The 125,652-nt window shown below is 40.2% G+C and overlaps 8 protein-coding genes and 1 long non-coding RNA gene across 16 annotated transcripts; 7 read left to right on the forward strand and 2 right to left on the reverse strand.

Annotated features, from left to right (window-relative positions):
* Nucleotides 1–18,367: 18,367 nt before the first annotated feature.
* LOC122836665 lies at nucleotides 18,368–26,513 on the reverse strand. The gene is made up of 3 exons (XR_006371593.1): nucleotides 26,085–26,513; nucleotides 25,707–25,850; nucleotides 18,368–18,471 (listed from the first exon to the last, which is right to left on the reverse strand). It is a non-coding gene; the product is annotated as an uncharacterized LOC122836665 (long non-coding RNA).
* Nucleotides 26,514–30,222: 3,709 nt separating this feature from the next.
* On the forward strand, nucleotides 30,223–51,091 carry LOC122836672 (TBC1 domain family member 22B-like). 2 transcript variants are annotated; one of them, XM_044126413.1, is made up of 14 exons: nucleotides 30,223–30,534; nucleotides 39,996–40,052; nucleotides 41,620–41,809; nucleotides 41,914–42,079; nucleotides 43,184–43,351; nucleotides 44,370–44,440; nucleotides 44,667–44,795; nucleotides 44,895–44,960; nucleotides 46,271–46,385; nucleotides 47,749–47,855; nucleotides 47,933–48,008; nucleotides 48,089–48,216; nucleotides 49,956–50,051; nucleotides 50,590–51,091. In XM_044126413.1, exons 1-14 carry the CDS (start codon nucleotides 30,479–30,481, stop codon nucleotides 50,716–50,718), a joined length of 1,554 nt encoding a protein of 517 aa, XP_043982348.1. In that variant the 5' UTR covers nucleotides 30,223–30,478; the 3' UTR covers nucleotides 50,719–51,091. The 2 variants fall into 2 exon arrangements, with proteins under 2 accessions (XP_043982348.1, XP_043982357.1); XM_044126422.1 differs by lacking the exon at nucleotides 39,996–40,052 and having other exon boundaries at nucleotides 30,224–30,534.
* A 4,925-nt stretch (nucleotides 51,092–56,016) lies between these two features.
* Nucleotides 56,017–61,476, forward strand: si:ch211-148l7.4 (uncharacterized protein LOC563603 homolog). 2 transcript variants are annotated; one of them, XM_044126436.1, is made up of 4 exons: nucleotides 56,017–56,191; nucleotides 56,636–56,696; nucleotides 56,836–57,287; nucleotides 58,851–61,476. In XM_044126436.1, the coding sequence occupies exons 3-4, from the start codon at nucleotides 57,012–57,014 to the stop codon at nucleotides 60,282–60,284; spliced, it is 1,710 nt and encodes a 569-aa protein (XP_043982371.1). In that variant the 5' UTR covers nucleotides 56,017–56,191; nucleotides 56,636–56,696; nucleotides 56,836–57,011; the 3' UTR covers nucleotides 60,285–61,476. The 2 variants fall into 2 exon arrangements, with proteins under 2 accessions (XP_043982371.1, XP_043982379.1); XM_044126444.1 differs by having other exon boundaries at nucleotides 58,854–61,476.
* Nucleotides 61,477–62,547: 1,071 nt separating this feature from the next.
* Nucleotides 62,548–65,079, forward strand: snrpg (small nuclear ribonucleoprotein polypeptide G). The gene is made up of 4 exons (XM_044126457.1): nucleotides 62,548–62,724; nucleotides 62,910–62,932; nucleotides 64,512–64,636; nucleotides 64,877–65,079. The coding sequence occupies exons 1-4, from the start codon at nucleotides 62,693–62,695 to the stop codon at nucleotides 64,925–64,927; spliced, it is 231 nt and encodes a 76-aa protein (XP_043982392.1). The 5' UTR covers nucleotides 62,548–62,692; the 3' UTR covers nucleotides 64,928–65,079.
* Nucleotides 65,080–65,879: 800 nt separating this feature from the next.
* LOC122836726 (pyridoxal phosphate binding protein) lies at nucleotides 65,880–70,606 on the forward strand. Its single transcript, XM_044126528.1, has 8 exons — nucleotides 65,880–66,031; nucleotides 67,073–67,180; nucleotides 67,252–67,287; nucleotides 67,366–67,441; nucleotides 67,521–67,661; nucleotides 67,738–67,880; nucleotides 68,804–68,902; nucleotides 69,346–70,606. The coding sequence occupies exons 1-8, from the start codon at nucleotides 65,942–65,944 to the stop codon at nucleotides 69,547–69,549; spliced, it is 897 nt and encodes a 298-aa protein (XP_043982463.1). The 5' UTR covers nucleotides 65,880–65,941; the 3' UTR covers nucleotides 69,550–70,606.
* Nucleotides 70,607–72,817: 2,211 nt separating this feature from the next.
* Nucleotides 72,818–76,399, reverse strand: tmed4 (transmembrane p24 trafficking protein 4). The gene is made up of 5 exons (XM_044126541.1): nucleotides 76,162–76,399; nucleotides 74,568–74,668; nucleotides 74,356–74,481; nucleotides 73,642–73,788; nucleotides 72,818–73,549 (listed from the first exon to the last, which is right to left on the reverse strand). The coding sequence occupies exons 1-5, from the start codon at nucleotides 76,298–76,300 to the stop codon at nucleotides 73,400–73,402; spliced, it is 663 nt and encodes a 220-aa protein (XP_043982476.1). The 5' UTR covers nucleotides 76,301–76,399; the 3' UTR covers nucleotides 72,818–73,399.
* Nucleotides 76,400–77,918: 1,519 nt separating this feature from the next.
* ikbkg (inhibitor of nuclear factor kappa B kinase regulatory subunit gamma) lies at nucleotides 77,919–91,595 on the forward strand. Of its 5 annotated transcripts, none has more exons than XM_044126474.1 (16): nucleotides 78,068–78,499; nucleotides 80,508–80,648; nucleotides 81,447–81,712; nucleotides 83,690–83,764; nucleotides 84,120–84,305; nucleotides 84,687–84,745; nucleotides 84,991–85,038; nucleotides 85,457–85,559; nucleotides 86,820–86,935; nucleotides 87,011–87,163; nucleotides 87,259–87,331; nucleotides 87,406–87,540; nucleotides 88,039–88,175; nucleotides 88,963–89,039; nucleotides 89,693–89,925; nucleotides 89,958–91,595. In XM_044126474.1, exons 2-15 carry the CDS (start codon nucleotides 80,510–80,512, stop codon nucleotides 89,875–89,877), a joined length of 1,752 nt encoding a protein of 583 aa, XP_043982409.1. In that variant the 5' UTR covers nucleotides 78,068–78,499; nucleotides 80,508–80,509; the 3' UTR covers nucleotides 89,878–89,925; nucleotides 89,958–91,595. The 5 variants fall into 5 exon arrangements, with proteins under 5 accessions (XP_043982437.1, XP_043982427.1, XP_043982409.1 ...); XM_044126484.1 differs by having other exon boundaries at nucleotides 89,693–89,915; nucleotides 89,948–91,595; XM_044126492.1 differs by having other exon boundaries at nucleotides 78,053–78,169; nucleotides 89,693–91,595.
* Nucleotides 91,596–92,096: 501 nt separating this feature from the next.
* sephs3 (selenophosphate synthetase 3) lies at nucleotides 92,097–99,206 on the forward strand. Its single transcript, XM_044126514.1, has 8 exons — nucleotides 92,097–92,477; nucleotides 92,935–93,038; nucleotides 95,189–95,296; nucleotides 95,445–95,599; nucleotides 96,156–96,246; nucleotides 97,301–97,400; nucleotides 97,548–97,760; nucleotides 98,390–99,206. Exons 1-8 carry the CDS (start codon nucleotides 92,129–92,131, stop codon nucleotides 98,629–98,631), a joined length of 1,362 nt encoding a protein of 453 aa, XP_043982449.1. The 5' UTR covers nucleotides 92,097–92,128; the 3' UTR covers nucleotides 98,632–99,206.
* A 1,000-nt stretch (nucleotides 99,207–100,206) lies between these two features.
* On the forward strand, nucleotides 100,207–121,669 carry ap4b1 (adaptor related protein complex 4 subunit beta 1). 2 transcript variants are annotated; one of them, XM_044126555.1, is made up of 14 exons: nucleotides 100,220–100,319; nucleotides 100,405–100,534; nucleotides 101,512–101,736; nucleotides 101,822–101,952; nucleotides 102,868–103,015; nucleotides 106,198–106,483; nucleotides 106,740–106,838; nucleotides 107,479–107,590; nucleotides 108,929–109,012; nucleotides 109,134–109,237; nucleotides 110,988–111,195; nucleotides 111,273–111,587; nucleotides 114,930–115,082; nucleotides 120,985–121,669. In XM_044126555.1, the coding sequence occupies exons 2-14, from the start codon at nucleotides 100,422–100,424 to the stop codon at nucleotides 121,410–121,412; spliced, it is 2,406 nt and encodes an 801-aa protein (XP_043982490.1). In that variant the 5' UTR covers nucleotides 100,220–100,319; nucleotides 100,405–100,421; the 3' UTR covers nucleotides 121,413–121,669. The 2 variants fall into 2 exon arrangements, with proteins under 2 accessions (XP_043982498.1, XP_043982490.1); XM_044126563.1 differs by having other exon boundaries at nucleotides 100,207–100,534; nucleotides 120,988–121,669.
* Nucleotides 121,670–125,652: the final 3,983 nt, after the last annotated feature.

Below are 125,652 nucleotides of genomic sequence, written 5' to 3' on the forward strand. Positions count from 1 at the left end.
ATGCTGCCATAATACTGCCCAGAGGGAGAAGGCTTCACTTCCTCCTGCTGACTTGCATGATTCAACAGGGATGAGCAATTCTAATGGAAATCACACATGCTCTCACACACACCATCTCTAAATGCACATATCATCATGTATTTGTACGTTTATTCTTCTTGCGCACAAAGACGTCGGACCTCAGGTGGCAACACTTTGCGCTGGTTCGTCGAGCACAAGGAGAGAAATGCAAGTGAGAAATAATTTGCTGTTAAAAAAAAAAATGTAGTGCAGAACCAGAGCACACATAAAACATGAAGTGCCGGTCATGGGGGGGGGGGGGGGGGCTTATGTAAATGCAGTTTCTTTTTCAACCACAGCATTCGATTCATAATTCATAAAGATTAAAGATGAATTTCAGATGAGGCAGAGGCCCCGTTCGATTGCCCCTTTTTTCACCGGCACGAACGCCGCAGCCCAAAGAGCTTCTCATTTCTCAATGATTAGAGAGAAAGCAGATCTCTGTCTCCACTGACCAAATCAATACATCTGCTGATTTGATCCTTCATGTTCGGCTCCAGCTGCTCTTAAAAAATATATATTAAAAAAATCACACCAGCCAGTGTCAGATATCACCTTCAACAAAAGTAACAACTAGCGAGTTTTAGGGTCAGAGAGAGATTTTTATTATTATTATTATTATTATTATTACCGCATTATTACTATTATTATTATTATTATTATTATTATTATTATTATATGGGTAGTATTTCATGCACTGTAGCATGTTTTACACTTTGGAAGCAGTGACTGAATGTCCGGTTGGATGTAGTTAAAGAAAATGAATAACCTGGTTGGTAAGAAAATAAAAACAGGCGATTCGTAAAAGAAGAAAAACGTGCAAAAATAAAATGAAATGAATGCTTGTCAAAATCGATTCCAGCCATCTTTTACAATATAGACTCAGAATTAGAATCAAGTATCATGGGGCATCACAACATACTCTTATTCGTTTAGTTCTTTATTTTTTCTAGGACCTTTTCAACAGTAATGCTTTACAGCATTTTACAGAGAAAAATTACAGAAAGAAAGCAAACAAAACATGTAGGCCAAGGATGATAACAACTATGACTAAAAAGTGCAACTACAATATTTATGAAGTACAGGGCAAAGGCTTCATTGTAAAAAAAAAAAAAAAAAAAAGTCACTTACCTTTTTCAAAAGTGCTTGAAAAGATATTTGGAGACTAGATGATTGTGTTGCTTTAAATGAATAATTGAAACCAGAGTTAAAACCAGTACAGTGAAATATGTTAACAGAGATTATATTAACATTTATGAGTGTATTAGCAAGCAGCACAGCACTGACTTTTTCATTTCCAGTTCACCCCTGAAAAAAAAAAAAAAAAAATCCTTTCATCCATCCTGACTGCAAAAGCAGCTCAGATGCGTTACTGTAGCGTGTTCTTAGAGTGAACTAACATGATTACACACATATATAAAGTTACCCTGATGTGAATACTGAAGACTTTTTAATAGGTTGGTCAGTCGTTTATCTGTCCAGACATTGAGTGGGAAATAAATTGTGACTGAATGACAGAAATGGTATAGATAATAACCAAGTTAGAATACAGTAAATGACCAGCCACTAGCCACAAACAGTGGCCTTATCCGGTGATAAGGTCTTAAATCCAAAGACTGAAAATCTTACATGTGCCTCATTTAAGACACTCGGTAGAAAAACAGAAACTTCGACAGGGTGAGACCAAATGTGAACAGTTCGGAAAACTGTAAGAATATCCAACGTGACAACAAGGATGTTATACGTTTCTTGCGCTAAGCTAAGGGGCTACTTTACTGCTTTCTTACAGAGGATAATCTCGTTTCAAATTGAAAATACTTGTAGCGCTAACCTTAAAAGTATGACTCTGACATTATTTTATGCTAAGCTAATTTACCTGAAAAGTTGTTTCAGGTAAGTTAAAGATGAATTTCGGGTTATTCTCTGAAATAACTTCTGCTTCACTTCAACTTCCAAGAGCTCCAATTTAATCTGAAAGGATTATAGGCTGCTGCATGTAATATATGAATATGATGTATTTAATCCTTGTACAGAAACCGACTTGGATTGATCATATTCGTTTTAATATGGTTTTTCTTCACATCTGCATATAACAAGTCCTCTTCTCTACAAGGCTGATTCAGTCTTTTGTTGACTGGAAATTCATTAATGACTTTTCCGCTAAACTTTAACAGGGGAGGGAGGTGGGGGGCTAAAAGGCCACAAAAAAAGCTCTGTGTTCCCAGAAAGATGCAGCAGCCCACTCCAGACTTTATCACTGACTCCATGATGTAATTAGCCAACATGGTGGTGCAGCTGTGGTTCTGCTGATTGTATTAGTGAATCAGAGATGTCTTTCTGGGCAAAACCCCAGAGATTGGAAGAGGGACGCTCAGACAGCACGAAAACACAATAAACAGGAGCACCAGAGCCCACAGACCTCCGAGGGCCGACTCCTGCTAGAGCCGACTCTGAAATCTGAGGAGGAAAGTTTCTCTTTTCTCACTTTTGTGGTGGTTCGTTGTTTGGGATTGTGTTGCTATGCGTTTATATCGCTCATGAGTTGTTATCTCTCAAACACAGAACAGAAGCAAAGACCTAGCTCCCGACAATGAAAATGCAAACGCACCACCGCACATGAAAAAAAAAAAAAAAAAACTCCTAGAAGGACACTGGGGACGGCTGGGGGGAAGCCCTCCTGGAATGAAGTGACTTTTGACACGAATGGCAACATATCATGGCCCTGAACTCACACACAGATCGAACATCACAATCAGCGGCCTTATCCGCCCCCGAGGGGCAAAGAGAAGGAGGCCGGCGAGGGAGATAAGCTCTGCTTTTACCCCACCACCTTTCTCCTCTCATTTCTAAAGCCATTCACCCCTCCATTTCCTCTTTTCCTTGCACACCTGCCCTGAATACACATGCTCTGCCAAGCAGCCTGTGTGTGTGTGTGCGTGTGTGTGTGTGTGTGTGTGGGAGGGGGACTATCTGATCAATCTTTGGCGGGGGACACACAGAGGCCCCTGAAGCCACTCCATCCAGGGACAACAGACCTCCCTCAGAGAAGCTGTGGGTGAAGATTTTACAAGAATAGAGTAATTAGAGAGGCACTCGCCTTCTGGAGGAAATGAAGGAGAGGAGAGGGGGATGGGACGGGGATCCAGGAAGGACGGCTCAATGCAGAAAATCCTGCCGGATATTTTTTGTTTTGTAAACTACTTTTGATCATTGATTCTTTGGACTTTCTCTAAGACTTCTAAAGTTTTTTTTTTGTTTTGTTTTTCTGATTCTGTGTACTTTTGGCACTCAACTTCAGTTTAATACTCATAATGTATCTTATTCATGGGAATGCTTTACTATAGTTAAAGGTTAAAGGGTCGCTACTATGCAAAACTGACTTTTTTGATCTTTACATCATGTTACATCCTCATCACACACCTGGAGTGTTGCCTCAATCCTTTCATGCATGTTTGAGGAATCCTTTGATCAGGATACCATATGAACACAACGGCAAAGTGACTGAGACACAGAATGGGGATTTGAACCAGCAACCCACCAGTTACAGGGTGGACCAAAGATATTCCGACCGCTGCCGCCCCTGACCTTAATAATCAGTTTGATTTTTGAGCTGCATGACAGCATTTTGATTTAGCATCAACCGATATGCATATAACTAGCATCTTTAGTTTTTATAAGCACTGTTTTGAAAAGGTAATGCAATGTTCCAAATTAATAAATAAGGAGTCTCTTATTTAAAAAATTCAGTCTTAAACTTAATTTCCTCAGTCCAAATCCATTTTGTTGTCCAATAAAGTTTGAATACCAAAAAGCTTCAAAGTGCCCCAGAGATTTTAAACTAGAATGCTTCGTCATTCCATTCCTAAAGTTTCAGCTCTTTTTATACAGTTTCTTTTTGTCTTGCGTAGCATTGAGTAGCACTTCCTTTCTCGTAGCTTGTTGCTGCACGATGTCAGTCAGGAAATCCCCCAAAGGAGGACATTTCCTATAACTTTTTATTCTGTTACGTAAAAGAAAAAGCGGGTCTTTCATCAGAAAATCAAGACCATGGTGAAAGATTAACCCAAAATGCTGAATTCAGGTCAGATTAAGACATCAGGAAGTATAGAAAGAGGGAAAGAAAACCAGATTAGACATAAGAGGCATCAAGAGTCAAACTAAAATCCTGCAACCACTGCAGACCACCAAGGAACAATCCAAGTGGAGATACAATGAAGAAATGGCCAGAGGGCAAACAGAGATCACACCGCGGTCATGGCACGCGAGAGGAAAGGTTTACGGCTTCAGAGCAGTCCGGCATTAGAATATTAAATCAGAGTGAGCGCTCTCAAGCCTCCACAAAGAGCCTCATCCATCAATATCCTCTTTTGAGTGAAGCCTTAAAAGAAGATGCTGAAACAAAGGACTTCTCTGGCCTGACAAAAAAAATATATATATATAGCTGAATTTCAAATGTGTCTTTACTTTTCCCCATCGGTGATTCCAAAATGCTCCTGAGCCTGAATTTAGCTTCATCTCAGTTTGTTTTCTCTCAGTGCGACCAAGAGAAGATTATCAGATCTAATTACAGAAGTCAATCTCAGTGCTGTCAGCAGGAAAAGGCTCAGATTAGGATGCAACCATATGGCTTGTTGGGACGACTGTGGCTATGGGGTGAAGTTAAGCACACGCACACAGACGCATATGTACAAACAGGAAGTTTGGCTTACTCATACCACATAAGGAGAAGTGAGTTAAGCCATGCTGTCAGTCCAATATGTCTTCACCATCAGGAGTCATTTTAAACTAACGTACTTTTAAATTTGAGTTTATGTTCACATGAGGAGGTCAGAGATGCCTTGTTCTGATGATTTGACAAAAGGGACTTTTAAGCTGGATTTCATACAAACTTTTACCCACAGAAGCAGATTCATAAGACAGTCAGGACAAGAATCAGTCTTGATGGATTTGTCTTGTTGTCAAAGGTGCACTGTTTCATAACCAATGGATGGACTGACTAATGCTTCTTCTAACTGTCATTTTAAGTTGTATCCTCCTGTCTGGCATTTTTGGCCAGTTGTTCACCATAAAAATCCTCACTTGCCCTGGAATGACATGGCACATTTTGTAATTTTATGATTATCTCCTGAGCAAACAAGCGTCAGTTATCCAAGTAAATTTTCTCTGAAACCTTCTGGATGGTTTGCTAGCACATTCAAGATCCCAGCATTAAAATATGAATATATTAGCAATTACTCAGCATGCTCCTCTTAAAAGGCCAGATATGTCCCATTAAAGCATATCTGGCATATCTAAGATGATCATCTCTCATCTATGCAAAGCTAGTAGTGCTTTGCACTACTAATGTGTTAGATGTGCCTTTATTCCAGAACAGCTGATTCAAATGATTGCATGACCATCAAGTGCTGCAGAAGCCTGTTAATCACCCAAAGATTCAATCCAGGTGTGTGGCAGAAGGGAAACACCTAAAACAGGGGTGTTTCCTTCTGCCACACACCTGGATTGAATCTTTGGGTGATTAACAGGCTTCTGCAGCACTTGATGGTCATGCAATCATTTGAATCAGCTGTTCTGGTGTAGAGGTACATCTAACACGTGCAGAGCAGGGGGGCCTGAGGACTGGAATTGAGAAGCGCTGATTTAGACTCAGATCACCTGCTGGAGACCTCACCAGAAATCATAGCATTGATGTGGGATCATTCCTGGTGAATTTCTGCAAACCCACATTAATGAGCCTCACAGAGTTGGTTTTATTTATTGCAAATATGTTCATGTTTTGCATTTTGATAAAACCCAGGGTGATCTACCTACCATCCACATCTACTTCCGCGTTTTAGTGCTTTTTAAACTTTCTGATAAGAGCTGACATAGTTTGAGGGGTCACAAAACACAACCAGGGTTCCGACCTCAGGGTCATGCTTTACCACCAGAAGGTACTAAACAAGCACTGCCCTCTGTTGTGAGCTAAGCTGTCTAGCTACTTTTTGATTGAAATGCACCTTCAATTGAGAACACAAGAAAAACTCCCAGACAAATGCAATGAAGTCATGTGTCTCTTAAACCCCAGGATGCATATCTTTGTTGATTGCCAGGTGTTAGGTGTGATCTACTCACCAGCCCAGGATTTAGAGTCTGCAGGGAAACTGGAAATGTGTCCTTGGATGCTGTCAAATGAGGCGCACATGCAACAACTCCCAGGAAGACCTTTAACATCTTGTTATCCTGGGCTTTCACTCTGCTAAATGATGAAATGAATGAGAAAGTGTACAAGTGGATTAACTTTGAAGACAAGGCCATGATTTACTTGTTCTCACGAAGGTCATTAATTAACGCTTCAGCCACAAAATCAGATTTGAAAACCACCACTGGCAGTCCATGAAAGGAGTGAAAACATTCGTTTTCATTCACATCAATACTTTTCTTCACACCAGGTGGCAAATGTCTTTTTCCATGAAGTCGCTAAGATGCCATGAATTAACAGAGTCGCACTGAACAGCCTGATTATTAACAGTATATTAACTTCTAAAGACTCAAATGTCAAATTCTGCCTTCATTAGAAGACAGAGAATCTACGTCTTATTATTGATTTACAGACATGAAAAAATTTGCTGACCCCCCTGGAAAATCAGTGAAAAAGCTTTTAATGCAAAAGTTAAAATTCACACGGAACATTTTTTTGAATAATACAGCCTTTTAATTTGAGTAAATTTATTCAGAGGGTACAAATGTTGAATGTTAAGAAATAATTGTTTTGTCTAAATCAGTGGTGGCCCCTCTGAGATCAATGCTTTGAACAGCCCTATTTTGTCAAAAAGGACAGCACTTAGTCTGCTGCAACATTTTCACAACGTTAGAGTCTATGAGGGGAAAAATCTTTAAACATTCTACGTTATACAAGATTATCAAAAGCCTACAACCTGAAACTAGGAGGATTTGTTGCTAAAAACCATAATTTTTAGTCAGTACTAGCTTTGCAGTAGTGCCAAATGGTTTCCATTCTGTGTATTAATGAATATTAAGCTATATTTCTAGTTTGAATTATTAAAATTGGCAGTTATAAACTTTTTTACAGCGGGTTTCAAGTATTTGTGGATTTTAGCTAATCACGGGTGGCTGTGGTCTCTAACCACCATGAACACCAGTCCACTGTATTTGGGTTTATCCAGAGTTCATAAGACCCACTGTGGAAGTTCCAACAAACCATTTGTTGGCTCCATTAGGAGAACTGGGTCTCTGGGTCATATTTATACTGTCAGGTAAACCAAAAGTCATCGATTACCAAGTTTATGAAGAGCAAAGCTTAATTATAAAAATGCTTTTAAAGGGGCAATATAAAGTAAAATCATCTTTTTGAGATTTAGATAATATTATGTTATTCGCTCATCAAAGACATACCTGGAGTGTTGCTTTGATTCGTCCATGCATGTTTAAGAAACCCTTTAATCTCCACGGATTAAAGGGTTTAATCCATGGATAATCCACCCTTTAATCTCCCATTCGGCTGTGCATAAGGCACAGCTGAATGGGGTGGACCTAGCCCCGCCTTTGAGGATGAAGCTCCTCCTCAGAGCTACATTTTCCAAGCTTTCACCTCAAAGAGCAGCCCTCCCTTCCGACTCCCCCACTCAGCTCCTTCAGACTAGTCAGCAGCAATTAGCAAACACCTGGTTTAACTGTCCATCTGCTGAGTTCATTATTCGAACAACTTCTCAGTGCAAAGCTGGTAAAAACATTGTTAAAGGGTTAACAGAGGATGATTTCCTGCAGGCGGAGTTTCAGAAAGAGTACAGGTTTTTAAAGAGACAGAGGCCCAATTTCAAAGTGTTAATTTACAAAGTCAAATTTCTTTTAAGTCATATTTGACATATATAGCATTTTATAACATCAGATGGTAACACAGTTACTTTTTTGATACTATAAAATAGCACTATATGTCTGGAAACACATAATACTGCCCCTTTAAAGAAATCAGTTTTTGGACAACTGGTAGTACCATTAGATAATAATTCTTAATGTTTCTAAATGTGGGATTTCTCCCCCAAGTGAATAAAGGCATGAAAAACAAAAGCTGGCTTTTCTAAACGGTTCAACATGAGATAAATGCATGCATTTTTACATATCTTGACCAGAATGACAGTGACTCAGGAGATGTAGATCTTATTCTCCTTGCAGGTTTAACTCGTTTTGATGTAATTTACATCAGTTATTTTTAGATCCGAGGTTTATGTAGCTGGACTCCAAAGAGTTAATCATCTCTTTTGGCGAAAAGATATAGCGAGGCAGAAAAAATGCTTTGCAGCAAAGGTTAGTGGCATAAATAATGAGCGAACAAAAACTGCGCCTCTTTGGCCCTGCAGTTGCAACAAGGCTAATTAGTCCTTAAGGGAGAAAAAACACATTTTGAGAAGAAAATGAATGATTCGGAACTAATACAATGCAGTGATAACAAGAAGGTAGCGGAAAATAATCAAAACAAGAGAAAATGAATGTGGAGGTCTCTAATGCACTTCAGAGAGTGAAAACAAAAGAAAGCAGAAGCCTGGTTTAAAAAAAAAAAACTACAAACTTAACCTTATTTGCTATTGTGTGTTATTGATTGGCAGCATTTATGTCAAAGAGGAAACAGGCACAGAGAGAAACAGATGCAGGAAGGCTAGAAACAGAATCCTGGTCAATACTGAGAGAGCAGTGATTGATTTACACACATAAACACAAGCATAGATAAGGACTTTAAGACCAGGAAGCTTTAAGACATTGAACTGTGCTGTAATTCAACATTTCACCCGCCCAAATGTGAGAGACTTTTGCTTATTTCTTCATTTTGCTTCTTCTTTCTTCTTTGATGTTCCTCTGACGCCATAATGAGGGGCCGCACCGACTGCAGTTTTTAGGCCAATCCCCGATTACCAATCCTTAAAAAGCCTGACCTGCCAATTTTGATTTTGGCTGATGCCATCTTTTTTGTCGGAAATGTCGCTAAATATTGCAAGAAAGTCGCTGAATTGGCAAAAGTGGGGAGACTATTGTTAACTGCGAATGGGCAGACATGACCTGGTGGGCCAGTCTATCAGTCAAAGCTCTCTCATGGGAAAGCTATAGAGGACTTTGGCTGATTTTTAGATCTTTGCAGAGGTAGAAAAGGCTGGGGGATAAAATCAACCAATTACCAATCTCCCAAAGTTAAGAAAATTGGCACTGATAAATGGGCTGGCCGATAAATCGGTGCACCTCTGGCCATAACCGCAACATTGGTGACTGGAAATGCTCTTAGGAAAATCAAAGTGATTCACACAACTTGCATGTTTTGTGAAGTTTAACTGTTGGGATTTAACGGCAGAAGGGAAGTTGTCTGCTGCCATCTTTATGTTTCGCTCTCCTGTGAAATGTGTGGAGGGTTACAGGATGTAACCCCGAGAGCACTCAGAGGAAAGTACAAGACATGAAAAGAATTAGCTCCCTGCAAATTTCTTCTGTTTTGGCTTTTTTTTTTTTTTTTTTTTTTTTTTTTTAGAAATGAATAAGGTGCTTCTGAGCATAAAACAAATTTTAACAGCCAATAAAAAATAACTTGAGTAAAAACAAAAGGTTTTCAAATAATGATTTCATTTACAGTACAAAGGCACACAAGTCAAACTGTCTGTATGAATACATACTCCCTCTATTGTTAAATGGGGAACTAACATTGTTAAAAAATAAATAAATAAACATTTGGTACAATTTTACCTCACATCTGATTGAGATTCAGTGTTTCATTCTCAAAAATCCTCTGCTGTGGCAGAACTGAAAACTGTATTTTGTACTTACAGAGATTATCTTTGTCTGATCTACAAGAGCTAGAAGACATCACCAACACAAAGCAATTGTCAAAACACGGTGATCATAAATATTATTTTGTCAATCTGCTTCCCATATGCAAATAACAGTCGCTGTCATATGAAAACATCTGAACCTCATTGGTGAGTCAGTATCAATCAAAATCACACAAATGTGAACATGTTGTTAAAATATGAGATTTGTTTCAGTAAAGAAAGTGCAGTTTTATTATCTTATTTAAGGATCCACTGTCATAGTACAGTATTATTGGTCTACTCAAATATTTGTTAAAAGGTAAGATAAAACTTTAACACAACTTTTCTTTTGAGAATCTGAATGTGTGCAGTGAAAGATGCGCTGCCAGACAGCGATGAATCTTAATAGACATGAAGACACAATGAGTGCTTTACATGTCAATTAAACAAAGAAAAGTCAAATTTGAAGTATTTTCGTCTTCTCAAAACTCCAATAAATTCCTTCAAAAACATTCAAAGAATTTTTTTGCTAATTAATTAAGGCCTTTGCACCAATCTTCATTACAAACGAGTCCGCGTTCCTGAACGGATTCCACAATGAAAAGACTTAAAGCTCAGAAGCCAAATATTTTGCAACAGAAATCACGATGTCGTGACTTTTTCTCCGGCTTTTGTGTCTTTTGTTCTGCATCAAATAAGCTTCTGATATATTCATCCAGTCATCTGCGACGACCCCTCTATTATAAGCAGGTGAGTAAGAACGAGGGGTCAGTTATAAGAGAAGGTCAAGGTAAGCCATTACTATCACATTACCATTTTAACACAAAAACCTGCATGCATTCCACAGGCCCCCATTTTTAAACACATGCCCACATTAATGAAATGGAAACAAAGTTTGTTGTTTTTTTTTCAACCAAATATGAAAATGAAAATGCAGAGGGTCGAACAAGATGATGCATGTCAGCTTATTTTGTTTGTTGAGGCCTCTGCAGACAGAGCCGGAGTCATAAGCCTTTTTCGATATGTGTGATAATGAAATTCATTTCTCCCCCCTCCCCTGTTCTCTTCATTCTCCTCTTCCTCCCCCTGTCCTACACACCATCCATTTAAAAAGGGAAAGCACTGCATTTGAATTACGTTGGCAGCTTACTGTAAGAGTCCACCGGGGAAATCGAAGAGGAGACAGATAGAGAAAGCGGGGCGGGAGGGGGCGGGGTGGAAAACAGAGTTATGGGAAACAGCGCAGGGCGAAAGTGCATCTTTAGATGGGGAAGATAGTGATGGGGATGTTGGGAAGAGGCTGGCAGGGGAAGTGGAGTGTGTAAGTGGATGAAGTGAGTAAAGAAAAGCAAAAGGTCAGGGAAAGAGGGAAACTCTGAATTAGGAGTTTGAAGGAAAGATGGCGCCGTGAAGTGACAGTGTTTGTCCTGCGTCCTTGATCTGTGTTGCACCTTCTGTCTTTCGTCTTCCTTTCTCTCATGTTGCGTCGGCTCTCTCTGGTGATGGATGGCAAGCAGACTGGCAATCCCAGAATGCTTTTTGTCATCCGCGTAGCAGAGAACTGCTGCGTTTGGCTATTTACATGCAAATGGGGGTCCCCCTCCACCCGACTACCCCCCACTACCACATATACACCTTCCATCAGTCCCATCTAAGCTCTCATTCATTCTGTCCAGGACTGCTTTACTTCATTAGATAGGTGTCTTCAGGGAGTGTTGGGACAGAAATTCACTTTTTAAAAAAATACAAATGCTTCACCATCAGACTGACAAAAAAAGGAACAGAGAGTTTTTATTCAGGAACTAAGCCAAACTTCAAAAGCTATGTGCTAAAAAAATGGAGTCAATCTTATGATTTAGCAGCTCATACAAACACCTTCAGCAGTGACAATGTGAAGTTGTTGGTAAACATGACTTTAATAGACTGTCCGATTAATGTTATTTCCACAAAACACAGTTAATTGTCTGGTATGACAGTCTGAAGGCTCAACGTTGCTTCCATGTTTTCTATTGTTGTGTTTTTGTCACATGCAGATCACACCATGTTAGTTTTCCAGACTCAAAAGTAGTAGTTTCCAATGGAAAACCACCCAAAATGCTCAAGAGTCAGACTCAGAGTCGATGCCTGACTAGGTTCTAGTACCGTAGAAAAGGGTCCAACGGTTCTGCTAATCCAAACAATGTCACTGCATTGTTGATTTTGTGTTAACCTGCATATGGGGGTGATAATGTACCAGTTTATACACTTCCCACTCAAAGGAGGAGAAGACGAGAACTGATAAGGTAAAACAGTGATTTCTGAACAAAATATCAATCCTGTTTTTGTATCTTTGATGTCTGTAAGAGATAAAGTTTCCACACTGGGAAATGAGCCGACGTCCCCTATCTGTTCTTCTTACAAACAAGCCATTTTAAAACACAAATGATGAAATTTACATCGCACGGGTTCTGACGTCAAGTGGGCTGACAGTAGAGTAGACCGCCCCACCTTGGGCCACCTTGACTACTTTCCTTTTCAGATATTCAGCTGTATATTTGCTGCTGTGTTTGGGGTTGTTATTCTTTTGATGACTTGATTTAGGTCAATTTTCAGTTTGGATAACCGCACATTGAGCTGAAGAATGAACTGTAGCTTCCTTAAAGAGGACTTAATGATGGACTCAGTGAATGCACAGAGCCTAGATAAGAGCTGCGATTCTGTTACAAATGTGTGAAAAGCTGAGATGATATGCCGTTAGTCAAAAAAACACAATTTCACAATTGTGGTTTTTCTGTTTACGTAAAAAGAAATGCAACTAAAATCTCACATTAGCTTGTTCGCATCATTTTATTTAATTTATTTTAATTTTTTTCAAAGAGTTTTTGTGGCGCTAGCGGCTTGTATTTTTGCGACAGTAGGCAGACAGGAAGGAGGGTGAGAAGAGGGGGGGAGACATGCGGCAAGGGTTGTCGGGACCGGGAGTCGAGCCCGTGACGTCCGTGTCGAGGTGAAGGGCTTCCAAATGTGGGGCATGCTAACCCCCTGCGCCACCACAGCACGCCCCAGCTTGTTCACATCATTAACAAACACGGAGTGCCATCATCCTCCTACCACTTCCTGTTATCTTCTTTGTTGTTTCTGCTAGTACGGTAATAACATCCGGTTGTTGATCATGTGACTTGTGTGATTCTAAAGAAGTGTTTCCACTGCACTTTTTTCAAAATACACTAATTCTGATATGACCAAAACAAAAAACAAAAAAAAACACCTTGTTCTTGTCCTTGCATCAAAAATTTACATCCAAAAACATTAGGGTTTTCCTTCAAAATTGACATATTTCCACTAAATGAATTTATTTTCAAAATGTCATATTGACCAAGTTTAGAGATAATGCAAACACAGCTAGTAAGGCTGAAAATCAAGCCCTGCTACCAGGCTGCTGATCGCTGGTCTCAGGTGTCTGTGCTGATATGTTCCTGAGGAAAAGGTTGCATCTGTAATTCAATCAATGGTTTTCCGGTTCAATCCCTGCCATCTGTCATTGAGTCCTTGGGCAAGACACTTCACCAGCCTTGCCTGATGGTAATGGTCAGAGGCCCCGGAGGCACCTCACTTCTGACAGTCTGCCCCTGGGCAGATGTGGCTACAGTCAAGTAGCTTGCCCACTATCAGTGTTTGAATGACTGAATGTAGAGTGTGGGGTTGATAAAGTACAGGACATTGGCCATTTACTGTATTTGGTTTATTACAAACATGGTACAAGACCTTTTCTTACATGGTGCAGTTTATTGGAGCAGCAGCTCATCTCATCCTAGGTAAGAAACCTTGGGATGACGTCCGATTCATGTCTGACTCTGTAAAATCAAGTCAAGTCTCTGGTTCGCTCCGGTTTCTACCGTCAGCAAAATACAGCCAAACCTAGACCTGTTGTCTCTTGTTCAGAAAAGGAAATCGTAATTCCTGTTTGTGATTCATCTTGTCTAGATTGTTGCAATGAGCTGTGCATATGTTTAAACTAAACCTCTATAGTGCGGTTGCAGTCTGTGCAGAATGCTGCCGCTTGACTCCTGACTGGATCTTCAGAGTTGAGTCATGCAGCTCCACTTCTAATGTAAATCCACTCGGCTCAATATCGAGTGGATTTGGAGATATTGGTTTTGACTTGGTGAACTCTGCATGGACAGACACCAACATTCACATCCCTATACCTGCTGAGGAGACCTCCTCCAAGATCCTGGATCTCCCGTTCTCTGACTCTCAGATCAGCAGACTAAGCAGCTTCCTTTAAAGGCCAGCTAAAAACTTATCTTTTGAAATGTGCTTTTGCTTAAATTTCTTTTGTTCATTTGTTATTTTGTTTGTCGAAGCACGTTGTGATTTTTATTTTGAAAGGTGTTTTAAAAATAAAGCTTTACTTACCATCTATACATGAGAAATCCATAAAATGGTTTACAGGCTGGTTAAGTAGAAGTCAAGAAAAATTAACTTTGCTTTAGTCTGTGTCATATTTTTATCCTTAGTGGAGTTGGTCTGCTAAAAGCTGGTTATTTTTCTGTTTGCACGTCTGCCGAGCTTCATAACTTTTTTTCAGACATTTGAAGTGTCATCGGTTTTTTTTACATTTAAACTTCTTTTGAGAAATACACAACATACATTTAGTCAATATGTGAGATTTTTCTTTCAAAGAGAGAGGGAGAGAGAGAAAAAAGAGCCCATGAAGCAACAGAGTCTTCCTCACTGTGTCGCTCTTTTCTCGTCATTTTCCTGTCCTTTCGTCAAACCCTTACAGCAGCACAAACAGACCATTACGCTCGACAGGCAGGCACGGATTCCTCTCTATCTGCCTCCGTCTCTCGCTTGCAGACTCAAATGCGCAATACACAACCCCGACACTTCCTCTCTGTGTAAATGAAAGAGGAAGTACGGAGGAGACTGAAGTGTAAAGAATCCTCTGTCTCCTCCGTCTCTCTCCCTCAGACAGGAGTGACACTGCAGCGACAACAACAACAAGGACAGTGACGAGTCACACAGGCGAATTATTCATGAGCCCCAAAAGCAACACCAAAGGAGCTCAGTGTCTCCAAAAAACTCACTCACTCAGCAGCCGGCTGAGCGTTTTCAAAGCCGTCCCGTTCATGAGTTACAGCCCGAAACTTTCACCCTGCGAGAAGACATTTCCCTCTCAATGGCGCCCACCTGGTCTGAGGAAGGAGCGCTTCCATGCTGAGGATTTGGGAATCAAAGAGCCTATTCTCCAACTTGTTTGAAAAGTTTGCAGTTTGTCACAAGCGGCGCTCTGTTGCCGAACAAGATAACTTTGTGTGCCACCTGAAATGGTACAAAGCACCGGTTACAGCAGCAAGCTGCTGGAGGATACGCTCCTCATCCGTAATGAGGACGTAAACAAACTTTGTCTGGAAGCACTTTTGACTCAGGGAGACTTTGAGAAACACAAAATCAATACTTTTCCACAGAAGGAGACCTCTGTTTCTACTAGAAAAAGTAGCGATTGTCTCTCATCTTTAAAAGGAGCTCTGAATCCCACACTTCAATGACTTGTTATTGCTGCTTAATGTTTATTTTATGCAAGAAACGATTATGTGTTTTGCTGGGCTTTTCCTCTATCTGTGGTGTCAATGAGACAGACTCTTTAATGTTGGAAATCATTTCAGTTCTCTTTAGTTCAGCCCAATAATGTTCTGAACATGTAAACTTAAAGGCCTCTAGTGTTAATCTCCATCCATTCATTATTTATTATCCTTGCAAGAGTGGCAGTGGGGGTGGTGTGTTTTCAGCAGTGATTGGGCAATAAGCAGAGGCTACCCTGGAACAGGTCACCAGGGTAACACAAACACACACACAGGACAAACAATTATGTACTGTGCACTTTCACAACTGAGGGTAATTGAGAAAGAGACCAATTAACCCAACAGTTGGGTTTTTGGACATTAGTTGTGTTTCAATTGGCCATATAATTGCAGAAATTGGAATTACAAAAATAAATTTGCTTGACGGAAGCATGCTGATTTAAAAAAAACAAAAAAAAACTTATGTTAGTCAATAAGTAGTTTTTTGCTACGATCAGGTGGATTTTCAGCTGCAAATAAATGAGTATTTTGCAAAACTGCAACAGAAACTGTTTTTTCGCATCACATGAGTCACGTGATTAACAGCCGGGTGTTACTAATGGCGATAAAGACAAAGGAGACGACAGGAAGTGGTAGGAGGATGATGTCTTTTAATGGATGGTCGTGTGAACAAACCTTTTGACGTATGATTTTGATATTGTGTTTCTTATTTAATTGAAACATCAAAATTGGGAATATTTTGTGTTTAACAGAATACCAACAAAGTTGTTGTCATGGAAAAGCAGCTTGTGAGAGGAAGCCTAGAGTACCTGGAGTGAACCCACACATGCACAGGGAGCAGAAATGTTCACAAGTCATTTTTCCAGAAACAAGTCAAATCTCAGGCCCTTTGAGGGAAAAGTGCAAGCCAAGTCTGAATTCTTCCACCCAAAATCACATTATTCTCACCTTTTGCATCTCTAAAGGGGCCAGCATGGTCAGACAGAGGTTGAGCTGTCAACGCACAGTGATGTTTCAGGATCTTGGTTTTCGCGTAGACCCTTCAAGGTCTACAAGACACCTTAAAGTTGAGCTCCAGCGAAGCCCCTCCCACTGCAGTAAACATGTTGGTGTTTTGTTGCACCAAAACGTAACATTGCTGTGTCATCACACAGCAATCATGACAGAGACAAGGATGGAGGAGAAAATAATGATTGATGAGTCGCAACATCTCCGTGTCCTTGTAGAGTCGCCGCTAGCTTAGCAGGACGAAAATGTCAGCGATAGGTTAGTTTGCTTCCTAAATGATCCAACGTCATTTAATACAACATTTATTTGGTGAGACATTCATGTGGTCATTGTTATGAAAAGACTGCTATGAGCCATTAGCATCCCATGAGCCACATACCTTTCACTCTACATTACACAAGATAAAAACTAGCAGCAAGACTCAAGTCCCAAGTCTTTTATTTTTATTTTTGCTTCTCAACTGTGACTTGGGTCAGACTTTCAAACTGAAGTCTTTGTCTCTGACAGGAAGACCATGCAGACCAAATGCAGACCGACCCAAATCTTGGACTGGAACCCGGGAACTTTGTTCTACCAGCAGCTTCACTGTGCAGCCCAATTTTAATTTCAATAACATAAAAATATCTGCTCTAACTCATTTGATAGTCATAACATTACCTTTGGTGCAGCAAAAAATTTATTTAAGGATACTAGCGATTCTAGTAAAAACAGTAAAATTAATACTAAGCAAAACTAATTTGAATTTGTTTCCAATCATGTTCAATTTTATAGAAATCCACCATTAGTGGCAAAAATATACTTTTTATGGGAAACATTTATTTCAGTTCTAAAAACAATAACGTAAAAACATTGTAGGCCGTTTAGCTTTCATAAATTTAAATAATACATTTTATGTTTAGCTGTAATGCGTCCTGTGGAAATAACGTATACTAGTTTCTACGTTCATAGCTCCGTCAGCTCCTTCAGTTTGAATTGGAGGGCGTTGAAATTGAATTGAATGCAGAAATGAGAAAAGGAAATTAAAATGAGAAGAACCACGTGGATGAACAGGAGAGATTCGGCTGGTTATGGTCAGCATCGGGTTCAAAATATTTTCTCAAATATATTAGAATGGTTTGTTAAAAAGACTTAAAGATGCTTCACTAACAAATCCATTCATAATCTTGTCTTGATGTTCTGTTAGCTCTTGCTATTGGTGTTAGATCTAGCTAATACGGTAAACAGTGGATTAAAGCCTTTTTTTTCTGTTTGTTTCAACGGATCTCTTGCGTATTTGACACATGAAAACTTTATGAGATAGTTTGCCCCAATCCAGATGTTTTGTGGGCTGTTTTGTTTAAAGGCTCAAATCCACTACAACCTACTTGCTTCATCGGTCCAGTAATCATTCCGCAGGTTAAAATATCGCGAAGAATTGTAATAAATATATAAACAATGTTGAAGTAATTATGTGGGTTTTTTTACGCATCACAAACCACAGCTTTTACATTAAAAGGAAAATTACAAGATATTCATCCCAACATGTTCAACAAGACGTGGATCCCTTTAAGCTCATCAGTTATTAAAAACATGGTGAAAAAAATCTGACTTTCTCCCTCAGCTAAACAAATAGTTTCATTCAATTCAGATCATTTACATAGTGCCAATTAACAAATAAAAGTTATCTCAGGGACAGAGAAGTGGGTCAGAGATGAAGGAAGAGTGAAATACAGGACAATCCTACAAAACAATCACTTCTAGAGCGTTCAAAAGATTCACCATATTGCTGAATAATGACCCCACAAGGGTAAGTGGGTATAGATGGACGGACGGGTAACAACAAGCAGACACCAGTCTTCACTAACTGTAGTCTCTTTGGACATAAAGGAAGCTTCGACGTTCATGAGCTGCAAAATTCAGAGTCTCTGCCTCACCATAGCGCCCCACACAGAGGGCACGGCCGCCCTGAAGCTCTCCTGAGGCCCCACAGGGTTGGGTCATATGAATGTGGGTCACAAACAGCTCCTTCTCAATGTGCTCGCACTCGGGACGCCCACCTCACAGACTGCCTTTGGGGTGAAAAGGAAGAACGGGACGGTCTCTCAAAGCGGGTAGTAGGGCGGAAAGACAACATGCAAACACAAGAGACGCGGAAACACGATCAGACCAATGTAAAGCAGACGCGTACAAGATCAAATGAAACTTAAGCCCTGTAAGGTGAAAATGTTTCACAGCAAACAGAAGCTGACAGCGGATCCCTGTACCCTGCATATTGTGTAACATCATCTGAGCCCTGCTGAGCCGCCTGCAGTGCACTTCCAGAGACTCTACCGTTTCCGCCATCCCTGCCTCACAGATCCCGTGACTAAGCCATGAATACTTCATGGCTTTCCTGAAAGCACAGGCCCCAGTGGAAGTAGCAGGCGAAGTGTACGAGTTCCTCTGCAGGTCACTGTGCCACACTGTCTCTGCTCTATATTTACTCCACACCGAGGGGATGTGTGAGCAAGCGTGTGAACGTGGGAGGATGTGTGGGTGGGGGGTGAGAAAAGGAGCGATGATAGCCGACACATTTTTTGCACTTTCAGATGTAGTATAGCTGCTTGATGAAGCCGGAAGATAAATAAATCTGTGCTTGTGTTGCAGGTGAAATAATCCCCGGTAACATCTTGCATTTGCCTGCTAGGAACCTCGGTGCTCAGACTTGCGTGGAGAACATATTCATCAGAGCAGAAGAATCATGTCTTGCACCGGCCGTTGGATGGGGGAAGGGTGTGTGTGCGTGTGTGTGTGAGAGAGCTAACATGTGAGACAGACAAAGATGACCAAACACTAAGCTACAGACAATCTGTGCAGCACATTTCCTGTAGCTCTGTCACTGATAATAGCAGGGAACACAGACAATGGTGAAGGTGATTCAATAAACAATCCAGATGGTTCATTTTGCAACAGAAAAAACACACGCACACACACAAGGTGTGCCATGAAAACCTCCTTTGCAGAACTTGACATATGGCGCACACAATTTCCCTCTCAATTTCAACTCCCACAGACGTTCCTCGTGCGCCACAAATGACCCCCCCACGCCTCCCTCCTGCAGCCCCTCTTCCCTCATCTCCCCATCTCGTCATCCCCTTCCTCTAAATTCACTCTTCTTTCTAAAAGTCATCTGCTCGCTAAGCAGTAAGCAACATCACGGGCCGCTTGCAGAAATGAGAGTATACAAATGATTTGTGGCACAGCCGTCCCACTGGCGCCAGGCTGCGAGGACGACAGGGTTGGAGGGGGGTGAAGGAGTGAGGGTGGTGGGGCGGGATAATGGCACTTTCACCTTGTGTTTCCCTAGCAGGCCCATGATGATCATTTTTACCCATTTTCATTGCAAATTTGTTTTGGGTAAAAGCTAGCGAGGGAGGAAAGCAAGTATGAGGTGATGCCTTTTGCTGAGTGGAGTCAAAAAGGCGAAGATGGGGGTAAACACGGTGGAGGAGGGTGGATGTACATATATAAAAGGTGGGTGGGGTGTAACAAAGAGGAAAGAAGTAGTGCATCTGCACGGTGACCTTTTTCTGATCCAATCTCACTGATGAATCCTAATGAAGGATTTAATAAAAGCACAGTTTTACAATCTGTCTCTGCATCAAAGCGTGCAATTCAATTCAACAACACAGGCCTCGCATCTACATCTCCCAATATTGCAGAAAAACCCATCAAGCTATTCTCCGAAAACAAGCAGGCGCATGTTTGCATATGCTTGGTAAGAAATTGGAGAGTGGGGGGTGGTAGAGGGCGGGTGGGGGGGGGGGGGTGCGGGGGTTGAAGGGGCAGGAATTGGCTGGGCTGAAAAGCGAGCGGCTGGCACATTTGTTCCAGCTGTAGCCTAATGTCAAAACTCGTCATATTCATTTGGCCTCCTAATGAGCCTAAAGTCAACAAGGTGCAGCACACATGAGTGGAATCGCCGCTGCAGCCCCACCGCTTAATGAAGGGGGTGGAGGAGGTGGGGGGGACACAGAGGAGCAGGCGGTAGTAGAGACGGAGAGCAGAACATGGGAAATAATTCCAAACTTGATAAGACAAACACTCCTCACACACGCCGTCATCTGACATTTCGGTGAAATCAAAAGGGCACACCTGCTACACTGTCAGCGAGCTCAGAGTCTGTAAACAAGACAGATGGACAGATCAACACAACTGTCTGAACAGCTGCAAGTTGATGCAATAAAGCGATGAAGAAGAGGAGCAAGTGCTGGCAGACAAAACTAAAAATAAAACTATTGCTGGAGTTTAAAACTCCAGCAGTAACACTCTACAACAGTGACATCTGCTGGTGGTGTGCTGGGATTACAGCAGACTATCCCAAACTTAGTACAAAAAAGAAGCTCTACATAACTAAAGCAATAAAATACTGAGGAAGACTTATCAAACCGGCATAAGGTTGCCTCTGCTGCACCAGAAACAACCTCCATGATGAGATCAACAGGAAACGTTTCAGAATGTTCTCAATTCCCCATGAGAACATTGGCGTCCCAGTCTAACCCGGTTCTTTTGGTAGCTTATAAGTTCAATTAGAGAATTGACCCAAAGCTTTCTAGCAACAACTAGAATATCAAGTTAAAAACTTGTGTTTTGTTAACTTATGTGTTGACACAACTTTGGTTAATTTCTTGACTTTGGAAGTCCTTTTAATTGCTACGGGACTCTTAGATAAAATGATATATTGTCATGTGAAAAAGTATTTTGCTTCTGTTTTATTTTTGTTTTTTCCTCTCATTTTTAAACATTTGATGTCCTTAAGCAATTTGTAATATTAAACTACAATGACTTGAGGGATTACAAAAAGTCTTTGCTTGCCACCCAGTTTTTGGTTCTCTTTCCCAGAAGAATAATTTTATGTAGTGGACACCTCACTGGCAGGAAGGAGCCAGAGCTGGTTCAGAGGAACTATCTGGGACAAGTTGATCTGACCTCCAGCAGCTTACAGCTTAAGCTTTGGGGACCCCAACATCTTGTGTTCCTCAGATGTCTTATATCTGTCTGTCCTGTTCTATCGATCCACAGCTGGTTGGATCAGGTGGTTGTTCACACTGTGGAGAATTTTTCCGTTCTCCATAATAAGTTCTTGATGTATGAGGTTGAAAAAGAATCGGCAAGTTGAATTCATAAATTCTATTTCTTAATACCAAAATACAGCTGGTCCATTCTGACATGTTACCTCTAGGGCTTAGCGGGACAAAATGACCCTGCCTCTCGCCTGAAATGTAGCTGTAGATAGACACCAGCACTAGGGACAATTTTGGATTTTTAAGACAGCATTTCCCCAATCAACTTTTTAAGGTTAGGCCGGCCACTATGCATGTCTTATAGAGCACAAATAAACCAATTAAATATGCTTACACTCTGAATAAAACAGAAACACAATATATTTGAAACCCAGCAGATTGCTTCAGTCTTCCAAAATTGCTAATCTAAGTCATACAATAAATTAATACTATTAATTTATTTATAATAAACATCTATTCATTTATAGATGTTTTCCAATAGCAAATTGGAAAACATTTATGCTGAGTGAGCAGTTGAAAATGCAGCTTTTTACTGAATAAAATAAAAAATATGCTATATGGAACCACAAAACATACCATAGGAACTACATCAGATGGTTTTATAGGTCAATAAATTCCTCAGTAGAAGAGATGAGTTACTTAAAGGGGCAGTACTATGTTTTTTTCAAGCACATTGTGCCAATTTATAACATAATCAAGTAACTATGTTAACTTAGGTTGTTAATAAAATGATATTTATATCAAATATGTCTTAAAATAAATAAAAATTACTTCCTAATTTAACACCTTGAAATTGGGCCTCTGTCTCTTTAAAAACTCTTGTTTTCTTCCTGAAACTCTGTCTTTGGGAAGTCATCACAACATTGCTCCTGTATCAACCCTTTTACAATGTTTTTGCCAGTGTTGCACTGAGAAGTAGCTCCTATAAAGAGCTCAGCAGACGGGCAGTTCCACCAGGTGTTTGCTAATTGCTGCCGGCTAGTCTGGAGGAACTGACTGGAGGAGTCGAGGGGAGGGATGCTCCGTGAGGTGGAAGTTCTGAGCAGGAGGTGGCGCTAAGTCCACCCAGCCGCTTTGTACAGATGAATGGTTGCCATGGAAAGAAAAGGATTTCTCAAACATGCATGAAAGAATCAAGGCAACACTGCTGGTACGTTTTTGATGAGAGAATAACATTATAACATAAAGCTAAAAAAAAATTCTATTTTACATTATATACCTTTAAATATCAGATTTTAAGTAGAACTGCTGCCTGGATCTGAGAACATGCAATGTTTTCCTGATTAGACTGTACACTTCATTTACTTTATGTTGCCACAAAATGCATCTATGAGACAGTTTGTGCCAAAAATCCGCGTGAGACGTCACATCTCAGTATAACATTTTCCACATATATGGTAAATGTGGACGTTTAGGTGTGGCCTCAGTTCAGATGCAGATTGGTTGTGTGTCTAAATGTGTGATGGGAGAGTGTGGAGCGACAGCTGTGCCACAAATCAGCACCCATTTACTGGTGACAGAGTCATTAAAGCTTGCTCATCTCATAAAACACAATGCACATGGTCAAACACCGTGCACTCCATTCACGCTCATAACTCAGCCTGCTGCACACACACTCACACATGCAAATGCAAACACACAATCCCACAAAGCTAAACTGAGTGTGTCAACCAAAGCGAGCGTTTGGGGGGCGTTTTGTGCGCGTGTGTTGTTTTTGAATCTATAATAAGGAGGGTGATAACGACTCCGAAGCAGAGACGGATCTTTACTAAAAGCAGTGCAGCAGTTAACGGTGTCACACTTTGTTTTACGATAAGTGCAAACCTCCCTTTCCGCTCCTCTCCCTCTCTCGATTTAGCAAAATTGCACAAACTATATGAACATTATGCAAATAGGCAGTAAAGTCCTCTCTTTCCGCAGTGCTCCACAGTTTAATTAATCTTTAAGACTAACTGAGCAATCCGGGGAGGCTTTGTTGAAGTCAAGAACTGTTTTTCATTGCTAATGCCGACTTCTACCTGCTGCCTTCAACTCCACAGATTTATACACCCTATTATGAAGTCCCATCCAAGGGTTAATGTGCCATACGAAGGCACTGAGGTGTAAAATGTCACCAACCTCAATCTGATCCGGGGTCAGCTGCTCGACACCCAGAAGGTCACAGCAATACCTCAGCCGACACATTGAATCAGATCAGTTTGGAGAGAACTGCGAAATGCGTGCTTCACCGCAAAGTAAAGGTTATATATACACAGATGTTTTCACAGATTTAAAAAAAAAACATATCAAAGTGCTTTGAGATTACCAAAGGAATATAAATACAACATCAGCTTCTGGCCGACAGCTACTAGTTGACAGGGCAGATGAATACGTGAGATCTGTCATAGAAAAAGCTCATTGGGTTCTGAAGGTCTGAAGCAGGGATGCACTGATCCACTTTTTTCACATCCAATACCAATACGGCTATCAGAGGTTTATTATTGGTTGATACAGAAAATCAGAGCTGAATTGACTTTAAGTCTTTTTTTAAACAAACAAAAGATACAGACATAAAAGTACTGAATTAAAATTGATTTGATAATTCTGCACGGGTACAGTACAAGTAAATACACCAATAGCTTCACAAGCTCGGTAAAACATCTAAAAACAACACAACTTTAGTTTGGTCAGTCAGTGCAATTAGGAATACAGCCGATGTAAAATAAATAATAAAGAAACTGGAACTAACAAAAGCCATAGGTTGACTATTTTGGTCAAACGTGTACAATAAAAATAAATAATAAACCACGACATCGCTCAGAAAACCAAACATAGAATTAGACTGAATAAATTTGCCCTTATGGATTGGGCACATTGTTACTGTTACCCAAACTAGAAATGTTTTCAATATCAAGACCGACACAGATATTAATAACGGATCGATGCATCTCTAGTCTGACCCGCCTACGTCTGATCATCAAAGAACAAGTGGATATGGATATGAGTTTTAAAACAGAGCCACAATCAGTCACCTCCACAACATGGATGAAATCAAGCTGTATATTAAGAAAGAGATAGGCATCCACCAAACCAAGATATGCAGCAAGGACATTGGGGTATAATTCAGACTAGATAAGGGTAACCAAACTGTGCACAAGAGGGGGAAGGTGATCGCTACCAGAAAGCAGCATTACAGATATTAAAGATGGCTATGAATGCCTTTTGATTCCACAGGCAATTGGTACCTTGGTGAGACCAAAGGAAACCAGCCCCAAACAAATGCAAAGTAGAAGGTTTTGAGAAGCAAGTGGTACAGTAAAAGAAACAAAATCCTAACAATCAATGGCCACACCTTGGCAGTTGTGAAATACACTGCAGGAACAGCAACATGGCAGAAGAATGAGGTAGAAACCTCAGATATGAAGACAAGGAATCTCTTCACAACGCCCAGAGGGTTTCAACCAAAGTCCTGAACCCTGACACTCTACGCTGAGTGGACTAGTGAGGGCTAAAAGCAGGAAAACATCACAAAGAAATTATAAACATCATTAACAGGAATCAGTACAGAGAAGCCCAAACTGGAGTGAGTAAAGCTATTCTGTTTGTAGCAGCAAATATTCTCGTAGCAAAGTTCTGCAGAATCTGATGCTGATCCAGCATGGGTAACATTGGAGATAAGCAAAAGCAAACACATGCCAGACTTATCATCTCCGGTTTAGTGTTTGATGTGAGCTTCCAAATATTATTTTAAATATAAAAGTAAGCCACCTATTTGAAATTATGCTTAGGAACACATTTCTGAGACTCAATTAAGCAGAAGGGCTTGAAGAACAAATTATGTCACCATTTACAGGAATCGTGTTATCATGGAATATGATCAGTCTTAGAACTCAGTACAGCCGGTGTCACCAGCATAGAGCTTACACCAACTAATAATCTGGAAGGACAAGGAGAATGGGAACAAGAATTGAACTCTGTGGTATCCCACAAGGCAAAGCTGTCCTTAGCGATATTATCTCTTCAATCACAGAAAGCAGCAGAATACTCCTCTTTGTTTCAACCGGCTTCTTGCCACTAAAAGGCCAAACACATTTCATCCCTCCCATAAGGATAAAGCTCTGATGACGCGACAAGGAATAATTTACTCAGTATATTATACTTACAGGCCCGAAAATGAACAACTGGATGAAGTAGAGACTTGTAACATGCAAATCTGAAATGTCCAACAGACAGACTTCCTTTTTCTGAGGCGTCGGACTGACCTTTCTCTGAGAATCCACAATCCTTCATGGCCTGGTCCCAGCCAGAGTGAGTGGGCAGTGGAAGTGATGACCCGTCACCCCGCAGAATAACTTGGCTGGTCATCACCATGTGCCTGCAGGAGGACAGCCACCAAATCCAAAGTTCTAAAAAGTTGAAGTCGAGGAAGCACAAGTTGGAAAAGTTGTGGGAAATCAGTCACTGGACTGAAAGTAGTGCAATAAAACCTTGTTTTATTCTGACCAAATTGGATTTGCTGTAATCAGATAGTACAGATATGACTCTTGAGTTGGTAGTTTAGTAACAAATATTGTTTATGTAGAACGTTTAAAAATCCTGAGTCATGAAAATAAAGATAAAAAAATAAAACATTAGCTTACCTCAGCTTACAAACACTCAGAATATGCTCCAACTTCAACGTTGAAAACCTTCTAATTTCCTCACAAACAACTCTACAAACTCTACGCCAAGATCACAGGATAAGACAGACCAAAAGAAAAAGATCCTCTTTTCTTAAAGAATGCTGACTGATTGGTTTTGGTGATACTTTGGCGCTGAGGAGGAGAATCACGATGTTGTCCTTGCATGGGTTGTGGAGAAGGAGCGAGAAAACACCGGGGGTCACATCCACAAAAATGAGGCTGAGGGGCAAAAATCTCACAGGGGATGTTCCATGGAAAAGCATTTACATTCACTCTGATTACATACAGCCTGTGGCGTGCTCCTCAGAAGCAAAGGTAGGATAGTAGGGATGCTTTGGAAAGTTCAAAGTTAAACATCAGTGTATTTAAAGAAGAATTTAAAGTAAGGACAGATAATCTTAAATTAAAGTATGAGGGTAAAAGTACAACATGAAAGCAGAGTCATTCAGAAAGCTGTTGTTCCCCCAGGCAACTCCAAGCATCCCACACAGTTCTTCATAGTTCTGCCTTGTGACTGAGCGGATCTTCTCTTTAGCTCGTCCCTTTAACGTTTTATACGATGGCTTCCCACTCCAAACGCAACAGAGGCAAACTTCTGAAAAAATTAAGCTCAAGTCAATTTTTCTTTAGTCCAGCCGAAAAAAAAATGTGTGTATGAGGCGGGGTTTTTTTCCTGCTAATAATCGGATTACAGTGCCACTTCTTTTTAAATTTAAAACTCAAAACATATAAACAGCAGGGCAACAGGGGAGGTACCTCACCTGGATTTTTGTCAGTTGATGTCCGTTGGAGGTTGGAGGTGAGGGCACGTGGGAGGAGCATGTTGTTATTTCCCTAAACAGACAGAAACAGCACCTGTCATTCAAATACACAACTAAACCAAAGCATGTCTACAAAACCCTCCATTTGCCTACGTTTGAATACACCAACGTAACGTCAGGACACTGGGATTCACTGAGCTCCTCTGAACTACACACTCACAGAAGTTCAACTCAATGCAGTTTATCCTAAAGTTGTTTCAGAAAAAACCCAACTGCAACTCTTCTGTGTTCATACTAGGCTGATACAGGCCGTGGTTAACCGAAAAGTCAAGCATTTACTGTAAATAGGGAGGTAGCTGGACTGGTTTCATTCTGACCGAAATTGCTTTTTTCTTAGAGCGGAGAAACCCTGCCCCCTTGTGGCATCAAGCTGTAAATGCAGCATCTTGGAAAAAAGAAGTATCGGCGCCAGATAAGATACAATGGTCACCAAGCAGGGGAAGTATTTTGATTTGCAAACTCATAGTGGTGTGAAAAGGTTCTCGTTTGCGATGCATCAGCTCTGAATTATCACAGGCAAGTTCAATTCTTAATAATTTTTTTTTCCCTTCTCACTGAGTGTACTAAAATGGAAAACCCCCACTTTTTTCAGTCTGTGGAAGGATTATCTAGCAGTATGTTCTTTGATAATGAGTTTCGAGTTGAGAAGAATCAGATGCTGTATCAAGACATATGTCTTGATACAGCATCATACAGTGTTGACCTCTATGACTACAATCTCAGCTTACTTGTTTACCTTAGTTTTATTTTATCAGAGACAAAATCTTGCTGTCCCAAGAATTCTTTCAAGCTCTAAAGCCTATACGTTCATCCTTTTAATGAATAAAAATTAGGCTGCACCATTTACAGTTTTCTGGTTTGCCTGACCTGCTAAATTTGATTTTGGGTGAAGCAAAAATTCTGACTTTTGTCTGAAAAGTCAACGTTTCTACATAGGCAAGAGGGTGACTACTGTTAACTGCACACCTGACCTGGTGGGCAAAAGGGGGCAGTGGCTTACTTTTAGACCTTTGCGAAGGTAAATAGGCTCAACTTGTAAGTATCAGCTGATCACTCAAAATTAAGGAAATCGGGGCCAATTTATTGGTGTACCTCCTAGTAAAAATGCTACTAGTTAGTGGGGAGTGAGGAAACACTTATGATGCAGAAACAGGAACTCTTGAGCATTATGTTGAAACATTGAAGCATGACGTACATCTGATTGGCTGTGGAAACTCATTCTCAGTTAAAATCAGAAGTTCACACACACCGAATAAAAACATACATCCACCTGTTTTTTCTCACTGTCTGAAGTTAAGTTTGACCAAGCTTCTCTTGTTTTAGGTCAGTTAGAATTACTAAAATTATTTTTATTTGCTAAATGTCACAATGAAGCAAAAAGATTCATTACTTTTTCTCAGAGTTTGGTGGCGTTACTTTTTGACTGTAGGACTAGGATGAAACATGATGGACATCCTTCCATGAGCTTCTCTCAGAGTTTTGCTGAAATTCTGCCCCATTCCTCCTGACAGAACTGTGGAACAGAGTCAAGTTCGATGTCGGTACAGAATATGTTTCACTGTGGATAATGACTCTGTCTTACCAGCTCCAGCCAGTGTATTCATGAGGCCTTTGGCTTTTCTTCTGGGGGTCAATATGCACATTTCATACCAAAACATATTTATCTCTTAGTTACAGATCCGATCTCCGTACTGACTGGTATGATGGTTGGACATTCCCATCATTTCAACAATTGCGTATAATTGTTTGGACAGATGAAAGCAGCACTTTCAAACATCTGGAAATTGTTTCTAAGGTTGAATCAGATTCAGATGTGTACAGGGCCACAACCTTCTGCATCATTAAGGTGATTGGCTATATATATACATATATATACATATTAATTTGAAGATGCTTTGTATGATTTTGACCATGCCTGGTAGAGAGATCCCACATAGTATTGATACCTTTGTAACAAACTTATAGCAATCTTTGGAAAACCAAGAACCACTGTTCAGTTTAAAAAACTGAACTCTGGTTTCTTTGAGGCAAAATGTAAATAAAAGAAAAGAGGGATTCCTCAAGACTATGCTGTAAAATAGGCTTCGATAGGCATACCAGCCAGATGGTGCTGGTTAAATAATAAATAAATGGGTTGATCTGGGTCACATACTTATTTATCTCAACAAATCTATAAACATACAGGCATCAACACAGCTGAAAGCCACATGAACAGTCAGATCTTTTATCATAATACACTACAGACTGCTATAGGCAGTTCATCAGGTAGGTGTTAAGCCAAAAAACAGCTCTACAGTGAAGCACCTACTTTGCTTTTACAAGGCTCTTGTAATAATAATAACAATCAAAAATGATTGTTGATCCTTTGTTTTGGCTGCTTCATTAAGACATTAATGTTTCTAAGGGCAATAGAGTCAAAAACAGTGAGGTGGCTGGGATATGGGCCAGGGGGGGCAACATTCCCCCTATATGTGCCAGAACTGCCTGATCAGGGAATCTAAAGGAATTGAGCTGTCTTGATGAGCTCCAACAATTATTTGCTTTTCTGTTTTTCTATTTTACATTTTGTCCATGAAATGATAGCAGGATCGGATGCTTAGGCAAAATATTAGGAGATTCACTATATTTGACATTTATGGAAACTGCTCTCTAATATCAAATCAGCCGAGTTTTGGTATTTAAAACATTAAGATATTATAGACACATTGTATGTTTATGTTTACTTTCCAAAGTATGCACAGTGGCAGAAACCAGGAGGTGACTTTGAAACCAGTAGCATTCCACTGAGGTGAGACATTCCATGTCAACAAAGCCAGGTTAGGCCATCAGGAATTAGTGCACTATGATCCATGGTCTCACCTACCACTCAGGATCCCAACATTCTTCTCTGCAGGTGGTTGGCGCACTTGAATAAATTAATGTCCATAAAACTTGAAAACATATTTGTATTTTACATTATGTAAAGTTGGGGCATAATTTTGGTTTTAAAATACCAGAATAAACAGAACTTTATATATTTGTCTGTCTGCATTATATTTTAAAATATTAAATCGGATACCTTTTTACTCTAATTTGAATAATTACGGGACTACTTTTTACCTTTACTTGAGTAAAAATATGAGGAAGTACTGCTACTCTTTCTTGAGCACACCTTTTCGCTACTCTACCCAGCTCTGTCTGTTGGTTATTTTTGTTCATTTATTTATCTTTTTCCTCCTTTTCCCTGCACAACATCTGCTGCTATTGGCCACCTTCACCGCACCTGTTCGACCCTCGAGCCAATCACGCGCTTCGACCGTTGCTCCCCAAGATGGCGGCTTCCATTGAGCCGCTTTGCTCATCCTCGCAGCAGAGCACAGATATTGCCTTATCTCTGGATCATTTGAACTCTCCCCGAGGCTGACCACAGAGAGCTGAGCGGGGCCGCGCTGTGAAACACGGAAGCCGTTCCTTCCCCTTCACCCTATTGAGCTTTCATGGTACGCGGAGCCGGGCTCGGTGTTGGGCTGAAGGGGGTTGTGCTATCCGAGTATGGCCACCGACAACAGGATCAATTTCTGGAGGAGAAACACTAAGGTTCCCGGAAGGTTGGTTGTCTCATTCTTATCAAAACATAGCTGCCTCCCAGCGCTAACTTTTCGGCCGGACTGTTGTAGTCAGGAAAAATCTACAGGAAAGTCGTGTTTGGCGCACAACGAGAGAAGCTCAATATGCGTAGAAACATAATGTTTAAACGGTCGACGTAACTGCCTGGAGTAATTATAGTTAAATGCGCAAATTATTGTCGTTTTTAGTCAATCTGCTGTAGCACGTCAGAGAGGTTTCATTTGGTTGCGTTGTCAGCTAAAAGTTGACTGAGCTCCATCACTTTATTCTCTGCGGTTTGTGTTAAAGTGGGGGTGTCATCTGTCACCATCCGCCCGCCGTATGCTTCCTGGGTCTGTGCTGACAGCTGCTGCAACACAATGGTCTCCATTCACCCTCATACCGCTCTAAACTGGAGTTCAGCGAGCCTCCATTTTGGGTCATGAAGTGAAATAACACTTTAAGCTCTCCCCCCCCCCCCCCCAATTATCATTATGAGTTATAGTTTTGTGTATGAGTGATTTATTTTCCACCCAACCTACTGTAGAAACAAATACAGCAGATGGATGGACATTTAAAACATTTAGTCACAGGTTGGTTGCCACCATCAATACCAAGTTTTAAAAAGATACAGTTTAAAAATTACAACAAATTTTGTTTATAGCACTGTTGCATAGCACTTGCAATAGTGCTATGCACTGCTTGTCAGCTGGCTGAAAGAAGGCTCCTACACTGTCTGCTGTCAGCCACTACAGATTGTTTGCCAGACTCTAAAGTCGTTTCATTATAGGTGAGAAGAAACATGTAGGTAAAAAAATAAATAAAAATGAATTTAAATAAACCTCTTCCAAACGTATATTAATGTGAGCTACGCAAAATAATTTTTTCCCACGCTTGCGTATGACGGTAAATGCGATTTTATTTTGTTAAATAACAGATTGAGGCTGAGGCAGAAGTAAGACATATTGTCACCTGCAGGTGGGAGTTAGGATCACTTAAATCCCATGTTTGACCATTTTGCTAATGAATTCTCACAATTACTCACAATGATGCAGTAGCATGAAAATATATGGAATTTGCTGAGTTTATGGAATTTCCACGATTGCAGAAATCAAGAACAACTGGAGGGACCGTATTTTACAATAGTGAAGGTAATTGTGTGATTTCTGTTATAGATATTTGAGCATATATTTGACATGCAAATCTTTCACAGTCTAGCGATTCAACTCAGAAACCATTTTTAATTTGAAAAACAATTTTTTCTATTCTCTATGGAGATTGTGCTTAAATTATGTGAGAAAAAGAAAAGGCGGTATAAACGAATAGGATACATTTTTATCTTAACCAGGGGTGTACCAATTGCAGTTTTCTGGCCGATTAGCGATCTTTAGAAAGCCTGACTTGCCAATTAAAAATTTTGGCTGAAACCAATTCTTTTTTATCTGAAATGTTGCTGAGTTGGTAACAGCGGAGGGACTATTATTTACTGCAGACATGACCTGGTGGACAGGTCTGTCAGTGAAACTGCTTTCACAGCAGAGCAAAAGAGGACAATGATTGATTTTGTTTTTTGTTTGTTTTTTTGTTTTGTTTTGTTTTTTTATTGGGTAGATAAGATTGGAGGAAAAGATTGGCTTTGAATGAAAGTATCAGCCGATCTCCCCACGCTAGGTAAATCAACTATCAGTTCACCCCTTATTTAAACAGAAATACCTATGTGCATAAAACTCCGAAACTTAAATTACCTGGCTTTTTCTTAGATAAATAAAAAATAATAATTCAAAGAATTATTCAAAATACAAATGGACGTGCGTCCGATTCGCTGCTGCATATGTTTTTCATTTGTCATCTCAAATATAAGCCTAATAGCTGGGACCAGCAAACATCACAACCGCCCACTAAGGTACTGCCTGCAGTTCCTCTGGCACACACAGCAATCACAACTCATTGGAAAAAGAGCTGAGCTGTGTGTTTCACCTACATTGAGCTGTATGTTTTTATGACTGACGGACAGGCTGATGTGTTGGTTTCAACTGTCAGAGGGCGGGGCAGGAAGAAAACAGGAGCTGAGTCTGTTTGGGAAACCTGAGAGGAGAGGATTTCCAAGGAGAGGGCGTGTCTCTGTCTCTGTCCCACAGACGGATCTAACCACGGAGGTTGGACACCAACAGATGTTTGAACAGGAAGACTGGGGCTTTGCGCTCGCTCCCTGTCCTTGCTGCTGCTGCTGATAAAGCCAGTGTGACGGTTGTAAACAACAGACTCTGGCACTGCCAGATAACCAGCAGCTCCAGTTCCCAGCCACAAGGCTGCAAGCTATTCCAATAAAAATGTCGCCAGCCAGATGAGTCGTTCATGGTCACAGTGTGACTTGTTTTCTACAGCAGAAGGGATAATTGTGTTTTTATACCTTGCTATGTCCTCTACAGGGCTTCTGATATGGAAGTAAATATGTGCCATCAGAATTTGAATAAAAAATACCTCTGAAATTTGAATGTTGTATATTAGTGCTTACTTTTTCAGTATTAAAATAAATTCAGAATATATTTTTAACCTAAAAAAAATTTCAATGTCATTATTTTTGCAGTAAAAAAATTCGTGTAAATTTTTTACATGGTTGCAATTTTCAGTTATTAAAAAAATTCACATTCCTATTTCAAAGTGATCAAATTTTCAATATACATATTTTTCACAGTTTAAATTTTCAGTGTTAAAAAATTCAGCATATAAAAAATTCAACTTTTCAAAATTCGTTGTGCTCAAATTCGCCGTCTCAAATTCACCGTCTAAAAATTCGCTGTCTCAAATTCAGCGTCTAAAAATTCGCTGTAAAAATGGCCAAGGTTACTTCAGGTCACAGACATTAGCAATGGATGTCCGATTCCAACATCCACATAATCACGTGACACAACCGTCATATTGAAGAAATACCAGCATCACCCAGGCTGGCGACCATGGAGGCGAACGCAAACCCAACGGTGAGTTTAATGCTTTCATATTTCTATAGTATATTTTATTTTGTGCATGAAGTTTGATACATTATCTTAAAGCCTGATTTAAAACACGGGTTGGGCCGTTGTTAATCTTACAAATTGTAGATTTATTTGTGTTTTATATAGTTTCTATAATTTTAATGAGAGAAGAGCACAGTAGGATTGCCATCCCTTTCGTAAAATACGGAATCGCCCCGTAACGAGACGCGATTTGTTCGGTATTTCTGTATGTCCGACAGTAACGCCTATCACATGCATATAAACATTTAGTGTAACAATAATTACAAAAATAAAACACAAGACATGTTAAGCTCAGCTAATGTGGCGGGAGCTAGTAAGGACCCCAGAACGCTTTGGACCATTGATGATGTCACGGTTGCCTAGAAACACTAGGTGCAAAAGAGGGTTAGCAGTCGTGGTGAGCCGTTCTCAACCTGCGTCTTTTTAAAACGTCCTCAACCGATACTCTACCATGTCCTAGCAAAGATACAGGAGAGGGAAGACACACATGCCAGGCTGAACAGTGTCAGTGAGGATGAATGCTAGCAATTGTAAAAAAAAAATTAAGAGGGAAACTGAAGAAATTATACTGTCTCTTTATTCTTTAAAACTTATGGTACTGCAGTTTTAGTTTCTCTAGTGAAATAGAATGACACTTTCCATCTGCTAGATCCTTATTTTAATTTCTGAAAGGTGGGAACCCTACAGCACAGAGCTTTCCTGAGTAAAAGTGATCATTCTCATGAAGTGTAAATTTCTTTTAACTAATCCTTTTTCAACTGCTACTTTGTCTTTTATATATTTTGTGACTACAGGGTAGTCAGGATGCTATTGTTGAATCTGCAAGCCACTTACTTAATTTACTAACTGAAAGACCACGGAGTGGAGGAAGAGGAAGAGGAGACATGATGAAATTCTGGACTGGATGGGAAAATCTGCCAGCAAGTCTGTCTGTGGAGATTGTTCGTGGAAACTACGCCACATGCTACAAAACACTAAGAATTCCTTGTCACTACTGGAATTACAACTCTTTCAGTGAGGATTTTGTAGCATGCATTTCCTCTACGCAGTCTGGCTTTGGCTTGCTTTGAGTGATTGACCTGTTAAAAAAATAAATAAAAAACAATCTACATTTAAGCTGTAGCAGTTCTTTGTTTGTGAATCAGTTTGTTAAAACAAAACAGTTTTGTTGAAATGTAGAATCAATTCAATTTTCTGATTTTGTCAGATCACAAGTTCGATACATATGTTTAAATGTGATCATATGTATTACTCATTAGAGCGACAACATTGCTGTTACTCTAATTTCTCTAGTTTTGTCAAATTCAAAACTAGAGGAACTAGAATAACACAATGTTCAGAGTAGATATTTCATTTCTCTGAGTCAGTACTGTTTGTACAGGCAGTTTTAAATATGAAACTGAAATTGTTTTTTTATGCAAAATTTTATTGAATGTACTTAGATGAGTTCATATATGCTTTAGGTATTAGAAAATAAACAACATAAGACAAAACTTTTTCTGATTCTTATAATTGAAGTAATGTAAAGCAATACAACAATGTACAAATGTACCTAATGGGTTCCTTTTGAGTAAAGAAAAAAAACAAATTACAAATTTAGAACATTTTTGTTCTCTGACATGTCTACCATAAAAGACCTGAAATTCACCTCTGTGGTAACATGATCAGCATTTTGCTTTACATTTCATAAATGGTGAATTTTTAAACTGGCACGGAAGCGTATTGCTGTCACAGGAAAAAAAATTGAGCGCTATCACCAGGGCCGGATTTAGGAGGATGGGGGCCCCTGGGCTGGAGTCAGGATGGGGGCCCCTGGGCTAGAGTCAAAAAAAAAAAATATATATATATATATATATTTTTTTTTTTTTTTTGGTTTTAGAGGATGAACAGAAAATGACCGAACAGTAAGTTTTTACAACTTTAATAAGCCAGTTGTCACAAACTACAAACAACTCTGAACTCTTTTCTAGAAAGACTAAACCACATGTTGGGGTTGAAACTAGAATATGATGCTTGCATCACAAAATAAAATCACTGAATAGTTATTGTTGCCTGGACTTCAACACAAACTATAAAACAGATTGAGTGCAAGAAATGCAATGCTCAAATATACTTTTACAAAGCAAAGCGAGTAAAACAATATTTATACAAATATCCCCAGCATTTACAAGTTCATATAAGTACAAGTGGAATATATCAAAACTCAAACTTTTTCTTTGGTTTTAAAGTTCTTGGTAAATAGTGGAGGAAATAAATGTCAAAAAAGTGCTTCTCTGCCAGTCAGACAGAACATGGATATAAACAATATCTTCTGGAAAAAAGAGATCAGGCATACTGTAGTTTTCAGAAAATATCCTGACCCAGGTAAGTCCAAAGTGCTGCCCTCTGAAGGATTTTTTAAAGTTTAGGCATTTGCGTTCAGTTGCGTGCTTCCAGTCACTGAAACCAGTTTCAAAGTTTGACTGAGTATTAGCATTTCTGAAAATGCGGCATGCAAAACAAAATGCAGCTCCGGTGGATGGAGAGTAGAGCAGCCACGGTCTTTCGACGTACTCACCATTTAACATCTTGCTTTTAAAGTGAGATTTGGAGAAGTGACGCTTTTGATGCTTGTACACCCGTTCTGATGCTTGAAAGCCAACATTCATATTTTGACAGCTCTCCGGTCCTCGCTCTGCCCAGTAAGCTCGCACGGACTCGTCAATTTCCCCCCAATGCGCCGGATCGGTACTGTACGGATCCACAGTCGTCTTTCCATCTGCGGAAGAAGATCCCGCTCACCGACTCTGACTCCACAGACGCCAGTCCAGCCACCGACTCAGTCACGGTTATAGGTTCTGGCGGGATCTTAGTGCCGGTGTTAGCATAGCTAAGGGTTTGAGGAGCGGGGGATAATAATGTTTCTGCTCCATCTCCGCTAACAGGTTTAAAAAAGCCTGTCAGTTTAGGCATTTTGTTTGTCGCCTCTTTGGCGCGATGCTCTTTTTCTTTTCTCTTCCTTCTTTTCTGCGCTCCGCTGTCATATTTCCTGTTGTCCGCCATTGTAAATAATATTCCCTTGACGCCCTCCTCCCCAATGCGTAAGATGCGTCAAAAGTGGACCAATAACAAGCAAGCATTCAAGATGGACGTTTGCCAGAACAAATTGGAACATTTTTCATCGGTGCTGTCAAAATCATGGTAGTCATTGATTAAATTCTGACACTATCCATTCACAAAAATATAAAACATCCTTGGCCCCGAATGCGGGGCCCCGGCTGCAGCCCCGTAAGCCCCTGCTAAAATCCGCCCAGGCTATCACGTTATAACGTCATATGTATCTTATTAAAATGTGATAGTTATCTTGTTAAAACATGATTGCCTTTGGTGATTTTGGTTGCTTGGTTACAAACAGCCGTTTGCCGTTATTCAGCTATTGTTATTAAATAAAATCTGAACATAAAATGTTCAGCAAATACATCTGAGCCTCCGTTATAATCTTAATAACCTCTGTCAAGGCACCGTGGGGTTCAGGAATTGGATGATGTGTACGACCAAGAACCCAGAGCAGGTTAGGAGTCATGTTGCTTCAGTTCAAGTGGGTGATTGTCCCAGCCACTGCAGAAAGTATCCAGATCATCCTGCAGACATGGCAGGAAGACATAATGGCAACAGAAGAGGAGTGCTTCATTTGAAATGTCCAGGTATCCCTCTTCTTTAAGGTAGTGTAGCACGTCATAATAGATGCATGTTACAGCCGTCCACAGATCTCTCCACAGTCGCTCAGTCCTTCAATTATGGAGTAATAAACGATTAAAACTGCCCTTCAAATCTCGTCATATTGAAGACCACACAAAGCTAATGTTACTATAGACATTCAAAAGCATCACATATTGAAACTTGTCATTTGTACAAACCTTTGATTGTGCACACTCTTCCCAGATATAAAACTGCTTCTTCCTGCTCCAAACGATCACGGAGTCTATCAAAAATATGATTCAGCAAAAGTTCCTTGAAAAAGAAAAAAACATTAAAAAAATTGCCAGTAAAATAAAAAAGTATTTTGACATCAGTAGGTCAGCATTGAGAAGTCACAGTAATCTAAATTAAATTATGATATTTAATCTAAAATAAGTTAACAGATGTACTTACAAGCATATATTTTCTTGAAAATTAGTTAAAATCAACTGAAAAACAAAGGCGGTTGTTTATAGTGTTGCTAGGTAACAGAACGAGGTTTTAGGCAAAGTAAAAAGAATGTAAATTAATATTGTATATCAACAATTGTCAGATAAGAGAAGCAGTATTTTGGATGATGTTGTAATGAAGTCACCTGAACAATACGGTAGCTGAACAGAATGGGGTTGTGGTTATAATTAATGTCGGAAAGTGTTCACAGCCCCTCTTTGAAGCACACAAGGCAGCCATATTAGCAGTAGCATCTCCTGAAAAATTACGACTTTACTAAGACTGCCTGTCTCAGTCTCACCTAAGACAACATACAAACAACCCAGAATGTCGCCACCCATCAGTTCTCTTTAAAGATTCTAGACTTGACCCAAGTGGTATTTCTTTTTGAAATAAAACTGGGGAAATTGGACGTGGGACAGCGGGGAGGGGCTGGGGTGCTAGGAGGTAGCAAGATGTAATATGCCGGCACTACGGTGTAAGATTAACAACGGCCCAACCTGTTTTTAAATCAGGCTTTAAGATAATGTATCAAACTTCATGCACAAAATAAAATATACTATAGAAATATGAAAGCATTAAACTCACTGTTTATGTCAGCCTCCATGGTCGCCAGCCTGGGTGATGCTGGTATTTCTTCAATATGACGGTTGTGTCACGTGATTATGTGGATGTTGGAATCGGACATCCATTGCTAATGTCTGTGACCTGAAGTAACCTTGGCCATTTTTACAGCGAATTTTTAGACGCTGAATTTGAGACAGCGAATTTTTAGACGGTGAATTTGAGACGGCGAATTTGAGCACAACGAATTTTGAAAAGTTGAATTTTTTATATGCTGAATTTTTTAACACTGAAAATTTAAACTGTGAAAAATATGTATATTGAAAATTTGATCACTTTGAAATAGGAATGTGAATTTTTTTAATAACTGAAAATTGCAACCATGTAAAAAAATTTACACCGAATTTTTTTTTACTGCAAAAATAATGACATTGAAATTTTTTTTAGGTTAAAAATATATTCTGAATTTATTTTAATACTGAAAAAGTAAGCACTAATATACAACATTCAAATTTCAGAGGTATTTTTTATTCAAATTCTGATGGCACATATTTACTTCCATATTCTGACAAACTGCAGCAAGACTTCCTGTGATTTTCATTTAATAATTTTATTTAGCCAGGTTTAGTCCAGAGTCATTTCTTTATTAATTTGACATAAACGTGAAAAACATGGTTGTTGAAGGATGAGTGCATATTGTACATTTCTTTTTTTTTTTTTTTTTTTTTTTGAAATTTGATTAAAATTCTTTTTTTTTTTAAACTTCCAACCTTGAGCTGGGAAACCAAGTTTGTGCCAGTTTTGTGTTGCAATCGGGGGTCGCCCAGAATCACTACCAATAGTCCCCAAGCCAGACTTTGGACACCCTTGGTTTAAGAGTTGTGGAGAGTTTTATAAGGTACTATGGGGTTGTTGAGGGGGGGCAACATTTCTTTGGATTTCTTCGAAGAAACAAAGAAAGAAGTGGGAATTGTGGCTTTTCCTTGTTTGCTCCCGGTTTGAGTCCAGAGAGTCAGAAGGGAAATAAAAAGCTGGGCTTTAAGTTTGTGCTGTCTGCTGAACATACTGCCCACCACAGGGAGGGGAACAACATGGCTGCCCTGCAAGCTGTTGGCTACTTCTGTTTACTGCAGAACTATAGTCTGACTAAAAGGAAAGAGTGGTCAACAAAAATACTGAAACTAAACAAACACTACTTTACACAACGCTTTCTGACTTTGAACCTGTCACTCAAACTAAAAAATACCTTGGGAGGAATATCCCTCTGAAGGAAAAATGATTCCTTATTTATTTATACTGTTTTGCTATTTTATCTTTTTCAACATTTATAAAAAAACAAATTGTCATTTTTGTCATTGAAGATGGTTTTTGAAGAAGACCCCCGACTTAGATATTACGCCTGACAGAAAATGGGGTCCCAAACCCAACTGTGGAAACCTCTTCTTCCTAACTTTGTTTGCTTCCTGATTTAATTCTCACATATGAGTGGGAAAAGCAAATTTAATACTCTAAGGTTGCGTCTGTACTCGGCCATACTTAGAACAAGTGAGATAATAAATTAGCTTTTGGGGACAATGAAAGCCATGAAGGACAGTTTGTACCATCGCCAGCATTCCTCTGAACAATCATTAAACGATGGATGTGAACATTTACCCTCAGGTTAGCTACAAGTGTTTTTCCACGTCGAGGTGACTGCATTTTTACATTATCATCCACAGTGTGCAACCAGTTTATGGAGCACAGCATCCACCTCTCGATCCCCGTTTGCGACGCACGTAAGTGCTCAGTGATCGCCTGGGCTGCTGCATGCCACGTGGACGCATTTAATTTGTCCTTTTTACCAGTCTTTGCAGTCGTTCCATACTTTGAGTACATTTGTGTACTGCATGCATTTTGCTTTTGTTCTGCTTTTGGATCCAGTATTTTATGTTTCTTTTACTTTATTGCATTATTTTGAGATGCATCAATTCGATTATTTTTTTTTCTTAATTCAGATCTGTTTGTTTTTTTGTTTCTTTAAACTCCTACAGAAAGATAAAGTTTACAGCCAATTCCAACTTCTCTTTAATGACAATGATTAAGCGGGGTCCAGGATATTTCTTTTTAGGCTTTCTGCCATGAACTGTTATGGCAGATTTGAATTAATTATTCAAATTTGAAGTGTCCAATGTTCAACTTTGTAGAGTTTAGCTCAGAACTATTCATACCCCAGCTGGATTTTGAATCAAAAAGGACTTTCATTGAACCGTTAAGATGTTTCTGACGGTATATGAAACGGACGTCTCTTAAAACAATAACGTGACAGGAGTTTCAATGGATTGTAAACTTTGACAGTAATTAGTTTTACTTCTGTGTTCTTATAAAGTGATAAGGAAGGTGTATTTATGCTCTTAATAATCAATGCATTCACTTTTAAACACCTGTCTTGTACTTTCAGTCTGATTTCCTCAGTAGCAACTTCACCACAGAAGAGCATTGGGAATATGGCCTGGCAACAATTGTGTTTCTCTACAATGGAGTGTTACGGCCAGGCTAGAAAAAAAAAAAAGTAAAATTTGAACGAATTACCAGAACGAAGACATAATATTCCCAGAATAGGTTGTAATAGTAGGAGAATAAAGTCATAACATTACCAGAATAAGGTCATAATAATACCAGAAGTCATACAACAATAAAATCGAATAAATTCATGTTATCTGAAAGTCATAACACTAGAAGAATGAAGTAGTAATTTTATAACTACTTTATGAAAGATAAAACACTAAAACAAAGAGCATCTTATGAAGTCGTACTTTGGTATCGGTTTTACAAATAGGACATACCTAATCTTTTAACACATCAGCATCAAATTATTATCAGCAGGTGTTTGAAGCGATTGAGCAATAACTGAGTCTATTCTGAATGAACCACAGACTTGACGATCTGGTCACATTACAGCTTGATAACTATAAAAACTTTGTTCTTGTTAAAACAACTGTTGTTTTTTTTTTTGTACTTTTATGACTTTCGTCTTGTAATATTGTGCCTATATTTTACTAATATTAGGACTTTTGTGTCATAAATATGATCACTTTAATTTCATAATTTAGAAAAAAAAATCTTTTAATCTGATCCTAGTATGTACTTGTGTCTTTGCCCAGAGAGTTTTTATTTATTTATTTATTTAGATTCCAGTCAGTTGATAACTAAATAAGGTTGGTAAGCTGAAAAGATGGTCTGATTTTCCCCTCACCAGCTGATTACTTGGTTGGCTGGATGGATAAAATTCATCCATCAATGGGATCTACCAGGTCTTACACCTTTTTTTTTCATTTCCTGTTTGTTCATTATTCCAACCTGCAGGTACCCAAAAGACTCAAAGCCCAAATTCAACAACCTTAAGTCTAAAAAAGCTTGCAGCTTCCACGAGTTTGCTTGCAGCACAAATGATGCTTGGGACATTGACGATGAGGAGGATGAAATCTTGTGCGGGACACCCTTCTCGGCTTCCTTTACGCCTTCAGGCCAGGACTGGACATCTGTGCACAACCAGGTATCTACAAGACCTCCTGTTTCTCACTGAAAAGCTCCAGGCTGGTCTGGATCGGTGAGAGATTCTCATCCAGGTGTGTTCTGTTTATTTCTGCGTCCACTTAGCAACTACGGCATCAGACGGGTGAAACCGAGCATGTGTTGCCTCACATACTGACTCCACCCAGGGACGAGGGTCACAACTCCCAAAGGGACGACGGCTCAGAGTGTGAGCGTGTCAACGGCAAATTTGTGAAGTCTAGTAGTGACGCCGATCTCAACACGACCTCAGGTGTGTTGTAAATATCGTGCAGCAATTCATTCTGCTTAAAGAGTTTCTGAGACTCTTGTGATTCACCCTGAAGCTAATTATGGACTTTGTTAGAAGGGACTTACCACTGCAGGTAGGTCTGTAGAGATTATCAGGCTTAAATATGTGCCTGACGGGACACGTCCCAGACCACAGACACAACCACTAAATACTGGAGGTGTTTGAGGAGTTTTGTTTTACTGCTGGTATTCTGTTAATCATTGGAAATGTTCTCTGACAAAAAAAGAAAGTCCAAATTGATTTACAAAACTGAGTTACAAATCTGATTTTTAGTGACTTGGAGTCGAAATATAAAAGCTTACCCAAGACAAAGATGTATACACAGATCACAATAAATAAAGCTTTCTATTAAAGCATCTTTCAAAAAGTACGAAGGAATCACTCAGTTAATTCCAATAAATAAACTTTCAGTTGAATAAGGTTCGACATCTTTGTTGAACTTTTGGCTGTCCACTGTTAATTTTTCGAGGACTTAGACATTTACATTCATGCTCTTATTTTCAAGTGGGTGCAGCAGTTCAGTTTCCTTTCCTCTTGTTCTGTTTCCTCTGTCTCTTCTTTTCCGCTAATAACTTAATTTCAAACCAGAAATAAATATAAAATAAAGTCATGTCAAAAGTTAGTGCTTTAGCACTAGCTGCTGCTAAATAGCATGTTGGTGTGGAGCATAATGTTAGCAAAACAAATTTTTTTAGTAGTAGTGCCAAGTCTTTGAAAGTATGTAAACTTTTTTCCCCTCTGCTTTGGAAACTACATCTATAGAATATGTGGATTGAAACTTTTTGCACAGTAGTGTATTAGTGTTGTGACCTGCAGGCACATTGTGGGTTGCTGGGTGAATATTTTGAATAATGCACAAGCTGCGTACAGCTTCATATTGAGGAGCATCTGCCACATGAATAGTCATGTGCTGCTCAGCGAACACCTGGATGCTGAATATTCAGGCTGTTGCGAATTAATCCTTTGATCTTATTTAAACTCAGTGGTTGTTCAGTTACTGTGTTCTTTTATCTGAAGAGAATTTTACCAATTTTCTTTTTTGTTTGTTTGTTGTTTTTTCCTCAGTCCGCTCCTCGCTGCAGAAGCAGCAATCTCTCCCAGTGCGTCCCATCATCCCTCTGGTGGCTCGTATCTCGGATCAGAATGCGTCAGGGGCTCCACCCATGACGGTGCGGGAGAAAAGCCGCCTGGATAAATTCAAGCAGCTGCTGGCTAGTCCCAACACTGACCTAGGTACTGTTGAAGAGGGAAAGGTATTCGCATGCTGCCTTACTCAGCGACGCCCCCATCTGTCCTGTAAATCCTGTCCAGAAATCATGCAAGATGTTTTTGTTCCACCCAAATAAGAAAATGCAGTTAGACAAACTTCAAAAGCATTACTGTATAATCTTGAGGCTCTGATTTGTTGGAAATATGCATTTTATTCTGTTGTTTTTAGGTGCTCACTGATAAATTGGTGCCAAGTTATTTAATTTTTGGAGGTCAGCCAATACTTACTGATCTCTCTATGATCAACCACTGTCCTCTTTTGCTCTGCAGTGAGAGTGGTTTGACTGACTGACCCACCCACCATGTCAAGTCTCAATGTTTGCAGTTAATAATAATCACCCCACTATCGCCAACTCAGCAACTTTCTTACTATATTTAGTACAATTTCAGACACAAAAATCAATATTAGCCAAAATTGGAATTGATAGGTTAGGTTTTCTTAAAGATCTGTAATTGGCAATCAGTGCACCCCTACTTTTTTAAATGTGGTTTATAAATTGTTTTAGCTTTTTTAAAACAGGGAAACACTCAATTAAAATATGATTATGTTTACCATAACTTTGCACTCTGTAACATATCATCCCTCCAGTGGATCAGTCATTGGATATATTTTTTTGTTGTTGTTGTTAAATGGCCTCTTAGAAGCTCCCATAATGCTGCTGTTCCCAGTCTGAGTGGAACCTTTAGTGACTGCAGGTCAGGAGCTTCACACAAAATACAGCTTGACCTCTGACAATTATTGCAAAACGTTGTAATCTCTCCTCCAGATAGACCCTATATTTGAATCAAAGGGGAAGATAAAATCACATATCATCCAGCGTCTGTGAGGAAAACTTGAATAAGTCCTTAATGAAACTTGTTCAAGAAAAGGAATTCAGTTTAGCTCCCTCTGACTTGCAGCCAGCTGAAGCAGCTGCTCTCTGGACTTAACACGAAACCGAGCGTTGATCTGATTGGCCTGTTTTGCTTTCTGCCATCACAGAAGAACTGCGGAAACACAGCTGGTCGGGAATACCAAGAGAAGTCCGGCCAATCACGTGGAGGCTTCTCTCCGTAAGGCTTACGACCTTCAGTTTTGCAACATCGCATAACTCAAAACTCAGTACTAAAAGCCAATTTTTTTATTTTTTTTTAGTTTGTTTATCCAGTACTGTTCATTTGGTGTCAGCAGCTGTGCGTTTCAGCGGCAGCCTTATCTTCCCTCTGCTCTTATCGCCCTCGGCCAGCTTGTTCTGTTCCCCAGAAAGAAAAGTTTCTTTTCTGTTCTTGCTCCTCTCAGGGTTACCTGCCGGCCAACAAGGAGCGCAGAGAGCTGGTCCTGAAGAGAAAGAGAGAAGAGTATTTTGGGTTCATAGAGCAATACTATCACTCCAGAACAGATGAGCACTATAAAGACACTTACAGACAGGTAAAGATCTCATCTGGGTAGTGTGGAAGCATTATGTTATCACTTTAAATTAATTAGACACACTGCTTTTATCTAAGTTTCATTATTTGGTCCTGGCAGATCCACATTGACATTCCAAGAACCAACCCGCTCATCCCTTTGTTCCAGCAGCCTGCAGTCCAAGAGGTGAGGTCCAGTAGAAATCCAGCGGCCAGAGAGTTTAAGGTCCAGCTCTAGATCAGTGGTACTAAGGGCCTTTCTGGAGGAGGAAAACGCTCCTGGCTCGGCTACCTCAAAAACATAAAGGCTTAAAAAAAGTTTAATTTCAGTTTAACAAAATTACATCCACACACTTTACTTAGATGTTTTATAATAAGTTGGTGGTTCCATTTTTTTTTCTACATTGACATGTGTTTGACATTTTGTCAAAAGATTTAAATGTAATGCATGTGTAATCTGCATATATTCAGCTCTTACAGCTAAAAAAGACAACTATAGATACTGTACATAAAAATTAAAATACCTTTATTTTGTATTGTAGAAAAATTTAAAGTCTTAACTCATTTCAAACTCGGTCCAACTTTAATAACAATCGAATCTGAACTCCAGATTGACAGTAAATGTTCATGAAATTAGAGTCTGGTTAACTCTAGAGCCTGGAAAGCTTTCTGTGTAAACTGAGGATGCAACTAATTCACTTTGCAGCAGTTTCTTTGCTCCCCTGCTTCTTTTAGGAGTGTAACACATAATACATATTTGACAAAGACTTAACACTGGTCATTTTTGTGTTGTTTGACGTCATCTTGTTTTCGTGATTGTAAATATAAAGATAAATTCTGCTGTGTTCAAAACTTCTCCTAGTCTGCTCTCCTGATGATTCTTTGTTCTTACCCTGCTGCAGGTGGCTGGTGTGTAATTCAGATTTTGAGTTTATAGATTAGTAATTAAATCAGGCATATAGCTTAATTTTCTCAATTTTTCTTCTTCATTGGTTTGTGGGGAAAATAAACGTTTCAATAAAGCATCAAGAATTGTTACAGTTTGAAGCAAAGAGCAATTTCAGAATTGTACTCATCAGATTGGAAGTATCAGCTTCACACATCAAAAATCAACAACACTTCAAATTACTGGATGACTAGACATAATACTACTAAAAAAATGTATAACTTGGGGAAGTTTGTGAAATATTGTGTTGCTGAGTCACTGAGGAGAAAAAGAGGAAGTTCACTTTGAAACGTAGCTTGACCGAGTTCCTCAAAACTCATTTTATGATGCTGCAATTGAAAATTGTAAAGATTTGTACAAAAATGTGTAGATAATGCATCTAAATTTGACTGTTCTAACGGGTGGACACAGGTTGAATGTGTGGGACGTAGCAATAAACTCTCCCCTGAGAAACGGCTACAAAATTGCCTCAAAGAGAAAACAGAACAGAGCGTTCTGTACGGCACAGCATGATGTTCCTTTAAAACAGAGTTTTGTCATTTTGTCTTCAGGTATTTGAGCGGATTCTGTTTATCTGGGCCATCCGTCATCCAGCCAGCGGTTACGTCCAAGGGATCAACGACCTCGTCACACCTTTTTTTGTCGTCTTCTTGTCCGAGTTTGTCAGTAAGTTCATTTATTCTCTTGAATTAAGTTGTTTTTTTTGTTGTTGTTTTTTTTTTTAAGTACAGAGATGCACTAATCTGAGTGATGAATTTCATTCCTGATGTCCGATTTTCTGTTTTTGCAAAACTTTGATTTGTTTGTATGGACTTTAGATGATTCTAGTTTCTCTTGTATTTAGGATGTTGAAGTTTGTCCTTGTGCATCGCTGGCCTCATTTTGCAAAAGCCATTTTTTTTTCTTTTGTAAAAGTTTATTCCACACTGATCTGAAATCTGAAAACAGAAATAGATTTGAGTTTATTTACTTAGTTTTCCAAAATATCTTTAGTTTAGTACATCTGTATAAATAAAAATCCCCTTCAGTCTCCTGTCTTCTCTTTAGTTAATGTGTCCCTTACTTACTTTTGAAAATATGTTTCATGTAGTACATGATTATATAAAATGTATCTCTTTTTCAAGGCAAATTGCATTTTGGCTCTCGAGAGAGAGCTTTAACCCTGAGGTATCCAAAATGCTTAAACGTTTCCAAAGCCAGCATGCGCTGCCTGAAAGCTCAAACTGATAAAAGTGCACTTCCTGACTCTTCACGTTATCGGCTAAAAGTGTTGCCTGAACGACCTGCAGCCATGCAGTCACAGGAACACGAAGGCTGAACGCCAAAACACTGACAGTCATTACTTCACTGTTGTTGGAGAAAATAAACATCCTGATCATTATGGAAGTGAGCACAAGGTTGTTGTTTTTTTTTTTGTTTTTTTTATGTAATAAGTATTTTGATATTCAGTTCAACTCCAAAGCATTTTGAAAAGGGAGATTCTTCTTTAATGCCAAAAACAACATTTGATGTTTGAGTTCTTCAAAGAAATGAAGGGAAACAATTATTTAACACCATGGGAAAAAAAATGTTCCGCTGACCACAGCAGTCTGTCATATTTGTGAAACTGTGGATTGTTTTCATTCACACAATAATTGTTGATTTAAATGCGGTTATGAAAAATAGATAAAAAAACTTGGAATATGAAAACATGAAATGAAATGAAATTTCATGTTTGAGGAATCGTTACTAGGGCTGTAACGATTCCTCAAATGATTCCATTACCTCGATTATTAAAATTCCTCGAGGAAAATTTATCTGCCTCGAGGATTCGTTAAATTACGTTCTATAATTTAGCGCGCCGTATTCCGGCAACGCCTTCACTTCCGCCTGCGAGTTGTTGCTACGTGATGGCAGCATGACGTAGAATTTTCATCAGGTTTTGGGAGACCAATAAGCACTGTTAAATTGTCAAGCTGAAAATTAGCTGACTCCTTTACAATACGGCTACTATACAAGAAACCTTTCATTTCTTTCGTTCTCATCCTAGCGGAGGATGTGGAGAACTTTGACGTGGCGGCTCTGCCTCTGGAGACCCAAAGAAACATCGAGGCCGACAGTTTCTGGTGCATGAGCAAGCTGCTGGATGGCATACAGGTGAGGACGCACGCTTGGCTCTCAGGCTGCAGGTCATCTGTCTGTGTTCCTGTCAAATAACACGGCCCACCTTCCAGGACAACTACACCTTCGCCCAGCCTGGAATCCAGAACAAGGTGAAGGCGCTGGAGGAGCTGGTCAGCCGGATAGACGGTGAGGAGATGAACAAATTGTTCAGTCCAACAGAAATCATGAGAAATCGTTTTTAAAATTAGTTTTTTGTCTGTCTTCAGTGGATATTCACACTCATTTCAAGAAATATGAGGTGGAGTACCTGCAGTTTGCGTTTCGATGGATGAACAACCTGCTGATGAGGGAGCTGCCACTTCGTTGTACCATTCGTCTGTGGGACACCTACCAGGTGGAGTTCTCTCCTTCAGATATTTACATGTTCCGGTCTTCCTCACTATATTCTTCACCGTGCTCATGCACAAAATAAATCAGTGGTAGTAGTGATTAGGGAAGCAGCGATCCACTATTTTCACTACCAATACCGATACTTGTGGTTTAGTGTTGGCCGATTCCATTGCTGGAAAACAGCTGAATTTACTTAAAACTTTTCTCTCTCTCTATTTATTTTTTTTAAACACAGTACATAGTAAATGTACTGAATTACAGATGTATTTGATAACTCTGCACCAGTGCAGCACACTTACACACACCAATAGCTTCACAAGCTTGATGTAAAAACATCACAACTTTAATTTAATAACATAACAGCCAAACAAGTAAAACAAATAATAAAGAAACTGAAACTGATAAAAACAACAGGTTGACTCAAACATGTAAAAACAATAAAGTGCAACAAACCTTTCAAATGGTCCAGAAAATGCAATTGTTTACAATACTAAATATGATGTAAAATAAATAAAGCATACTCATCACTCAAAGCGCAAAGTATAGAATTAAACTGAATAGATCTGCCCTTGTTGTTTTCGATATCGGGACCGATGCAGATATTAATATCGGACGGGGCGCCTCTCTAGTGGTGATGGAGGCGCATATTCCCCGTCCTTTGGGCTTCACTCGTCTTCCTGCTCCAGAGCATTTATAGAACAATTACAGAATCTGTTAACATGATGAGGAACATTTTTAGATTAGATCATGGTCACATCAGTAACAGGCATAACAGGAAAAGGCTGATCTAGAATAATACAGAGATCCAATAAGTGGTAGAGCTGCCTCCTCTGCCCTAACCAACTGAGGATTCCACACTAATGGTCTTAAGACATGAAATGTGTGCCTCAGCCTTAGACGTGTTCCTGGATAATCACTGATCTGGTGTTGGTAGGGGAAAAAATGATGAAATCCAGCTGAAAATGATCTGGTACATTTCTCAACTCCTATCAGCTTCTTGCTCTTGACATCATATTAATTTATTTCTTTATCCTTGATAAAGTGTTGGGACAACCAATTAAAAGCCTTGGCATGGCGCTGCCCCAGGGAATGGAACTTCTTGGAGCTTACAGATAAGCAAACACGCCTAAGTTTTATTTTTAGCTGAGCTGAACCTCAGCTTTCCATTTAGAGATCTAGTTTTCACTCCAGCCTTTAGGAGGGTGATGATTCGCTGATTTACACACGATCTGCTCAGAGGGAGAAAGAAGAAAAGGACTATATCGGAAAAAACACTACCCAAATACCAAATAAATTGTTGTGGTTATGGTTCCTAAGAGATAAATGTTCTTCTGTTTCTACTCATGATGGAGTTTTTTGTCCTCTGTATCTGCTGTGTGTTTGGCACCAGCCTTTGAATTGGAGTGTTGCTATCTTTGTAGACACACACAGACATCTGGGATCTGCATCAGATGAGCCTTGCAGCTGATTGGAGGCAGATGTATGTCTCTTTGCCTGATAACTCTGATTTGCCTCATATTGTGAATAAACATGTGCACAACTGGACCGACCAGCTAAACCCAAACAGTTTTGGTTTTGAGGTGCAAAGTTAGAGACGTCATTTGCATTAATTTTGGTCGTGAGCGATCCGATTGCGATCGGATAGCAATAAATAATTCCTCCTGATTTTTCTCTAGGTGTTGCAGCAAAGACTTCTGGGTAAATGTGTGTTGTAACAATCCGCTGTGTTTGTACTTTCCACAGGCTGAAGCTGAAGGTTTCTCCCACTTCCACCTGTATGTGTGTGCTGCATTTCTCATCGAGTGGCGCAAAGAAATCCTCTGCATGGTTGACTTTCAGGTACTAATAGGAGTCTTTGACTTTATTTAACGATGATGCAAAAAAAAAAAGACTTATTTATTTCTAAAAACTCGTTTGTTGTTGAGGCTCATCCACGTACTGCTGCACGTCCTCATATTTTCTGACAAGAAGATTACGTTCTTTATTTCCCGTCTGTCTGCATATAAATCTTTAATTTGCCTAATTAAAGATTTAGAAATCTGCTTCTTGCCATCTTTATCACAGAGACTCATCTTGGGTCGAAGGGGCGTCTTCTCCACGCTGCATTTCCCTCCATTGGTGACCTTGTTCAACTATTCCTGTATCAGCGTCGTATTTTGGGGGTTTTTAGTGATATTCTAAATTTAGAACCCAGTGTACCAACTGTTGTTGTGTCAAAATCTTCTTCGAAGACCAAAACACACAAACTGTTTATAAGAGAGTGCGATAAGTTTTCCAGCTACGCCTCAGCTTAACCCGGCTGCCCTAGTTTTCCTCCTCTCTGCATCTTTTGACCAGAGCGATGTGGATGTAAACACAGAATTTGTCTTTCCTTCAGAGCCTCCTGATGCTTCTACAGAACCTCCCAACCATCCACTGGGGAAACGAGGAAGTGGGTCTCCTCCTGGCCGAAGCCTACAGACTCAAGTACATGTTTGCAGACGCCCCCAACCATTACAAGAGATAGGCAACCAATCAAACGCGCCTGTGACTGCGAGCACCTGAGCAGTATTTTGGTGCAACCCTGAGCAGACCGACAGTGGGATAAACTGAACTTTATGCTGTGAAGATGAAGTTTGCAGAGTCTCGCCGTGATTTTTGGATTTTCGTGCAGAAGCTCCGGTGAATTTCCTGGACTACATGCAGTAGACGACGTACTGCACTGCATCAACGGACTGTTACAGTATATCCACCACATGTATTTAGTTTTTCTTCTTCTCAGAAAAACATGCTGGCATTTTAAAGGATGGTGAATGTTTGTGAAATCCTCCTTTAATGACATCTGCAGATTCTATTTTATATTTGTTTTTCTAAAACAAAAGAAACACTGTAAGAACCAAGCAACTACTGTTTTATTTTCCTCATTTTAAGCTTATTGAGTCAGACACTGTTCTAAATAGGAAGCACAACGAAGGCCTCCTGTCCCCTCTGATTCGTTTAGGACGACCAGATTTGCTGGGAACAATTAGCCTTTTAAATCCTGGGTTTGGACTGAATTAGCTTCCTGTTTTTACATTGTAGAAGAACTGCCAGAGTTTCTTTTCATGTTTTAGGTAAAAGCTGAAAACCCAACTCCTTTCCTGGCTGTGAATCACTTTGATCAACTTCTAGAGGGTTCAGCTTCCCTTTTTCAGTGTATAAAATGATATTTAAAGTATAATTACTTTAAATAATACCTCATGTGTATGGTATTATTTAAAATCCCTTAACTAAAAGTGCAACTTTTAGTTAAGGTGACTTTTAAATGACCCCGACTTAGTGGTTGTGAATTAAGCATAACGTGTTTTACACAATTTTAGTTTAAAAAAACTAAATATGTCGACCCTTCTTAATGCCACTGAGTTATAACTCCTGCAGACCAACATGGAATCACTTTTGTTGCATGGTGGTCAGCTTTAATCTGTAGCCAGAAAATTAATTCACATATGACAGAAAAGCTGAAAGTTTTTTTGCTTTGGAAAACGCGTCTGAGTAAAATTGTTGTAATTATCGGCACATCTTCTTTTCAGCTCTAGTAGAGGGAGCTCAAGGAATCCCGAATCAAAAACATGGGGAGTCCTTGAGCCTCCTCTGGATCTTACTAGTATGAAAACGGGATTCCCGTCTCGTTTCAGGGTCATCAAAGAGCTGCTGGCAGATCAAAGTTACAGGAGAACATCCAGCGTGTTAATTTAGCTTATCTGCCTTTTTTTTAGAGAAGGCATTTTTACTCTGCAACAAGCTGCGTTATCATCGTCATCCTGATTAAACGACTTCATCGCTTCTATGCTGATCTGCCTTTTTTAGATACATTTGCTAATGAGTTGATCAGTGCTCTCTTCTCTTCTGTCTTCCCTGTCATACTGTCCTGCATCATCTCTGCTTCACCATCAGTGTGAAAAAAAATCTGAGGCTTTTTAAATATTTATTATTGGCCAGAAAACTGCAGTTGCTGCATCATCCTTTCTTGCTCAGTTTCTGTTTCTTGCTTCAGTTGATTGCTTCATTTAATGTCTTGTTTCTGTACTATCCTGCATCATCTCTGATTTCACCGTCTTAACGATGCAATGTGTCGTTGAGGTCGTCAAATTATTTTTAATAGACTTGTGTGTGTATTTGTTTTTAGAAATGTTAGTCACTCAGAATCCAGAATTGTTTCTTCTGTTTGATTTTAGGCACATTGCTTCATGTAATGTCTAGTTTCTGAATACTTTCCTTTAGAAGCCTTCCTGTTTTTGTGGACTTGCTCCAACTTTTAGAGGAGGCCCCGGGGAAGACCCAGGACAGACTGGAGGGACCATGTCTCTCGGCTGGCCTCGGGATTCCCCCGGAGGAGCGGGAATAAGTGGCTGGGGAGAGAGAGGGAAGTCTGGGCCTCCCTTCTGAAGCTGCTACCTCCATGAACCGACCCCGATAAAGCAGAAGAAGATGGATGGATGTTTTGCTTTATATTTGTTATGTAGTAAAATAACGGTGCATTCTCCTAGACCAGTGATTCCTCATTTAGTTCTGGCACGATGAACTTTTCTCCACTCCAGTAAGAATTATTTCTACAGTCAGAAAACAGAATTAGTGTTTGTTTTCTTTTCATGCCTGTTGGTACTGAAGGACGTTTAGTCTTAACCTGCTACTGAACGCAGCTCAGAGCAGCTGAACAGCCAAGATGATGCCTTTGTTTTGAACATTTGCAATGTACTCCTGGAAGGTTCTATAACTTGTATTTATGTTCTTTTTGTTTGAATGTTTGTTTTTCTGATCCAAGTTTGTTTCACATGACTTTGTTGTTTTAAAGCTTTATGTTCTCACTCGTCTATCTACCGTGTGGTGACGGCACAGCATGTACAGCCTGAATGCTCTGTATTATGCGACTATTTGTTTTCATTCTCATGTGAGCCAGTCAGGATGAAAACCTCTGATGGAGTCTGAACATTGGACTGCAGTCCTGAAGATTTCAAACTCGTAATTCAGTTGACGACTTTCAGAGTTGAAAGCGCGACTAGGGGGGCTTTGGTACTTAAACCTCATTTCACTCCCAAGATGATCTGACCCTTTATGGTACAGTTGGTGTTTAATTATTGAGGTTCATCATCTCCATGGAGTACTCTGAATGTTTTGTGAGAGTTGCAGTTTACCTGTAGCCTTAAAACCACATTCATTCCTTCATTCAGGCAAGTCCGCTGATTGTCGCTACCATGACGGTGTTGTTCGGTCCACGCCAACGTACTTAAATGTCGTCAAAACATGTGATGTGAAGAACTAAATGTTAGTTAGGGGTGATGAAGCGTTGATGTGGATCCAACATATGAAGCCAAATATGTGGTGGGCCAACGCAAAATGTTTTGAAGCGCTTCGGTTGTCAGAACTGGCTTTAGCCTTAAATGAATAAATCATTACAGTTCCTGCTGTATATTCATTCTTTTTGTTTATATTAAACTAATTGCTATTATTCATTTCGGTGTCGAGTTTTTGAATGTGAAGTTTTTTGACAAACGCTTTCATCAAAAACCTTTGAGGCGTTCAACAGTCCGCATGTTGCATCTAATGAGTCGAACCATAAAGCAGTTGTATTCATACTAAAAGTATTCATGTTCTATGTGTGCATTTCATGGGGATCACTTTCATTGGAAAGAAATGCTTTTTGGGGTTTTTCAAGTTTTGTTTTACAAACTATAAAAGTTTATATCATAATTTTAGCTGAACTAAAAGATGCGCATTATCAACCACTATAAAATAACCAACCACCTCTTATGACATAAAAGTTCATATGTTTCATTGTTAACTATGTGAAAACAAAGGATTTTCCACCCTTTGTCTGCAGGAGGGATAACCTGTCCCTGAGTGACGGTCAGTAGAGCTTAATTCAGCCGCGCAAAATATTCAAATAATAAAAGTCAGTTTAACCCAGCCTGTCTTTCCCTAAAATTGTAACTTGGGGTGTCTACAGGAGCAGAATTGGCTTCAGCCTAAGGTGAACAGACGGCATACACACTTTCCAAAAGAGTTCAACTTTTGTCTCGTCAGTCCACAGGATGTTTTTCCTAAAAGTCTTGAGGATCATTAAGGTGAGTTCTGGAAAAACTGAGACAAGACTTAAAGTTATTTTTACACTGTGGTAGTTTTCATCTTGGAACTTTGTCATTGATGTGGAAAAATTACAACAAGGTCACACCTGCTAGTTGTATTGCTATATGTTTATTCTAAGTTCCTGTATATTCTCACCAAGATAAAGCTATTTGGGTAACATGTACAGCTGCATGTAAGGTTGAATGTTGTTTTTCCCAGCTGCATGGGAACCAGTCTGCTTCCAATGCTTTGGATCCTTTATCCCTTTTGTATATAACTCGTGTGTTTTCTCTGCCTGGCAGAGCTTTTCATCCAGACCTGCTTCATTATTGATTGTCCTACAAGCTCTCTGTATTGTGCACAATTCATGAATAAACCAGATAGAGTGATTTTACCTGAACAGTGCTTGGAAATAGTTTTTTTCCACAACACCATCTTGGCCATTTTTGTCTCTTTTTTTTTTACAATGTCATGACCTCTAACCTTAGTTGAGGCCAGAGAGGCCTGCCGCTCTTTAGATGTTTCTTTGGGGTTTTTGTGACCTGTTGGATGAGTCGTCACTGAGCTCTCGGGCTAATTTTGTTCCACCAGCTGATGGGAAGCTTTACCACTGTTCCATGTTTTCTCCATGTGTGGATAACGCCTCTCACTGTGGTTCACTGGAGTCCAACACTTTAGAAATGACTTTGTAACCCTTTCCAGACTGATAGAAATCCATTACTTTATTTGTTCCTGAATTTCCTTGGATCTCTGCATTGTGTCTGCCTTTTGATGGTATTTTGGTGTTCTTCACTTCGTCAGGCAGGTCCTGTTTAAGCTATGTCTTGATTAAGATCAGCTGTGTCAGCAATTATACCAGGGTGTGTCTAGAGACACTGAACTCAAGTGTGATAAATCAGTTATGATTTAACAGGAGGGATAATCAGTTTACACACAGCACCATTTAGGTTTGGATTTTTTTCCCCCCCTTAATAATAAACTTCATTTTAAAAATTGCATTTTGTGTTTGCATGTGTTGTCTTTGATTAATGTTTTTATTAACAACATTTGTCTGTTAAATCAGACCAAACGTTTCTTGCCTTTGGTCAACTAGAATTACCAAAGCTAATTTTGTTTGCTAAATGTCACAATAAGAAAAGAAAGAACATTTCAAAGATTTATTTACTGATGTTTTTCACAGAAGTTCAAGCATTTTAGGCTTCCTTCCATTAGCTTCTCACAGGAGCTTCCTAGATTTCCAGCTATTTACATCTCATATAAAGAGGTTGGGGGAAGGGTGGAAAGCAAATTTTGTTTCTGAAACACAGAACTCAGGGTTCCTTAGTTCTATCTGCATCTAAAACATGCAGATAGAGGCACATCTGCATGCAAATCTACCATATACCTATGAAGAACTTTTATATTAATGCCTTACATATGTAAAAAGAAACGAAAAGAAAAAGAAACTTACTCCGAAATGGCTGGTAAATATAACTGCTGCAGAAATGAATAAATGTTTTTGCAAAAAGTATGTCAGGAAAAAAAGGAACAACTACAAACAATATTATTATTGAATAGAAATACCAAAATTATTCAATTTTTCTTTTATTTTTAAAGAATATGATATTCCTAAAAAATACAATATTTATATTTATAAAAATAGAAATAGTTTTATCTATTTATATTTATCGGATGCATTTGTGGGCGGGTCAAAAACTCACTGGGAACTACAAAGCTATTTTGAACTACACACCGGAAGTGTCCCTGATTACTACAAAAACTTCGGTTGAACGAGCCTTTGCAGTCATGCCGATGCCGTGGTTCTGGACCATGCGGTCAGAACGGACCTGTACCGCTTCCATGCTGTGACTATAGTAAAATGCTCGTACAGAAGTGCCTCAGGTTGTGAAAGAGAGCAGGTGAGTGGTTAAAATACGGAACCATGTTCGCGCAGCTTAGCAACGAGCTAACATTAGCACACAGGGAGCTAACTGTGTTTACTTTCACGTGGAGCCACTGGCTTTCACTTTACAGCTGTCTGCTCGTTTAGGCTTCAACTGCATGGAAGATATCAAACTTTAGCAGCTACTGGAAACGTCAGTGAATGAAGGAAACAAGCTAGAAGGGAGCGAGACCTCACTTTCACTATCTTATCTCGACCTCTGCAGCTACGTTTATTTATTAATAGAAGCCAGTTAAGTGTGGACGTGATTTCAAATGGTCTCGCGCCATGTTAGACATTCTTGTATTTTCCAAAGCCGTGTTCTGCCATTTGGAAAAGGGGGAGTACACACCTAAGCAGACATATCAACCCGTAAATGATCAGTGTCTCAACTTCGTGTTGTGTTTGTATTTTTTTATAGGATAAAACTTCAGCAAAGACCTTAGAGAAGGGTCACCTTCAAGTGAACAAGCCGGATTAGAGTGAGTTATTCTTGACAATAAATGTACAAGAAGATGTGAATGAAAAATTTCCAGCAGTTTCTCAGAGTGTGATTATTTTTTCTTCCCTTACTGATATTGTAACCCTATCAACGCTATATTTTCCTTTTATTTCTTTCAGAACGAGAAAGCTGGTGCAGACCACAGAAAACCAGACAAAACTACTCCGGAAGATTAAATCAGAAGAAATGTTGCCTGTTCAGCCCTTTCATTCTGATATTTGTACATAAAATCAAATGCAATGTCAACCCCTACTAACTAGGGTCGAGCTATAATTACTAGAGGTCTAACGGTATCATGAAGACCAAGGAGCACAGCCGACAGGTCAAGGAGAAGGTCGTGGAGAAGTTTAAAGCAGGGTTAGGTTATAAAACAATATCCAAATCTTTGAAGATCTCTCATAGCTCTGTCGAAGCCATCATCCAAACATGGAAAGAGTACGGCACAACTTCGAGGCTTCCAGGACGTGGCCGTCCACCTAAACAAAGAATCCAGTCACAGAGGGTATTGTTCGCGGAGGCGTTGAAGAGGCCTGTGGTAATCCTGGAGAAGCTGCCGAGATCCACAGCTCAGGTGAGAGAATCCGCATTAAATACATCAGTTAGCTACACACTCCACCACCTTGAATAGACATGAGACGTGGGTGAGGTTTTGCAGTCCAGCAGAATGCCGCTGACCATGACCAGGTCAGCGCTACAGGGGCAACAACACGCTTGTAAGGCCGGTGTCCTGCAACTTTTAGATGTCTCTGCTTCCATATTTCCCAGCCAACAGTCATTAGCAGAACTCTGGAGAACCTGACTGGTTCTTCAGGAGCTGATTCAGCCATTTTACTTGCGTCTGCAAATGGTGTTGGACGATTTGCAGGCCTGGAGCTGTAGCCCTCTGGATTAGAGTGTCATTAAGATGAACAAAACAGTGGCTCCCCCTACTGCTGTTAAACAGCTGCCTTGACTTTTCATCTCTCTTCACAATGATCTGGATCTGACTAACGTGTAGTATTAAGTAAGTGTAACCTTAAATCAGTCTAAACTCATCAAACTTCCCTCAGATGGTTAAAATAAAATCAGGTCTAGTTTTGTACACCAATGTGCTGCTGTGTGTATGAGGATTTACCTCTTTAACCCAGTTAATACTTAAGATTTGATTCAGGTTGTATGTTAACAGTGTAAATAGTCACTTATATTTACACTGCATATGGAGTTATTCACAAATGCCCCAGAAATATGAAGGTTATTACAGTATAATTGTGGTATTTTATATATCTATTTCCATTTCAACACTCTTGGGAAAGGCAGAAACTGTTGAAACCAGATGTTTACATACAAATAAAGATATGCAACTGTCCTCCTTCTATTCTGGCAGTATTTAACTTTCATAAAAAATATTTTTTACATAATTGTCAATGTGAGCTTAAAAAAAATCAAGCTCCTTTTCCTCCTCTACGTGGTCTTACTGTCATCTTCAGAAGTACCCTTCTCAGCCAGAAACAACCAATCAGAGCCAGGAGGAGGAGGGTCTTAGCGCTGTCAATAGGGCTGATGTGCACACTGCTCAGTGGAGAAAAAGTTACAGAAACGGTTTATCTACTGGCTAAAGTGGGTCCTGGAGGGCCGGCATCCTGCATGTTTTAGTTCTCTCCCTGGAGGCTCCAACAACATTTTCAGCAAGTCAATGTTCTTCTCAGGCTTTCTAACCAGCCATAGTTGGATCCAGGTGCGTTAAACCAGGGAGAGAACTAAAACATTCAGGATGTTGGCCCTTGAGGACCCACTTTGGGGACCCCTCAGCTACAGTCATCCATAGCTATGCTAATTGCCTAGCCCTTCTCCTGCCTCTGATGGGTTGTTTCTGACTGGGCAGTGTATTTATACACTGTCAGTAGGAGCACAGGGAGAAGGCAGGAGGGATATTACCAGAATAAAGTCGTAGTAATGAGTAAAGTCATATTTTGAGAATGGTCATATTACAATAGACAATTTGCAATACTACTTTATTGATGAAGTATGACCATACTTTGTCATACAGAGGGGCTCCCCCAGCCTCCTGTAACTCCCCCTTCTTTTTTTAAAAAAGAAAAATTATTTCCATTTGCTAAATGGAACCAGTGTGACTCTGATGTCCTCTGTCTTGTAGCAGGGCAGAGAGATGGACGGGGTCGGCTGGAACTCCTCCAGGTCACAGGGTTCCTTCAGAGCGGACACCCTGTCCAGGCTGGCTAGCTTCATCGCACGCACCGACACCAAGCAACACACTGCCAACCATCCGCCCCCCTGCCTTCCTCTGTATGGCTGTCAGGAATGTGGAAAAGGCTTCCCTTATCCCAAAGATGTGCTGCAGCACCAGGAGATGGACGGCGTGCTGCCGAAGCCCCACCGCTGTACGCTGTGTGGCCAGCAGTTCTCCCTCAGGTCGTCCCTACAGCTGCACCGCTGCAACCTGGAGGCTGACAGCTGCAGCGCACCATGCGCCGCTGTGCTGTCGCACCCTGGCAAGCTTCAGGAGACGCCGCTGCACCGCCAGCCCCACCTGTTAGACAGCAGCCCGTATGCCTGCGCCCCCTGTGGGAGGGGCTTCAGCCAGAAGCAGGCACTGCTGCACCACCAGCAGGCCGGCTGCAGCGAGTCTCCGTCCAACGCTGCCGACGCCCGCAGCCTCCCAGACGACTCTCCACCCGTTTCTGAGGGCGACTCCGCCCACTCGGATTTCTCAGACACGCCAGGGCCCAGCGGAGGCGCGGTCAGCGCGTGCCGGATCTGTTCCAGGATCTTCTGCTCAGACACTGCGTTGCGGCGGCATTTTCAGGACAGCCATGCAGAGGAGACGCCCAGCACCAAAGCGACAAGTGAGGAAGACGAGGAGAGGAATGCAGTCGTGACCCTGAAAGCCAAGCGAAAGCTCCTGAGCTGCCGCTCGTGCGACATGGTCTTCAGGAGCACGTCACAGCTGTACATGCACCGCAAAGAGAAGCACCGCAGAGAGAAGCTCATCAGGAGGGAGGCCAGGCCCGTTGTGAAGAAGAGCCGGAAGCACAGCATGTATCCGTGTCAAATCTGCAGCAAAGTCTTCAGTCACCATCTGACTTTCAGGGCGCACTGCAGGCAGCACAAAGCAGCCGACTCCGCCCCCATCAACGACAATGGCAGCTCTGCAGACTGTGCAGTCCCAGACTCCCAATCCCTCACTAACGGCCCGGTAGCCAGACCGGGTCCACTCGGGAAGCCGCGCAGCATCTCTTCCAGTGTGGATGATTCAGGAGGGGAGTCCGAGCGAGAGGACAGCGAGTTCCCCTGTCCCTCCTGTCCAGAGGTTTTCTCCACCCAGCAGCAACTGAAGGAGCACATAGAGCTGCACCAGGCGTCGGAGAGACAGCGCCAGTGCAGCGTGTGTGCGTGTGAGATGGACAGGTCCAAAGGGCCAGCCTCCAGGAAGCAGAGACTGTACCACTGCGTTCCCTGCCAGCAGGGCTTCTCCGCTTTGGACTCGTTTCTAGAACACTGCCAGGAGCACCTCCGGGTCCGGGTGGAGGTGGAGGAGCAGCGCCTCTCCCTGCAGCCCACCAAGGCCTGACCGCCAGCTGCAGCTTCCTTATGCGCCAAACAAACAGCAGCGGCTGGACCCGGAGCGTTGGTTCTGCTCCTTGAGTCGTGTTGTGATGCGTTCAGGTGCTGAACGTGTCAGCTTGGTGTAGGAGAGCTTAAAATGTGTGACAGTAACTATTTGACTGATGGAGCTGATGACTGAATGTTATTCTGTAGCAACATATCAGGGTCTAAAGGAAGTCCATGTAAGCCTTTAACCACAGATTACCTTTCAGGTGTTCTGATCTCTGGATTCTGATTGGTTTAAATGACACCCATCAGTTTAAACAGAACTGCTGATGACGGGACCAAGCATCGCCACTAAAACGGTTAGGAGCAAATATAAAATGGCAATCAGAAACATCAGAGGTATCTACACACTGCAGTTGATATTAGCTAAGTGGATTTTTGTTTTTTTAGTCAAATATCCAGTTTGCCTTAGAAAGTGAATAAATGCATTAATCGTTATACTTCTGAAGTTCTCAACACAACTTGATTTGAAATGTTGCGTTTGTTTGAAGCTGTCTCTAAAGGTGGTTTAATGCAACTGCTGATGCAGAGAATGGTTGTAGGTCCTGTTCCAAGTATCCCCCCCCTTCAAATGTCTCTCCCCGAGCAGAACAAACTGGTACAAGATACTTCAATTTGAACAAAAATTCAACCTTGCATTTATTTTCTGAAGTGGTGTAACAATAAATCTTGGGGCTGATGCTGTGTCCAGCTTCTGTGGAGGTTTTGGTTCAGCTGAACTGTTCCAAGCATCATTCATGGAAATACTTGTTCTCTGTAGTTCAGATTCAGTTTGAAACAGTTGGGCTGAATGTCTCGCCTATGCAAACATGTGGATTAACAGCAGTTGAGAAGCAACTGGCATTGTTTTTCTTTTGGTTTAGATGCTGTTTACTATGAAAATTATATAAGATTATTTTCTAACTTTTTTTTTTTTCTTTTCAATAAATTGGTTCATACTGCTTTATAGATGACAGAATAAAACAACTCTACAGCTGAAATATTTGTTTTTTTTCCTCATTGTGAGACTGATGTTAAGGTTTGCTGGTGGGTTATTCTGCCTTAACATGACTGGCCTCTTGTATGTACGCAAGGAATTTATTTACATCATATAAAGATCTTGACCTTTTTCTTTTTTTATAATGCCCTAAATAAAATGGTTTATTGCAGTACTATGTCAGCCTGAGAATTCTTTTGGGGTAAAAAAAACCTTTTAGTCCATTTGTTCATTGGAAAAATGCTATAATGGAATTTTTTAACAAAGCCAAACGTGGCATATCCATCTTCTTTACACCCTTCTTCCCTAAATGGGGTCAGGAGGGTTGCTGGTGTCTATCTCCAGCTACGTTCCAGGCGAGAGGCGGGGTCACCCTGGACAGGTCACCAGTCTGTCGCAGGGCAACACAAAGACATACAAGACAAACAACCACGCACACACACACTCACACCTAGGGAGAATTTAGAGAAACCAATTAACCTGACAGTCATGTTTTTGGACTGTGGGAGGAAGCCGGAGAACCTGGAGAGAACCCACCATGCACAGGGAGAACATGCAAACTCCATGCAGAAAGACCCCGGACCGGGAATCGAACCCAGGACCTTCTTGCTGCAAGGCAACAACTCTACCAACTGCGCCACTGTGCAGCCCCAAACGTGGCATATATTGGTTCTTAATTATCTAAGATGTAACATATTTTTGGAATGTGTGCTTTTTAACTTCAGAGTTTTTGAAAACCTCCATCTTCTGTTTAATCTGGGATGATGTCATGGTAACAACAGTCTATTGGAGAAGACAAGGCTTCCCTCTTCCCAGCCACAGGGCCAGCTCTTCTGGGGGAGCAGCAGTGCTATCAGCTATTCAGCACAATAAGGTCGTTTTCTGTCTGAATTGTTATGAAATTCCATTGAACTAGACTGTGAATAATTGTATTTAAATGTCATGTATTTAAAAATATTTAGTCTGACTGGACAAGTTGCCTATAAAGCATCTTGACCTGACATATATAGTATGGTCTGATTTATGTCTTTAAAAATATCTGGAAGTACATGTAATTAAACTGATCAGACATTTGGATTTATTTTATTTTTTATTCAGAAGGACTAATGCATTGTATTTCTATATAAGACTTATGAATTAGTTTAAAACCATCACATTTCAACATTAAAAATGTTTTCAATGATTCTACAAAATCTTCTTCGCTACTAGTTATTCAAGACTCTGTCTCCTCCTGGCCTTTTGGGGGCGGTGTGAGACGTTGAAACCGGTCGCTGATAGGCCCTTTTTGCAATTACGTCAGACAACTTCCGTTCTGACCCTATGCACGCTTTCCTTCCGCGGCTTTGTCAAACGAACAGTTAGCACACAGGCTTGCTGCAACTAAAGACAAAATGAGCAAAGCACACCCACCAGAGCTGAAGAAGTAAGTCTACTTGGGTTTAATGTAAAGCGGGAACGGTAATCTTACTGTTTTTGTTCTTGGTAGAAATGATAGCAGCGTATTATCTCAGCTGTATTGTTTTCATTGGCAGGATGCTAACATTAGCAGTGTTGTTGGAATTATCCTGAATATAACTTTCATTTACAGAAAATGTCTTTCTATTTTAGGTTTATGGACAAGAAGCTTTCCTGTGAGTATAGCTCAATTTTCATTCACAGACACCGAATATTTTCTTTAAAGTGTTTCCGTCTAATTATTTCACTAAATGACAGGCAGCCATGATTAAAGCATAAAGAAACCCAACACACCTCCAGTTTTTGTTAAGACTTCTAGTTTGCTAGACAAGCTTCATAGTTCTAATACTTTTATGTATCAATCCTGTGTGACAGTAATAGCGGCTCCCACTAAGTATTTTACCATCTTCTAACATGATTATTTTTATCACCTAATGGTTTCCACAGCTCTATGGAGAAAATCTTATTTGGAGTTGTATTTCGTCTGCCTAAATATTATTTTTGTCATTTTCGTAGCTTATTTCTTCATTGTGTTTTGAAGTACCACAATTTTATTTTTCACTTCGGTTACAAAATTTCTATAAATAAAATTGTTTTGATCAATTTAGTACTCGATTGGCCTTTTAAACACACAATTTTTTTAACTTGTTTGGCATTACTTCTTTTTGCTACTACTACTCCAAACAATAGTACCAGAGGTTTTTAATACTATTATTTTGGGCTTTTGTTCCTACTACCTGGTTGGTGAGCAGCTTCACAAATAGTTGGATTTTGGTCATGTTTTTAATCGTTGTTGCAGTTACATGTTTTGTCATTCGACAGTTCCTTCCATCCTCCTGTTTTGTCCATATAAATTCCTGCCATGCACTGTTAAATGTGTTCTTTAAAATGGGCTCCATTTGAGATGAAGAACGGGGAGGAATGCTGTTGGATTTTTTTCCCCCCACATCATCAGACTTAAGTGTTTCAGCACTTTGTAAATAAGAAGTTGTTCTAATGTTTCGCCTAGTGAAATAAAAGTTAAACTGATTAAGGAATTCCAGATTGTAAAAAATAGCAAACATCGACATCAACCTTTTTTATATTTTCTTGGTAACAGCCTTTAAAGCCCTTCTAATATTTGTTCCAACAATTTCAGTTTAATTGTAAATTAAATTAATTCCTTCTTTGATAAATCTTAGTATTTTATATTTTGAACTAGAGATGACCACATCTGCTGCTTTAGAAGCTGTGAAATGACCCTTTATATCATTTATTTTTTTCACTAAATGTTTATCGTCTCCTTTATGTTCTAACTTCAACATATTTTTGTAAATTTGATCTAAAGAAATGAAAACCATTATCTGGAGCCGACTGCTTGTAACAAAGCATTTCACATTGGCAAAAAGGCGACATATTTATCTGAGCAAACACCTTTTTTATTGCGGAAAAAACTCCCAACCTCAGATCTTTTCAGGTGGTCATATTTTCTGATGAATCAGTAAATCTCACTTTAACCTTACAAGAACATGACTGGTAATTTTATCTATCAATCTTTTAGAAACACTAACTTATGCAAACTTTTGTGTTCATCAGGTTGTAATTTCTTTCTCTTTTTTTTTTTTTTGATACCAACATTTTTTTAAATAATTAGACCTTTTAATGCCCTCAATTGCCCAAATTTGACAGTCCAAAGAAAACTGAAGTGGAATAAATTTAACTTATTGTTTTGTTTCTGGTTTAAAAATCTTCTGAGGTTCTGTGTTTGTGTTGCAGTGAAGCTGAACGGAGGGAGGCATGTGCAGGGCATCCTGCGAGGGTTCGACCCCTTCATGAACCTGGTGATGGACGATTGTCTGGAGATGGGTCCAGGTGGACAGCAGAACACCATCGGCATGGTGGTCAGTACCTGGTGGCTCAGGAACCCGCTTCAGCTCTTAATGTTTGCTAGCCGAGAAACGGCGAGTTAATCTGATAACAGACACGGAGAGAAACCACCCAGATTCCCTCATTGTTCTCTGGGATTCTTCTGTCACTTATTAATGTTTAAAACTACTGATTCTATAATTCTATTTAAAAGAATGCAGTGTTTGATGTTTTGTGTTTTAATAAGTGTTTTGTTTTTTTTCTCTCTGCTGCAGGTCATCAGAGGAAACAGCATCATCATGTTGGAGGCTTTAGAGAGAGTATGAGAAGAGAGGAGGATGGTGGAAAGAATGAGCTGCAGTTTTATCTTTTGTTTTTTTTAAAGTTTTTGTTCTACAGATTGAGCAGTTGTGTGATGGCGAATTTCTTTTCATTTTGGTGTTTTGTGATTTAATGGGAATAAATTAAATTTTCCTTATTTGTTTTTGTGCCTGTCCTTTTTATTCTAAGGAAATTTATTGTATTATAATAGCCACTTAGCTAAAATGACTTCAAAGTAGATATTAGCTGGGTATGTCATTATATGATTTGGGGGGTTTATTTATTTTTTTCAGATGGAAGTTTTCTTGAAAGTAGTAGTTTTTTGACCTTGTATGGAAATCCTCCAGACAAGATGTACTCGTCAAAATTTCTGAACTGCAGTTACTTCCTACTTCTACAAGCTGTAAAACAGCATGTGCATAGCTAAGCTACAGCTTCTGAAAGTTGGAATGATACAATATACAAAATTGTTGTAAGGTATTCGATAAAAATGAGTCTGGCTTGTTCAGTTTAGTCAGAAAAAGCAATGTTTCTAGAATCAATTTTTCATACATGATTTATGTTTGAAAAATTACATCTGAACAAACCATAATGCACAGCGGCATATGAAGAGAAAATCAAAAACTTATAGACACAAACAGCCCATTTCAGTGGTTAAGTGATTTAAGGGACTGAGTTAAAGGAGACAAATGATATAGAAAACATGGTCTGAAATTTTTACTTTGGTTACTTAAACAAACCTGCTCTCATCAGTGCAACAAAAGGGTTTCACTGGTATATATATTGGGGGGAAAAACAATATATATTGAGCTCCAATACATCCCAAAAACATTTGACAAAAAATACGTTTCAGTAAAAGATACACTGAATGTAGATCTCAAAAGTGAAACTCTAAGAGTAGACCAACAGAGGGCGCTGTCTGCGCTTCCGTCCTGGAGGTAGACTTTTACTCTGAAAGCGTATTGACGTCAAAGACGTTGCGTCTCCGTCACGTAGCGTTTCGTAGCCGTTTTGACGGAATGTGGAAAGTAGCAATGTCGGAGGAGGTTGGGAAGGCGGTCCAGTCGGTGCTGGAGCGGGTGAAGCAGGCGGCGGCGCGGCGGCCCAAGGTAACAGCTGCGCCGAGAGCGCCTCTCTGATGCTCCGCTATGTACAGGCGGGAAAACAGCAAGGCGGTGGAGAGAGCTGAGATTATGCGAGGCTGCCAAACATCTCAACCTTTGGATAGGAGGCATTCGAGCCTGTGGCAGCACTTTCGTAACACGATTCGTGATTTAAAGTGACAGCATGTTAATGCGAGGATCCTTTCATTCTGTGGATGCACGTTCATCTCTTGGCATCGTTTTGTGGATTAAGCTGAGCCAATCAGAGTGGCGTGTTTTTTTATCACAGCATTTTTGATAGTTTATCTCAGATCATAGATACCTTCTTGTTATTTTTTAATTTCATATCTGCCGATAATTTTCATTTGGCCTAATTAAACTTTAAGAATTTTTCTTGAAGCATCGAGGTATAAAAAGGCTCCTAAACTCTTGAGATGGACCAGTGTTGTATCAGACATGTTGACAACCAAAATCTTTTGGAACTAACAGCTTGTCCACCAGAAGAAGAAAAAAATCAATATTCCAACACAAGATGTGATTCTCAAAGTTATTTGAATGAAGGTAAGGTCAGTCAGAGTTGGTCTTACTGCAGCACACTGTCCCGGTTTGGTCCTCATGTTGGTTCCTCACAGCATCTCAACCAGTACAGAGTAGCTCATACTTGTAGACTAAAAGGGACACAGTCGTTTTCAAGCTTTTTAGCAAATCTAAATCTGAGAAGTGTGGTACGCATTTCTATTCAGTCATTGCAGTTCCAGCCACACCACACATATTCTTGTGGCAGTCAGAGACCCGTGGCGCCGGTGCATGTACGCATCGACCGATCTTGACCCTTAGATGGGTTCGGGCAAAGGGCAAGCAGAGATTTTTATGGTTTTCTTCCAGCAGTACCTTTCCTTTTGCCACTCTTCCATGATAATAACAAACAACGCGACAGAATCTGAAAGAGTTGAATGGTGTGAATGCTCTTTGGAGGCACTGTAACAACCTGCACCAACCTCGGAACTCATCACCGATTCAGATGACGGATAGTTTGTCCTTCCTCAGACGCTCCCGGCTGTGCTGCCCCGCCTTGTAGCTGTCAGCAAGACCAAACCCCCAGAGATGATTGTGGAGGCCTACAGGCAAGGACAGCGCAACTTTGGAGAGAACTATGTGAGTAGGGAACGCTGCTGGCCATCAAGGAATTGATAGAGAGACTGACCTCTTTACGTCTCTCCTTCCAGGTTAATGAACTCGTGGACAAAGCGTCAGATCCACTGGTAGGTTCACATGTTCCAGAGGATGGAGTGCAGAGTTGAACCTTTTAGCTTTTACGACTGTCCTTCCTCCTTATCTAGATTTTAGAGTCATGTCCGGAAATCAAGTGGCATTTCATCGGCCACCTACAGAAGAACAATGTCAACAAGTTGCTGGGTGAGTGGCGTCAGCTCTGCTAGTCTTTTCTCCATTAGCGTCCTGTTTGCAAACCGTCACGAGTCGTTGCGTCCTCCAGGCGTCCCTAACCTTTTCCTCATGGAGACCATCGACTCCGCGAAGCTGGCCGACAGGGTCAACAGCTCGTGGCAGCGTCTCCGAGGAGCGAGCAGCCAGAGGTTAAAGGTCATGGTGCAGGTCAACACCAGTGGCGAGCAGAGTGAGTGTCGCTGATCACAGAAGTGAAGCTCCAGATTGCGTTTGGTGATGCAGTGCTCTACATATTTTGGTTTCAGACAAACACGGCCTGCCGCCGGAGGACACGGTCAACACGGTTAAACACATTGTGTCGCAGTGCTCAGCCCTGCATTTCTTAGGACTCATGACCATCGGTCGCTACGGTTACGACCTCACACTGGGGCCCAACCCTGACTTTCAGGTACAAACTTTCAGAGAAAGTCCGTTCATTTCTAGCAATCAAGGACATTTTTCCCATGTTAATACAACTGAGGGAGCTCAGAGTACGTCAGGATATTATTTTATGAGTGATTGTATGAGTCTTGGCGAGACACTTTACTCCACTTCTTTAGTGTTTCAGATGATGTTTTTAGAGTCTGCCCCTCAGTTGATCAATAAACTGGATTTTGGTCCTGGGGGTAGCAGGTCCTGGAGGGAAAGCCACACACCCCGTTCCCAGCAACACTCCCCAGCTCATTCTGGAGCCTCCCAAGTTATTTTGGGTTACAGCCTATTTGGGTCTACGCCCAGCCTCGCTCCTCCAGACTAGAGGCAGCAGCCATTAGCACACACTTGGTGGAACTGCACGTCTGCTGAGCTCATCATATGAACTGCTTCTTAGTCTAACACTCCTAAGGATGGTTGTAAACAGCATAATGAGAAGCATTGTCGTGATAATATCCTGACGTGGAAGGTTGGAAAGGGTAGGAGCTCCTTAAAGAGACAGAGGTCAATTTTATGGTGTCAAATATGGCTGTGATGAAAATCCATACTTCTTTTAAGTTATTTCTAACATATATTGTATTTTCATAATAATTCAAGGTAAAAGAGTTACTTTATTGTGCCTAGAAAATACAAATTTTGGTAAATACCAAAAAGTAGTTTTCACCTCATAGATGATTTGTTGATGCTTTCTTGGAGTAGTTTAGATAGGCACAGCTGAGAAGCTTCACTGGTTTTCCATGCGTCTTTTCATCTCAGCAAACAGTAACGGCTCCCATACATACTGATAGAAAGTTTCATGCATTTTATGCAGTTTATATTTACCTTATTGCAACAGTAAAAAGTCAAGTTAGGACTTCATGTTTACGTACATTAAAGGTTGAGGTCTAAATCGTCCTGTAGATGCTGTTGAGTCGGCGGCAGGAGGTGTGTGAGGGCTTGAAGCTGCCCATGGAGGAGGTGGAGCTCAGCATGGGCATGTCCACTGATTTTGAACACGCGGTAAGTTATTTGCGCTTGTTATCATGACAAAGCAGTGCGAGCAGCACTGGTGACAGAAAATGTGAGACGAGGAGAGGAACTGACGTGCAAACAGTCTTAATCCACTTCAAAATGAGAGCATCAATATGAACGTAACTATTTTAAGAACGCTTAGCAGCTGATAAACAAGATGTTTTATTCAACTGGAAGTTTATAGCTTAGCTTAAGGGAAGCTAAGTACGCTGCACATTTTCAAAGTTAGCTGAATCGCTGAAAGGAAAACGTAGCTATGCCGTTAGCGCATTAGTGGAAGTGTGCCCACCACTGGAGCATGCTAGCTACATTTTTACTTTTACCTTCCATTTTACACCGTTTTGGAATTTCAATGTTACTTTCTGAGCAGCACTTCCATTAACATTTCTTTCCTCTTTGGTCTGACCTGTACGCTCTCCTGCGGATTCAAGATCGAAGTGGGCGCCACCAACGTGCGAGTCGGCAGCATCATCTTCGGCAACAGGGAGTATCCCAACAGTGCGCTAAACACTCCCAATCCCACTCCAAATCCCAGTCCCCTTCCCAGTCCGGCTCCCAGTCCCGAGAAAACAGCCAAGACGGTGTCAGAAGAAGCTGCTAAGAAGATGCACCATCTCACCGTATCTGAACACTAAAATGAGATTATTAAAATACCTCCAGGACAATGAGGCGGGAGGGGGGGATAACATACATTTGGAGTTAGGACTGCAGCCTTCTTACATCGTTCTAAAAAAAAAAAAGTAGTCACAAAATAATAAACTTTGTTTCCCCTTTTAGATATTTCTAATCATTAAATTGACATTCAGTTACTAAATGAGGGGGAACTAAATGAGATAAGATGTCTTTTCCATCTCTACCAGTTGTGTCTAACTGGAGTGCTCTCACTTTCAACGTGTGGAAAAACAGTGACCACCAGTGGATTCAAGCCAATGAAAAACAGGAACTCAGATGTAGTAAGATTTTTTTTTTTTTTTTTTTTGCGGTGGTGGCTTAGGTGTTGGCAGTCAGTATCTTGAAGTTGACAGCAGTCCTGTAACAATAAGTAGGCTCAAATTTTCCACAACTCTCAAATCAGATTTTTTTTTTTTTTTTGCACCTCATATTTAATGAGACTGTTGCACAATTGGGTCACTATTCAAATATGTAGCATGAACATCCATATAGGCCTAGAACATATCCACCAGGAGTTGTTGTGGCTCTTTAAAAAGCAGATATTCTGTGCATATTATTCAATCCAGAATAAGGCCTGTGGTCTTTTCTTTCTAAATCTTACACTTTCATTGTCCAAGCTATTAAACATTATTCGTTTTTGCTCATTTTACTGACAAAAAGTAACTGTTGCTCAATTGTTCTGATTCTTCATGGTTGTCATTCTTGACTCCCAAGTGAGGGAGATTCCCTGAATGACATGATTATTAGATCTACCACTGATAGGATACTGACTGCTCACAGCTAGTCCACAAAACCTCACATCTAGTACTGATTTTTTGTTGTTTTTTTTGCTTTTAGTAAAATATCTAACTGGTGTAAACACACTTAACATCAGTTTCCGTTGTTCTCTTGTTAATTGGTTCATTGTTTTCTATTTTTCCAACTGAACAATGAGGTCAAAAGTTCCACTCGCTCCAATGAACCACTATACCTTGTAAAACAAAGATTTGATTTAATAAACTGTTTATCCCTTTATAACAATTACCGTGCATTTGATATGGTTTCGTATGATGTGCCAAATGTCTCAGATTTTATTCTTGATATTGACAAATCCGAGGGGAGGTTTTGTTTCTGTTTTTGTGTGTGTGTGTTTGTTTTTGTCTGTACAGTGGTGTGTTATACCAGATGAGAGAAAGTGAATCTATGCAAATGTTTGGTTTTCAAAGCTGCCAGCTGTGACGTCCAGCGGTTTCCTCTGAGGAACGCAGTGTTTTCCTGTTCTCATATAAAAGTGTAAGTGGAATAATAATTAAAAAAATAATAATAACTAAGATAGGAGGTAAACTTGTGATTAGACGTGTCCTTACTGTCAATAAGGCATTTCGGCATCGTTTGGTTTGGTTTTTGAAGAGAGGCCAAAGCCAAGCAATAAATTTTAATCTTGAAAATATCGATTAATTGCTGTGTATTTATTCCTTTTGTGGGGGGAAAAAAGTGGCATATTAAGCATCAGACGTGGACGTCGTTTGGACAAAGTTTCTTTATTAAGACTTTCAGGATGAAATCCAGATCAAATTCAAATTAAACATATTGAAAAACAATTTTTAGAACTGACGTCTTCTTTTATGAGTTATTACCATACGATATTTGAGAGTCTGGCCTGGATTGACAAATCGGCTCCCAAAATGGCAAACCTGGCGTTTTGTTACTGCTAAATAAATACAATCTGATGAAACAGCAGCCAGCCTGTAGAAACCAGTCTGTGAGTGAAAACCTTAAACAACCTGGAGGAAAAACCTTTAGATTCACTCCTAATTCACATTTAATGCAGCTGAAAGCATAAAGTACCAGAAAACCAAATGTTTCAAATTTTTTTCCCCCCACCATACTTCCATGAGCGGAAACTTTGACTATGCACTTGAGAGTAAGGGCTGCACGATGCGTCAGAGTCAACATTAGTAACGGCCATTTTACCATCTTTTTTAAGTAGCGTCAGGAGGGACGTTGAGGTATTTGTTTGGTCATGTGACAATAATGGTGACGCAGCGCAGAATAGTGGAGTGTTTAACTGAAGCAGCGATTTGATGGGGGTTTTTTTAATGGTGTTAAAAGGGTAAGAAAATTTACATATACATATATATCATAAATAATGTCAATAATATCCCTACCCTATGTGGTGGGATTTTTCAAAAATTATTTTCTGGAAAGAAAATGTTGGCCTCACTCTGCATCAGCCACTGGAATGATGAAAATACAGCAGAGAAACCTGGACCAGTGGGCCAAACATTCAATCTATAGAAGAAAAAAAAGAAAAACTGATGGTGACTGAACAGTTTAAGCTCAAAATACTTTTAGTGAAAAAGGAAAAAACAAAACTGCACAACCACCAAAAAACATTCAACACCTAAACCAACAATCACAAACTCGTGTGTTGTGGAATGAGTGAAACGTGTCGGCTAAAACGTTTGCTCTACAATTACTTTATGAATTTTTTTTTTATCTAATTTTAATCAAGAAATAGAAAGTGTTTTAAAAACTTTTACTTAGATCACTATATTAACCACTTCCTGCCTTCGAGTGTGTCGACAAGCTGATAAATGTTCATATCATGCGTGAGACCCAGGATAAAAAAATTATAAAAAGAGAGAAAGAAGGGCTTTCCCTAACATTCTAAAATTCAAGTACACTTATATGGTCTAGTCCAATCACTGGAGAATTCTGTCCCTTTAAACAGTTCCTACACGTCCTGGTGTACGGCTTCATCTGACAGTTCTTTTGAAAGCCCCTAAAGTCTGAGATGGACATGCAGCCTTTATGGCCTCTGCAGAGACACAAAGAACGTGTTGCCGACATTCCAGGATGAAACACACCAGGAAACCTCCAGATGGTCCTAGTCAAAACCTCAGCAGCTAAAAGCTGTTTTTGGACGGATTATTTGAGCTTTTGGTCACAAAGTTGTGACTGATTGGTGTTTAAATCCAAGCAAAATTGAGAAGAATCAAAGTACATTTTGAGGTACGTAACGACAGGCTGCAGCTAAAGTCAATATTCTTGTAGAACTTTAATTGGTTACAACATGTTTTTGTTAGTTTTTAAAATGATTTACTTAAAAAGCTCCTTTCACCCAATAACCACTGTGACCTGTACGGACAATACCTTCAGACAGCCTCCATGACGCCAAGCCAGATGGAAAAGGTTCCACATGTTTTATATCAGACACAGCTCCATGAACACCGCTAGAGACCACGCCCCTTTGGTTCCACAATCTCAGCTCTGTGTTCTGAAAGCTCACATGGCCCCTGATGTCAGCAGGATGTTTAAGGTGAACTGATTTTCCATGTCAGGAAACCATATCCAACAGGTCAAGCTCTGACGTTTCCTATCTTAAAGAAATATTAACGACAGAGATGAAAACGTCCTGAAATTGCGAACCAACTGTTCATGTATCAGGATAATATTTGGACACGTTGGAAATCAGGTTGAACACAACTGAAGGTTGTTACAAAACAGCAACAAAAACTAAACAACCAAACTTAAGTTATTTTCATGTAACAGTTTTAACATTCTACGTCTTTCACAGAAATCCTTTAGTGTAAAGACCCACAAAAAGAACAAAAAAATGTCCAGTGTGGTCCAAAAAAAAAAAAAAAAACCTAAACATGAGTGGAAATATAGCTGGGATGCGGCGCTTCTGCAGAAAACTGAAAACGTCAAGAAGTAAAACCGAAAAGCTTCCCAGGACTGGTGTGTGGATCTACTGGTACCAGATACGGCTGCCGACCGGGTCTGCTCCTCCTTTTAGTCCACCATGTTTCTCTCGTCTCCCGGAACGTGCTAAACCAGTTTTTTGGCTTCAAAGAAGCTTTTCAGGTGCCTCATCTGCCAGATCCCGGTGACGATGAGGATGAAGGTCTGAGCGATGGACCACCAGAGGACGCGCTGGTTGGTGCTCTCGCTCGTCATGCGGAACCTCTCCTCCCGGTACTGCCAGACACAAACCAGCGCAGTGAGCTCAAGGCTGAAGCAGCTCTGGCAAACATCTCAAACGTTTCCTTGTTTTGTTTTTCTGAACTGACCCTTTGGTAGCTCTGCTCCTTCTGGATCTGCTCCACCTGGTCCAGCAGCTGTCGCACTCTCAGCTGCAGCTCGGTCAGCTTATCTTTCGCTGCGATCTCAGGGTAGTTGTTGGTGTGTTCTCCGACCTGGATCTCCAAATGGACTCTCTGCAACATTACAGAGAAGTTACTGGCTGGTGTGAGGAGGAGGATGAGAAAAAAGCAATTTAAGATGGAAAAAAAAAGCGATGAACACAAAATGTACTATAAAATGTACTATAAGGGTGAAAGGGAAGGAAACTTCTAACTGAATGCAAACATTTTTTACAAATAAAAAATTGAAAAATGTGAACTGCTGAATAAAAGGTACGCATTAGCTAAGCAGTTAAAAAAAAAACAAAAAAAAAACTGAGCAATAAATGACACATCCTCCAAAAGACTTCTAAAAAGTACTGACGTACTGGCTCAACTTCTGGTTTTTATTCATAAAAACACAGAATATCATTATTGTTCTTCCAGGCTGCATTTCTGCACTACTTTGTGTTTGAGATCCCAATAAAATACATTAACGTTTAAAAGTTGAAAAGTGAAAAATGTCCAGGGGTGTGAATGCTTTTGCAAGTTGCTAACGAAACACAGCAGAAAGTTAGCAGCTTTAAGCTAAAAAAAAATAAAAAAATAAAAAATTAGACAAAACAAAACCGTAATGGTGTCTGTCTGAGGCGACGTTCCTACCAGCTTCCCTCCAGCGAACAGAGCCATCTTGGTGGAGTTGGAGTGCAGGCAGATCTGATGCTCTCCAGGAGTGTGGGAGGTGAACGTGAAGCGGCCCTCGGAGCCGTACTGACGGGACAAGATGATCTGGAACACACCGAGACCAGGAGCTTTAGGTTACCGTGGTGAGTGACGCACTGGGCGTCGTGGCGACACCTCCGCTCTGAGCTCACCTTCGTGTCTGGATCCTTGATCTCGACGTGCATCCCGAGGCCAGGAGTGGAGGGGAGGAAGGAACCGGTCTGCTTGTCCCAAAGCTGGGTCCGGTATTTTCCTGCCAGATACAGAACATCCCACACCTCTTAAAGGGACAGTAGCATGAATTTGTTACTTGGACATGGTATATTTCTGGGTTTAAACCAATAAATTTGAGTGATTCTTGTTACTGACTACGTTCTTATTGACCAATGACACTGAAGTTTGAAACTTGAGTGAGCTTCAGGCATAAAACAAACTGAGTATTGCTCTGAAATATTTCCACAAAAAAAATATCAATTTAGGTTCGTGGGGGTATTTCTAGTATTTGAAGTTATTTTGAAAATATTTTCTATCATTAAAGAGTAGATTTTTTTTAAACTTGAAGATGAGGAGTTGGGATGTGTTAGCCAATGCTCAATTATTTTGTGCTAATATGCAAAGAAAAAAAGGACCTAAGTACAATTTCACAATAAAAAGTTTTTCCATTTGACTCTTTTCATGCTTGTTTTTTATGAGTATAAACTCTGAAACTTTTTTCCATTTATTTTCAATGCTGAAGGGGTGCAAAAATTAGCTGGATGCATTTTATTTTGCTCTGTGGATTAAAAATCAAGTCTGAATTTTTTCAGATGAAAATATTTGCGACAACTTTAAGCGACATCGGCGTCTTACTTTTGCTGCTTTTTATTACTTTTTACTGTGAAACACTTTGTGACTGCACTCTGAGGGACGTGCTACATACACGTCATTTATTTCCCACTGGAAGGCCTCCGTGCCATCGCCTTAATCTTTAGCGCCTTCAACGGATTCTCTTTAAATTTAAAGAAGGTGAGGCTTGAAACCTTTTAAAGCCTTTTTATTATATGTGCTGCTGATCAGATAACAAGATAGAAAAGTGCATGTCAGGTAAGATGGATGACTGCTTCAAACCCCACTACCAACAATCTAGAGGATTCCTCTGACCTCTGGTTATGGATTCTGCTCTCTGTGTGGTTAAAGTGCCACCAGTCGCAGAAGTACAGCTCTGTTCTGGATGAATAGTCATCCTTACAGTAATGGTGTGACAGTGACTTCCTGCTGCTTCCTTCCGGTCATAATAAATGAAACCCCAACAACTGGCCTTCTGTCGCTGCTCTTCAGCAGATTTCATCTCCCACTCTTAATGAGAAGACTTTTAATCAGATCCTGAATAGCGAGAAAAGTGGAATATACAGTTGAACACGCAATAGTTTACATTGACAGAAAAAAAGGACCTCACGTTTCTTTTCTCCCCGTCTGAAGTTAAATCAGACCCAAACTTATTTTGTGAGGAAAAAAGAGTGGGTGTTTCTTCTTATTCGATGTATGTAAACTTCTGGTTTCAACTGTATATTGAATGAAACTTGCGTGTGGTGCAGTTAGCTACTACATTGGAGAGAGATGCAAGTTTAATGAACAGTAGAAATGTCATCGTTTCATCAGAATCACTGTAATCAGCCCAACCGGCTTTGTCCGATGCTGCATCTTCGTTACAACGAGCAGCTGTTAGCGCCGCCTGCTAGCTGGCCTCCAGTTCAGCTGCTAGCTTACCGATGACCATGGTCTCGTCGGGAATTTCCTCAATGAAGCATTTTTTCTCTGTCTCTCCGATGTGGAAGTACAGCCCACAGCTGGGGTAAATCCAGGCTAGTAGGATAGTAACAACAGCGGCTGGGACGGAGCGCATCATGTCACCTCCTTCGCTTTAGCATACATCAGCAGCTTCCCCTGCGGAACAAGGAAGGGGATTTCCTGCTAGCCGGAGAACTGTCTGCCCTGGGTTTGAACTGACAGGCACAATGTTTTCGTCTAACAAAGCAAAAGCCCCCTTTTATTACGGAAGAGGATTTGGACCACTGAAAAAAAAAAAAAAAGAAATCTGGGGGGTTTTTTAGTGCCAGAATAAATACACTTCAACCATAATCTCAGAGATTCAATCTATGAACAATAAAAGTAGCATAAAAGTTTAAAAATAAACTTAGCAGAATCACTTGCAATCCAATGTTTCAAGGAGAGATTCAAAGGTAATACACTCCAGAAGATTTCATGAGTTTTGTAGTTTATTTGATGAATACTTTAATGGCAATTTACTAAACATATGAGTTACTTTTTTTGTATTTACATATTTGAGTTTGAAAACAAAAGGTTTCACCCATACAATCCAAAAGGTCAAAGGTCATACGAAACACTGGCCCATGTCTTATTAATGTGACCAGTCTATTTTTTGCATGATTTTCTAAAGTGAATCATGCAATTAGGTTACCAGATATACTCTTTGTAGAGCGTAGTTACCCTGCCACACGTAGGCAACCAGCCTCTGTCTATGCCTGAAATACCTCAACAGGATGCAGAAAATTAATTGGAAAGTTGGAAATTCCTCACCAACCCTGATCTCAAAACCCATTATGTCAAAGTGAAGTCATGAGTTATTTGAGTGAAGGTTCAATACAAGTCCTTTGTCTTTCGTGACGTTCCCATGCTGAATCCAAAGTGATGGAATTTGTGACGCGTGTCTAACTTGATTCCAAGTCTCATGACTCCAGTCCACGTCTCTGTTGTTTGCACTTTAGAATATTCATACTCGTATTTTGCAGCAGCATGTTCACAAAAGAGTTTTTTTTTGTTATTCATAAGACGTCTATGTGACTCATTCAACGTGACACAAACCTTCAGAGGTTTGCAAAGCTGGTTCAGAGTCGAAGCTATTACTTCCTGCATAACACTCAGAAGCCTTTCTGAATCTAGGAGTTAACGCTGACAAGGAGCCTTTAACTTTCCAAGCTCAAACGGAGACCTGTGACTTCAAAGTGGCAACTTGGAAATTCCACCTTCAAGAACAAATACCACTAACCATAAGCACCACCTTCAAGCTGCATCCAGAGCATGGTTACGGCAGTTGTAACATCATTTCCAGGTTCAAGTTCTGGATAGTTGCAAAATAAATAAATAAATAATAAAAAAAGGTTGTGCCTCTAAAGTGAAACAAATTAAGTGGGAAGAGGAAGGCATTTTTTCAGCATTACATTTTCTTTGCTGCTTTCACATCACAAGAATTTCATTTCCGAAGAACTACAGTCCAGTATTCAGAACAACCAGACAGATTTGACTTCAACTATTTCTGAAACCAAAGTTTGGTGTTTCAGTTTCAGTTGCATGAGAACCATAACCACTTTATTTTCATTTTCATCATTCAATTTTTTAAGCGTTCACTTCTAATGACTAATGAGCCAATGTACTCCTAAAAACCTACAAATTATAATACTTTTATTTCCAGTTTACTAAAGGCACAAACAAACGTGTCAGAAAGCACACAAGCTTGTTTGGTCTGACAAGCGTCAGACCAAATGCTTGCCAGACGTTTGGTCTGTGGTCTGATATATACATATATATATGCATATAATTTTTTGACACGAATGCTTATTATATTTACTAATACCTTCTACCGCCTCTCTGGAAACTCTCAGAATGCTCTGTGGGTGGCGTGTGACCTCAGTGTATTTGGATCCACAAACATCTTCGATGACTCAGAGATAGTTGTACTTGACAGTCAACGCGCAGGGTAAAATACCCACACGTTCTCCAGCTAACAACACTCCGAATCGGGAGATTTCTTCAGTCAACCTTCAACGCACTCGGAATAAGTTACAAAACAGGACAAAATGCCTCTCCGGAGATACTTAGGTCGTTGATTTAGGCCGGCGTTTATATTAGCTTAAAAGAGCTTCTTAATTTGCCCTACCGACAGTTTGCTACATTAGCATACCAAGCTAATTAGCTAGGTCTTAGCTGTCTGCTATTAGCCAGCTGTCTAAATAAACTGTGAAGGGCAGTTTCTTAGCGACAGCTTAGCTGTTTCGTTCCTGATATCAAAACTAAAAGAGAAGAAAAGGTAAGATGTGGTTTTTGACTATAAATGCGCCAGGTTATGTGTAAAGTCTTTTGCATTTGACGGTAACGTTTAACGTTAGCCTAATATAACTGTCAAACGTTTTGTTTATGTCCCCCGAGTGATACCGTGTACGCTTAGGTGTGTTTTTATAATACACAGTTTTATTTATTTGAACAATTTCCCCACATTATTTCGTCGCATTAGCGTTGATTTCAGCCCAACAGTGGCACCTTGAATGATGAGGTCATGTTTTCTTCCGCTCATGTTCACCTGTAAGCAGGTTAAACTGCTCACGCGGAAGGAAGGTTTGGCATTTTTCCAAAGATCCTAACAATCTGAAACAGAGGCTCCCTGGATAGTTTTCTCCCACTAAATGAGAATTCTGTCAGATTTAAAATGAAAGTGAAAGTAAGATTCGACCACCTTCTTCTGCAGAAAACGTGCTCAGCTTCAGAAAGCTATGAATAATGAATTGAATAGTTGTTGAGTGAGAGAATATATCTTTTATTTCAAAGGCTATATTAATCGTTTGTTGTTTTTTTTTATCTGTTTTTCCCTTGTTACAATTCATCTTAAACCTTAACAATATTTAAGACCACACTGGGAGCAAAAATCCCAGTTTTATAAAACCAGAAATAATCATACGCTGGGATTTCTTCAAACTTCAATTCGTTTTATGTGATCGGCCAAAACAAAACTGGTACCGTTTTTGAAATCTTTCACATGCAAATCTGAAAAGTGTGGCATGAGGTTGCATTCAAATCACCCTCTGCTTCAACCAGGTTTCTATCGGCTTTGCCTTTTTTCTTGTATATTTATGGTAAATCAGTCGGATTACATGAGACGTGTGAACACAAATTGTTGCTGCAGGTTCTCAAATACGTGTACACTAGGATGTTCTACCCCTTTAATCGACAGCAGTGTATTCCCACCATGATCAATTTCTTATCATGATAAGAATTTTGATTTATTGTAGCGATAAATTTCAGTTATCGATGGTAAATAAAAAAATTCAACTGTATGTATGATCAGAAATGTTATTTTCACTGTTTGTTTCACGAGAGCATCAATAAATATCAGTAATTTCACAAAGATGATTATTAAATGCAGCGTCTTGCTGTCACAGCAAATTGCCTATAAAATGAGTAATTAATAGTTAATTTTTTTCATCATAATCTTTACTACAATAGTACCACAAAATACTGCAATAAAATTCTAAGTCCATATCGCCCACCCAGCCTTGTCTTACATGTTTTAGATGTTTCCCCACTTCAGGACAACTGATTGGGTGATTGCATAATCTCCTTATTATGTCTCAAAATGCTACAGAAACCTGTTAATCACCCATTCATTTAAGCCAGGTATTCAACAGCGTCGCTTCTGATTGGAGCAGCTTCTCCTCCTATTTACTAGTGGCTCTTGGAACTGATCCAGGCTATGATTCAGTGGGATGTTTTATTTATTTTTTAATAATTTTGTTCGAAGGCAACCGATTGGTGCCTTTTATAATGTTGTGAAAAATCGGACTCTGAATGGTCAGAATGGATTTTATATGAGGGCCTCTGAGTAAAAGGAGGGTTAATACCTGCTCCAAAAAAAAAAAAAAAAAAAAAAATAAATAAATAAATAAATAAATAAATATATATATATATATATATATATATATATATATATATATATATATATATATATATATATATATATATACATATATATATATAAGACCTTTTTCTTCCACTTTATAATTTTGCACTACCTTATTATTGGTCTATCACGATGAGGTTTGTGGTCATGCAAAATGTGAAAAAGGTTTCAGGAGTGTACTCTTTATAGCTGTTGGACGGTATACATGTTTCTCTAAATCGTTCATATGCAGAGACTGGACTGAAAGTGAGTGAAAGAACTTAAAAGCAAATTAATTGAGGCATTTGCACTTTCTTCCACTCTAGTAATACTTTTCTAAGTTGTGGATATTTATCAGCCTCTCTTTTGCCTGTGCCTCTTCTAGAGATGGTGCAGCCACAGCCGGACGGCCCCATGCAGTGGGACATGTCTGGAGAGGACAGTGGAGGGACACTCAGGGTCCCACCAGAGCTCGCTGGCAATGAAGTGGTGACCAGACTGTTGGGCAACAACCAGCAGCTCCGAGGTATTGACTTACAAAAAATAAAAACGGTGTGTAAAAGATGAAAAAAGCAGATTTCCAGATCCAAGATATTTCCATGATTTGTCATGTCAGCTTCATCTTATTCTCTTGTTCCCATCCATTCTTGTAGTTTATGCTGCAATAGTTTTTTTTTTTTTTGGATGTTGCCATTTTTTACAGTGTAATGCAAAGGAGCAGCTGAGGAAGAGAAGTTAACAGTTGCCAAAAATTCCAAGCAGGAAAAGTGTGAAATCTTGATATTCGACTGAATTAAAGTTCAAAATGCTGTACTTATCCCAGAAGGTAAATTAAAAGTTGCTGTAATTCCTGTCGTCCAACTATCCTTCAGTCGTTGTGGATGGCGGTTCTTTGGTTGGGGACGATCGATGGTAGCAGTTTGTGTTGCAACAAATCTAAAGCAGCCTCTTATAGAAGACTGGTGCTGTATAACAGCCTCATGACATGCTAACAGCTCAATTTCCACACAAGCAAAGATGATGGTCCACAGCAACATGGTCAGTTGTTAGAAAGCTCTGCTAATCCAGCTCATTTGTTTTTGCTGCTCCTCTTTAAGTCTCTGGCTGTATGGTGAGAAAGTTAGAAAAGATTGTAATTTGCTAAATGCGAGACGCAGCTAAAAATAAAAAGCCCAGTGAACTGAACCGGACCTGACCTGAGCTTATTACGGCTCTATATCAAACTCTTCTGATTATTAATAGTAGTAGGGTCAAAGCTGGCTTTTGTAATTGTTTGTGCTGGAAGAAGACGTAGACTGAAAGCTGGTACGTGTCTGTCCTCCAGAGGCTCTGCGGAGGAGCAACCAGGCCCTGCGTCAGCGCTGCGAAGAGATGGAGGGATGGCAGCAGCGGACCAGGGAGGAACGGGAATTCCTCAGCTGTCGTTTCCAGGAGGCCCGGGCGCTAGTGGAGAGGCTGGCGCAGGAGAACCACTCTTTACAGAGCATGGTGAACGGTCCAGGCTCGTCGTCCAACCACAGCTACAGCTCGCCCCAAACGGAGGCGTCACCAGGGCTTCCTGCCCGGAACGGCCCGCTGGATGAACCAAAGGTGGGTGTGCTGCAGATTTGCGTCGCTCCACCTTTCTCCTCCCACCGTTCAGAGAGGCTGTCACACATAACAAGACTCTGGCTGTCTTGTAACATTAGGAGGAAGCTTCTTCTCAACTTGTTTTCTAAATGAAAAGAAATACTGCATTATTTAAATATGTGAGATTTGGATTAATTTTCATCTATGGTGCCTGGAATAGCATTTACAGATTGCTCTTATGGTTCCCTTGGTAACTGCACATTGTTCTATCGGCTGTGTTGCCAACTTGTCGTGTTTTATGATGAGAGATGGGTCACTTTATTGCTCACTGCTTATGTTCTTTAGCCTGACTAAATCCTCACAGTCTGGATCGTCACAATCACAGCCATCGTCATTTTTATCTCTGTTGGAAGGTTGTTCAGCCAGTCAGATCTTAAAACCGATTTTCTACTTACCGACATCTCTCTCTTGTCCTTAGAGATCTGAAAATCAGCCGCTGTAGTTTGGAGGATGACTCGCTAAATGTGTTATTCATGTTCGAGTTCATGGTGTCATGTGCAGTTAAAACAAGTTTGTGTCCTTATAACACCCGATAGTGTTCGATATACCAGTGCATCGGCATGCATGCATTCTTGGATGATAGTGTTAAAAGGGCACAGAATACACCTTCAATGTTCCAATCTAATTTTATTCAAAAACACTGAACCACACTGTGAAACAATACAAACTTGTTTCAACTGCACATGACAGTGATCTTAAATATGAATGAACTTTTTAGAGAGTGACTCTCCAAACGACAGTGGCTGATTTTCAGACCTCTGTGGAGGAAGATAAGATCGGTTTCATGTATATTTAAGGGCAGATCACCGAATATTAATGATGTCTGGGCCAATCGGTCCCTGTTGCGTTCCTCTTTACTGTACTGTAAGGTCTTCTGTATTGAGCTGCTGCCTTTTGACACGAATCACTGTAACTATCACATGTAATCATCTCTCTTTGTTAAAGAGTAAGCTTTAATAGTTATCATTTGAACATTTGTGGAATAATCCTCAATCGTACCGGTTATGTTTTGTCGTCTTCTGGCTGCGGTTCTTATTTTTCTGATCCAGTGGTTCTAAAACAAAACGTCACAGAAACTCGGCTACAAAACTAGATTTTTCTGTGAGCTCTGTCATCTGTAGCCCGGTCCTAAATTTTTCATTTTGTGAAAGCAAAAATGTTTTATTTTAGTATGTTAACCCTATAATTTGCTTAAAGAAGGCTGAAAAGTAGTTGTACATAGTTTTTCTTTTTTTCTTGTTTTATCACTAAATATAAGAATAAAACAATTACATTGTCACAATGTAATTGTCACAATATCAAATTTTGCAAGACAATTTTTTTCTAAAAATTACTGCGATAAACTAAAAAAAATCTATTTTCATCTAATATAGTAATAATGGTACGATAAAGGAAAAAAAAACAAGAAATGAAAAGAAAAATCAAAAACAACTGAAGCAATAATTAAAAATGGATTATTGAATTTCTGCAAACAAAATTGCCCTTCAAAAAAAATTAATCATCAGAATGGAAATTATTGAGCTTATTGTAATTTATTGTGCAAGTAATTGATTGCTTCTGTAAATATCAGTTACAGCAAACCAATAGACACAAAAGCTCTATTTATTTTACATTACATTTAGAATTCAGTTTGAAGAATTTAGTATGCAGGTGTGCTGTTGTGGTGCAGAGTTATCACATAAATGTGTAATTCAATGCCGTTACGTCCATATTTTAAAAAAAAAGAAAAGAAAGAAATGTTCATCACTGTATTTCTGTATTGGATCGGTCTCGGCTGATACTGAACCTCTGATATCGATATCGGTATGAAAAAAGTGAATCGGTTCATCCCTAAACTCAATCTAGAATTTTTGATGCATATGCTGTAGAATTACGAGTCTGAAGAAACAGAATTTTAGTTTTTTGAACGAAGTGGTGTTTTTATGTTTTGTCTTTCAGACTTTAGACCAATGGGAGAGGAAAAGAGTTGAAGAAACGGAGCAGCAGACACAAACCACACCACTTCGCAGCCTGGTAGAGTGTTTCTTTTGTTTGTTCCATTTCACCTCACGTATCTCTTGTTAAAAATGTTCACATCGTTTTAAGAAAAAAATCACCAAATAAAAACCTATAAATCAGTTATAATAACTCTATAACATTTGTCTTCACACACTTGCCCTACTTTTTTGGCATCGGTTCCTGAGATAACACTAAACTACCAGCCAGGGGTGAACTGATTGCAATTTTGTGACCAATCACAGATCTTTAAAAAGACTCTTATGCCAATTCTGATTTTGGCAAATAACATTTTTTTTCTGTCTGAAACGTCATTAAATATTGTGGCAAAGTCACCTGCTTCTATTCCCATCACATCTCTTTGTCTCTCCAGCCCGCAGAGGGTGCAAATGAGTTCCTGCAACTGCTGAAAAGCCACAAAGAAAAAACAGAGGAGGAGATGAGAGAGATGAGAAGGAAAAATGAAGAGTTAAAGAGGGAACGGGACGAGGGAAAAGAAGTGTTAGAGCGACAGCATCGATGCATTGAACACTTGCGGGCTAAACTGTTCCATACACAGGTAGCACGCTACGCTAACTTCACTTCCTGTCTACTATCATACAAGTAGACATGAGGTCGTATGTATGAATTTCAGAAACATTCAGAACCATAGAAAATAAAATATTTCTTATAAGTGGGTGATATGGACTTAGAATTTTATCTTGATATGTTGATGTGTTATTGTGATAACGATGAAAATTATGATTTAGAATAAACTGTTCATAATGTTTTAGTCAACTGTATGGCAGTAACATCGCAGCACAGCATTCATAGCACCACAAACGATGTTTTTGAAAAAACATTCCCAGCTGGTTTAGTCTTTAGTTATCTTTTTAGAAAATGGTTTGTTTGTTTGTTTGTTATGTTTTGTGGCCTGAAGGATTGTGTTAATGATTTGCAGATGAGCAGTAATGAGGAAGCTGTTCAGCTTCGCTCAGAGGCTCAGCACACCTCTGACTGGTAAAACTCAGTCACACACACACGCACACACACATACATACAGGTAGAAGATTATTTAAGCTAACAGTGCTAAACTAACTTTAAGCCAAAACCTTAACTTGGTTCTACTAAATGAACTTGCGCTGTACCCTGTCATAACTGCAGCTTATTCTACTCTTCTAATGAAAGTTCTGTCCTTCCTCCTGCTTAACAAAACCTCTTCCTCTTCCTTATCTTCTTTGGCCTTGTTTGGTTCCTTTTGCCAGCTCTAGTCTGGCTAAACTCACAGAGCAGCTTCAGGCCACACAGGGCAGGTGAGCCTACAGCTCTGTGTGGCTTTTTGTTCTCTCTCTGCATGTGTCACTGCTTGCCTGTCTGTCTCCAAAATCTGAACTCATTTTGTTTCCTGTGGGTTTTACAAGTAGATCAGATGTGTTGCACTGTATTATTCATCTACTTGGGGATTTTTTTTTATGCCATCCCAACACACCACAAAGGAATTTTACCATGGTAAAAAAAAGATAATTTACTTCCTAATTATTTTCTGCATCTTTTAATTCAAATATATTTCATTTGGAATTATTTTCTCAACAAAAAAATGCCTTGATTTCAGGAAAATGAGTGTTAATAGAATAACTAATCAGGAACTTTGCTCATGTTTGTAACTTCATTGCTCAAGAATGAGTTGTGCCTATAATAATGCATTTACCATAATTCTAATGTCTGCTGTAGGTATCGGGAGCTGGAGGAGAAACTAGATTACCTGCAGAAGAGCTCCGCTCAACGGGACAGAACAGAAGCTTTGCTCAAACAAAAGGACAAGGATTGTGCCCAGGTCTGCTAGAAGGCTTTGCTAATCTTTTAGTATAACCTTAGATTTAGATTAGTTCATTTAATCTAAAGACTGCCAGCTACAGCAGTTGTAAGTATTGTATGTACTTACAATACAATACCCATGTATTGTAAGTACATGGGTATTGTACTTACAATACCCATGTTATATGTATACAAATCTCTGGAACTGCTGGGGATGGAAGAGCAGCTCCACCTTCTCATCATTCTGCTCTGTGTTGTAAAGAGTGTCCCTCATTTCCTGGGGACAATAAAGTGTCCTAGGTTCATGTAAACCCACAACATGATCACTTCCAAATGATCACTACTAATGCTGTCTGAGGCGTCCTCCGTGTCCAGTGACCTTCACTCAGTGTTTACCTGGCTATCAGCAGCAGCAACTGTTTCTTCACTAATGACTAGGGTTTCACCGATAAATCGGCCCCAAATTTCTTAAATTTTGGGAGATAAGCCAATACTTACTTGTGAATCTTACCTCCGCAAAGGTCTGAAAATCAACCCTTGTCCCCTTTTGATCTGCAGTAAGACAGGGCCGACTGGCCCACCAAGTGAGAATAAACAAATTGGCCTTAAATACATTTAAGTTTATTCCAGACCTTCAAAAGAACAAAACAATCAGATGGAAAGAAGTCAATGCAGAATCAGCAAAATAGATGACATAAATTAACAAATCTTCAAGACATCACCTCTGCCTGTTATTCATCAGTTCCTGGTCTGAAAAGTCGTTAGCCGCATGTCTTAAATTTTGTTTTGGCAGGACTATTTAAGCTATATATTTATTCTATGTAGTTTTCTTTTTGACTTGGGACTTTACTGGAGTCATGTGCAGACATCTTCATTGCGTTATTTGAGTCAAGGCGGTTGCGGCTACCGGTAATTAGCTGCCAATAGCCGCTTAAGCTAGCTTTTTCCATGAGTGCAAATCTATTGGCAGTTGTCTGGATGATGTTCTTCTGAAGCATTGACTCACTTCTGTTGTCAATCCATATAATTTATTTGGAATTTACTTTTGTACTTTTCTGTCATGATACAAGTCTTAAATTTAATCCATACTGGTCTTAAAAAGTCTTACATTTGAGTTGACGAAACCTGCAGAAACCCTCTGATCACTTCTCAGTCAAATTATTTCCACAACTACATGTTTGTTTACCAAATTACATCCAAATCACTCAATTACTTCTTGCCTGCATTTATCTGTGAGTGCATATTTAAAGCTTATTTTCTTCTATTTGTGTTCCACTAGTTGGCCAAGGACTGTGAGGCTCTGAAAGCTCAGGCGACGTCGCTGTTAGGCGAACTGAACGAGAGGCAAATCCTCCTGCAGAAGAGCGACGATGAGCGCAAAATGTTGGAGGAGAAGTGAGTCGTCTCGTCGCACCGGCGAGGTCGTGTCCGGTCCGTTTGTCACGAGCCATTTGTTGTTTCTGCGGTTAGGCTGGTCAGCAAGGTGAAGGCCCTGCAGGCGGCGGAGCGGGAGCTGGAGCAGCAGAGGAAGCAGCATCACGTGGCCAATGACAAGCTGCTGCTGCAGGTGCAGAGCCTGGAGAACGCGCTGAAGTCGGAGAGGCACGTGGTCACAGAGGAGAAGTGGGTTCAGCACACCGTTCCACTTGATCAAAATACTTAGAATGTTTAGAAAGACAAAGTGTGTTTTAAAATCCCCTTTGTTCTGCGCTTGTCAGGAAAAAGCTGTCACAGTTGCAGCACGCCTACACATGTCTGTTCAGAGACTATGATTCCAAACTGAAGAGTGAGGTAAAAACACACTCAGACGCCTGTACCCTCACTAGCTCTGCTGTTCTAACGTCAGACTCTGCATATCGCTGCAGGGAGGAGACCTTAGCAGTAAGCTAGAGGAGGCGGAGCGGGCGCTGGCCATCAAGCAGGACCTGATCGATAAACTCAAGGAGGAGGTGGAGCAGCAGAAAGGCTCGCTGGAAACCGTCCCTGTCCTCACAGCACAAGTAAAGTCCAAACTGCTGCTCGTGTCTTCGTAGACTGTGGATTTCTGGCAATATCTGCTTATTTTATTCACGGCTCGCTCGCTTTCTGCTACACTTCCAACATTTCAGCAATTGGTCAGTTGCTCTACTAGAGGAAACGTAACATTGGATTTGTTTTATGCAAATATTTGTATTTGGAAATATATTCTTCGACATTTGTAACAAGCCACAACAACAGGTGTAGGATTGTCAGAAAAGATGTAGAAAGAGATGCTTTTCGGAAGCCATCTTTAAAAAAAATCATCAAGCCACATGAATTGATAAGGAAGTGGAGTTTCTCTAAATGAAAAGATCAAAGTTCAAAGGTTGTTTCATGCTGTACCAGTTAGGAATGAAGATGTTCAGTTTAAAAAACGTTTTGATAACACATTTACCATCTTTAAAACATAAACAGATTATTATTTTTTTTATTGTAAAGTAAAAACACATCACCTTGTTCCCTGTTTGCGTTTGTGCCAGGCTGAGATCTACAAGGCAGATTTCCTGGCAGAGCGAGAAGCGAGAGAGAAGCTGAACCAGAAGAAAGAGGAGCTGCAGGAACAGTTCACTCAGGCTCTGGCTGAGATCGAGCGGTTGAAGCACGAGCTCACAGCACGGTAACCACACATTCATCAGGCTCCATGTTAATATTAATGTGTCCTCTATATTTGCACATGCTTCTCGTGTGTGTGTGTGTGTGTGTGTTTTTAAAGGGGAGTGGAAATCTGTGGTGGTCACAACTCAGAGCTTAGCTGCTTATCAAATGCTCCTTCAGCTGCTTCAGCTTAAGTGCAGATGTTGTCAAACAAGTGAGGTTTTTGGTACCGTCTGAGGTTGAAAATCACCTTAGTCTGGATCTGCACAGCTTTGACAGTAAACGCAATCCAAGATTAAATCATTTCTACCTCAATAGCTCAGAATCTCAGTTTAAAGAAGTTTTGAAAGAGTCAAACATAAATTTCTGCCTGTGTGGGAACTAAAAATAAGTGTGTCTGTAAAAATACTGTAAAATACTGTAACTCGTACTGTAAATGTTTACCCAGTCACTGTAAGTATTGACGGCTGTTGTTAGGAAGAGTCTCCATAAGTTGATGACTGAAGACACTCAGTTGAAGATTGCTCAAGGTTGTCAATTATGATCTTCCGTTCATGATGGACAGCATCATTTGTTTTTCATCTTATGTTGTAATAAATATGTATGAGTCCTATGGGTTCTTACACTTCTTTACCTGGGGATCAACATATGTAGTTACCTACATATTGGCCAAACATTCAAAGTAAAATGGGGGTCCCCCATTGTTGTCAAAACCAGATGTTTTTTTTTTTTAGTGTGCAGCAAAAATAAATTGATCTTTTTTATTATTATTATTTATTTAAGGGTCTAACTAGTCACCTCTGTTTCAGTGCACGTTTGGAGCAAATGAAGCTGAAACACATGGATGACTTTCCTGCACGGCCCATTCACATTCCCCCTCAGCAAGGTACAATACATCCAACACACACATACACAGAATCCTACAGCTTTAAACAGCCTGGTACAGTCAGAGGGAATCCAGAGAATTTAGGCATTAAGAAATGCAGAATTTTCTGAATGGGTTCTTCTAACTGAATGCTTCTCAGTTAACATTTTGTGGGCAGTTTTCAACATTTGGGACTATTTGAAGTGCAACATTTGAAACGATGTTACTGAACTTTTTGTGGGAAGGTTATATGGAGCAATTTCAACTTTTTTGTAAGACAATTTTGAGGCAAAAAAAAAAGCTTTTAAAAAAAAATGTTCATCTTAAACTGCAGGTTTTTGAAAAAGGTGCTGCAAAATCAGTGATGTTAAGCTGCAACAATCTCAAAAAATCCCCAGCATCCTGGAGGGACTGACTCTGGTGCCACATGTTGCCTCTGAGTTTACTCTGAAAATCTTGATGTGTGCCAGGAGGTTGTAGTTAGCGGGGATCCTGTCCAGTCTGGAATTTTATTTTAGCATTTTCAGATCTGCATAAGTGTGAAAAAGGTAGTTTGGGAAAAAATTGTATTTCTGACATTCTTAAATGAATCTCAGTCTTGCACATTAAACGTATGTCAAAGAATGTTTGTCCTGTAGTAATCTGTGCTAAGATGTTCTCCTCTTCTGCTGCAGTTGTTGGGTTTCCCGGTGCTGGCTTCAACACCGTGCCACCCAACCGGAACCACGTTTTGGCACCGGTCATCGATCCTGCTGCAGCAGGTTCTGCAGATCTGCCTGATTTATGCTGTCCAAAGTGCAACTACCTGGCTCCAGATATGGACACACTGCAGATACACGTCATGGACTGTATACAGTAATGCAGTGGGCAAGCGTAGTTGAATGCACCACAATGCCAACACACACACACACACACACACACACACACACACACACACACGTAGTATATTTACTGATCATCCAGAAAGCATTCACATCCCTTCATTTTTTACAAAAAAATGTTGCATGTTGCAGACCAACTCTAAAACCCATCTGTGTAAGGTTTTGTTTGTTCTACAGCTAGACAACATGTTTTCAGACATATTTTAGATTTTTTTCTAAAATTTACAAATAATAGTTACATACGTATTCACACCCCTACCTATGGCAATCAAAACTAAATGTCTGATTATTGGTGAGTTATTCCAACAAAATTGGAAGATGATTTGGAATGGAACTCATTTGGCTGCAATAAACTCAGAGGAATTATCTGTAGACCTTTGGAACTGAATTGTGTCAAAGCAACAAAAAAAAAAAACATTTGAGAAAGGATACGAAGAATTTTCAGGATCATCACAGATTTTAAAGGACGGTTCCCTCTGTTATTTGGAAATGGTTGACATTTTACCCCGCAAAATGTACCCCAAATCCAAGTTTAGAGAGACTTGCTCAAGACAACTGGAGGCTGGAACTGTTGCCAAAAGGGCTTCGACAAAATATCAAACAATGGCTGTGAAAACCTTTGTTTCTGTTAATTTAGAAAAATTGACAAGTATCTGTAAAATCTATTTTGTGTAGATTTTTTTTTATTTTAATTTTTTTTTTTTTAAAGAGAAGTGTACTCAGGCTGGTTTCAGTAGACATTCTGCTAAGGTCAGAAATGTGGGGGGAAAAGAGGGGATATGAATACTTTCAGGATCTATTGTACTTTCTGTGTCCAGCTCTGGGGGAAACTTATTTGGTTATTGCACCTTATTTACTTTCTCCCATACAAGGACAAATACAAAGACCTAAGCCTGTTTTGGATCCTGAAGTAAAAACCCTAATATATTAGAATAAGGAGAAAGTATGTGGAGGCAAATTAAATGTCATATGATAAATTAGAAGGTTTTTATTGTATTTCCTCTCCTGCTTCTTGGATTCCGTTTCTTTTGGCACCTTTCAGTCTTTCCTCATGTTTTTTTCTGCCCACACCTGGCCTTTTGTTTCCTTTTACCCCTCCCTGTCCATTCCCTGATACCACTTGCTGTTTTATTTTTATTTTTTACGTTTCAACTTTTCCTTTTCCACCCTTTTGTCTCTTGTGCAAAGGAACAGTAAACATGTTATGAAGTACATGTGTGTACTTTGACATCATCATCCAACATATCAGTATTCATTGGACCTAATACTAAAAATGTGACATTTTTTTTAAAAAAAAGAAGAAAATGCATGTAGATTTAACTGACGAGCTTTAAAGGATAACGAATATTCAAATGTTTTGGTTGTAAAAGTAGCTTTTTGCTTCAACTCAAAACATGTATTATTATGTAGTAGAGATGGATTTACTTTTGTTGGAAAGAAAAGGAGCCATTCTCTATGTTCTGTGCCTGTGTTTTGACTGTGCCGCTGCTTTTATCGCTGATGCTAAACCTGACCCTTAAACCCGTCATAACTCTTGCTGTGCCCCTTATCCTGTCTTATCCTTTATCTTTTGACGCCTGCTATTTATCAGTATGAATGTAAGCACATTAAACTTTTTTTTTTCGTATTGTGAGGATATTCTTTGTAATTGTAATTTGTTGCAAGGATTCACGAAATAAATCATTTATTCAATTGTCTCTGTGTATTAGTGACAGTTTAATGAGCCAGTCGGGAGAAACCATTAACGATGTTTTCTAAGTGGTGGTCGAAATCTGTTTTACGTTTTAATTCAAAACTACTTTAAAAGTACCAAAGGGAAATTAAAAAATTGGGAATGTTTTACAATATTACATAACCTGCAATAAGATGTTTATTTTAAATGCGACGAATTGAAGAAAAGGATCTTGGATTGATGGTACAGCCTAACCGTCCTGTTCTGCGACACACGCGCTTCGATTTTTTTCCGGCTCAACCTGGAGACAGAAATCCCTGTTGAATTTCAAAGTAAAAGGCCCTCTGCCTTGTTTATTGCCAACTCTACCTTTATTATAAAAATTGGCTATGATATAAGATAACGCGCAAATGTACTTTATCACACTTTAAAGTTTCAAATACAACTGTGCATTTTCTAACTTTTGTTTTTAAAGTCTATGGTCTGTCAGGAAGTTAAACGGACTTTATTTTGGTAACGCGGGTCTCCTAGTCACTACGGGTACTGACACTCACCCCATGTTGCGTCTTTGCATATCGGGCCGAGCTGTCCGCCTTGCTTCGTGCTTTAAGACCACTCTGCGGGCAGGCATGTCGGGCTCACCTACCCCACCTCCCTCAGCTGAGGCTGCGGGTTCCGGGGGGTGTTTCCCTCCTGGATACAAGCCATTTAAACCCGAGGACCACGGCTTGGAACGCGGGTTCCGTCTTACGTCTTACTCTGAGTTGAAGGGATGAGGATGTAAGGTCCCGCAGGAGGTTCTGCTCAAACTCCTCGCGGGACTGGAGACGGACCGAGGCGATGGGCCGGGCAACGCTGGAGACCAGGGTTCTGAGTTCGGCCAACAGTTGCCTGGACCCCGGCTTGGTAAGAAACTCCAGCACCAGCCCCTGTGCTCCGAGCTGCCGAAACCCGGTAGCTAACCTAAATTAGCTAACGAACAGTTGCTAATACTATTAGCTTAGAGGACTCGTATGACAGATGATGTGGACCATTCACAGTAGAGAAAGTTTTACAAATCATATAACCTTATTGTAATGCAAATATAAAAGGGGTGCGGGTAAACCAGAACAATAGTTCTCCGAGCTTTTAAATTACTGCACAAGGTAAATGATTCAGCAGAAACACATGTAATGCTTCAAGTACGAAGTCCACCAATACTCATTCCAAGGAGTTTCAATATCTGCACAATTACTCCTGAAATATGATCAATGAATGTTGCTGCTGTACAGTAACTCTAAACAACAGCTTCACTTCAACTAATTAGAGCAGATTTTCACACTTAAATTGAGAAAACTTGCATGTTTCTTTGTATTTATTCCAGGTATTGGGATGGACAGTTGTGTGACTCCATTGAGGCATGGAGGTCTCTCTCTGGTCCAGACCACTGATTTCTTCTACCCTCTGGTAGAAGATCCGTATATGATGGTAAGTTTTTGCTGTGGATTTTTTTTCACACAGCAGAAGTTATTAAAAACTCTTACAAATTTAGTATAAAACCTTATCTAAAACTAGATTTGGCCCATGTTAGTTCATCCGTCAAATGTGGCTTCAGACAGACAACAGATTATTGATCACACTGACTTGACATGGGTAGGTATCCACATAAAAGTAACAACTTAGAAAGTTTAGTATGTTAGCTCACTGCCAAAGAGGGCAGAGAACAGTGGCTATTTTTGGATTAAACTGGGGAGAGTTGGAAAGATAAATGATTTAATTAATATTCAGCAGGCTTGATCAGAGAACTAACATTGTTAACATCACACATCAAGCAAATGAATATATTTCACTTTTCTTCACAGTGACTGCTGACTGTGGACCCCAATAACTACATTAGAACAATGAGTTAAAAAGGCTGCACCTAAATTCTGAAAGATTCATCTGGCGTGGCCTGAACGCACCGTCACACAACTTCCTCCTGGTCCGCACAGACCTGACCTGCTTGTTCCTTGTCAAATTCCCCAAGTTTTTGATGTTCTGTATGAATTTTCCTCCTCAACAAGTCCTTCTGTTTAAATGCCGTTTCTGCTCTGTGACTTGATTTCTGCTCGCAGCAACTCTGACATATAAATGATTGATGTGACTTAAGTGTTAATGACTAACCGTCTCAGCTTAACTATCACCAAGGGTTTTAATGGTGATTGTGTGCAGTTTGAAGTTTAACTACGTCCATCGTTGCATTAAAAAACACGCTAGCAAACGGAATGTTATCATGTTTGAGAGGGGAACATGAGCAGAACTAAAGAAAATTCACATTGTGGATCAAATGTCCAGAATTATTATTGAGCGGAAGCTTTGGCTGCAAGATTAGCCGGTTTTCTTTTTCATTTGGCTCCAAAACTGAGTGTTTTTAATTCCTCTATAGATGGATTGGTCGGTGGATAAAACACACACACTGTGGCAGCGGCTCGATCATGAGTTCTGTCATATGTTACCACATCCCCCCTCAGAGCCTCATAAAGCAGCAGGGTGGTGAAAATTCTTGCCTAATGAAAACATCCAGGAGGTTTTTAAGCAGTTTGCATTAACTGACACTAAATGAAGCATTCAGCCATTGTTCTGCAAGGTTAAGCTTTACTAAAAGAGATCAAGCTTTAAACTAAATCCACATTCACCGTTTCCAGCTCAGTTTCTGTACCAACCAGCCCTTTTAAATGGATTTCCACTCGTTTTTTTTTTTCTCTCTTTTTTTTTTGGAATGCATTCACTTTCCATTTTCTGATTTCTTTTTAAGAATGGTGATCTATAGGACATAAGAGGAGCGTTTAAAATTTCTAGTAATCCTGACATGAGTGATCAGCATGCCTAGTTAAACCTAGAAATAAAGGAACTTTTCAAAAATGTTCTGAATATGAATGTGTCAAACCTTGATATTTCTAGTGCTTTGACCCTTTAAAGACCGTGTGCCTAAACAACTCCAGTTTTTATTGAAAAAAAATGCTTCCAAAATTTAATTCACTAACTTTTTACCAGAGGTTCCTTTATGCAAAATGTAGTCTGTTGCACATTCATTTCAGGAGGAATTGCTGCAGAAGACAGTAGAAAGTTGCGATATTTTGCCACAAGACTATGACGGCTTTTTAGGGCCATTGTAAATTTAATTTTAAAAAAAGTATTTGTAAATTTCCACTAAAAAGCTAAGAGATTTTGTGAGTAATCTCTGGAACACTCTAGAAAACAAAACAAGAACATGTCTGAGTTTGGAAAGTTGAAAATCTCCTAGAAAAAAAGCAAAGAAATTTAAATATCAATCTCTGAAATCTTCTGGGGAGGGAAACAATCAAGGTGAAGAAAAAATGTAACTCATCTCACAATATCCACTTATCACAGTGGAAATCCTCTAAAAATGGATCTGTTATGGGTTACTGTCATGTTCAGTCAATGCTGCACAGATGACAGAATATTTGGTCCTCTGTTTTAGTGATTCTGTAAAAAAACAAATTTTTTTGGGGGGGGGGATTTTTTTATTAACTAAGTTCAGGTTCTGATCCTGTAAAACTAGATTGATCCTTCAGTTTGACGCCACATTTTTGTGACGGTCCTGATGTCGCTCATTTGTTGACCTCGCCGTGTCCCAGGGAAGGATAGCGTGTGCAAACGTCCTCAGTGACCTCTACGCCATGGGCATCACGGAGTGCGACAACATGCTGATGCTGCTGAGCCTCAGTCAGAAGATGAACGAAAAGGTAGCGACATATTCTATTTGTTTTGCAATTAATGAGCGCCTTTGCCAGTAAATCGTAAATGGCAGCGTAACTGATCCATCACAGCATCTGTAGCTGCGTTGTGTTCCCTTCACCGCTGATCTTTAGGTTTTTGTTCGTCTGCCCGCAGGATCGAGAGCGAGTGACGCCGCTGATGATCAAAGGTTTCCGGGACGCAGCGGAGGAGGGAGGGACGTCGGTGACGGGGGGCCAGACGGTGATCAACCCCTGGATCATCGTTGGGGGTGTCGCTTCAGTCGTCTGCCAGCCCAATGAGTTCATCATGTGAGTCAGATAAGAGCTGAAGACGTCCCAAGATGCAACACGTTCACATTTCCACCTTCATCTTCCTTTTAAAATGGAAGCATTCCGTGTCCGTCACCCCTTCCATCTTCGCTCTTCTACTTTCTTTTCCCCCTTTCTGTGTCTTTCATTCCTTCTGTCTGTTTGCTCTTCCTTCAGAGTCATCTCCCCCCTTTCCCTGAACACCTCAGAGACTGAATCTCATTATTGCTTCCCGATTGAGAAGGTGGATTGTTTGAGAAAAGAGGTTAAAATGCAGTTATTTAACACCAACGCTTGCTGCAAGATTTATTGAAATTCAAAAATATTTATAGAAAACTGTTGGATTTGTAAAAACAAAAACAATTCCAACTAAATTTCATAAATTATAAAGGAGTCTCCTGCAGGTTTCTCTCTGAGTTTGTGTGTTGGCAGGATTATTATTATATTTATACCAAACATTTCTGGCAGCATCATTCTCTGGCCCTCTTGGGTTAATACAGCGGAATTTTTAATTTAAAAAAAGTAAATATGCTTGATGTTTGTGTTTCTGTCCCAGGCCTGATGGCACGGTACCAGGTGACGTCCTGGTTCTGACCAAACCTCTGGGGACCCGAGTGGCTGTAAACGCCCACCAGTGGCTCGATCAGGTCCACCACTCACTTTAATATTGCTATATTTTTATTCATGTCTGGTTCATTTTAAACTGTATTCTATCAACTTTGAAAACAATCTCACCCAGTGGCCTCATCCACATCCACAAAAATCTGAAAATCCGCCGCTGTCCCTGTTCGTTCTGCCATGAGAGACGGCTGACTGACAGACCCGCCCACCGGGTCATGTCTGTGGGCGTGGCTAACATGGCGTTTCCATTCGCCATGTAATTGCACAAATTGGAATTAATAAAAATAAATGATCTTAGTGGAAACATAGCAAAGCCAAAGAAGTTCACGTTTCTTGATTAAAAATCTTTGCCCTTGGGGTGCTGTGGTGGCGCAGGGGTTAAACACAACCCACATAAGAAGGCCGTTGTAGGTTCGATTCCCAGCCTGGTGATCTTTGCCGCATGTATTCTCTCTCTCACGTTACCCACTTTCCTGTCCTAGCACTTTCAAATAAAAGCCACTAGAGCCCAAAAAGAAAAACATTTATCAATATTGATGTATGTCGTAAAACTTCCCACATCACACGAGTCACGGGATCAACAACCAGATGTTACTACTGGTGGAAACAACGCAACAGGAAGTGGTTGGAGGATGATGAGGCAGATGTTTTTTTAATGACTTATCACATTAACAAACCTATTCATGTATGATTTTTAATCTCATTTCTTATTCAGTGCTATTGTGAAGTTGTGTTTTTCGACATTAGCGGAATATCGACAGTTTTGCTCAATAGAAACAGAGCTAAAGCTACCAACTGGGCGACTTTTTAGACAAAAATATGAATATCGGAGAGAATCATAATCGGCAGGTCAGACTTTTTAAACACTGCTGACCGATCAGAAAACTGCAGTCAGTGCAGCCCTAGTTTTTTACGTTATTCAGTCCTGGGGTTTCTGCAGTCAGAATGACAGACCCTCTGAAATGGACCCTGGTTCTGGGAAAAGGCTTCAGTCAGAACCCAGCTGAAAATTAAAACTGTCTGTAGATCAGAAGTTTTCGATTCCTAAGCCTGCCTTTTTTTTTTTCCCTACTTCATCAGCCTGAAAAGTGGAACAGGATCAAACTTGTTGTCACCAAAGAGGAGGTCAAAGAGGCATATTATGAAGCCATGTTCTCCATGGCAACGCTAAACCGAACAGGTACAACTCCTCCAACCCTCTGTGATTTTCTTTCTGATTTTACCTAACTGTATAAATTCAATGTCTATCTGGGATTCAGATCCACATTAGTTGTCAGTTGCCAATGTGTAACCACGTAACTGACCCGTTCTTTCGTTGCTCCTGCAGCGGCGAGCCTAATGCACAAGTACCAGGCTCACGCCGCCACGGATGTGACCGGTTTCGGTTTGCTGGGTCACGCCAACAACCTGGCAGAGCAGCAGAAAAACGAGGTGGCCTTCGTTATCCACAACTTGCCCATCATAGCCAAGATGAGTGCCATCAGTAAGGCCTGTGGGAACCTGTTCAACCTGCTGCAGGGCAGATCGGCAGAGACCTCCGGTAAGAGGACGACCTGCAGGGCTGCTAGACTGAGAAAGTAGACCTGTGTAGATATTTCTCTGCTTTTCACATTCTCACTTTTGTAGCTCATTAGTAATTTCTGAATGAGAAGCTAGCGCTGCTCCACCATGAATGAGAGATATTAAGGTGAAACTTAAGGCGTGTGTATATTTCTAAATAGAACCGCATACGGTGTTTATTCCATCATGCTCTGTTTGGACCGTTTCTCTTTCTCTGGTGTTGCTCCGCCATCTTTGTTTCTGTATCAGCTGGCTCTGCTCAGGGATGAGCAGCGTCGGCCTCTTCTGGATGGAGGCCAAACTACAACACTCAAAGAAGGTCTAAGTGGATGTTATTAGCAAATTGATTGGAACTAATTTTAATCTAATAAATTATTCATCTACAACTTGATGTAGGTCGATTGTTTGCATCCCTATTTCGGACTTTATTTTTTCTTTTTTTAACTACATAAAATGGGATTACGTTTAGATAAGCAGAGAAAGATTAAAAAATAAATAAAACTTGAACTTTCAAGATCACCTTAGAATGAAAAGCCTGAATGTTTGTAAAAACAATAAAACTCTATGAGGAGTGAATCCAGATGTTAACCCCCAGTCTATCCCAATCAGGTGGGCTGCTGGTGTGTTTACCCAGAGAGCAGGCGGCCAAGTTCTGTTCAGAGATGAAGAGCCTCAACTCGGCTCAGGGCGCCTCAAACGGAGCCTGGATCATCGGCATCGTGGAAAAAGGCGACCGGCGAGCGCGCATCATCGACAAGCCACGCATCATCGAGGTGCCGCCCCGAGGAAGCCAGGCGGCCAATCAAGAGAACAGCACCGCCAACCCCGACCCGAGCAGCAATTTGGCTTAGACAGCGCTGCTGCAATCTCTGACACTACCCTGGAGTGTGTGTGTGTGTGAGGGGGCGTGTTTGTGTTTATATGAAATTGTTCATCTAACTGGTGAAAGGTTATGAACCAAAATGACCTTCATCTGTTGAAACGAGGCGACTTCTACCTTTGATATGATCAACTCTGGGTCCTTTCTAACCCCATTCCTTTGCTTTCTAGCAGAACGCCTCTTGTTTCCATTATGTCTTAATCTGTTTTATTTAATTTTGGGGATGTATTCAGATGGGCTGTTGTTAAACGAGCGATGTGGAAAATTAACAGACTAATCCTGGCACCTGGTTCTGTCCGCTGTTCTCACTGGAAGGCTTGAGCAGCTTCCTCAGAACAGCTGGGTAGAGTCCAGGATGGCCGTCCATCAGAGTCCTTTCCTCTCTTCCCGTTTTATGAAGCTTTGCATATTAAACCCGAAGCACAGGGCCAGGCAGAGCGGATGTTTCTGTTGGATTAGAGGAGGGACTGGAACTGCTGGAGGTTTAACGCTGTTTGTCTGTGGATTTATCTTCATTTCATACTCAATAAAACCACCAAAACTCTGTTTAGCTGTTTTTGTTGAAAAGATTGACAGATTTAAAAGTAAAACTGAAGTTAAAACACCGTTCTGGAAAGTGTAAGTATATTCCATGTCTGGATAGATTTGAAAATGATCAAAATATAAATATGCAGCAATGATTGTTTTTGCAGACTTTATTCTCTGAAAAGTATAAATATTTTATCCATCCATGAAACATAATTTTTGTCATCCTTAAAACATGTTTTTGTTTTTTTGCTCGTCTCATATTTATAGCTTTGGCTTGACAGAAAATTCTGCAGCGAACTGAAGTTTTGCATTTACATTTTCAAACTAGGCCAGGAATGAACAGGAAATTATGGAAAAGTGATGAATATTGATGTGAGGACTGTCACTTACCTGTCCTTTGAGTAGAAGCATAAAAACATTCCTGAAGATTTAATATATAAATAGATATAGCATCTTATTTGCCTTGAAGATTTCTATAAGTCTTGGAAACATTTTGCCAGTTGCTTTTGCAGCACACAGTGTTGTGGAACACAAGCTCATTACATTTTGAGCTTCTTGGTTGAAGGATGAGGTCGAGTTTTAGTGTTTGAACCTCAGATTTTCCAAGTGGAAAACTATTTTTTGTTTTGTTTTATGAAACCTTGAAATTATGTTTAAACAAGCAAACAAAAAAATAGTATTGGATGCAGAAGTAGTAGGTGCTATTTACAAAACAACGCCTCCAGGGTACTTGAACTAAAGTTTGAAAACCAGGAATGACAATAATGTAGAAAGATTACAGGAAAGTTGAAGATAGCAGAAAAACAGCGGATGAGTCAATGTTTCCAAACAAAACATCATTGCTGAACAGAAAGTATGAACAAGCAACTTTTCCTAAAATTTGTGTAAATCCAGAATATTACCTGATTATTTCACAATTCTTGTGAGCGGAGTAAACGCAGAGTTTATACACCTCTCCCAACATAGCGGTGCTCTTGTAAATCTCCTCCAGGACAGCAGAGGGCGATGTAAAATCAAATCCACTGAGCTGCAGAAGAAAATGAAACATGGCGGATGTAAATAAACTAGTCATCAAAGCAGGTTATTGTGGAAAAAAAATAGCAGTTTGAGGCTCTGTTGAGTAATAATTTGGTAATATTTTATACTGAATCTATCTTGTGTTAGTCCGCCCTGTGTCACCGGCGCTGACATTAAGCTGGTAACAGGTAATTTATAGTTGTTCTAGTTCTCATCATGCCGTATCTGAGTGGTAAGGAGACGGTGAAGGAGCTCAGGAGGGCTCTGTCCAACCCCAACATCCAGTCCGACCCTCTGCGGTACCGGAACTCCGTGCTCAAAGTCATCAGGTGGGTTTTACCTGCTGTGTCTACAGGGCCATTTTTATTGGTTCACTATGTCGAACCTCCACAGCTCTCGGGCCCGCAGACACCTTAAACATTAAAACCTGTAAGAGCTTTACGAAACATGGATTGTAATTTAGAATGAGGGAGCAGAACGTAAACACATGGAGCTGACTTCTGAAGATTATTCCTATTAACAACTGAACACAATCAATTATTATTCTAAATTCTTCCTCTGCTAAATCTTGCTGAACAGTAGAAAAGGGGTTTTTATATGCCTTTAAAAATAATAAGGGATTGTGTATATTCCTAATCTCTATGAAGCAAATCAAAGTTTCTTAATTGAAATTAGCATTAAATTTACTTTTAAGTATTTTTTGGAGCTTGCCTGCTCTGAGAAGTCATTAATTATTTACATAAGGAGCAGGGGTGATGTCCCGCTGTATGAGTGAGAAGTTTCTGTAAAAACTAGGCTACGCAAACAAAGACAAAATTATTTGAGGTGATACTTCAACACGTCTTCAGCATCTTTTATTAATGATCAGTACAACTGTTACAGCAAGCATTCCCCAACCAGCTGTCTCTTTGTGTTTGTTTCAGATAATAGTGACCCTCACCTTGACTCAAGAGTTTTTTAAAAGCTCATAAAATTTTATAATTCAGCATATTTCTTCTCACGTAAATTTGAGGAATGTACAAAAAAAAACCCGTACTGTACTTCTTCCAGCTGTCCGGTCAACCGTTGATGTCTTGCTCTCTCTCGCTCTCTACCTGGCAGCCTAAATGTGCCACAGACACTTCTTAGATGTTCAGGTTTCCTTTCAATCAGCTTCCATGTACTTGTCTTGACTCTGTTTTAAACTCCTCACATATACTGAAGTCAGCTAACTTCGTTTTTTTTGTGCCTCACTAACAGGTTCCGCTCCGAAAAGTGCTTTTCTTAGCCACATGTGATCATGCTGACGTGTGCTTCTCCGTCTCAGGGCTATGTCTCAGGGCGTGGATGTGTCCGACCTGTTCAGTGAAATGGTGAAAGCCTGCGCCACAGTAGATGTCGTCCAGAAGAAACTGGTGTACGTCTTCCTGTGTTGCTATGCCCACCTGAACCCGGAGCTGTCCCTTCTGGTCGTCAACACCCTGAGGAAAGACTGCCTGGATCCCAACCCCATGGTCCGCAGCCTGGCCCTGAGGAGCATGACCAACCTGAGGTGAGCAGGGAGACATGCATGGCGCTAACGCGAGCCCCGCAGCGCTCCGTGACAGATTCCTGATCACTGCTTCTGTGTGTGCCAGGTTGCCCAGCTTGGTGGAGTATGTGGAGCAACCTCTGACGGCAGGGCTGAGAGACAGGGCGGCTTGCGTCCGAAGGGTGGCCGTTCTCGGTTGGGCCAAGCTGCACAATCTTCAACCTGGCTCTGAAATAGGTGGACTTGTCATTTCTTCTGTCTGTCTCTTAAAAAAATAAAAATAAAAAAAGAGCATAAAAAGTAAGAAATCAAACCAGAATAAGTGGGAGATCATTTGAGGTTCCTCTTTCAACCAAAAGTGATGCAAAAAAACAACAACTGCCAAATCAGACTGAGGACATATCCAGAAGCATGATGATCAGCAACAGCTAAAGGTTTCTCGTATTGCCAAGGAATTGTTAGAAAAGTTTGATTTAATTCATGGGATCAGTGCATTTGCTTAGCAGGACCTAGCAGACATGTTCTTTTTTAAATTCCTATAGAAGCAACTAGTTATGAACGCAGTCTAGTTGTTATTTGTTTTAAAGACATATAATATGAGTTTGCTGATTGGAATTGATGTGTTTTAGTGAAGCGGCCTGGTGGTGGCGCCATTGTTCACATATTTTATTCACATTTACTCATTAGCTTGTTTTTACCACCAGTTGTGGAAATGCAATAGGAGTGGGTGATATAGACTTAGAAATGTACTGTAATATTTTGTGGTACTATTTTGATAATGCCAAAAATTACGATAAAAACAATATAGTGCTACTTTTTATAAGTATAGAAAGTAGCCCTTTTACACCTAGAGGCACTAAATCAAACAACATTGTATATTAAACAGCGTTTTTATTTGACACAGGCTTGTTCAGGAAATCAGTCTCTTAAAGAAGTGTGACTTCTACCACTAAACTGCAATTTACCGACATTTATTAATTTTCAGTAATTTTGAATTTTGAAGAAATCAGTAAAAAAAAATTTAATACCGTCAGCTTTTTAAAATTCTTTTGATTAATTGAATGATAAATCAAAATTCTATTCATGGTAGGAATTTTTTCACGATAAATGATGAATGAGTGAATAACAGCTGGTGTTTGGGATACGCTCCAGACGGCGCGGTGGTGAACGAGCTGTACAGCCTGCTGAGGGACCCGGACCCCGTGGTGATGGTGAACTGCCTCAGAGCTCTGGAGGAGGTCCTGAAGGATGAGGGGGGCGTCGTCATTAACAAGCCCATCACTCACCACCTCCTCAACAGGTTGGTCCAGACAAACTGCCCCGGGTTCTCTTAGAGTCCAGTGAGACGAGTTAAGGCATAGCTGTGAAGTGGACGGAAAATTAAATATGGATTTTCAACTTGTTTCCAACTTCCTGAAAAGCTGAATTAGGGCTTAAATATGTATCACAATTTAAGCACTTCATATCAGTCGATATTGGCAGTTGTTTTTTTTTGTTTGTTTGTTTTAAATATTAGCAAACTGGTGACATGACCTTTCCTGTTTTATCCAAAGCTTTCACTGAACGTCGTTATGTTTTTATTTCAAATGGCGAAACCTGAAACTGCTGCTGCGCAAGTTGCTCTACAGCAGGGGTGCCAAACTCCAGTCCTCAAGGGCCGGTGCCCTGCAACTTTTAGATGTGCCTCTGCTGCACAACACCTGAATAGAATAATTAGGTCGTTAGCAAGGCTCTGGAGAATTTATCTACACAAGGAGGAGGTAATTAAGCCATTTCATTCCAGTGTTTTGTACCTGTGGCACATCTAAAAACTGCAGGACAGCAACTGGAGGACTGGAGTTTGATACCTGTGCTCTACAGGTTGTTGGTAGGTAACCAAAGAGCGAGCTAGTTGATTCCACCAACCTTGCTCAGTTTGCCGTGAGAGGTTGAGCAGCTAAAGTCTTTCCTCTGCCTACATCCCCCAGAATGCTGTGCGGTTCTGGATTGGAGTTCAGTGAACTTCTTGAACGTTCCATCAGACTTATTATCGATTGATATTGATCATGTGCTTATTGTGATATATGCTGATTATTTATAGCGCTGCCCTAAGTTGAATATATCGCAATACGAGAGGTATTTTGTAATATTCAAAATTAAGGATCCACAATATATCAGCGTTAGTATCGACTGGGGAGAAGTTTCTCCTTCCAGCAGGAAAAACAACCCGAAACACACAGACCTTCCTGCTGTGTTCATTGGTTGTCATGATGATGTTCAGCATCAGAACCAGGGATCTAAAAAGGCTCAACAACCTGGTAAAGAAAACTGGTTCAGTTCTGGTTCTGTTCTGGTTCTGTTCTGGTTCTGTTCTGGTTCTGTTCTGGTTCTGTTCTGGTTCTGTTCTGGGGACGATTGTTGGACATCTGGAGATGATGATGATGCAAAGAAGGATTCTTTATAAAATCAAGAAAATCATGGTAGACCCTGATCATCGTCTTCATGAGACTGAGGTACAACAACAAAGTGTCTTCAGTCAGAGGCTTCTTCAAATTGGCTGTACTACAGACTGCTACAGGACATCCTTCCTGTCAACAGCCATCACAATCCACTATACCGCTTTGAAGAACCTCGGATAATGTGAGTTCCAACGACATTTAATTCCCTTTTGCAATCAATATTTAATTGAATTGTATTGATCATGTGAAAGCATAACCGTCACAGAAATGTCAACAATCCATTCCCGGAAAGGGAAAACTTCAGGTAGAACTAAGCAGCGGCACACAGAACTACAAGCAAAACCGGCTGAAAATATAGTGAACTAAAGAAAGAGGAACACAAATGATGGACAGAACAGGAAGTCATTACTGAATGTATGAGAGGAGCAGCAAATCAAATGAAGGAAACTGGATCGTCATCATAAACCTCTATTAGCAGCTGAGGGGAGAACAGGATGGATGAAGGCAGCAACAGCACCACGCCAGCTCCCATCAGAGACATTTTACACTTCAAAAGACAGCCAGCTGGATTTGAAACCACCTCCCCCGAACATCATTTATTCTCCCTCCTGCTGACCAGAAGAAGACACGGTCTAATTAAAGCTGAACTACAAAACAGCTTGCCCCCTTTTAGAGTGTTTAAACATACTGTACACTTCCTACACACGCTCTGCCGTGACTGAATTATTTCGTTCACCAAGATCCTAAAAAAGAATTTGGGTTGTTTTATCTTTTTTTTTTTTTTGTCTTTTTGTCCTAAAAAATAGTCTCTTTGATTTTCTTTTAATTTGAGTTAAGTTCAACCCCAAACTGTTCAAGATATCTGTAATGATTCTTTTAAGTCTAATTTTAAGGATGGGTATATTTCATCATCATCATCATCATCACCATCATCATCATCATCATCATCATCACCATCATCACCACCATTTCAGAACAATGGAAAGAAATGTTGTGAAAACAAAGAAATGATCTGGGCCAGATTTTAGAAAGGACTGATTTTTTGAGAGACACTTTTCTCTTTAGATGAATGTGTGTGTTTTTCAAACATTTTACTCTATATGAAACTCGTAGGCCCACATTAGGTGATATGTATTAATTTTGGGGGGAATTTTATGAATGCAGATATTTAAATATTTGAAAATAATGCAGATATAGCGGCTTTCTTTGGAAACAACGTAGAGTTATTGGTTAGAGGATGTATTAAATCTACCATGCATCAATTCCTACCTGCTGATATATAAAGCCAATTAATGTACTGTAATTTGCATAAGTTAAAGCTGCAGTATGTAACTTTTGTAAAAAAAAAGAAAGAAAAAAAAAGAAGATTTTTTTCACATATTTGTTGAAATTGTCATCATGTCATGACAGGTAGATGATCTTAAAAACTGAGCTCTTCTGCCTTCTCCCAGCGCTAACTAGAAACAACCAATCAGAACCCGGATGTCAGTGATTGACAGCACTCCCCTCCCTCACTTTCTACTCCGCTGCAGGTAGCATAGCCTGTCGTGAATGCTAAGGCTAGTTAGCATGCCCACTGATGACGACGGATAAACGGTTTTTCTGTAACAGGAAGTTGTTTCTCCACTACTAGTACATTTGGGAGCGAGTACATGAGGACGATTGGCAACACTAAGCCCCTCCTTCTGTATCTGATTGGTCGTTTTTGGTCGAGGGAGGCGCATTTCATCAGACGGCAAAAACTGTTCAGGGAGGACGTGGAGGATTACCTGTCTCATAACAAACTGTCACGACATGATGACAGTTTTACCAAATATGTAGAAAACTTTTTTTTTTAATGAAAGTCAAATACTGCACCTTTAAGGACTTTTTTCCTTGGTGAAGAGGGCCCCAAAAATAACTCCGGCCCACGGCCCCTCATCCTTGTGAATACGGCCCTGGTAAAGATAGACAATACATATAGAAGAAGAACAAGATGGAGCCCGCAATGAATCCTTCAGGATGTCTACCAGTGAACGTTGTATATAAAATGTTTTGGTTCCAGGCTAAAGGAGTGTGACCCCTGGGGCCAGTCGGAGGTGCTGAGGGTCCTCCAGCGGTACCGACCCCAGTCAGAAGACGAGCTCTTTGACATCCTCTCCCTGCTGGACTCCTCCCTGGTCAGCCCCCACCCTCCTGTCATGGCGGCCACCCTCAGCCTCTTCCTGAGCCTCTGCTCCGGCCTTCCTGCGGTCAGCCAGGCCGCCCTGGAGCGAGTGCGAGGACCTCTGCTGGCCGCATGCGGGAGTGGATCGAGGGAAATGAGGTTTGCGGCCCTCTGTCATGTACAGGTGAGAGTTTCAGCACTAACCTCTCATTTATTTATGTGTCACTTCCAGACTGTTTCTGCACTGCAGTGTGTAATATTTTTGCACAATACAATTAATACATTTTGACCATCTTATCTGTAAAATCTTATGTGCCTGATCATGTTATTACTTAACCCATCATCTGTCCAAAGATTATGGTTTTAGAGACTAAAACCTAATCTAATGTTATTTGTTCATTAGTGTATAAAATCAAATAAGTGTTTTTGTCTTTTTGCAGCTGCTGTTGCGTTCCATCCCCGGCCTGCTGGGGGAGCACTACAAGCGTTTCTTCTGTAGCTACGCTGAACCGGCCTACATCAAGCGGAGAAAAATGCAGGTAGTGTTTTTATGCCAAGCAAAGTTTTTGTTCTAAGTTATTCCTTCACACTTTTGCCTCCAGATAACGAGCTGTTCATTTAATCCTGGAGTGGTTTTGATCCGTAGTTCTCTGAAGGACGTTTAGATGACAGTGTTCATTGTTGTCATTGCAACAATGATTTTCCAAGTATTCGATTGGTTTCTTTGTTGTTTCTTTTTATTTTGCTAAATTGTCAAACCGATCAGCATCTGTCACATCTGCTGATGCTGCAGCAGTTCCCTCCACTTCCAGCATTGGGTCCAGGTTTAGCTCAGAGACGTCCCACATTGGTTGCTAGTAACTACCGATGGGAGCACTGGGAGAAGTCAGAGGAGCTCGATTTTTTTCCAAAGATTATCTAGCTCATGCCAAACTGCTAGGACATAGAGACAGTTTCAACATATATGTGAAAAGATTTATTTTTTAAAAGATTTTTTTTTAAAAAGAAGGAAATTATTGAGATCGTTTTAATGTCTCATGCAATTAATGGATTTATTGCTTATTGCTACAGCATGCTTATTGCTTATCCTAACAGCATGGTGTATTAACCAGAGGTGTGTGTGTGTGTGCGCGTGTGTGTGTGTGTGTGTTGTGTGTGTGTGTGTGTGTGTGTTTACAGGTGCTGGTAGAGCTGGTGAATGATGAGAATGTTGTAATGATACTGGATGAACTGAAGGGTTACTGCACTGACGTCAACACAGACACCGCTCAGACCGCCATCTCAGCCATCGGTAAGAACACACACACAAACACACACACGCGCAAACCGTCACTTATCTGTGACAACATGTGTACACCTTTTTTTATGTGTTTCACTTAGCTAAACATTATCATTACAAGTGTGTATCCAACAGGATTTAAAATGCAACCATCACATGATGGCTCCATTAAAGTTTTTAAATATAAATGACACACAAAAGGCAATGTTTTTTTTACTTAAGAAGTAGACGTCTGTAAAATCTGTTAAAAATATATATTTAAATAAATGAATCTGAAAAGGTTTTCTAACTAAATTAGAAAAAAAAGCCTGCTCTCCCTAGAATCCACCTTAAACTATCGCTTCAAAATGTAGCACATGGAAAAAAAAAAATCTTTTTCTAGCAAGATGCACAACTTGCTAAAACGAGAACGTCTTCTTGTTTTGAGGAGATAAAAAAAAAAAATCTTGCTACAGCAACATTTCTATCTCATTTAAACAAAAATATCCTCTTTCAAACAGCAAAAGTTGTAACAGTAAAGCAGCAACGCCTCTTTGGATTCTCAGATGTCGCGTAGAAGAACCGGGGAGAGGAGAATTAAAACGATTTTTAAGAAGTAAAAATCTTCAAAAGGCGAATTTTTATGTCTCAGTGTAACGAGAATCTTTTCATTCAAAGCGAGAAACTTTCTTGACGTAACGAGATATAAAGCTCATCTCACTGTGATGAGAAATTTTCTCGTTTAAACGAGACACCGTCGTGGTTCTGGGTTGTATTGAGTGCCTTGTGTACATAGTCTCACCTGAAAAGAAAACCCTTTTTATTTCCCTGCTGGATCCTTGCCTCTTCTCTGTCCTCCTCTTGTCTGTCCTCCTCTGAGTTTTCTCCTGGTCCCCTTCCTCGCTTTGGAATTGTTTCAGACTTTTATTAGACCATTATTGCAACTTCCACTCCTGTCTCTGCCTTGATCCTCTTCTCACCTCCATCAGATCATGACAGATACTGCTCCCGAATTTATTTTCAAGCTCTGGCAATTAAACACATTTATAATGAACAGTAAGAAAATCACAAAGTGTCTAAAACTATTTGTAGCTTGGAATGGCAGGTAGTCTCTGTGTGGGGGTGGGGAAAACGTGCTCTTATTCCTGTCTGTGTTTCCATTGCTGAAACCATATTAGATGTAAAACTATTCTGTTTCCCTTTATTAAATCAAATATGCAGCAAAAGAAAACTTGTTTTTGTTTGTTTTACTTTTATCTTTATGAAAGCAGGACTGATCACATTCCTGAAGCTGAAGCTGAGATGGCTGTGGTGTTTTAAACTTTTAAACTCATCCATCCTGTTCCGTCTCCCTTTGTGTCCCTCTGTCAGGTCGCATCGGCCGAAGCTACAGTGACAAATGTCTGGAGATTCTCACCGGGCTGCTCGGGCTGAAACAGGATCAGATAACCTCTGGTATAAATCAGCCCCCAACGTTCAGAAAAATAATCCCCGTCATCCTCTGTGAGAACATGTGGATCACTAGTAACTGTGTGTTTTCTGTCCTTTGTCCTCCTGCCCCGCCCCGTTCCCCCAGCGGTGGTGCAGACGATACGTGATCTTGTCTGGGCGTGTCCTCAGTGCGGCGATGCCGTGTCTTCGGCCCTGGAGGGCTGCGAGGAAGTGCTGCAAGACAGCCAGGTTAGAGCCCAGATCATCCCGCTCCGTTTCGCAGAGTAAATCAAATCAACCTGATTCAGTGGATTTAGACGTACACATAGGACTTGGTTTGCAACATATGCAAATCAAGACCTCAAAGTCCACCTCCCTCAGCAGCCAGGACTCTATGGCCATCAGGGATGCTGCAGAAAGCCTCTTCTAACAGATGTCACACTTTATTCAAATGAACGTTTACAAAACCGCCAAATAAAATGTTTTATTGAGATTAAAATAATCATTTTTTTGTTTTTAAGGTACTGGATAGACTTGCTAATAACTGGAGTATACGTTACGTTTGCTTTGAGCACTAAGTAGAAAGGCCAAGATTCATCAACCGCATTACATATTGTTGTTTCCTCGCATTGATCAGCCCTACTGCTTCTGTTCCTCCCAAACACGAGGAACCTGTTTTGTCCATGTTTGTAAATGAAAATAGTTTTGCATTGTTTTACATCTGCGGTCTCACTCGGGTTTGTGAGTAGTACAGAAACCAGGCTGCGTTACAACAGCAAGAAAACGCTCCTGTAACATGAAGAAACCTCCACCAGAACCGGAACCACACTCTGTGTGAGCGCTCACCTGCTACGACCGATGAGGCAGAGCAGAGACACTAAAAAGATTTGTGGTCTCAAATCTATAAAAAGTTTGTGCATGCCTTCATTGTCATTGTACAAAAGCGCCACAAAATGCATATTGTTATTATTCTGTGGTTTGATTGGGCCGTTGCTTTGCTGCTGCTATGCTTGAATTTCCTCACTGAGTGATGATTAGGGAAGGTTTCATATTAGCCTGGCGGACCACCAGGCTTCACTTGCATCGTTTGTTTATTTATTCTAGGCTTTTTTTTCTTTTTCTTTTCCTTTAGACTCCAGTAACAGTGATAGCAGCGACGGGTTGAAGTAAACTCTGTGGTGAAACTGTTATAAGAACAATGGCAGCATAGTACAGTATATTGTACAGTCAGTATGTGAACAGGAAAGGAGACTGAAGTCATGTGTCTTTTTATTATCCACAAAGATCTCTGCAACCTCTTCCTGTTTCTACTGCTCCTCATGACAACAACTTCAGCAAATAAAGTGACAAGTCATGGATAAAGTATAGAAAAGTTTCTAATGCTTTAAGTAGGATTAAAAACCAGAAGTGAAAAATATTTTTTTGATTGTATTTTTTTGTTTTTGCCTTTTTTAAGACTTTATAGTTGGTGTTTTGGTATTGTTGGTAATGTTGTCTAATTACACATAACTACCAAGTCATGTTTTCAAATTTCCTGTTAGATTTAGATTGAACTCATTAACACAGTGAGCCACTGTGTTAGCTCCTCAAACCAACGCTAGCATGGCTAGTTTTCTGGGGGAAACTGTGGGGAATATTTCCATTGTAATACCAATGGAGACATGTAAAAATCATATAACGAGTTACTAGAAGTGTTTTAGTTGCTGCAACAGCCAAGAAAGACTTTTCTGTTGTTTACTGAAAAGGATATGAATAATTTCTATTTCCACTTCTAATTCTTATTCTAACAAAAAAGGCTTTTACTGTTTTAAATCAGATACAGAGATGCACACTGGGAAACATTCACCACATGCTTGCATACTATTTAGTTTTATTGGATATGTTTCTATATACATTTCAAAAGTAAACATGTGGGGAAGGTTTAAAGTCCAAGTCTGTACCGTCCACATTATTCAAATCTGTCTGGAAATAAATGATTCATTAACTTTCCATCCACCAGGGCAGGCAGGCGTTGCTGTGGCTGTTGGGCGCCTACGGGGAGAGGATTTCCAGCGCCCCCTACACGTTGGAAGCGTTCATCGACGGAGTGAGAAGCGAAACCTCCATGGAGCTGAAGATGGAGCTGCTGACCTCCACCATGAGGCTGTTTCTGTGTCGTCCTGCTGAGACTCAGGACATGCTGGGGAGGCTGCTGCACTACTGTATAGGTGCGTGTCTGCAATCAGACGCCTGACTTGAGGGATAAACTGACAATTGGTACCAAACACAACGTTGTGTTTTACAGAGGAGGAGAGAGACATGTGTGTGCGCGGCCAGGCTCTTCTCTATTACCGCCTGTTGCAGCGGGGGATCGTAGAGACGCGACACGTTCTCCAGGTCCGGAGATCAGACCCCTCCATCGGTGTTTTAATCGGCCGCCCGGCTGAACCCGTTAGCCAGTGGGTGAGCAGCTTTAACACTCTGGAGCCTCTGCAGCACTGCTCAGTGGAAGTAGAGTCAACCAGTAGGGGGAGCCCAGAACACCTGGCATCTATCCCCAAACCAAACTCGGACCTTCCGGACAATCTGGACTGCAGACAGCTTGAGATGGTTCATTTAGGTGAGCAATCACATTTTCTGGATTTTAAATTTTGTTTCCTGTCCTTGCACTGTATGCTGGCGTTTTTGAAAACACGTTATGTTTGTCTAAACGTGATGGAATAGAGATTTCGTGGAAAGTCCTGACGCAGGTTTGGTATTTCTTGTTTTAGATGTGCTCCCATGCAGAAACGCTTGCGTATGCTGTAGCTCAATGTTGTGCATTCATAGTGTCCTGCTGTGTCATGTCTGGGTGTGTTACTTTTTCTTTAAGTCGCCGTCTCTTTGTTGTTTTGTTTTGCTTCATTAGAGGATCCGCTAACCACCTGGGAATGACATTTCAGAGCTCCCAGTGCGTCAGATACTTATTAGCCAAATGAATTAGATGGTAAATGATGGCCAAGATCATCAAGTGTTGATGGATCTGGATCTGGGGAAAAACAGATTTATATATAGAGGTGGGAATATCTGGGGGAAAAAAACTATACGTTTTAAGAAACCCAGTGAGCAGAAAAAACCCCTTCTTGAAACATATATTAAACATAACGTAATTCAATCAGTGTCTCCTTTGTGAAGCAATGCTTGTTGCTTAATCACCCACAAGCAGACAGGAACTTATTTTTTGCAAGGGGAAATTTGTAGTGTTCTATTCTTGCTCATCATACAGGCTAATTCGTCACTTTGTGTGTAAATATATTTGACAACTCATAGAAAACGGCTCAAACTGCAGGAACCATGTAGTTTTAACAATTCTGTGTACCGTGAAAAAGGAACCCACCCCATTCCTGATGGGCATGCAGTGAAACACATTCTGGACTCACCCAGGCCTCAGGAGCATTTAGCATGTGAAATATTACACTAGACTATTGTTTACTGAACAAAAACTAATCTGAATTGCAGCAGCAATGAGTGATAAACAAAGCAGCTTTTAGAACCACGTCAGCAGCTTCGACCTTCGACCTCTAACACTTTTGTGGGGAATTTTATCTACTATTTGCTCAAATATTTGTGATTTTGATGATGTCATTTGACTAAATGAAATGTTTATTGACTCCCAACATACGTTAATTGGTTGTTTTAGATTTTCTTTTTATGTGAATAGGGGACAGATATCATGAGTTTGTACTTTTTTTTTTTTAAATGTACTTATTTTGAATATGCAAATAATATCTACCGTAGCTTCCCACTTGTTGCATATTAACATACATCTCGCAATATTTTAATAAAAATTAAAGGAGGCAGAATAGAACACCATAACCAAGGAAAATGATCTGGCATAATCAAAAAGGAGTGAATAGAAGTAGAAGGAGTGAATATTCTTAATATAATTATTAAGAATAATTATATATAGACATATGAACACATATATACACACATTTTTTGCATACATGCTTGCACATGCCTACATATTTGCTCACACATACTTGCGTAACATACCGATATATATATTTATATTTGGACACCTTCTCAGGTGTGTCCAAACTTTTGATCTGTACTGTACGTATCCGCTGGGGTTAGCCTTGCAGTCATGGGTAAACAGGGAGAAAGGGGCGGGGCCTCTTCAACAATTTATTAAGGTTAAAAGAGTTAAAAGCCGAGCTGAGCAGCATCCTTACCAAGGAATTTGGCTTTTCTAAACGAATGTTTTGGGTTTAAAAAGCAATTGGTCTCTGTTATTTTTGGATGTAACGCCTTTGTATTTACAGGAGCTCAAGTTTTACTCACTATAATCTGTAATTATCTCTATAATAATTACACTTTTTGGCACCGTGGGCATTTTATTTTTATTTCAGGTCATTTGCCTTTACCTAAAGAAAACACTTTTGTTTTGGTAGCCAGGTCTCTCCTCCATTATGAACTTGTTGTTAAACAGTTAAACCGACAGATGCAAATTGTTGCAATAAGGAGCTGGATTAGACATGCTCCAGACGTTCTGAGCTGTTTGGAAGAATCCAGACCAATCAGGCAGCACGACTCCTGTAAACACGGCCTGCATGTGATCGTTATCGCGCCGGACCAGTTCTGTGAATCCTACTGCATAATGCTTGTTGTGGTACCCCGCAGTGTGGTTTTCTGTCTCAAACGTGACTGGAATATCTTTACCAATTTAGATCCCTTGAGGGTCAAGTGGGAGATGGACTTGGAGGAGTCCGTATCAGATACAGTTTGGCAAAAAATTATTCAAAATATCTATTCGTCCTCAATATGTCTGAAACATGTTATAATTCAATTCAAGGTAGTACATCGTTTACACTGGTCTAAGGACAGATTGTGCAAACTCAAAAGGGACTTGGATCCGACGTGTGATCGTTGTAAACAATCTCCAGCCACACTTTTACACACATTCTGGTCTTGTCCAAAGTTACACAGATATTGGCAAGGCATTTTCGACACTTTTTCAGGAATATTTGGACAAACTGTCTGTCCATCACCACTCATCTCTCTCTTTGGGGTGGTTCCAGCAGAGACTTCCTTCAGCAAACATCAGAGGACTGTGTTAGCTTTCTGCTCTCTACTGGCTAGAAGACTCATTCTTCTTCGATGGAAGGATCCACATCCTCCAAGTTATGGACATTGGTTAAGAGAAGTTATGTCTTACATTCATTTAGAGAAGATCAGATATACTGTTAGGGGATCTGTAAACAAATTCTTTGACATCTGGCAGCCATTTATATCTTATGTCGGGAATATTTCGGCAGATAACTTTGTGTAAAGGTCAAATATTGGTTTTGTGTGTGCAAACCTGTGCTCTGTATCAGCTGATGTATGAATAAAAGGTGTATTCTTGTTGGGGTAGTAGATCCGGTATAGGAGGGGAGGGCTGGGAGGGATTTTTGTTGTATATTTTGTCAGTTTTTTTGTTTTGTTTTTTTTTTTGCTTTGTTTTTTATGTGTATGTGTGTGTGTGTGGTGTATGTAAAAAATAATAATAAAAAGACCTTGATAAAAAAAAACGTGACTGGAATATCTGCAGTGGGACCATCAAGGTCATTTCATATAGAAATGTTGCTCCTGAAGTGCATTCTGCGCTGCGGTTTTCCCCCCAGTGTGTTTCAGGAAGGGACCATCCCAACTGACTGAGCGATTTAGAGTGCAACGACCAAAACCGGAACTGAATCACATTTCTTTCATCATTGTGTTGCATGCCACACTTATCCCGCTACTAAAGTTTATTTATAGCTCTGACATCAGAGGTTCCTGTTTACTTCCTGATAATCTAATGTGGCTGGTGGTCGTGCTGCACAACAAGCACAAGACGCTCAGATCAGATTTGATTTAGCTTGAGATCAAACGATGATTGCATGTGCTTGAGTAGCAGCTGTGTCTCCAGCATCCTGACTGTGCGCCTCTGTTCTTCCTCCAGGTTCAGACGGCGCCGCTCAGTGTTTGGGCCGCCCGGCCGGCCTCCCGGCTCCCGGTGCCGAGCCCAGCGTCACTCTGTCTCTTTCTCCACCCGTCACCCCGGAGGAGTTTGAGCGCCTGTGGACGCAGCGGCGTGCTTCGCCTTCAGAACAAGGTAATGGAGCGGAAGCTTCTGTTCGCTCACATTAGTCAGGAGTAAAGTAAGCGTTAACGTTTTACTTGTTAACGTTTTATTTGCTTTCATTAAGCGAATAGGTCTGTCGAGGCCCAGGATGCAGAGTTTTCACCTGAATGTCGTTACCTTCTCTATTTGAAAACAGCTGCAGTGTCTGATTAGACCACTTTAACATTAATGTCGTTGCAGCCTTTTTCTGCAGTCTGTCTGACAATTTAGTAATAAGCAGCTGAATAGATACACCATAGCTACTGTTAAGCTGATTTAGGGCGTTTTCACACCCCAGTCCGGTAGAATCGGTCCAGTTGGAGACCAAAATTGCAACATTTGTCACGTCTTCAGCTCCTGTGGTTTGTTTTCACACTGCACTGAGTCAAACCATCTAAACTAATTGAAAAACCTGTTCACTCCCTCGCCTGTTTTTGTGCTGCACCAAGAACCGCTGAAGGAAACAACACAACAACCTCAGAAGAAAACGCTCTTCGCCAAATGTAAGCAAGAATGGAGCAGCGTCAGATTTTAGCAGTTGTAGGATTTCCCTTTTGTCTTTGGCAAAGGACCAGGAGACATTTCTCTCACCAGCACTCGACTCCCCCGTTTGGTTTGGTGTTTGTTTACCCACATAATTTGGTTCCTGCTTTCTGCCCGGTCTCCTCTCAGCTCATACATGCTTTGAATATGCATATGTGAATGCGACCGCACCGAGACTGAGGTTTGTAGGCGAACCAGAGTTCACTTTTCTGATCCATTCTGAGTTTTAGTACTAACTCTAGTTTGATTACTTTGATCAAACTAGAGCAGACGACAGAGCTGGTGTGAATGCACCTTTAAGAATAGAAAGGAAAGATGTTTTCTTCGGGTCAATGGGTTTTTTATGTGTCTAGAACTTCATCAGGGCTGAAACTAATGGACCTTACAAACTCAGAGCTTTCACTTTAGGCTTGTATTTACACAACACATTTCCATGCCTTGATTGTATCTATCTGGTCTTGGCTTCATATTTAAATGAAATATTATGAATGAATGTCTGCAGAAAACCCACCAATATTGATGCGTATCTATTGAAATCAAAGCAAATAAAGGCAAATATTTTTGCTTCGTCAAAGACCACAGCTGCTTGATAAAAGCAGTTTGTGCTGAAACATTAGCGTCAACAGAAATCTGCTGTTAATTTTGCCTCGGTCTCTAAACCATCTTTATAATTATTGTTTTCCTTTGTGGGAGAAAACATGGAGGAATTTTCTCCGTGTAACTCTTCCATGAATTTCTCTTTTTATGGCCATCTCTCTTTGTTAATGTTAAATTGTTAGCATCGGAAGCAGTGCTTTCCATAATGTTCTCTGTTCTTCTTGTAGTAATTCCAGTCAGCTGTTCACTCTGACAGAGTTTTTACCATTGGATGGTAGCGACTCCCACTGGGGGACTCTGGACTCCCAATAGCTTAGAAAAGACTCTCCAGACTGATAGAAGCCTGATGGTCTACTTCATGCTGTCAAACAGGTTCCATGTCAAAGATTTTAAATTTTTTTTTTACTCCTTAGATCAAGCAGTAATCTGGTGAGAACATGGCCAGTGAAAATGATCTCAGCTTCCCTAAAAGATTTGATTAATTAGAGCTGATTTATGATGTAACAAGGCAGACATTACATATTGTCATTCAACCTGTTTTCTATTAATCAATAAATTCCTCAGTGAGAACTGCATTTTAGATATACTTGAGCTGTGTCTTTGTCCGTAAAGTCATATAAAAATATATGTTTGATTTAAAACAAAACGTGTTAGAGAAGAATTGCCATGTCACATCTCTGCCGTTCCTAACAGGTTTCACATTCCTGAGCTTACACTGTCGATGAACAGAGGCAGAAATATTCCCAAGCGTTCCTCCCTAACACATGTGAACCGTTCAGATCTTTTACTATTTTTATCTGTCCTCATAACTTTGAATATTATAGCAGTCACTATGAATGAGCATTAAGAAACGTTTTCATTGTGCTAAAAGGATAAAATTGGGTTTCAATAAAAATGTATGGAAACTAGCTGTTATGAAACAATGTAAAGGGTCAGACCATGAAGTGGCCTTATTAACCTAATTAGGCTTGAAACCTTAACCTGAACATTCAGAGCCACATAAAGACAGTTACAAAGTCAGCCTTCTGTCACCTGAAGAACATTGTTAGTTTATAAATCACTGAACGGCTCAGCCCCACAATACAATAAAGACCTGCTGTTGTTAATGGACCTTCTAGACCACTCAGGTCTTCTGGTTCTGGTTCTGGTTCTGCTTTACATCCCCAGAACCAAACGAGGAGAAGCAGCATTCAACATCTCCTTGAGTTTTTTTTTTCTTTTTTACTCAAGTCTTTTCCCTTGTTTGGAGCTGCCTCTGATTAATAACAATGGAAACAGTGATTAATACATTTGATGTGTATTTGATGACAGTTACTCTTGATTATTTTCACAAAATGTAAAGCTTGTTGCTTGTTTGCTGCTCCCACTATAATTGGTTGTTGCATTATGTTTTTATCACGTGAAGCACTTTGAGCTGACTTGCTGCTGAAATGTGTTGTACAAATAAACTTGATTTAAGCCCTCCCTGTCCACGCTACGCAGCTGCAGCTGTTTATAGGATTACGTTGATGACGTTTCATCACAGTCATTTGCAGCACATTGTGTGTCATGCAGCGGAGAACACAAAGAGACGATGAACGTTTAAGATCAGTCATTTCTAATGAGAGGACGGAGAACACATTTTTGACATCTTTGAGATTATACCAAGCTGCTGCCGTAGCTACAAAGGGAAACTGCTGCTTATTGCGTTAGCATTGTGAGCAGAGCTTAATGAAATTACAGTCAATTACATGGGACAGGCTGATCCCTGCTGCTGTGATGCACTGCAGGACACGAGGCTGGGTTTACTGTACTGTTATCTGAAGTAGTATTTCTCAGGATTATGCCAGTAAAAAATGCATACTTAGCATGAAAGGTGAATAAATTTGTGTGTGATTATTTGTCTTTTGTAACAATCTGCCGCCCCTGCAGCATCATACCGCCTCTACCAAGTTCTGTTTGGCTCTAAAGAGGATAGAACATTTTGTTTCTCTGTCACAACCTGCATATCCGCCTCGGCTGATCGACCCGCAAATGTGTTTTACTTACTAATATGGCCTCACTGAGTGGAAACAAAAAGGTTTTCCAACAGTGTAACGTTATTACCAAGAAGGATTGTTACAACAAAGAACAGAAAACTCCACCAAACATAAATTTCTTTAATTAAAGAAAAGGATTTTCTGGCCAAAGTTTTTGTTTCATTCAAAATCATACATAGCACTTTTGTAAGTAAATATTGTTGAAATTTAGTTAGTTGTTTAGTTGGTTTGGTTGATATTTCCTCAGCATTTATAATGTTTTTCATTTTTTCAGATTTGACTGTATTTGACTTGTTTTCAGTCCAGTAGCTGAACAAGAATAGATCCTTTTTAACACATGTGAACTTTTCAAATTAAAAAGGAAAAATAAACATCTGGGTAAAGAACCTGTTTCAATTTAGAAATTACACATTTTTACAAGCTGTTTGCTTGAAGGACACAATTTATTCCCATTTCTTAAGCTGAATTTATGAAAAATACCAAAGAATTACTGTTTCTCTGAATGGGAAACTGAGAGCTGTTAGCTGGAAACAGTAAACAGTAAATAATCTGCTAAAAGATGAAACATTTCCTCTGTCTTGTGCCCGGCACAATTTCTGCTTTCCCCCCTCCAAATGTTGTTGCCCCTTAGTTTGAATACAATACAATAAAGATAAATATCAATTAAATTTAACGTTAAGCTCTTTGGGGATCAGGTTGTAGTCTATAAACCATGTTATCTTTCTTTGAGCTTTCCAGCAAATGCAACTAAAGCTTCTTGGCTAGCCTCGTAATTTACTGGACTATAACCCTTTTCACTCCTGTGGACTCATGTGGAGTTGAGTATTAAACACTCTCCATGACAGGGTTGGAACAAGTCCTTTCAGTCTGTGGGATGAGAAGATGGTTGATCCTGTGTTTGTAAGATGTGAAAGCAAAGTGTCCCGTTTTCGGTTTTTACAGCCAGCGTAAAGCATTTCCTAACTTTAAACTCACTCTTTATTGGCATTTGAACCCAGCTGACCTTGGCTTCGCATATTTTAGAGCTGTTGCCACATTTACAATTGTTGGGCAATACTTTCAATTCTCTGACTCAAACCAACAATGAAGCAAAAGACAAACTGACCTACAGAGGCAGAAAAGGAGAAAAGAAGAAGAAGGAGGGAACAACTCAAACTCTGCGTCAATTTATTTATAAAGCACTTTAAAAGCAACATGAGCTACTAATAGCTGTAGGGTAAAAACAAAGTAATAAAATCATCCCATAAAACAATAAAAGTCATCAGGCTTTACTTGAACACCACAGAGTAAAACTGAGCAGGAAAAGCTCACACAACACACACATAACAGCCAAAAAATGTTGAATGTCACAAAGTAGGAAACACAGATTAGAAACAAGAAAACACACGTGTACATCGCCTGATGTTGTCACCAGTATAATCACCGTGGCAAGATTTTCTAATATTGTGCAGCCCTGTGACCTTTATAGTGACTTTCTCTAATCAAGTATAACTTTATAGAATATTTAAACAGGAAGGCTGTTCAAAGTTCTTCACATCATAAACACGTCATACAGTCACCAGTTGTGAAACAAGCAATAAACACTTTGTTTTATGAAATGCCATCATAAGAATCAGCAATAAACAAGCAGAACATTGATTGGAAACTATTGATCTAAAGCAACTCTAAGCAGCTGGGTTTCAGTCTAGATTTAAAGGAACTCTCTGTTTCAGCTGTTTTGCAGTTTTCTGTAAGTTCAATTTGTGGTCTGTGCACCACAAGTTGTTCCTCATTTGTGGTGCATAAAAGCTGAATGCTGCTTCTCTGTGTTTGGTTCTGGTTCTCAGGGATGCAGAGCAGAACCAGAACCAGAACCAGAACCAGACGACCTCTGAAGCTGCTTAAAACAGGAATGTCAAAGTTTCAGTACTTTTTGTACAACTTTGCTGTTTCACTAACAATTAGCTTAACAGCTTAATTCACGACAGGTGATTGATCCATGAATCGATCGATAATAAATGTCCTGATTCGATCAGAATTGAATCCTTTCAAAGGAGGATTTTTTTTTTTCAAAGAAGTTCCTGAAACATTGGATAGCTGACTGGGTTGAATAGCACTGTACTCCAGTCTGATGGTTGAATAACATTAAAACCAACAAACATCTGTGTTGCTGAGATCATATGTATTTAAGCAGTAATTTAGCAGCAAGAAGAGATTTTGAATTGAAAATGTTTCCAATCTGGTCACTTTGTGGTTTTCCTGTCATTAATTACAGACCCTCCAATTAACTTGATTAAAAAATTTAATTGAGTCCCACCACTATTTTTTTTTTACAGTATATGCGATCTTTTCATGTGAGATCTTGTTGCATCCCTAGTCTGTAGTAGCGCATTAATCACTTTAAGATTAGATTTGAATACAATAGTTACAGTTACTCAATTATATATATTTTTATTTTTTTATTTTTCCCCTCCAGGGGGTCTTTTTGTGGGCTCTAGTGTCTCTTATATGACAGTAGGCTGACAGGAAAGGGGGAAGAAGAGGGGGAAAGACATGCGGCAAATGTCGGTTGAGTCCAGGAATCGAACCCGCGACGGCCGCGTCGAGGACTCAAGGCCTCCAAATGTGGGTTGCGCTATCCCCTACGCCACCACAGCACACCCTACTCAGTTATATTTACTGTGGCAGTTATATTTACTGCGGCACACCCACTTGTTTCATGGCGTTTGTTAAAGATGTTTCTCATTCTGCTTCAGCAGAATCGGCCGATGAGGGAGATGACACCACGTGGACTGAGGACACCATCAGGTGTGGGGCCGTGCCCCGCTGCTCCCCACAGAGCCTTCACGCCGCCATGCAGCTCGTCAACATCCAGACACTTGCCTTCACGCCGTCACACGTGCTCCCGTGGAAAGTCTTCCTTTACACGCGCACCTTGCGCTCCGACACATCCTGCAGCACGCTGGTGCTGGGGGAGCTGCTGTACGCCGGCGAGCTAAATCCAAAACGCTCGGCTGAAGGAGAGACGGAGGGCAACGGACAAACGCAAGCAATGGCGGATGGAGATAAGGAAGTTAAAGTGACACTTCGGCAGCAGCCGCATGATGTTGGCGCCCTGAGGGTCTTTCTGTCAGTCCTCACCACTGTACTGCACACACTTTCCTCTGAGGTGGAAAGGGAGTGAAAAGTGAAAGTGAGCCTAGAGTGAGTTGTTTGGTTGACGTCTCTTCCAGCGTGATGTTATCTAGTGCCTTGAATACAGTCGTGGGTGAGAAAAGAATGACATGACTGTGACACAGTAACAGGAAAGTACACACTAACACTTGTTACAGATGAGGCTGGGTAAAATGTGCACAAAAGCTGTTAATATTTTCTGCTAAGTCATCTCCAAAGTGTGCTACACTATGAGAAGCTGAATAAAAGTCAGCTGAGGTTCATGAATCTCCTGTGTTCACTGTTATTTTGTTCTCATAAAGCAGAGTAAAGAAGAAATCCTTTGATTCGTTTCTGGCCCGATGGCAATGGAACCATAATGAACGGCTTTCATTCAGATTCAATTATTTTCAGGTGGAGCTGGGATCTGGAGTCATACATTATAGCGCTGTTTACCTACAGACTCAGACGAAGGTAGTGTTGTGCTTTAAATAGAAGCAACTTGAACTTTAAACTCTTGTCTGCAAGTCGTGTGTTTAGATCAGTCACTCTGCTTTACACACGGAAACAGGTTTTTGTTGCTATGTACGGCTGTGCGTGTCTGACAAACATTTCTGTCAGAAGTGAATAGAAAACAAGCAGGAAAAGAATCCTAAAAGTAAAACTAGAAAATTTCTGAAGAAATTTAAACGGTGTGCCCTTTGGTTCGAATAAAAAAAAAAAAATGACTCTGTATCCATAACTGTATCTGGGGCCTGAAATTGGTCTCTGTCTCTTTAAGAACCTCCTAGCTTTCCTGACACTCCCCCTTCAGCATGTGATGATGACAGAGTTCCTCCATAATGGTGTCTACAATCATTCTTCGGAGTGTTGCAGTTCCTATGATGAGCTCAGCAGATGTGCAGTTCCACCACTGGGTGTTTGCTAACTGCTACTGCCACTAGTCTTGAGGAGCCGAGTAGGGGAGTTGCTGGGTGGGAGTCAAACTGGAGCTTTGGGTAAGTAGGCGGTGCATTGTAAGATCAGGTGTTACCGGCAACACTCCAAATCACAGGAGATTCAAGGATTCCTTGAACAGGTACGAATATGTCAAGGCAAAACTCCAGGCATGTTTTTTAATAAGGAAATAGCATTATAAAAGAATATAAAGATGATTTTGCATAAGATCCCACCTTTAAATAAACACATCAGTTGAAGAATGGGAGAAAAATGTCACCTGTTTCCCACAGGTTTGTTTTAGGTCACAATTATCAAAAATAATTTCTATTTGCTAAACACAGGAATGAGAGAATTTTGTATTACTTTCTTCAAAATCTGAAGTTTTCATACATTTCCTAAGTATTAGCATTCCATTTGAAGTCTATGACCTTGATCTCCACTTTTGGGTTTCCTTCCAGAAGCTTCTTTCTCTCAGTACTGTGGTTGGAATGAATCCTGGTCTTTTCCTTCTGACGGAACTGGTTGAGGTCCAGTTTCTGGACCGCCTCACTCACACACTGACTTTTCAGATTTCCCCACAACTTCTCCATAGGATTGAGATAAGGACCGAAACATTGACTCTGTTGTCCTCAAGCCTCTTTAAAACCACTTTGGCTGTGTGCTGAGGTTTACTGTCCATCTGGAGGACCAATCTGCTTTACTTACTTAGCTGTTGTTGCTTCAATATTTTCTCAAGTATTGTTCTTTCCTTGTGATTCCATCTGTTTTATGAGGGAATCATAAAATTTGTACTGCAGCAAAACAGCCCCACAACATGATGCTGCCACAACCACATTTCACAGTTAGGACGGTGCAGGCATCACCGTCCTAACTGTGATGCCTGCACCGTCAGTAAGTCCAATATGTTCCATTTTAGTTCCATCAGACCACTGGACATGTCTCCAAAATGAAGATCTTTGTCCCTGTGTGGATTTGCTAACTCCAGCAGCATCCTCTGTCATTTTGGACCTGAACGTAGCAATAGGTATTTTATTCCATATAACACAGTAGGAGTGTAACCAGTAAACCTTTTATGGATGCAAACTCGACTAAAAAGCAACCTGTTTAGGATTGTATTTAAAACGTAATCAATTACAAATTTATTGATGGAACTTGACTTATTGTCGTGTTTTGATTGTTGATTCTATGTTGCATTGTGTTTCTGTGTTTGATTTGATGTAAAGCACTTTGAAATTCCTTGCTGCTGAAATGTGCTATACAAATAAAATTTGATCGATTGATTGATTGACTGAACTTGTTCATCTCTGCCAAAGCCTGTCTCCTTCCTGAGTGGTGTGATGGTTGGACATTCCTGTCATGCCTATACTTGGAGGAAATTCTTTAAAGAGTTGAATGCTGCGCGTTAAAACATTTGGCAATTATTTCCCGAGTTGAACCAGAATGGTCCTGCTCCTGACTGATTATTTTTTCTTTTTTTTAAGACATTCCCATCAAGTCCAACAAAAAAGCAGAAAGTTTCAGGTATGACCTTAAAACAGTTGCTTCTCCTATCGTAAGCTTAGTTGAAACTAGAAGTTTGCTTATATTGCATAAAAAGAGGAATAATCTTTACTATCTGATGTTAATCAGAGTGCTGTGGTCAGTAAGGTTCACCACTAGAAAACTTATGAGTGACATCTGTAGTTTGGAGAAATTTGACCATTTATAGCAGGGGTGTCAAACTCCAGTCCTGGAGGGCCGCTGGCCTGCAACTTTTAGATGTGCCTCTGCTGCAGCACACCTGAATAGAATAATTAGGTCGTTAGCAAGGCTTTGGAGAACTGGTCCACACAAGGAGGAGGTAATTAAGGCATTTCATTCCAGCGTTTTGTACCTGTGGCGCATCTAAAAACTGCAGGACAGCAACTGGAGGGCTGGAGTTTGACACCCCTGATTTAGACATTAGATTAAATTAGTTAGACCAGGTTGGCTTTTTAAGAATGCAGCATAATAATGCGCTACTATCTTAAACAGCTCATTTAAGGGAATACATTTTCAATCTCTTGGTGTCATTTCTGAGCCTTTTCCACGCTGGGTTTTCCCACTCTGTTTCCGTCTTCTAGCCCAGCCCCCGAGTGCAACTCCGCAGCGGATTGGGCCTCGTTCCGGCGTTACGACACACCCTCCCTCCGCAGCCGGGCGCCGCCACCTGATGCTTGGCAGCCTAAACTTCAGTTCTGACAGCGAGCAGAGGAGCACAGTGCTGCAGCTGTAGCTGTTTCCAAACCATTCAGCGTCTCTCTGTGGATTTCTGAGGCTGTTTATCCCTGATAAGTACCGTCCAGGGGACGGAGAGGCGTTGACTTTGAGGTTCTGCCGCGCCTCGGAGGCAAACTCACACTGGAAAGAGAGAAGGGAAGTTTCAGTTTAGACGGTAAGCTTTACTGTAATATGTCATCTCGGGTTTGCAAACATGACGAACAAGTTTTTTTGTTTTTGTTTGGTCAACTGAGATGTTATCTGTTGGGAACCGACGGAACAAACTCACCCGTCCTGTTGCTCAGGTTTTTCAGGCTGGCTGTTTTCTTCGCGGTATTTGCTGGAAACTCGTAGCGCAGATTGGACTAAGAATAACAGCTGAGGCCAAAAATACCGTCCGTCCACCGCCTCGGTTATATTTGGAGCGAGCGGGAAGAGATAAACATTTCCTGATTTATTCTGCCTTGTGTCCAGCAGAGGAAAGCCAGACCGAGAAAAGAAACTTCCATGAAGGGATGGATTTTCAAACGACTCTATTGAGTTTAAGTTGTAAAACAGTGCCGCAGCGCTCTCTTCGGTACTGTAAAGTGATAAAAAGTAGCTGCGTCCTGATAAGTATCGCATGGCTACATAAAGTGCACTTTATGGAAATAAGGCGCTTTTTAATAGCAGGCAGGTTTACATGCTATTATTTTTAGAAGGTCAACATGTTTTTCAGACGCCCACACATTGTAATATTAAAAATACTTTTTAATTGCCGCGTTTTCATTAGTTCCTTGGAGAAAAATGATGAGACAATAGACATTAAGAAAATATAAAAGTCTCTGTGTGTAATCTATTTAATGTGTTTTATTTGGTGATGGAGTTACTGACGTAAACTTTTCAATAATTTTCTGATTTATTGAATATGTATATTGTGTCTGATGTCCATATGATCCAAAATAACTAAAAGAAGAAACCTTAACCTTAAAAACAATTCACGCTTATTGTTTTTAAAACCTGTTTTAGTTTAATGTTGTTTTCTCAACACCTACTTCTAGCTTAATTCGACACTTTTTACACCTTAAGCTGTTTATTTTCCTTGGATTGTTCTA

This window comes from Gambusia affinis, linkage group LG01 (assembly GCF_019740435.1).
Source record: "Gambusia affinis linkage group LG01, SWU_Gaff_1.0, whole genome shotgun sequence".
In the NCBI taxonomy this organism is placed as follows: domain Eukaryota; kingdom Metazoa; phylum Chordata; class Actinopteri; order Cyprinodontiformes; family Poeciliidae; genus Gambusia; species Gambusia affinis.

What these genes read in the sequence shown, in the direction of transcription:
- tmed4 (XM_044126541.1), bottom strand. Translation starts at nt 76,300, where the DNA reads ATGATGCGCTCCGTCCCAGCCGCTGTTGTTACTATCCTACTAGCCTGG. An exon ending in TGTTCGCTGGAGGGAAGCTG is followed by an intron (nt 73,789 to 74,355) that starts GTAGGAACGTCG and finishes GTAATGTTGCAG; the next exon opens with AGAGTCCATTTGGAGATCCA. An exon ending in AGGAGCAGAGCTACCAAAGG is followed by an intron (nt 73,550 to 73,641) that starts GTCAGTTCAGAA and finishes TGTGTCTGGCAG; the next exon opens with TACCGGGAGGAGAGGTTCCG.
- LOC122836672 (XM_044126413.1), top strand. Translation starts at nt 30,479, where the DNA reads ATGGCCACCGACAACAGGATCAATTTCTGGAGGAGAAACACTAAGGTT. An exon ending in GATCCCCGTTTGCGACGCAC is followed by an intron (nt 40,053 to 41,619) that starts GTAAGTGCTCAG and finishes TCCAACCTGCAG; the next exon opens with GTACCCAAAAGACTCAAAGC. An exon ending in AGCTGCTGGATGGCATACAG is followed by an intron (nt 47,856 to 47,932) that starts GTGAGGACGCAC and finishes CCCACCTTCCAG; the next exon opens with GACAACTACACCTTCGCCCA.
- ikbkg (XM_044126492.1), top strand. Translation starts at nt 80,510, where the DNA reads ATGGTGCAGCCACAGCCGGACGGCCCCATGCAGTGGGACATGTCTGGA. An exon ending in GCTCAGCACACCTCTGACTG is followed by an intron (nt 84,746 to 84,990) that starts GTAAAACTCAGT and finishes TCCTTTTGCCAG; the next exon opens with CTCTAGTCTGGCTAAACTCA. An exon ending in TCACATTCCCCCTCAGCAAG is followed by an intron (nt 89,040 to 89,692) that starts GTACAATACATC and finishes CTTCTGCTGCAG; the next exon opens with TTGTTGGGTTTCCCGGTGCT.
- ap4b1 (XM_044126555.1), top strand. Translation starts at nt 100,422, where the DNA reads ATGCCGTATCTGAGTGGTAAGGAGACGGTGAAGGAGCTCAGGAGGGCT. An exon ending in TCAACCTGGCTCTGAAATAG is followed by an intron (nt 101,953 to 102,867) that starts GTGGACTTGTCA and finishes GATACGCTCCAG; the next exon opens with ACGGCGCGGTGGTGAACGAG. An exon ending in GCTTGAGATGGTTCATTTAG is followed by an intron (nt 111,588 to 114,929) that starts GTGAGCAATCAC and finishes TTCTTCCTCCAG; the next exon opens with GTTCAGACGGCGCCGCTCAG.
- snrpg (XM_044126457.1), top strand. Translation starts at nt 62,693, where the DNA reads ATGAGCAAAGCACACCCACCAGAGCTGAAGAA. An exon ending in CACCCACCAGAGCTGAAGAA is followed by an intron (nt 62,725 to 62,909) that starts GTAAGTCTACTT and finishes TTTCTATTTTAG; the next exon opens with GTTTATGGACAAGAAGCTTT. An exon ending in TATGGACAAGAAGCTTTCCT is followed by an intron (nt 62,933 to 64,511) that starts GTGAGTATAGCT and finishes TTTGTGTTGCAG; the next exon opens with TGAAGCTGAACGGAGGGAGG.
- LOC122836726 (XM_044126528.1), top strand. Translation starts at nt 65,942, where the DNA reads ATGTGGAAAGTAGCAATGTCGGAGGAGGTTGGGAAGGCGGTCCAGTCG. An exon ending in GCAACTTTGGAGAGAACTAT is followed by an intron (nt 67,181 to 67,251) that starts GTGAGTAGGGAA and finishes CTCTCCTTCCAG; the next exon opens with GTTAATGAACTCGTGGACAA. An exon ending in CAACACCAGTGGCGAGCAGA is followed by an intron (nt 67,662 to 67,737) that starts GTGAGTGTCGCT and finishes TTTTGGTTTCAG; the next exon opens with ACAAACACGGCCTGCCGCCG.
- si:ch211-148l7.4 (XM_044126436.1), top strand. Translation starts at nt 57,012, where the DNA reads ATGAAGACCAAGGAGCACAGCCGACAGGTCAAGGAGAAGGTCGTGGAG. An exon ending in TGCCGAGATCCACAGCTCAG is followed by an intron (nt 57,288 to 58,850) that starts GTGAGAGAATCC and finishes TCTGTCTTGTAG; the next exon opens with CAGGGCAGAGAGATGGACGG.